At 45.9% G+C, this 144,179-nt stretch overlaps 1 protein-coding gene across 1 annotated transcript; it reads right to left on the bottom strand.

The window, feature by feature from the left end:
• Positions 1-2,899: 2,899 nt before the first annotated feature.
• VAT1 (vesicle amine transport 1) lies at positions 2,900-50,319 on the bottom strand. Its single transcript, XM_075349976.1, has 6 exons — positions 49,811-50,319; positions 16,345-16,552; positions 11,451-11,621; positions 10,977-11,066; positions 8,820-9,061; positions 2,900-3,526 (listed from the first exon to the last, which is right to left on the bottom strand). Exons 1-6 carry the CDS (start codon positions 50,222-50,224, stop codon positions 3,425-3,427), a joined length of 1,227 nt encoding a protein of 408 aa, XP_075206091.1. The 5' UTR covers positions 50,225-50,319; the 3' UTR covers positions 2,900-3,424.
• Positions 50,320-144,179: the final 93,860 nt, after the last annotated feature.

Consider the following 144,179-nt stretch of genomic DNA (forward strand, 5'->3'; position numbering starts at 1 on the left):
GGATGACAAAATACCAAGCAACCCGTGTAAGAAAGTTGTGTAAGCCTTATACAAATGACTAGTGTTGATAATCTAGTAAATATTAATGTGAAACTATACAGCTTGTGTATGCCATTATACTATAAGGATCATTAATACAGCTAGATGAGTATTCCCTTCCCGGTTCACGTCAAATAGAAAATGTATCCTTATATTATATTCTATTTTGGCCAACATTTGGAAAGTAATATGGGCCTTGACAGTCATTGCAAGTCTGTAATGCATTGATGAAATTGGCTAGCAGTCTACAGCCCCTGTAAATTCCATATACAGAATAGATTATGGGCCAAAGTAAACAAAGCACAACAATTTTGCACAGGTAACCGAATTTCATAATCCCTCCTCAATACACATGTTCAAGGAACACAGGGTTGTTACCTTAACTGTTTAGTGGGACCCTTCTACATTTCTGTAATTCTTAGCTGCAGTCATGGTTGCCCAATAGAGATTAAATCAAACCATAACCCATCTGAATGTTGGTAGTGTCAAAAAGGAGAACAAAATAAGTCAGTCACATCAGGACAACCATTTCCTCAACATTATGCTGCTTTCAGATGAGATTTTAAGGTCAGACCCTGATTCAAACAATGTCACTTAGTTTACCGATGTCTGCTACATCTACAAATTGTCAACTGCTGCACTCCGTAACCTCACCCACACCACAGAATTCTGTCTACACTTTATATTGACTGAGCAGCTAATCAGTGCTGGTGGTGTGGATGGACCTGATGTCACGGCACCTAGGCCAGACAGTGGTAATCTTTTGCTGATGAACTCATTAGGCTGTGCACCGTTTCAATATGATAAATGACATCCTTCAGCTTCTTAACCCTTATATGATGCAGTCCTCAGATTACATAGCAAAAGCCTGCTGAGAAGGCTTCCTAGTGTGCAACCCTTGGAAGAAAAATAAAAGCCTTTATGGTCAACCTAGACTGCAAGGAATTGGCCTTGTATCAGATTTACATGGAGGAATGTTTAGACTGTAGACCCAACTTTGGCCAAGTGATTGGATTGCTGCAGAAGTGTGTGAATGTCATACATTCCTAGGTGTACTTTTACCAATTTCAGAAAGTTGCTTTGACTTTATTCACCATCATTTTAGATGGTCACCAAGCCTACAGCAAAACCAAATTTTGATTGTGCTTTAGATCAGGTCCTATTGTATGTATAGGGGAGAGCTCCAGCTTTTTTTTGCAGCTGCTTTGTCTTGTAGGGAGATCAGCACAATATAACCTAGGTGTGAAACCTACAAAGTCCCTTCAAAATAAAACCTAAAAACTTAGCACTGAGTCTAATCATTGAAATACATAGCTGTGTTCCAGAGGGATTGCTGTGCTATATATAATATATATATATATATATATATATATATATATATATATATATATATATATATATATATATATATATATATATATATATATATATATATATATATATATATATATATATATATATATATATATATATATATATATATATATATATATATATATATATATATATATATATATATATATATATATATATTTATATATATATATATATATATATATATTTAGGAAAAACAAAAACCCACAACCGTGCTATATCAGTACTTTAATCATGCTGAAAGTCAAGGGTACAGAGGGACGTGTGCACTTTAGGATTAATCCACATTATCCAAATTTTACAAACAGAATTATTTTACAAGTTCACAAGATCGTACTCAAGCTACTTTTATTGGCACCATGTAGTGGTAGGTTGGCACATTGGTATGTTGGTAAACAACTGGCAGTGCTCCAGCTAAAGCTCTATGCTTGTAAACCATGGTGTTAATGAATGCACTCAGCAATAAGGCAACCAGTGAGTATCTGGGAAGAGTTCCTTAAATACCAGCAGCAGGAAGTACAGATTGCTTGCAAAGGCTTTTGGGGTTTGGCACGGAAGTGATAATTATGAGGTCTAGGGTACATAATAGGTGTCAAAGTGGCCTACTTTGAAGCCACCCAGATTCTAGAGCCTGTTATTTTGGGTGTCCATGATTGGCTGAAAAGGTGATTTGCTATAAGGACTGCAAAAGCAAAATATTTTGCAAGAGCCCAGTAAACTAGATAGTCGGGTTAATAGTGTTTAATAGCCAGGCATGTGCTGAAGGGATCTGAGGAGTGTTTGACACCTGAGGTAGCAGATTCCTGCAAACATTTTATAAAGCTGCTTGTTTGAGCTCAGGCTCAAAATAAAAAAGGTCTGAACTCTATGATCAAACTACCCCACAATGCCCAGCAGTGGTTCAATACTTGAAGATCAGATCTTCTGTACAAATAGTCACCCATTTCTAGTTTGGGTCTCCTCCAGCAATTGCCTGCACATATCTTCATTTGGATTAAGGTTATAGACATTGGCACTAGACATTCACACGTTAATATTTACTCTTCCTGCAAGGCATGGCATGTTGGCACTATGAAGGAAACCCAAGACCAACCACATGCCACCATGAAAGGGTTAACCTCCCATAACTTAATCAGTACTTGAATCTCAACCTACTCCTTAAATTTGAGGATACCTCTGCACAGGCATTAAAGTTCACTAAATCAAATGGCTAATCTTTCGAGTAAGATAGTGTTGGCTAAAGGGTCATAAGTTACTAAAGCCCAATACAAGGAGGCAGCTAGTTTGTGCTAGAATCTAGTCTGAGACTAGATCCAGGTTGTGCTCGACAGGACATGCCAGCCTAGTCAATTTATGGCAATTTTGCACATCTGGTAATGGGTATCCTATTGATAAAGAAATAACTCAGGTGCTGGTTTTCAAGCCTTAACTGGCATGTGAAAATGAGTAAATGATGATTTGTTGCCGGAACAAAAATAGAAAGTGGTAATGGCAAGACAAGTAATACATTTATTTCTCAAATGAAAACATAGCGACCACAGGTTGAAGAGTTAAGCAAGTTACAATATGGAGTGAAAAAAATTATAAAAAAAAAAATGGACGGTGGAACCAAAATAAAAAAACCTTTAACCGCCCCTCAGCAAGATCACAACCCAATATCTGGAATGTTACATTGTAAAGGTCTGAAGAGTCCACAGTGAAAAACCATAAACTGCAGCAGATTAAATCAAAGCAGAGTCCATGCAGCTCCGCTCAGGATTCCCTTTGCTAAATCTTTTGCAGTTTACAGATGTGACATTTTTCAGAATGCAGACCCCGGCATATTCTACAGGCATTAAGTTCTAACCTGCCCACTGCCAAATGCAGCAACAGCATCTCATGGCAAGCGAGTGGTTATACGTCATCTTACAATAGGGCTCAGTCAGACACTCAACCCCAAACACACATACATTAGTAGGACACAGTTTTCACAATCTGCAGGGTTTGATGCTCCTTTCTGCAGCTCATCCCTTTAATTCTCTTCCTTCTTTGCTTCTTCCTTTGGCACTTCAGGAACCAAAATGATTTTACCAACATTTTTCTTTTCTTGCATCTGTCTCATAGCATCACCCACCTGTAGGGGGGGGGAAAAAAAAAAGCTTTAGCGTTTGAATAGTTTAGAGCTGTGATTTCCAGTCCACAGGCGCTCTCAATAATACATCATGTTTGCAGGATTTCCTTAGTATCGCAAAGGTGGTGTCTTGAGACCTCCATCACCTGTTCAATGCTAAGGAAATACTGAAAATGGGACCTGTTGACAGCTATGAGGACCGTTTAGGAAACACTGGTCTAGAGAAAGCAGGAGATGCTCCCTATGCTTGGTAGACGTCACATTCTTTCATAACCACCATCCTGCTATAAATCAGGCTTTTGCTCTGCTGCCAAACTGTAGCCTGTACTAGAAGCCAAGATACAAATACAATCCAGTTGTAGAAATGACTGGAGAATGGAAACTTATTTTTTACTTGCACTTCAAATTAAGGACTTTGCGTATGTAAAAAGAGTAATTGTCCTAATACTTTTCATAAATCAATATTACACAAGCATAATAAGCTTTGTCATATATGTTAGATAAATCCATCTTCTCCTGAATGGATCCTCAACTCATGTCAGTGTAAAGTCTCCGGAAAGGGAAAGTGACGCACTAGCTGGTTAAAGTCAGAGTGAGTTCTCCTGGATTGACTTCAGTACACATGAAAACAAGTAGCTTTGTAACATCAGGTTTGATCAGAATTTAACAGCTGCTTTAGTTTTTATTTCAGTAAAACTGAGGTCTTGATATGACACACACACACACACTTTCCAAGATGTAACCTCGTTTTAATAGAAGCACAGTATGTTTACTGGACTGATTTTAATTTAAAAAATTCCAGTCATCTCAGTATTGTGAGTGTACACTGAAAATCGATCTCAAATTTAACCAATTTACCCAAGAATTGAGACTGAAAGCTCCAACCAGGGGGAGAAGCAGATTTCTGACAAGACCTTCCAAATTAAATATTTTCTAAATCAAACGTGTCACTGTAAAATGGCTACTGACTTGTTCCACTGCTGAACAGATGTAGTGCCTGTGATCATGTGCATTAGGAAGTTCTGCCTTCTCCCTTCAAGAGACAGAAGATTTTATCAGTTGTTAGGGTACCGTCACACTTTAGCGACACTCCAGCGATCCCACCAGCGATCTGACCTGGTCAGGATCGCTGGTGCGTTGCTACATTGTCGCTGGTGAGCTGTCAGGCAGATCTCACCAGTGACCAGCCCCCAGCGACATGTGGAAGCGATGCTGCGCTTGGTAAATAAGGTAAATATCAGGTAACCAAGCAAAGCACTTCGCTTGGTTACCCGATGTTTACCATGGTTACAGCTCACCGCAGCTACCAGACGCCGGCTCCCTGCACTCACATCGTTGCTCTCGCTGTCAAACACAGCGATGTGGGCTTCACAGCGGGAGGGCAACGTCCAAAAAATGAACCAGCACTGTAACGAGCAGCGATTTCATAGCAGGGGCCAGATCACTGCTCGGTGTCACACAGCAAGATCGCTAATGGTCACTGGTGCGTCACAAAAACTGACTCAGCAGCTCTCGCTATGTGAGGAGTACCCCTTAGTCTGATTTAATATTGAAGATACCGGGGGTGCTGAGGTGAGAAGAGGCTGCTCACACTGCTGTCACCCCGGTCTGATCTAATCCTGAGATACAGAGGTATGATGCTCACAACCGGTATCATTTATGCCTCCAATCTGCTAGACTATCAACTAGGGGCAGCTTCCTACCCATGAAGTATCTAATAAAAGGCTAACTTTTGGCAGAACTAATCTTAAACATTGAAACCATGCAGTTCAGTTGCTGAATAAGATGTTGCCCATAGAAAATCTTGCAACCCTCCACGTTCAAGGTTTGATTGAAAAGCAGAGCTATTGGGAATGCAGGAATCATCCAGATTCAACATGGAATAAGTGGAAAGGCCTATAGTGTAACAATGTAGCCTGACAACGAACATACTGAAGGCTTGTTCAATATTGATTTAGGTTTAAGAGGCATTATTGGTTCCTTAAAGATTTGTCCTTCCTCTAAAATGCACAATTTACATTACTGCCCAATAGTGCAAGTCATAATGGTAGAAGAAACTAGAACAGAAAGTGATTTTACCTCCATGAATAAAAGAATTAGGCTTTCTAGGCACAGTCTTAATGTTTAGGTATATGCAACGCCACATTAGAAGCCTGCATTAATGGAAGTATTTCAGCATTTTATTGCTAGAGTCCATAGTTTGAGGCTTTCCATCTTTGCAATTATCTCCACAACTAATTTTGATGTGCTGTTCATATAAGCCAAGAACGGATGTTATACATTATCTCTACACATAAGTGTCATTAGTGGAAAGCTAGTGCTTTGTGATTTTAGACATTGACAGTGTGATGGACCACACTACAAGGACTGTGCAGGGGCACCTCCTGTATTTAAGGAACAGTGAGTGCCATTAGAGTACACACACACACACACACACACACAACTTTACAGGTAAAGCATTAATGTGAAGTACGAATTTGCTTGTAAAGTCCCCTACACATGCTTGCAGTCTACACCCACTACACAGTCTAGACTAGAAGAGATATCAATGGGTGAAACCTAGTTAAGGCCTTGTGCACAATGCGTTTTTACGCAGTTTTGCTGCAGAAATTTGAGAAATGTTTGTAATCTTTCTGCAGACATTCCCCAGCAAAACCTATGGGGAGAAAAAAAAAATAAAAATAAAAGCCGGCTCCGCTGTATTTTTACCATCCAGCCGATGTAAGCACACAGCGGAGGCTCGGTATTCAGGCTGGGGAGGGCAAGGGCCATGGTCAATCCCTTAATTACACCCCCTCCAAAACACACAGCTCTGGCGTAATCCATGCAGGTCCCACGACACTTGCATCCAGCCGCAACTTACACTGTACAGAATGCAGCCTCTTAACGAGATTACAGAGGTAATTACAGGTAGTTTCTCACAGTTGGTAATGTGAACATACTACCGACCGGGAGAACTGCAGTGTCCTCACAGGGACTATCCATCCATCCATCAATTTTTTCTTTCAACATGCTTTATTTATATATTCTTGCAGTTTACACCATAAAAAACCACAGGGTCCAACCTGCGGAAAAACCGCAGCAAAAACCGCATGAGTTTTTCCCTGCGGTTTTGTTGCGTTTTTATGCAGATGCTGTAATTTTCAACTCTTAGAAGTTTCAAGCAATTTTGAGAAAATAAATAACTTTTCTAGTACGCACATAGCCTAAGTAATATATGTATACTTTCAGGTTTTATATTGTTGGTGGAAATGTGAGCCAGGAGGCATCCTGTACACAAGATACCAAAAAAACAAACAAACAAAAAACACAAACAAAAAACATTTCCCAACAGTCACTGATTTGGCATGTTTCAGGAGTGCAGCATTGTGTATATTAATGTTAAAACGGCTTCTGGGAGACTGGGTAGAACCAGCTAAAGTTCTCATAGGAGTGAAGTGTCCCCATAGTAAAGACATCTGGATATTGGCTTTAGTTTCCTAAAACAGCTGCCAGATGTCAGCAGGGAGGATGAAGCAATAGAGATAACAGGCTTAAAAATGGAAGTGCAGAAGAGCACGATGCACTTCCTTTGCAGGACTTCAAAGTATAACAATGACAACCTCACATTGAAATTACTGCATGTTAACATGATTTAGTACTATACTTAGACTCGGGCCTGTATTGATCAAGACTGTCAATTTTCTTGCTGGTCTTTATGATTGTTTGTGGGGGGGGAATTTGGCTAGTGGAGTCGCAACTGATCCATGAAGAGTTGCAAATCTCAACTCTGGAGCATTTGACAAGCAGTGTGTACCACACTAGATACATTAATGTACACCTGCCCTTTGAATGGTGTACAATTTCTGGTGTACCACCACAGTTAGTCCATGTATTTGACGAGTTGTGGCATCACGCATGACTATGCCAGAAGTCACAATTTTTTTTGCACAAAGCCCAGTTGCATAAGAATATTATGACTTAAAGCCATTTATACCAGAATACTGGTGAAATTGCTTTGGAGCACTGCCAGACTTAGGGCTGGTTTCTCCAAGGTTTGCTGGATAGACCATGTACAGTTTTTGGTTCAGAACGTTACAGATTGACCCTGTGGAAAGTTTGTAGGAGTAAGCATTACAAGAACATGTTGATAGAAGCCATCACCTCCAAGAAGCCTCTTGGCACCAGGCGTAGCCATATAGTTTTACCTGTACAGTACCATATTACCGAGCAATTCTGGCCTTTAGAAAGGCTACCTGCAAGGTATTTATATGGGATCCTTCAGAAATAAATCCCAAGATTAGAAGGCAGAGGTGAAAGTGCCCTGTTACAGTAAATATAGGTCCAGCCACCTCCAGGTCCACAAGTCACACCACTTGTTTTGTGAATAAAGGGACTGTCACCAGGTTATTACCCCTGGAGAGCAGCATAATTTAGGGCGAACACTCCATCTAGCATTGTGTCACTTGCAGTCGTTTAATACATGATAAAAAAAATCCCTGTTCTATCTGTAGCAGATGTACACCTAACCCTGCCCACACTATTGATTGGCAGCGGTGTACTTGTGCATAGTACACAGCTGCCAATCAGTAGTTGGGAGGCAGGGTTCTAAAGCGCTCCTGATTATGCTCAACTATCTGGCAGCATGTTTACTAGTTCTCTTCTTATTGAAGCAGTGATTTTGTTTAAAGACTACAGGAAGCAGCCCAGAAAGTGACATCACTTGAATCAGTTTTTAAATTATGCTGCTTAGATTGGATTGTATAAGTGACAGATTCTCTTTAAATGATCCTGTCGGCACAGAATGACTGCTCAAAGCAAGTAGAGGTGCACACAAACCGCGTCCCACCTATAGCTCTCCTTTATCAGACCCCTCTGGCATTCAGCCTTGAAGAGCAGAGACAAGTAGGTGGGATGGGAAGATGCACTTCCATGTTGGTGCCACACAGGGTGCACAAAGCTCCTGTAATTATAGTCACTGTGCTGACAGACTCCCTTTAATCCTACTACTAAACACCTAAAAGGACAAGATGGCATGGTATTGTTTAAAGGCCTCAATTGTACTGTACATGGAAATAGCCACTTAAAAGATGCCGAGCCGTTTCAATGGCAGGAAGTGTGGTCCGGGTTACGATTTAACTTTTACTTTGTTGCTCAGTGCCAGAAAAGTGAAATATGGCAGCACATGCACATCTGTTTCCACACCGCTAGAGTGCAAGGAGGTTGAGCTGGGGCTTCATCAGGGAGACTCGGTTTGTGGCTGGCTTTCTGCCATGGCAAGGTTTTAAATAGCCAATCAGGATGGTGTCCAGCTTACCTGCTCAAAGGGATATACACTGTCAATTTTAGGCTTGATCTGGCCCTGCTTATAAAGATCAAGCAGTGTAGCTACGACATCTGAGACCAGCTCGGTTTCCTCATCCAGACGGCCCAGAAGATAGCCACTCACAGACTTGTTTGCTGAAATTAGTTGCATGGCGTTTATGCTGAACTGGTTCCACCAAGATTTGGCAAGCGCCATTATATTCTTCTTTTGTCCAGTCAGTAAGTTTGAAGCCCCTGCAAAAGAAAGTTTGTATACAGTTACCAAATCTCCACAAGCTACATTACTATCACATTTTAAGAGATTCTAGTCGCATTGGCCAAATTTATTACAGTTTCCCCGAAAATAAGACTGTCTTATATTTTTTTTGCCCTGAAAAAAGCATTATGTCTTATTTTCAGGGGGTGTCTTATTCTCGAGGAGACATGGTTGGGGGTAAGTTTACCCCCCACAAAAAGCAGACCGCCCCCCATCCCAGGATCGTCATACTTTCCAGCACAGGGCGTGTATGGCTCCCAGATCCTTCTGTGATCTCCCATCAGGTACTCTGCATGCCTCCCCTGCGTCTGGCTGACATCAGAACACACACACACACACACACTTCCTACCCACCCCACGATCCCAGCAGCTGTGCTGCACACCGTGCTCCTCTGCCTCCTGCCGACACTCACAGATCTGATCGCTTACGTTCACACACAGACAGTATACACTCACACCTGATCGCATACACTCACCCCACTTCTCCCTGTGCCCTCCGGTGGGCAGTCCCAGCAGCTGTGCTGCACGCCGTGCTCCTCTGTCTTCTGCCAACACTCACATCAGAACACACGCACACATCCGATCGCATACACGAACACACACTGACGATATCACACATACGCGCTCACACACTCAACATCCGGAGATACCACATGCTTCCGGCCATGTGATCCTCTGGCAGGTCCTGGAAGGTCACTGCACGCACAGTATCGCCGCCGAGAAGCAAGCGATATCGCTGGATTTTGTGAGTGTGGATGCAATCTGATGAGTGTGAGAGAGAGAGTGTGATCTGATGTGTGTGTGTGAGAGTGAGTGAGTGATCTGATGTGCGTGCGAGTGCATGTGCACGTGTGTTCCGCTGCTGCAGGACCTTGATGCGCTCACCTGCTCCCGGTCGGCGTCTGGTAAGTATGACTGCGGGGTCTTTCTTCTCTTCTGGGGGTGCCCGCTGCCTATAATGAAGTGTCCTGCAGTGTCTAACTTTCACCGCTGCATGACACTTCATTATTGACCGCAGCTATGTCTTATTTTCAGGGGATGTCTTATATTAAAGCTTCCCTGAAAAAACTCCTGGGATGTCTTATTTTCGGGGAAACACTGTAAGTGTTGTGCGCCTCATGAAGGAGCTTGCTGTAGTACAAGGTGCTGAACTCAAGATTCAACTGGAGTGTCTAAAGGCCACTTTGCACACAGAAATCTTTGGCAGATCTGTGGTTTCAGTGAAATCATGGACATTGTTTCATTTGTACACAGCCACAAACCTGGCACTGATTGTCCACAATTTCACTGCAACCACAGATCTGCCGCAGATATCTGTGTAAAGTGGCCTTTAGTGTCCAAGGCCACCAAGAAATTTCAAGTCTATAGAGTCAGTTCATAAGTACTACAAAATATGTCACAGTATAAGACAATTTATACATGTTAAAAAGCTTTCCTATACCTTTTCCCCCTGAAAAACCCAGTGAAAGTTTTAAAGAGGGGTTAACAAGCCACTAAGGCTGCCCGAGGCACAACTTGTGTAGAAAGACTAAGTGAAGTCTGTGTCCCATCCCCTCAAGCATCCAACAAAACCTCCTATTCAAGGAGAAATGCCAGAGCAGGATTCCACAATAGATATTGTGTAGCATATTCAACTATGTGGTGCGCAGTAAGGGGAGGGAGGTTTGCTTCAAGGTTTTACTTGTCTTCATTGTAAGGGGGAGATCACAAGCATTGAGCGAGGCCACCATTGTTAGCTTAGGTCATGCACCACACGTGAGAATGTATAGAGCTGATGCGGGACACTTCACAGATTATACTAGGCTGCCCGGCACATTTAGACCAACCATATAGAACTTTGGTTTATGAACATTGTAGTTTTGAAGTTATTTTGTACATTCAGGGAACACTCACCATAAATGACTAGTCTTCCCATGGGCTTCAATAAGTTGTATCCTTTACAAGTGTCAGATCCTCCTAAGGGGTCTAAGACAATGTCTACACCTGGAAGGGAAAGAAAAAAGGGAAAAAGGGATGGAGAGGGGAGGCACTTTTTTTTAATCATATGGGGTGAAGTATTAACATACCACCTAGTGAATTTATACCCTGCTGATACCTCTAGAGTATGCACCCCATTCTCTACATCTCCAAAGGCCCTTTCCATCACAAGGCACTTAGGGCTCTAGTGAGGTTTCAGGTAGTTTAGTAGTCTAGTGTGTTCTTCCATTTAGTCAAGTTGTTGCAAGTCAAAAACTACTGACCCATGAAAGTCAAACCAACTAATCTGGCCATGTTTTTTTTGCCCTTTGTCACAGCAGTCAATCCCCCACCCACTAACTCATTAGTTTACAACCAGCCCTTGACAGCTAACCATACGCAAAAGTTTACCTTTAGGGGAGATTTTACGAACTTCGTCAACATAGTCACTTGTCCTATAGTCAATCGAGTGAGTAACGCCATTCTCTTTAAGTGCTTCATGCTTGGAAGCAGATGCAGTCCCAAATATTGTGACGTCCTTCACGGTTTTACAGAGCTGAATGGCTGCAGTACCAACTCCACCTGTTGAGGGAAGGGAAAAATTAGATTGCCAAGCACAGTAACAGCAATTAAAGATTGTCCAGGATTACAAAATGGTCTGACCAATACCAGGTACAATGAAGGGAAATTTGTTTTATTTCCTCTTTTAGAGAAACATGACCATTATATAAATTATGAATAAACCCTTTAACTAGATGAGGCCGTAAAAAAAAAAAACAAAACAAAAAAAAAACTTAAATGTTCAGCATGTGCCCATGTTCCACGCTATAAAATGACCAATAAATCCAACTACAGTGGAGTGGGTCATGGTCACCACAACTCCAGGATTATCTTCTGATCACATTATGACAGTGAAGGATTATTCCACATTAGCCTCATTTTCTGTAGCGGCGCTGTCCCAGAGGTCAGTTCTCATAAAAGCTGTTGTTGTACTTTCTGCACAAGAATCGGATTCATGTCATCTGTTCTATAAATTCCTGGAATTCACATTCCCTTGTAAGAGTGGGTGGAAAATGCATACATTGTGCACGAGTAGCAGCAGACAACCATACTTAGCCGATTAGTTATCACATCAGGTTCCTTTACGTGCTGTACTATGGAAAACGCACAGATGTGAGGCGAAGCAGCAAGTGGGAAACGCTTGTAATGTTTGCACAGAACAAGTCGCAGAGTGATCGGTCTGTCATTAAAGACCACACTGAACCGGAGAGGTGTCAATGATCAGGATTTTTGCTGCTTCCAAAACACTAGTACAGTACAAGCAGTGTCTGGAATAGAAACATGACAACTGCTTTAACGCTGCATAAACTGATCTGCAGTGCGGGTTTTCTATCCGCAACATATTACTTTCTCGTGTAGAGACGCTTGAGTCTCCTGCACAGGAAAATGCAGCGAATATAGGAGTCCACCACTACACTGATTGTGGCCATGTACCCCAAAACTGCACAACTAGGTTAAGTACTGAACCCCAGTTTGTTAACAGGCTCACAAAATTCAATATATCATCTTTTTCTCTCTTGCAAGTTTTATCCTTTGTTTAGACACTGTTGCAATAATCTGCTGGATTCCTGGGAGGAGAGCAGTGCATTGTGGGAGATTGTCAGCTCAGCTGATCACATGAATGTCTGGAGAATAAACCCCAGATCTAGAAAAACCAGCAGAAGTTTTAGCCGGTGAGGTAGAAAAGCAGCACAAATATGAACACTATGCACTTATACATGGCTTTTTGTTAAATAACCAAGTTGTTTTCCTATCGCAATATGTAGTAGGTGCAATATTAGCAAGTACTTCCAATTACAAGTTCAGTATAGTTCTGATTAGCTATGTCACTTACCTCATGTGCAGGGCATTCCAGTAACTTAGGTATCCATGGTTATGACCACTTGGTCATAACCATGGATACCCAAGCTGCAAAGCCCTGCACATGAGGTAAGCGACATAGCTAATCAGGAGAACTATACTACATATTGGGATAGGATCTTGGAGACAGGAATAAATCTGTCACTCAACCTGCAGGTGGTCCTGAACATTCCAGAAGGTGGTTTGTTTTCTAGATGAATTCTTGTAGTTCTGCACAGTACCCGTAGGTACAAAGACAAATTTGAACCAGAGCTGTGTATAGATGCTTCCCCGAAGATGGCTAACAACATTGCCAGGATGAAAGGAGGGTATACTGACCTGTGCAGGGCTACAGGAAGAGAAGACTTTCTAAACTGCAAACATTAAATCATGTAACAGAAACAAAGCAATGACACCATGGAACTGTTGAAAATTCAGTGGCCTACTCATCACTATTGTCAATCAGCTTTGCTGAAATAGGTGGAGGCATGCACACTTATGGTCCATTCAAGCAAGGCTACAGAGTCTAGTTCTTAGGATTTCTGGCTTTCCAGCAGTCAGACCCTTTTTATAAAGATCCTTTAAGAAACTTTGATATGCTAATGAGGCCAGCAACTAATCGCAAGGGCATTAGTTCCCTTGGATAGTCGACCCCCTTAAGCTGGTGTCACACATGACGACGACGTCGCTGCTACGTCACCATTTTCTGTGACGTTGCAGCGACGTCCCGTCGCCGTGTGTGACATCCAGCAACGACCTGGCCCCTGCTGTGAGGTCGCCGGTCGTTGCTGAATGTCCAGCTTCATTTTTTGGTCGTCACTCTCCCGCTGTGACACACATCGCTGTGTGTGACAGCGAGAGAGCGACGAAATGAAGCGATCAGGAGCCGGCACTGGCAGCTGCGGTAAGCTGTAACCAGCGTAAACATCGGGTAACCAAGGGAAGACCTTTCCCTGGTTACCCGATGTTTACGCTGGTTACCAGCCTCCGCTCTTGCTGCCAGTGCCGGCTCCTGCACTGTGACATGTGGCTGCAGTATGCATCGGGTAATTAACCCGATGTATACTGTAGCAAGGAGAGCAAGAAGCCAGCGCTAAGCAGTGTGCGCGGCTCGCGGCTCTCTGCACTGACATGTAGCTGCAGCACACATCGGGTTAATTAACCCGATGTGTACTGTACCTAGGAGAGCAAGGAGCCAGCGCTAAGCGCGGCTCCCTGCTCTCTGCACATGTAGCACAGCGACGTTATGATCGCTGCTTCTGCTGTGTTTGACAGCTAAGCAGCGATCATAACAGCGACTTACAAGGTCGCTGTTACGTCACCGAAAATGGTGACGTAACAGCGACGTCGCTGTCGCTTAGTGTGACACCAGCTTTAGCGTGCAAGCATAACAAATGCACAGGGTCAGCAGCATGGTCGTGCTCACCTCTGCTGCCACCATTGCTGGACTTCTGCTCAGTGAGCATGAGCCAAGAGTTTCAGTCATGCGCACTATGAAGCTGGGTGTACACATCCTGGCTTCAGACTGAAGTAGCGCATGACCCAAACTCCAGGATTGTGCACACTGCGCCGAAGTCCAGTTATGGCAATAGAGGTGAACGTGACCATGGCTCTGACGCAGTGCAGGACGAAACAAAGAAATGTGCACAGCCAATCCGAGGAGAGGGGTGCAGCCTCGTGTGGAAGGCAAGAATCAATAGAAGACACTGCATTCATTAGCATGTTAGCATACCCACAGGGACATGCTAATGGGGCCAATTAGCCTAGAGCAGAGGTTCCCAACTCCAGTCCTCAAGGCACACCAACAGTGCATGTTTTCAGGATTTCTTTAGCATTGCATGGGTGTTTGATTCAGCACCTTTGCAGGTGATTAAATCACCACCTGTGCAATACTAAGGAAATCCTGAAAACATGCACTGTTTGTGTGCCTTGAGGACTGGAGTTGGGAACCTCTGGCCTAGAGAACTAACACTTACAACTAGTTGCTGGCCACCTTACCATTTCATATGGAATCTTTAGAAAAAGTAGTCAAGAGAACCCTTTATTTATGCTACAGTTGGGACAGTTAGGCAGGAATTAGCAATATGCACCTAGAAATGCTTGTGGTTCTGGGTGTGTTTTGCACCTGACAGGTTCCCTTTAACATACCTGACAATGACGAGTTGTGAAAAGCTGGAGGGAAAAGAGCACAATAGGGTCTTACCCAGTAACAAGGAATACAAAGGGAATGTGCTCACCTTATTGGGTTGTGCATCATACAACCAGAAGTAAAGCCTGGAACCAGCTGCTGCAGAGTCCACGTGCTGAAGCCAAAGATCACTCGGGAACACTGGAACAGTTACTGCGCTGCTGGAGATACGATACATCTAGAAGTAAAATACGAGGTGGATTAATTCAACGTGTTTCTAAGTGTAACCCCACTTCAGGAAATCCACCAATATGATGAGTAGGTCATAATAGTGGTTTTCCTGATGAAGTGGGGGTTACACTTCGAAACACGTTGAATTAAACCACCTTGTATTTTACTTCTAGATGTGTCGTATCTCCAGCAGCACAGTAACTGTTCTACATTTACACTGTTCACAATGATGAGCTGGCATAAACTCCACCCTTCAGATTCCAGAACTAAATTCATGAAAGTAGTACAAGTGAAAAGCAGCAGCTCTGCAATATAATCAGATATTTGCTTCTTGTCCTGGATTGATCTTTCCTGAACATACATTTTTCTTCTGTATTGAGTGAGATTTACATTACCAAGATAGGAGATGACTGTTGGTGCACTTAACGTTCTATGGAGTTGGAGGAGCTACAGAGTGTGCTGTAAGAGGTCCTGGAACAGTTACAGCTATCCATAGAAATTTCAGCATAGTCATTGCTTATCTCCATAATAAGCAATCATTAGATACTTACCCACAAATTGAGAATCAGGTGGGAAGAGAACAGATTGATATATTACAAAGCTTTTTCACATGTACCATTTGTGGTGTGGGGGGGGGGGGGGGGTTGCCTTTGCAGCATGCCCTGTAACAAAGCAGCAGTCCCGTCACTTTTGTTTAGACGTCTTTGTAGTCAGATTTATTCTCTTCCTGTACAAATCTTGAACTTAAACAGGAAATACCATAACTGGACAGGAAGAGCGATCATTACAGGCAGGAAAGAGTAAGGAAGTTACCAGACAAAACCAACGCAGGATGTGATCTCAGGATTGGAATCTGTTCCATGCTACTATTAAACATGTCTTCACGGCACACTTTAAAGTTGGCAAAACAAAGACCAAATGAGAATCAAGTGTTCCTGGTTGGTAGCTTGGCCAGGAAATTGTAGTATCTATTTTTAAACCCACAACCTTCATGAAAGGTAGGCATGACCCAATCCAATGCAGCCATTGCCAATACTGAAGACTTACCTGCTGCCATATGAATGAGGATGCTCTGTTTTGGTCTCAAGTTGCCAAAGTGGAAAATAATCATGTAAGCAGTGATGTAGTTGATCAGAAAGGCAGCACCTTCTTCAAAGCTCATTCCTTCAGGCATAATGAATGTACGATTGGCTGGCACGGTGACCAGTTCTTGCCATAAGCCATACCGGTTGAGGACCATCACCTTATCTCCAACCTAAAAAGAAATAAAAGTTTAATGTCAAGTGGATGTTAGTGTGCCCAGCACTAGCATTTCATCACTATATACTGTACCTGAGAACCATATCTGCCTGTCCCTATAAATAATGTGCTTTGCACCTCAGTGAAGCGAGTTCGGGAAGAAGCATGTGAACGTATTTTCCCTTAACCTCAACAGGACAAGAGGTCATTTTACAGAAAATTGAAAGTTCTCAATGGCTTAAAAGTGTTTATGTAGCTTAAATCACCTTGGAAACAACCATAGGACAAAAATTAAAGTGAAGGCGGGATCTGGGACATCAGGCAATTCTCCAGATGCTGGCCAGGTCTGATAGGAACATTGACATTTGCTTTAGAAGAAGTGCAATAGTTTTGGCTGAGCAAAAAAAAACACAAAAATAAAAAAAAACCTGACAGCCATTTCATTGTGCTTGAACCATGGGCAGCATGAATCAGCCCAGCTATCACTTCAGGATATGAAACTCCAAAATGCCTTAGCATTTCAGGGAAAGAAATATCAAAACCATCTGGGAACCTGCAGCTTCAGTGTCTGCGATACCAACAGTCTGCAGGACTATTTGGCCTGCTGCCAGGTAGTCAAGCATACACGTGTGCTCTGTATAACCCCATCCCAAACACTAATTAGCAGCTCTGTATATAGATAGATGCAGAAAGCTGCCAATCATTGGTGTGGGTAGGGTTTATAGAGCTGCACATTCAAATACCTGCTAAATATGCAGCAGAGAAATCAAAGTGACAATAAGCGACAACCCCGGAATCAGGATCTGTCTATTCTGTGGCTCTCCGTGGTAAAAACCTGGTGATTGATGATAAAAAGGGGAATCTTTGTTTCTAGAGAAAAGGGCCAACCAAGTAAACAAAAGTTATATAGTTTACCATTTAGATTTTACCAAGATGTGGTCTAACCATGATGAGGTTCATGAATGTTACGTCTATACACTGTAATCACTAGTGTTAGCATGGTCTCACCACTTTAGATTTCCCCACGGATTTTATAAACTTGTGCCCCCTATGGACAAGACCATCATTCACCTAAATTAGTCTGTTCAGCTTCCTAGTTTACAATATTTAGTTTTTTTAAAACTGTATTATGAAAGCCGTAAGTCATTCAAATTTTTTTTTCTCTACTGTAGCTAACTTTTTGGGGGAGAATCTGCAGTTTCAAAGCACCACACGTACATCAGGAGGAGTGTGGCAACCACCACAACACATTGTTTCATGTGGCACCACAAGGCTTAATATTGCAACATGCAGAAGTCCTGCCTCAGCATTTCCCCAAACACCACACTGCAGATTTCATTTTAGATTGCTGCCAAAAATAAGGATTTAAAAACCCACAAAGTGATGTAACCATCCTGGAATAAAATCACATGAAGTAACCAGTGATGAGGGGGTGGTGTGCAGCTTTGTGACTCCATAGTCCTATACACTGCTATGTCACAAGGGTTAATGTGGAACGCTGTGGCAAAGTCAGTGTCAGGAGATCTGGCCCAGAAACTAAGATCATGTGCAGGAAGAATGACTGAACTGCCACATCTGAGCAGTGTGAAAGATCGCAATCATGGTCAAAACTGACATCCATCTATAGCTACATCTCAGGCTTACAGATCTGACAAGGCATTTAGTCTTGAGATTGTCACACTGAAGAGTCTTAAGCCTTTGTAAAAGAACTTAATTCAACCCATAACATAAGTGACCCATGTATCTACCACCCAAGTGATAAGTCAGTATCAAGTTATATTCATTTTTAAACTAGTACTGTCCCTCATTGAATTTTTTATTGTTTGCTTTTGGTGTCTATACATCCTGACCATACCCGTTTTACACATGTGCTTTATCCATGCGTTTTGCTTACAAATGGCACACCTAATGAGCTAGAACTGCATGTTGGCCTCATTCTTTCTAAGCTACATAAATATGATGTAAAGGAACCAGTGTCAAAGATGGCCAGAAAAATCCGACACCTATAAGTAGTGAAGGCAAGAGCGGAGAGGCAGACTTCAAGCCTTGGCATGGGCCCATGTAGAATTTGATCTAGGAAACTCGCCATGTACCTGGATATTACACAAAGTACATGAAGACTTCACATCTCAATGCTCCTTTCCAGAAAATTGACAGATCCCAGCCACACAGCGTGGACGACTCTTGGCATTGTAGCTGGGTCAGTACATTGCAGCTCTACTGGAGTGCTTAATGAAGGATCACATCTGAAGCTACGTGGATGTTAACGGGGCAGACATTGTATGGCCACATTATCTCCAACAGCAATAAGCTCAGAGGGTGAGCATTTTCCATCTGCAGAATAGCCAAGAAACCAAATCCTGATGAAACATTCCACCTCCCATGTAAACAGAGCAAGGAAACTGGAATTTACGACTGAGGTTAGAGTATAGCAGTTTGGGTTACTAGCGTTCATGTTAAGGAAGACAGCAGTGCCATGTATATGCCAGCACTTCAAGGTTTAAAGAGACAGCACGTCTCCTCAGATCCGATACTGCCATTAAAGTGACAACCATAAAGGGCATGTATATGTGACGCCCCTGGACTATTCAGGTCGTCACAGGGTACTGCACGCTCTCTTCAGTGCAGTATTCAACCCCTCATGGTTCTGGGTCTCCATCCTGCAGTGTTGCCTCCATCAGCATTCACAAGTCCCAGATACCCTTTACACCACACCTGTCAGGCACACCAGTGGGCTGCTTAAGCAGGAATAGGGCCACCCACCTAGGGGTCAGACAGGGAGGTGGGAGGTGTCAAAGTCAGTGCAGTTGTTGAGAAACCCTTGAGCTGTGAGGAGCTGAGGAAGCTGGGAGTTGGAGCTCCCAGGGGAGAGGAAACTAGGTTGCAGGGGATTGAGAAAGGAGGGGGGGTCACAGGGGATTGAGGCTATGTGCCTGGGACCCGTGAAAGAGGACGGTCAGCAGCCTGGTCCTATCAACGGTTTGGGACCAGAGGCACGACGGGGTACACGGACCCCATGTCGGGGAGAGGCTTCAGGCAACCTGGCAATTAACCTGAGAATGGGGCCTTTATGGACTGTTCCCACTCCCACTAGCTCCAAAATCATGGCACTAGCACAACGAGGGGGGATAGGGCTTTCCTAGCAAGCAGCCCACTGAAATCCCAAGAGTGAGCCCTGAGAGCAGGCTCCTCCACTTAGCTCCAAGCGACCGGACCACAACGGACACTCTAAAATCTAGTGCCAGGAGGCAGGTTACAGACCACCAGGCAGTACTGCAGGGGACAGGACCCGGACAAGCTCCCCTTGAGAGGCAGCAGTACTCAGAGACTTTGTTTACCCTGTTGTCAGGGTCTGCTTCATTGCAGAGTACCTGACTGACCCCTGCACTGCATCCCTGCATTACCACCCAGCGTCCCGGGCGTACCCCTAGCCTTGCAGGGCAACATCACCTAGCTGCACCACTCCATCACCCTGGGTACACCCAATGGCAGTACTCCCAATTACCGCACACCACGGGTGGTGTCACAAACTATTATATCCCCTGTAAATTCCCCCTTTACATTTGAGCGTGACCCCTAAGTGCCCAGGTCTGGAGACCCTCTAGCCACGAACGGACACTAACCCCGGATCCAAGAGTTTGATTTGCTGCTGGGGCGGCACATACAATTCTGCTATTCCACTGTTAGCTGTCAGTTTAGGCAGTCCTTTCCCAAAGGCTATGTCCCTTCAGGTTTCCTTAAAAAGCAGTGGTCCCCAACCTTTAGCTCGTGAGCCACATGTGGCTTGCCATTGGTAACTAAAGAAGATAGTGGAGTTAGGGGAAGGAACAAAATCACAGTTGCGACCATGACCAGGCCTAGGGGTGGGTGGACCGCTGTGTGCCTGGGCAAGTAACAAGGCCCTGGAAAGATAAGGGCCCACTTGCCATCAGGGATTATTCTGTGACCGCCAGGCCAATTGCCAACAAGGACCACAGTGCTCAGGTTGGCAGCTGCACTTCCCTGGTTGCTGACCCTTTAAACCCACAAAGCAGTGTTCACTGCATTCAAGAGCACTGAAGTAGTATCTGTGGGTGGAGCTAGCTAGCAATGCACTCCTGTTCCACAGATTAAGATTAGCTGCTGCGCTGCCAGCATCCCCCAGTAGTGCCTGCCCCAACTCACCAAGCTGCATAGGCCGCCTCCTGAACTGTAGTTCCCCAGTGTTTTATGCCCCTCACCCCAGAACTGTTCTTCCCCAACCTAGTAAAGTTTAATGCCCTAGCCTCTGATTTTTAAACAGTTTCAGTGTACACAGCCATGTCCATTAGTGACGGCGATCATGAAATGCCACATGCCTTGGAGGAGCTGGATAGGCGATTAGCAAGGCTTGTTGCCAGCTTCCCTATGCAAAAAAAAACAAAAAACCACACCAAACGTGGTCATTTCTATCCATGTCAGAGTATATGACTATCCAAGGGTGCACATCCAGCTGGAATGCACTGCAGAACAGACCTGTCAGGTCCCTGCAATACAAGCTGCCAGTTGAACTGTGGCTAGTAAGTGACATTTATGTCCCTTTAACTGAGAAATGATGTCAATCATGCACCAGTGTCACTATAGCACAGACAGCGATGTCAGCTAGCCCCTGCATGCCCAGCTATAGAGTAGAGCACCATTCAATGAGACCAGGATGGGGATATATACCAATACGGGGTCTAGGATGGGAATATATACCAGGGTGACAGACATTTACCAGAATGGTGGACATGAGTATGGGGCCACATACTAGGCTATAGCCATGATAGGGGTCATGGACCAGGATGGAGCTATGAAAGGGACATGCCAAAATGGGGCCATTAATAGCTCATATACAAAGATGAAGCCATACAATGATATTGGAGAGGGGTGTCAATCTTATGTCTTTATAGGAGTTAGAATGCTACAATGGCTCATACAGCTGACTAACATGCGGTATGTTGCAGTAACATGTATGAGCCTAAGGTAATGTGAATGTAGCTCAACAAAAAGGTTGGGGACCCCTTTGTCAAAGTAATGATTCCAGATGTATTTATAAATAAAACTGCAATACAATTCCATTGATTTTTTTTCTACACAGGATATATATCTTATGTGGAGTTATTTTTGAACCAAATAGAGAAAATATTTCCTATGCTACAAGTCTACATCACATCTGTCTTCCGTTTGTGGACAAGCCCTTTGGAAGTTCATATAAACCAACCATCTCCCATTTTCTCTAATGAAAGGGATGAGTGGTTTTCCCAGGACAACGCCTCTATACCAAAGCAGACTAAACCGCTTCAATTTTTCTTTACTAGTGTCTGTCCATTATACAATATTGAAACTGGTTCTATATTGCCATTTTCTGAATCAGTAAAACTGCTAAACTGGGAACCAGATCTTCCACCAAAATAGGTTGTGGCACAGATCAATCCATTTTAGAACAAAGTCAAAACAATGGATCACTGGAAACTATAGTCTCCTTAAAGATGTCTCAGGTGGGTGCAAGCTTGTTATTTAAGGCAGACCTTCCAAGGCAAGTGCACTGCCAGCTTATCAGGCTCAACTTTCCAATACAAGCTTGTCTAAGAAAGCCAAGAACTGCAGCTTTTAATTAATATTTGGCAACAGGACAAAATCAAATCAGTCCAATCTGTAAATGAACACGACTTCAAACAGCTCAGTGCTTGGATATATTCCAGAATAAGGTTTACAAGACACAGCAACCTTGAGACGAGCACAACCAGCAATTCTGTCTCTAGAAGGAGCTGTGCCGACAGCACTACATTTCCAGGCCACATCTTTTCTGGATGGTTTTGGAAGTTTGAAACCAAACTCATTGCCTTTCAATTTAGTCCAGTCATTGGAGTTACAATACCAGGCAGACCTCAAACGTTGCGTCAAATCTACGAGGACAAGTTGGAAAGGGGAAGGGATACAACACTTGAGCTTGGCTTTTATTTATGAAAGTACTGAACTATTTTCATGGTGAGCCCTTCAGAACTTTATCTTGTATGTATGTAGCTATAACATCCAGAAAGTGTTAACGTTTTGTGCTGCAGACCATCAATGTAACTCCACAAGGGTTCAGAAATAAAACTTCTGCCAACTTACACTTCCTGTATGAATTTGGCAGTTCAATAGATCATTTTTCTAGGCTGAAGTCAGACAAAGCTACTGGTTACGTTCCAGAGATTTTATTCCACTAGCAAAAGTTCATCGTGAAGTGCTCACTGTGCAGTGGAAAATGAAATCAACTCCAATGTCAACTTGTCCAACTGTTGTGTGGACCTAGAGGCTCCCCTACAGGTCGCTCACCACAAGCCAGAAACCATCGCTAGCTATTACACAGATCACAACTTTATACACACTACACTTTAGAAGGCAAAAAATATCAAACTATTGTTGACCTAAGGGCACCAGATACTCTGATGCTTGGTCAATCTGAATTCCAGGAGAAGGATCCAGGTGAAGCTCCAATTTTTTGAGTTGCCTCCTTTTAACCCAGACCCATTGATGTTCACAGTGCTCTCAACAGATGGAATCTGCCTTAATGAAGCAAATAGGAGGTGGGCGAGTCTGGCTTCTGGAAGTCTGATTACCGACCAGAGACTGCAATAGGAAGCAATCACAAACAGACGTTGCTTAATTAATGCAACGCGATACAGCGCCAATTCTGTATTCTGGTAGGAACGCCGTTAAGCTATTAAGGGAAAAACGCAAGCTTCTCCAGCTCTGTCCAAAGGAGGAGACTATTGGAATAAAAACACTTGATTCAAACGTCTATGGAGGAGTGGTGATAGAAAATGGCTCATCTACAATTTAAACACTTCACAATCCTAGTCTACAGAGACTCATAACTAGCCACTGACTCCGTGAAAGTCTGACTATGCAAACAAATGCCCCTTTGGCACTGCCCCTGTACAGGCTACTCAGGATCTGTTGCGTGCAGCTAAAGATCAGTTTTATTATAGCTGAACTCATCGCATTCTAATATAAAAGACTGGTCTTATTTTATATATCTATGCTGCACGCTAAAAGGACAAGAATCAATAGCCTCATTGCAACAGCCATTCCCCATCCCTTCAGCTTTGGTCAGTCTCTGAAAATGTAGGATCTGCTAGCTGCTCCAGTGTTTCATGAGCACAGAGGTCTCAACTCCATCCAAATGGTGACAACCTGAGGAGCAAGCACACCACTCAAGTAAACCCTCTGCCCCACTGGAGTGGTGTTTTAATATACATTTTTCCCAGTGTCTTGATAGTAAAATGGGAAACATGGATGTACATTAGTTTGCCCATCTAAAAATAAAAGGGCTTGTGGACCTAAGCCTGATCAACTATAACAAGTGGTATCTAGAGGATAGCCTATGTGCAAATTATTGGGAAACTTTGCTAATTGTGAGCCTATAAATGTTGAAATGCTCTTGACCAGCCTTAACACTGGTATGAAGCTCCTCACCACCCCCTCACCTCTTCCCCTGCTGTTCAATTCTTCACATTCTTTCAACCATCCAGAGACCACAGGACCCAGACAAGCCCCTATTGTAGAGCGAGCATCACAGCCGCCTCTCACCATGCAAGAAGAAAAACGTCGGGGTTAACCGTAATAGAAGCCAGGATTATAGTAACTAATCTGATTCATGCCAAATGCCATCTTCTCTGGTCCACATGATACTTTTAATTCCTAAAGCATTGTGTGATTAGCTTTATTATAGTTGACCTGCAATAGAAATGGATGGCACCTAGGGTGGAAAAGGCTAAAGCTGTCAGTGGTTTTTCAGCAGTTTCAATCACAGGATGGCTAACCCAACACTAATCTATATAGTAAAGTTCTCTACACTTGGATGATCATCACCAGAATGTGACTGCCAATGAGACTGGACGTCTGAAAACACGTCCACATATCGTCTCAATTTTGTTTCTCATGGGCTTCCATAGTCAAAAAGGTACAAAGCCAAGAACTGTTGGGTTCTACCAATTCAAGCAGAATACTTATGTTTTTACTGTTCACATCTACCATGAGGAGCTACACTAGCTTAGATCCTGATCTGGCCAGATATACGAACTAGAGCTTCATATGAAGTGGCAGACTTTCTGCTTCCATGCACGAATGTTCCACTAGGTTGACTTGTTACTTCCTTAATATTTAATTAGGCAACACTTCCCCAGCTATATATAGGGCCCAATGGACCATGTATCTGTGCACGATTCCTCATTCTGTATTCAAACACTTAGGTTAACAGATTACAAAACGCTCTGATGTTTAGAGAGAAAACATGACTTTACATCAGCTTACAGCAAGACGCTCTTGTTGAGTTCTCATGTGAAGTGTGAACCTGAGGTTTTACACAAATTACTAAAGGGTCTGATTCCACATTATATAGCAGCCAGTATGTGTGAACATTTGCAATAAATTCATCACCATTTGCACCTTCAAGTTGGCTTTTGTGGTTTAGTTATACGATTTTTACATCATTGTGGCTTTCCCAGAGAGACAAAAGTGAGAAATTATTTTTGCAACATGTTCAAAAACTGAATGTATATCAGTTAGCCATTTTGGTATTTTTTTGGAATATTCTGTAAATGTGCAAAAGGGAAGAGGAAATTTACAAAGTTTGTGATGTGCACCATTTTGATGAATAGGACAAGTAAAATCTCAACTCAGACGTTAAAGCCCAAATATCATGAATTATTCCCCAAGTGTTAACTAAACATGCTCAAGGATAGAGGCCCAAGGTAACAACTTTAGTTCAAGGATGTTTATATCCACAGCCAACAAGGATTTAGAGGATACACTTTCGAGGTGTATCAAGAAGTGTATCGAGGCCCAACAGTGGCTAGCACTTAGACTTTATAAGGGCAGAAACCCTTAGAATGATGATCTTAATTATGTTCACAGGGTGTTTTTGCAGAGTTTACCCTTGCTTTTATACAAATCCAGGCTAATAAAATGCTTTTTACAGTCCCATGAAGAAAACAAAAAGCCAGCACTAAATGTGCACTACAGTACTAAAAATTCCAACTGTACTATATTATAAATGAGATTTTTGGAAAGAAAAAAAAGCAATTTCTTGAGCCACCCTGTCGCGGGTGGAGGAGGGGACGCTGTGCTCACCCCCACTGCTCGGGTCCGGCTGCTGCTGCTCAGTGGTGGCTCGAGCGGTGGGCTGGATCCCAGGGTCTGGTGAGGGGTTTTAGGGATGGCAGGCGGGTTACGGGGCCTGGCGAGTTGCAGGGTCGCGGGGCAGCGCTGTGCTGCACTGCGGTACTCACTCAGCCAGTAATTCACACAGTCTCTGGTCAAAAACGGCTGGATGGACGGGTCCCACAGGCGGCTGCGGTTGTTCTCCCGGTAGGTTGACGGTGACTGCCTTTCCCTGCACCTGTGTCGTGTTTACGGTTCCAATGGCTTCCCACCGGTAACCCGCTCCCCAGCTTGGATGGATTCTGAGGGAGCCCCTTTGGCCCGCAGGCTCTGGCCCTGGGAACTGTAGCCTTGGCGGTGACTTTCCCTCTATGGTGTGAGCTGTTGCCTTCAATCGGGTCTTGACTGCTGGGAAACCCCAGAGGTTCCCTTCGCTAATGGATTTGACTGGTTTTACGGCAACTCCTAGCCTGGTCTGGGTCCGTAGGCCCTGCCGAATGGTGCTGGCTTCTTAGCTCCCAGATCCGGTACCGGCGGGCCACCGCCCGTCCCCGGTCCGTACGGTTCACTCCAATCAGCCTCTCCTGCAGACAGTCACCACTGTGCCAACCTTGCTGAGTGCCCGGGCCACACACCCGGACACGGTCAGTCTCCTCTGCTCCCACTTCACTCTCTAAGGGCTGCTTCTCACTTGCGAGTTTCTCGCAGTAGAGCAATGCGAGAAAAACTCGCATAGTAATCGGACACATGTTAGTGAATGATTCAGCTCTCATCTGCGATTTTCTCAGTCCAAATCGGACTGAGAAAAAAAATCGCAGCATGTTGCTTTTTTGCGAGTTTCTCGCACCATTTGTCCCAATGATTTCCTATGGAAGGGGATTAAAAGTAGGATCACACACGCGCACCAGCGTTCACATTTGCCAGTGTGGCAGTAACTTCGCTCATTAAATATTCAACAAATGAATGTGACATCACATTCCCAAAGGTAAATTAAATGACATGTGTAATAGCTTTTATATAATTAAGATGTTGCATGAAACTAGCATCGCAAACGCGACACACGCGAGCAAAAAGCATCACAGTTGCGTTGCACTCGCACCTAACGTGAACTAATATCAGCCGAGTATTTTTCAGCCCAGTCGGACCGATTTTACTCGCATAGATGTGTTTCCAGCCTAACTGATCTGACTCCTTTTCCTGCCTCCAGGACCGAACTCCTCGGTGGGCGGGACCAACCGCCTGACCCACCCCCTGGAGGAAGGCAACAAGGATTTGTGTTTGGCTTCGGTGTGCCTAGCCGGGGTGTAGGGTGTGTGTAGTACCTGTGACAACCTGGCTTGTCCAGGGCGCCACAACCCTGCCACGGCAAATCATTGGGGCAGTCCTACACTAAAATATTTTTATAAGATGTGCCAAACGGCCTCACATATGAAATAGAACTGCTCTTAGCAGCACTTACTTGGCCTTTCAATCCCGTACATATGACTGAATCATGGCTGTGGGCGGGACAGGTCCAAGCTAATGCTGCTTGAAATAAATAGCCTGTGGACAGGGCCCGATGACTGAATGAACAGTCACCAACCGCCAAAATCTAGACAGGTGGAATACATCCCAAATTGGGGTGCATAGCAAGGTGGGGGGGGGGGCAACTTTTTTGTTTCTTCATTGAGTTGGTTAGTGGTTAACCCCCACCTTGCTATGAGCAGTTCTATTTCATATGTGAGGCTGTCTGGCACATTTTATAAAATTATATTAGCGTAGGACTGCCCCAAAGATTTTCTGTGACGTGGCAGCTCAAGAAATTGCAATTTTTTGTAAAAAATCTCAAATTTATAAGTACAGTTGGAATTTTTAGTGCTGTAGTGCACATTTAGTGCTGGCTTTTTTGTTTCTTTTTTACAGTCCCAGCAAAGTCTGAGATTTCTGAAAACACTTTCCTGACTTTTAAAAACGCTGCAAAAATGCAGATATTTGACAAAGAATGAGCACGTCAATTCTTTGAAACAACTCCCTTTGTAAAAAAAAAAAAAAAAAACAAAAACCGCACCAAAACAGCAGGTTACTGCTAGACATCCTGCCAAAAGATCAGAGTTTGGTCAGAAAAAAAAAACACTGCAAAAATGCCCTATGTGAACATAGCCTAAGGATTTGGTGTTTTGTTAGGCCAGTTTCAGACATCCGTGTTTTAGGTATGTGTGACATCTGTTTTTAAACACGGATGCCACACGTACCCATGTTATTCTATACTGGTACTCACGGCAGTGTTTTCACATGGACCGTTTGACCTCATGACTCCGCACTCACACGCAGAGACATGTTTGTTTTTCCGGTAGCACAGGTGTCACACTGATGTGATTAGTGTGACACATACCGGAGTAAACCTGGATCTTTTACATAAAAAAAAAAAAAATAAAAAAAAAAAAAGATTCTATATTTACCTGTATCCAGCACTGCTGTCTTCAGCTCTGCTGTCTCCCACTTCTGACCACCACTCATACTCACTAAATATTCAGTGCCCAAGTATCTGGAAGTCAGCAGCGCTGGGGACTTCAGTGCCAGGAAAGTAGAATGTCCAGCAGTGTGTGTCAAGACATGGTGTTCAGTGTATACATGCATGTGCGCTATGTGCTTGGTGTATCCATGTGTGTCTGCTAGTTAGTGTGAGTGTGGTGAGGACCTGGAAGCTGGAGCATATTTGGAACTCCAGTTCCCAATGAACCATTAAGTCACCCCTCCTGACATTCGCTGTAGCTCGGGTGTCATCAGGATGTCATTAGAGTTTATTGGGAACCCCAATGACCTCCTGGACGTCACTGCACACTGCTTGCTTTTTGAATACTCACCTGTCCCCATCGATGCGGTTTCCGGCACTGAAGTCCCCTGCGATGCTCAGACTTCCAGGTCCTGAGTGTGGTTAATGAATATAATGAGCGGTGGTCAGGAGCAGGAGGCAGCAGAGCTGAAGAAAACAGGTACATATGGAAAAATCTTTATTTCACAGACACGTTTACTCTGGTACGTGTGACACATATGCAAAACATAGATGTAACATGTGACATACACATGACACATGTACGACCATAACCATGCATGTGATTTGTACCCGATTGTAGAAGGCCGGTTTCAGACATCTTTTTAGAGTTCTTCTAGTAAGTAACACTACTAAGAAACCCTTATCAGTCCTTGTTACTAGCAAATGATACTCACTAAGGTTTCATGAAGGCCTAAAAATACTGTAGATTATTATAGCTAGCAGAACAGTGTTCTTATGACTGGTGTTAAATGTTATGTTACAGACAAGTGTTTCCCAGTAGTCAGATACAGTTTGCAAGCTATTATCAAAGGAAATCAATTCAGAAAAAAAAAACCAAAAAACTCGTTAGTTTATAACAACTGTATGGTTAGAGATGGAGAATGGCCACTACATGTGTAGAGTAGACTGACTTGCATGGTGCACCTTCAGGACTTTAAGCATAAATTCAATTATAGTCTGTCAAAGAAAACTATGAAAATAATGTGCATTATATCCAGATTGCATAGTCTGCAGTATGCATTTACAGGGATATTGGGAAGGGGATGGGCAGGATAGAGCAGTGTCCTGTGGTAGACCTCTGGAATCTGGGCAGGGCTCTGTAAGACTACAGCTGTGGCCAATTGAAAAACTTCTTGACAATAGTATATTATATCTGTCCTGTGGGAGATTGACCTATTCAGGAGCAATTACAGGACGACCTACAGAATCCGTGACCTAAACTGGGATGAAGAGTTTGTTACTGCAGAAAACTAAAGGAGCTCCTACAAGAACAAGTCAGACATGCCAGATTTACCAAGCTGGAAGTATGAAACTACAAGCCTGCTTTCACACATCCTGTTTGAGCCGTGCGGCTTAATCCGGGTGTGAAACCTATGCAACGGATGCGGTGAAAACACTGCATCCTTTGCATAAGTTTTTTTTACATGCGGCCCGTCTGGTTTTTGCCGCTTGCGGCATGCTACTGAGCATGCACAGTGGCAAAAAATGGATGCGGCGGCCAGATGCGGTTTTTGCCGCATCCATAGGGGTGCATTGAGAAAAGCGACGCATCGGCCGGAAGCGGCGAGATGAGTTTTTTGCCGCACAAAAAAAAAAAGTGCCAGGCAATGTTCCATCCGGCCACCGCATCGGCTAAATCTGCGGCATGCGGCAAAAACCGGACCGAACGCAAGGCCATGCGGCACTAATTAAAGTCTATGCAGGAAAAATGCAACCGGCAGCAAACAAAAAAAAAAAAAAAAAAAAAAAACACCAGCTGCGTTTTTCCTGCACAGTGCCGGATTGTGCCGCATAGCAAAAACCGGAGGTGTGAAATCAACAGTTACATTTCCTGCATGAAGACCTTTAACACTAGAAGTCCCAGAAATTTTGAGCTCCATGGGTTCAAAAAGGTAGAAAATGTTAAATGACCCCCCTCTGGGACTTTTTGTGTTAAAAAATGGAACCTGTCACCAGATTTTCTTATTAAACCAAAAATATCACCTTCTGCAGCTCCTGGGCTGTATTCTATGAAGGTGCACCTTGTTGCTGGCCCCCTTTTTCAGACCTCCAAAACAACTTTAAATATTACCTTTTCATGTGCAAATTAGTTTGGTTGGCCAGATGGGTGGGCTTTATTTCGCCTTCTGTCCCCCCTCCTGCCGCTGTTCGCCATCCCAGTCTTGATTTGCATGGATGACGGCCCAGTTATCCTCCACGCTCATGCCCAAGTCTCATGCAGGCGCAGTTAGAGGCCACTATTGCGGGCCTGAGCAGAAACTATCCCTCTCGCGCACCGGTGGTGTATTTGCGCAGGCTCGAGATTATCACGCGAGAGGAATAGTTTCTGCTCAGGCCCGCAATACTGGCATCTGCTAACTGTGTGAGACTTCAACATGAACATGGAGGATGATAGGACCATCATCCATGCAAATCAAGACTGGGGGACGGTTAACAGCGGCAGGAGGGGGGACAGAAGGCGAAAGCCTGCCCAAGCTAATTTGCATATGAAAAGGTAATATTTTATAAAGTTGTTTTGAAGGTATTAAGAGGGGGCCAGATACAAGGTGCACCTTCATAGAATGCAGCCCAGGAGCTGCAGAAGGTGATTTTTGGTTTAATAGGGAAAAATCTGGTGACCGGTTCCCTTTAACCATTCTGTGAGCAAACATTTTCTTGGCTTGGTAGCATTTTGTTACATAAGTGTGATATACTTCAGCAGAGTCTCCTGTAAAGAGACTTCAGGCTAGCCGCATTATGGCTTGGCCAGGACCAAATCCAGAGCAGTCCTGCACCAGCACTATCAGATTCTGGAGGGGGTGGAGTGCTCCCTTACTACAAGTCTACTCCACCACAGACACCATCAGACTAGCTTTACAGACTCCACTATGCCACAGCCAAACGTCTACAAGCCTTTTTATAGCACCACTCTATTATAGGCTTCAGTTTAGTTCATTGAGATTTTCCTATTGTAAAGCCACCCAAAGATCACTGATCTGATCCACACGGTGCAGACTTCTCACTGAATAAATATCATTTCATCACCCAGACTAAAATTACCTTTATGCTTGCTGCCAAGATGACAGCCTGCCAAGGTAATTGGTTTTAGTTGCCATGGAAACAAGGTTATTTTCCCAGAATGCCCTGCCAATGCAGGCAGTACATTGGATAACATGGGCAGAGTGACAGTTCTGGGCAGAGCAAAGGAGAAAAAAAAAAATTGATAAACTAGAAAAGACTGAATTGCTTTTAAGTCTGAAAGGGGTCTTAATTTCATGTGGATACATTTTTTTTTACATTGTAACTAATCTAACATACTGTACCCAAATATCCCCATGTAGGACACCCCAAAAGGACAAAGCAGAAGAGCAACAAGTGTTCTTAAATATTAGAAAAATATATATATTCTATATTATATAATATATGTATAAAATATATTTCATATCTCATCATGGCTGTGTCAAGAACTGTGGCTGGAACAAAAAAGTCAAGAAACCTGCTCACTAGAGTCAGAATAGTCTTTGTAGAGTCATTAGAACCCATAGAGCAAGTCTTGGTAAGAATTTTTGTATCAAAATCTATATTTTAGTATTAAGAAAAGTGCCCTTGTGCAGAGCAAACTGAAGGGCGTGAGCGGGATAGCTGTCCGTCCAGGAGCCCAGGCTCTTGGCTATGCGTGCAGATGTAATGTCCTCGCTAGCTTCCTCCAAGCTACAGGAGAGCAGGCTGGAGAAAGGGAGGAAATTAAACTACAGACCATACCAGAAAGCCTTCAGCACGAGATCTACATGAACACGTAACCAGGATCTGAGACTATCAGATGGCACAGAACCTCCTACACCGTCTACAGAGATGGCCTGTCCACCTTCATTTAGGAAAAAGAAAAAACCCAAACACAGTTACTGTATATGGAACCTTACATCTGGAATTGGATTTCATTAAAATGGGTCCCATTTTAAAGGCTCCAGAGATTGTTTTAAGTACTTTAGCTGAGTGCTTCGGTGGAAGTGTTGCATATCAGGGGAGCTGCTGACCGCTCTGCTCTTAGGCTACTTTCACACTGTTTTGTTTTTTTTGCTCAAGGCTACATTCACATGAATGTTCTGTTTTTGCGGGCCACAAAAAAAAAAAAAAAAAAAAAAGTCTGTTTGTTCACGGATGCATCCCTGTGTCACTTTTTGCAGACCGCAAAAACGGAAGCAGATAGATTAGTAGATAGAGGAATGAATGAATGACAAATGTCCCACCTCCCTGCATATTCTAAGCTGGCACCCTTTAGTGACTCATGTGGCACTAAAGGGTGCTTAGCCTTGTATTTAGCAAAAAAAAATAAAAAATTAACACATGCCGCGCCCCCCCCCCTCCCCCATCTTGTAGCCAGCTAGGGTAAAGCAGACAGCTGCAGCCTGCAAACCACAGCTTCACCTTGGCTGGTAATCAATAACAGGGCACCCCATGCTGTTATTTTAAATTAAGTAAAAAAAAAAAAAAACCAAACACAGGGTCCCCCCCAAATTGGATCACCAGCTAAGGTAAAGCGGACAGCTGTGGTCTGGTATTCTCAGACTAGGGAGGTCCACAGTTATTACACTCCCCAGCCTAAAAATAGCAGGCTACAGCCGCTCCAGAAGTGGCGCATCCATTTGATGTGCCAATCCTGGTGCTTTTCCCCACCAACTCATCCTGTTGTGGTGGCAAACAGGGTAATATATGGGGTTGATACTAGATGTGTAATGTCACCTGGCATCAAGCCCTGGGGTTAGTGATGTCACGCATCTATCAGATACCAGACATCACAAACCCAGTCAGTAAGAAAAAAAATAAAGAAAAGATTTGGAAAAAAAACTCCAAAACATTCTTTCACCAACTTATTGAAAAGAACAATCAAATCTGGGTCTGGTGTAATCCAATAAGGGGGTCCTACGACAATCCATACCATAGTTACTGTCCCAGTCAAGGAAGAACAGAATGTTCCCCATTGGCTGGGAGAGTAGTGCAGTGACCTGAGCCAACAAATAGGTCAGCCCAGGTCACTGCTGGGGATGACTAGCGCTGCCGTCAGGAGGTTAGATGAGATTATTACCTGCTGTGACGATCTCCTGCTCTCCTGACGTCAGCGCTGTCACTGACTTCTATGCCCACTGCGTTCACAGCGAAGAAACGCAGGAGCCTGTGATGTCACCGCTAGTGATAGTCTCGGGCTGCCCACGAGACTTTATGTGAGAACGCGGCAGACAATGAAAGGCAGTGACAGCGCTGACGTCAGGCGTACAGGAGATTGTCATAGCAGGTAACGATCTCATCTAACCTCCTGACAGCAGCGCTAGTCATCTCCGCGGCTGCCCACACAGCAGTGTGAGAAGCTATTGATACTGTTGTGTGCGGGCAGGACAGACTGGAGCAGGCACCCAACGGTGGTCACATGGAAGTGCTTGCGTGTGGCTTTCAGGGATTTTGCAGGCCCATTGACTTGTACTGAGTCACGGTCCGTTATTACGGAACAGAATAGGACATGTTCCATAATAACGGAACGGACATATGGCATCCAATGTGTTTTTTTTGTAGGATCAGTTGCATACAGAAGTTCTTCCGTGTGCCATCCGATCCTACACAAAAAATATTGAAAAGATGGTCCTGTCAGTGGGTCCGCAAAAAAACAGGAACTGACCAGGACAAACAGAACGGTCATGTGAAAGAACCCTTAGTGTGAGTGAGAACTCCAATGACATCCTGGATATCACTGCACACACTGCTTGCTGTATACTCACCTGCCCCTGCACTGCTCTGGATTCCAGATCCTTGGGCAGTGAATAAGGAATGAATATAATGAGCGGGGGTCAGGAGTGGGAGATTGCTGAGCCGAAGAAGACAGTGCTTGATACAGGTGAATATAGAACATTTTTATTTTAAAGACATGCGTTTTCTCCGGTACGTGTCACATACATACCATACCCATACGTGTGGCTTGTACCTGTTAAAACATGGACTTCTGAAACCGGCCAGAGATTTCTGTACTGACCATGCCAGGCTGCTTTCTGCACATGCTCAGTACAGAAAACAGGATCCGGCGACTTCCAGTACAGCAGGATCCAGCGCCCATTGAAATAGATTGCAGCTACTGCCACAATGTAACGGATCCATTGACATGCAGTATTTTGCCTGGGGACAAAACGCTGCAAGTAGTGTTTTGGGGGAAAAAAAAATAAATAAATATTTTGCAGTTCTGTGTTTTGAGGTTGAAACCTCTTCCTCAGGACCAGGACATCAACAAAGCATCAATCATTGCTCTGTTGATGTCCTGGTCCTAAGGAAGAGGTTAGGGTTTTTTTAATTTATTTTTATTCATTAACATCTCTACACCTTCATTTGGCTGATGCGTGGCATTAACCCCTTCTCTTCTCCGGTTTGATTACAAATGTGTCGTCATTTCAATGCATTTACAAAGGATCTGGTTTTGCGGCAAAAAAGCCATTCGTGCTGCAGTTAAAAATGCGTATGTGAAAGCACCCTTAGGCTAAGGACACATCCGGCTTTTCTCCAGTTTGTCGGATCTGGCGTGCTCCTGTGCACTACTAGTACAGTGGCTGCACGACAAGCTCCGGTCACGTGACCAAGAAGTTGCAGCGCAGTCACTGTACAGGAGCGCGCGGACCAGACAAACAGGAGAAAAGCCAGATGTGTGTCCTTAGCCATAGTGACAGCATATCCTGGCAATGTCTATCCTTTTAAACTTTAGAATCATTACCACTGCCACTACTACAGGCTGATGAGGCTTTATTCTACTTTATACTAAGATTTTCCCATCACAATGTATGCCTGGAGGAAGACACAGCAGGTTACTGCCTGACAAACTAGCTACCCTGCAGGTGCAGAGCAAGACCCCAGCTGGAGCAGATGACAGACGTTTGCTACCAAACCCCAGGGGTTCTTTATACTAACAATGCCCTTTGTGTGATGTGATGCATGGCTGGCAAGTGGTAAATTCATAGACATCACAGGATTGGGTGCTTTGCCCAAAGGATGCTTTGAGATAAAGAAAAAAAATAAAGAACAGTTTCAAGGCAAGGTGCCCACAGCATGTTCCACCACATTAGTTTACCAGGTTGTAAGTTATTTAAATGGTTTATCCCATAAGCTCCTGTGAATGCAGGGTCCTGGTAAGTCTAGAAGAGTGGGAAGAAAACATTGCTCCCTATAGCCTTCCTTATTACACAACCTTATAAATACATGTAGGGGTAAATACACTAGGCTCACATCACACTGATGTCCTGTGCTTTGTAAGTTAAATACAAGTTCTGCACAATAAAAAAAAAAAAAAAAAGTGTTAAAGGGAACACAGGCAGGTTCTTTTATGGTAATCTGAAAGCAGCATGATGGAGGGGGTAGTGTTGCTGTTTCAATAAGTGTTTTATCAGCAGGAGATAATCATTGCAGAAGTAAATCTTGCATCTCCTGATCAGCTTGTGTAGCCTTGCCCTCACTGCTACATCAATAGTGAAAACTGATTCAATCAACTACTGTACTCAGGAAGCTAAAATGACATTGCAGGAATCAGGCTCTCAGCCTCCACATTATGCCACTAAGATTCCCCCAGGCATCTGTATATTCTAGATTGTAATGACTGGGCTCTGAGTGCCAACTGGAAAGCTGTGGAATACAAAAGAAATCTTAGGGTTCTGCAATGCATTACCCCAGATCAGGGCTAATTGTGGAGACTGCAGAAGGCATGTGGTATCAAGCAAAGATCTTCACATTTAGCAAAATCTGAAAACTAAGCACAACCTCTATCAGAGCACATCTACACTGAACTAAAATCTTAACTCACCGGTAATGGGATTTTCAATAGCCCATGACAGCACCACCTGAGAGGTTCCGCCCACATCAGGACAGGAAACCCACTGATAAAAAGGCGGTACCTCTCCTCCACATCAGTAGGTTTTCAGAGCCAGAGAGGACCAACAAAATACAAATTAATCATACCACCACCCAAGGAAAAACACCAATAACTCTAACACTCCCCAAAGGGTGCCCACAACCAGTGAATAGGGGGGGAACTAAGGGTGCTGTCATAGGCTATTGAAAATCCCATTACCGGTGAGTAATTAAGATTTTTCCCTGCCGCCCATGTCAGCACCACCTGAGATTTATATAGACCACCACCTTAGGGAGGGTCTACCGCCTGTAAGACCCGTCTCCCAAAGGAAAGGACAGTTGTGGAGGATAAGTCCAGCCTATAGTGCTGAAAGAAAGTACCAGGAGACGACCAAGTAGCCGCCCGACAGATCTGGTCAATAGAGGCATCCGCCCTCTCTGCCCAAGACATAGACACTGCTCTAGTGGAGTGCGCCCGTATGCCCTGAGGAGGAGTGGTGTCTTTAGCCGAGTATGCCAAACCGATGGCACCCCTGACCCATCTGGCCAAGGTAGCCTTAGAAGCCCCACGCCCCCTGGAATGCCCCTGAAAAGTGACAAACAGGACCTGAGACTTCCTCCATTCCCTAGTCCTATCTAGGTGCGTGATTAAGGCCCTCCGGACAGCCAACATGTGCAACCTAGCCTCTCTCGTTATGAGGGGGGGGGGGTCACAGAGTGAAGGGAGCACGATTTCTTGGGACCAATGAAAGGTTTTAGAAACCTTGGGCAGGTAGAAGGGATCAGTCCGCAACACTACCCCATCATCCAGAATCTGGGTATAAGGGTGAACAACGGACAATGGTGTCAACGGAACCAGGGATTCCCAGCCAGTCTCCCATGCCGGTACTTGCCCGGCCTCAAACTGCATAGCAGCTGCGATCTGACGAGGGCAGGCACATTCAGTTTAGAGTGGGCGTTGACCCTGCTTCACTCCAGCGTGCAGCACAGCAGGGTCAAGCCTTCCAGCGCGGCCGCCGTGAGTGCGCACATCCCTGGAGAGACTCTGGGCCGAGCTCCCGCTCCAGGCCCCGCGCCACACCGCCGCAGAGGTCTGAGACCGAGGGTGGGGGGGGGGGGGGTGCATCCAGGCCCAAGCACTGGCTTCTGGTAAGTACCAGGCTTCCACACCGGGTTGGACCTGGGACAGCAATGGGTTGTCCATACCAGGGCAGAAACCAAACTGATTGAGGAGAGGTACCGCCTTTTTATCAGTGGGTTTCCTGTCCTGATGTGGGCGGAACCTCTCAGGTGGTGCTGTCATGGGCGGCAGGGAAAAATATATATTCACTTTAAAACCTCATGTTTAATGAACCGAACGCAAAGATCTAAGACTATGTACACAAGGACACAAGGCCTTTTTCCCCTCAAATATTAAGAATGTCTAAATCTTAGGCGGCTTGCGTGCACTGATGTTTTATGCAGATTTGGTGCAGTTTATCATGCAGATATCCAAATCTGCTGGTCTATCCTTAGGGGTACTTCTCACATAGCAGCAATCTCTGAGTCATGTTTTTGTGATGCAGCAGTGACCTCATTAGTGATCTCGCTGTGTGACACTGAGCAGAGATCTGGCCCCTGTTGTGAGATCGCTGCTTGTTACACAGTGCTGGTTCATTTTTTGGACGCTGCTCTCCCGCTGTGAAGCACACATCGCTGTGTGTGACAGCGAGAGCAACGATCTGAATGTGCAGGGAGCAGGAGCTGGCTTTTGACAGCCTGCGGTAAGCTGTAACCAAGGTAAATATCGGGTAACCAAGTGAAGTGCTTTGCTTGGTTACCAAATATTTATCTTGGTTACTAGCGTCTGCTGCTCTCAGGCTGCCAGTGCCGGCTCCCTGCACACGTAGCCAGAGTACACATCGGGTAAATAAGCAAAGCTGTTTTCTTATTAACCCGATGTGTACTCTGGCTAGGAGTGCAGGGAGCCAGCGCTCAGCGGTGTGCAGTGGTAACGAAGGTAAATATCGGGTAACCAAGCGCTTGGTTACCCGATATTTACCAAGCACAGCATCGCTTCCACACGTCACTGGGGGCTGGTCACTGGTGAGATCTGCCTCATTGATAGCTCACCAGCAACTATGTAGCGACGCACCAGCAATCCTGACCAGGTCAGATCGCTGGTGGGATCGCTGGAGCGTCGCTAAAGTGTGATGGTACCCTTAATACCACCAAAGTCAGTGAGAATTCTGAAGGGTCGTGCACACATTTCTTTATTTCCCTTGCAGCTTTGGGTGAAAAAAAAAAAAAAAAAAAAAATAATTTGCAGCATGTCAAGTGCTAGTGGTTTTTAGCCCTTCCAGCCATTGATTGCACAGAAACATGCATGTATTTCTGCCACAAGGTGCTTTTTTTGGTGCAGAAAATTTTGCACCAAAAACTAATTGTGCACATATCCTTCAGAGCACTTTATGGAGATAATCCATCCACCTGTCAAGTGTGGCAATATCAAGATGCTGATTAGATTGCATGATTATTGCACAGGTGTGCCTAAAGGTGGTGTCACAGCGACGACTACAACGACGTCGCTGCTAAGTCACCATTTTCTGTGACGTTGCAGCGACTTCCCGTCGCTGTCGCTGTGTGTGACATCCAGCAACGAGCTGGCCCCTGCTGTGAGGTCGCCGCTGAATGTCCTGCTTCATTTTTTCGTCGTCGCTCTCCCGCTGTGAAGCACACATCGCTGTGTGTGACAGCGAGAGAGCGACAAAATGAAGCGAGCAGGAGCCGGCGTCTGGCAGCTGCGGAAAGCTGTAACCACTGTAAACATCGGGTAACCAAGGGAAGACCTTTCCCTTGTTACCCGATATTTACCTTCGTTACCAGCCTCCGACGCTCTTGCTGCTAGTGCTGGCTCCTGCTCTGTGCACATGTAGCTGCAGTACGCATCGGGTAATTAACCCTATGTGTACTGTAGCTAGGAGAGCAGGGAGCCAGCGCTAAGCAGTGTGTGCGGCTCCCTGCACATGTAGCACAGCGACGTTATGATCGCTGCTGCGTCGCTGTGTTTGACAGCTAAGCAGCGATCATAACAGCGACTTACAAGGTCGCTGTTACGTCACAGAAAATGGTGACGTAACAGCGATGTTGCTGTCGCTATGTGTGAACCCAGCTTTAGACTGGTCACCGTAAGGCTATGTGCCCATGTGTGCGCGCTCTTCACCGCAGCATAAAAGTCACTGCATGTCCACTTCAGAGCGCAGCTGAAAAGCTCCGTTCTGAAACTGATTACTGCAGAATTCGTGTGCTCTGGATGCTGCCTCTCCCTATAGCCAGAATGGAGACCTGTTGCTTTTTAGAACGCAGCGATTTGGCAGCATGCAATTTGCTGCATTCTAATACGCCACATGGGCATGGATTATGCACAATCTTCAATTGTGCAGGGGATGCAGGACGCAAGCAGTTACGCTACAGTGCAATACGCAGCGTAACGGCATGCAAACACACAACATGGGCACATAGCCTAAAAGGCCACTCTAAAATGTGTAGTTACAGTATTGAAGGGTCCAAAAACTAGACAGTATCTGACGTGACCAGCATTTGGCTCATGCAGGGCAACACATCTCCATTGCATAAAGGAGATCAGGTTGTTGATTGCCTGTGGAGTGTTGGTCCTTTCCACTTCAATGGCTGTAAGAAGCCTCTGGATATTGCCAAGATCTTGAACACGCTGTTGTATACACCAATCCAGAGCATCCCAAACAAGCTCAGTGGGTGACATGTCTGGAGAGTATGCTAGCCCTGCAAGACCTGGGATGTTTTCAGATTCAGGAATAGTGTACAGATACACACAGGGCTGTGGTTCATCAAGCTGCAACGTGAGGTGATGTCAAGAATGATTGGCACAACAATGGGCCTCAGGATCTAGTCACAGTATCTGCCTAAAAAATGGCTTCAATAAAATGCACCCGTGTTTGTCATCCAGAACATACGTCTGCCCATACCATAACCCCACTGCCACTATGGGCCACTTATTCACAAAGTTGACATCAGCAAACCGCTCACCCACAGTGCCATCTGCCTTGTACAGTCAAACTGGATTCATCTGTGAAGTGAACACCTCTCCAATGTTAGATGCCATCAAATGTGAGCATTTTCCATCTCAAGTTGGTTGCAATGACTAACTGCAGTCAGGTGGAGACCCCGATGGGGACCATGATCATGCAGCAGAGCTTGCATGAAACTCTTTAGTTATGCTAATTGATTGTTGCAGCAGCTCTCCAGGTGCCTGGTTCAGACAATCTTGAAGGTGAAGATGCTGGATGTGGAGGTCCTGGGCTGGAGTGGTCACATGAGGTCTGCAGTTGAGGCTGGTTGGATGTACTGCCAATTTCTCTGAAACCGCTTATGGTAGAGAAATTAACATCTATGGTCAACAGCTCTGGTGGCCATTTCTGCAGTCGCATGCCAATTGCACGCTCCCTCAACACTTGCACCATCTGTGGCATTGTCCTGTGATAAACCTGCACATTTTAAAATGGCCAGCCTAAGTAAGGCACACCTGTGCAATAATCATGCTGTCTAATAGTCCTCTTGATATGAAACACTTATGAAGTCAATGGAACTCAGAAATGCTCACTAACCGATTTAGACAAATTTGTGAAACCCTTGTGTAAATAAAGAAGTGTTAGATCTTTGACTTCAGCTCATGAAAAAGGGGAGCAAGTAAACAAGTATTGCATTTATATATTTTTGTTCAGTATGCCCAAGCCTACAAGGGCAGCAGTTGAATCATCTTTTACTCCTCAAGCCTCGGGTTAATACCTGTCTTAACCCCCTCTCTGTGGTTTATATAGAAATACAGCAGGGATGTGTTCTGGGATGATTGAATTAAGATTTTTAGGTCACTGAACCACACTGGTGTGAGCCAAATATAGCCACATGTACAAAACTAGCAGCTCAAAGTAGAACACCCCACTTGTACTGGTTAAAAATGGATTGACTCACAACTCCCTGTGGGCAACAGCTGATTAAACTGGGTCCCACTCCTGACAATTCACCTAGCAGCAGTGACTGAAGTCTAGTTTATATGGCGGTCAGTTATGTAGTAGAAAGGCCCAATGCCACCAGAACACGAGTAGCTCCACTAAAGAGGGGGAACCCCTTTACAAATGTACACCAATAAAGTCAGCATATGGCTAGATATTCTCTTGTTAGAACAATCCATTAAGCCCTCGTCTGAAGATTCCAGGCTAGGGCTTCTGTTAGAAGAAAAGAATTTAAATCGGGCACATGATCAGACTTCTCTGCTTATGACGTCCTCTATTAGAGCTGCTATGAAAAGGACTTAGGCTAAGTTCACACATCCTGTGTTTTCAATCCGTCAGGTCCGTCAGCAACGGATCAGTCATTTTCAAGATGTCAACTGATGCAACTGATGTGTTTTTCACAGGATTCCTTTCACAGGAATCCTGTGAAAAAACGGATCAGTTGCGTCCGTTACATCCGCTGTGCGTCCGTTTTTTGACGGATCAGTCATGATCCGTCTGTGTTTGGGACAGCCCAGTGGGCGTGCCAAGCATGCTGGGCATGCTCAGTAGAGCATGACGGAATCCTGCGCTGGATTCCGTTGTAAGACGGATTACGACGGAATCCAGCACCATAGACATGCATTACAAGCTTGACGGATGGCGACGGATTCCTGCGCGGCGCGTTAATTTTGACGGCCCGAAAAACGTTACATTCTGCGTTGCTCCCCGCTCGGCGGTCAGTCAAAAACGACGGACCGCGACGCAGCGGATGCAACGCAGGGTCATCAGTTGCAATCCGTCGCTAATAGAAGTCTATGGGGAAATACAGGATTCCTGCAAAATATTTTGCAGGTTACCGTAATTCCCCAAGGCGACGGATTGTGACTGATGCAAAACACAGGATGTGTGAACTTAGCCTTAGGGTACTTTCACACTTGCGTTATTTTCCTTCCGTTACAATCCGCCCTTTTGGGAAACAGCGGAATCCGTTAACGGATTCCGCTGTTTCCCATAGACTTGTATGGTTGACGGATTGTACCAAAAGGAGCTGCGTTGCTTCCGCTGGGCGACGCTCCGTTGCTTCCGCCCAGCGGGAGGAACGCAGCATGTAACGTTATTTTGAGCAGCGGAATCCTCTGGATTTCACTGCGCATGCTTTTTTTTTTTTTTTTTTTTTAAATCAAACTTTATTTTGGCTCGCGGTGGCCGAACGTTCAGCTGAGCGCCCGGCCGTCGGCAAGCGACAGCGCTCAGCTGAATGACCGGCCACCAGCATGCCCGGCCGCCGGCAAGTCACAGCGCTCAGCTGAGCGCCCGCCCGCCGGCATGCCCGGGCGCCGGCAAGTGACAGCGATCAGCTGATCACCCGGCGGCCGGCTGCAGGGAGCGATCAGCTGATCACCCGGCGGCCGGGAGCGATCAGCTGATCACCCGGCGGCCGGGAGCGATCAGCTGATCACCCGGCAGCCGGCTGCAGGGAGCGATCAGCTGATCACCCGGCAGCCGGCTGCAGGGAGCGATCAGCTGATCACCCGGCAGCCGGCTGCAGGGAGCGATCAGCTGATCACCCGGCGGCCGGGAGCGATCAGCTGATCACCCGGCGGCCGGGAGCGATCAGCTGATCACCCGGCAGCCGGCTGCAGGGAGCGATCAGCTGATCACCCGGCAGCCGGGAGCGATCAGCTGATCACCCGGCGGGCGGGAGCGATCAGCTGATCACCCGGCGGGCGGCTACTGGGAGCAATCAGCTGATCACCCAGCGGCCGGCTGCAGGGAACGATCAGCTGATCGTTCACTATAGTCTGCCGCTGGTAAAACCGGGAAAAAAAAAAAATAAAAATCAAAACGAATTGCGTTGTTTTGCAGCATCCGTTGCATCCGTTGTGTCACTATATGCAACACATCCGTTGCATCCGTTACACAACGCAATGCAACGGATACCGTTCAACGCAAGTGTGAAAGTAGCCTAAGCAGTCAGTGATCAGTTATCTGAACACTTCCATTGAGGGAGTTCAGAAGTGTTCCTTTTTACTCTTCGATACCGTTGACCACTCCCTCCTATTACAGACCCTCTCTTCCCTTGGTGTCAGAGATCTTGCCCTCTCTTGGATCTCTTCATACCTCTCAAATCACACTTTCAGTGTCTCCCACTCTCACACAACCTCTTCATCCCACCATCTCTGTTGGCGTCCCTCAAGGCTCTGTCCTAGGACCCCTACTTTTCTCTATCTACACATTTGGCCTAGGACAACTCATAAAGTCCCATGGCTTCCAATACCACCTATATGCCGACGACACCCAGATCTACCTCTCTGGCCCAGATGCCACATCTCTGCTGTCCAAAATCCCGAAATGTCTATCTGCTATATCCTCCTTCTCCTCTCGCTTCCTAAAGCTCAATGTGGCCAAAACTGAACTAATCATCTTTCCTCCGTCTCACCTACACTCTCCACCTGATCTATCTATTACAATAAATAACACCACGCTCTCGCCAGTACCCAAAGTTCGCTGCCTCGGAGTGACCTTTGACTCTGCCTTATCCTTCATACCACACATCCAGTCCCTTACCACCTCCTGCCGTCTTCAACTCAAAAATATTTCCAGAATCCGCCCTTTCCTCAATTTGCAATCTACTAAAATGCTAGTGCATGCCCTCATAATCTCCCGCCTCGACTACTGTAACATCCTCCTCTGTGGCCTCCCTGCCAACACGCTTGCCCCTCTCCAGTCCATCCTTAACTCTGCTGCCCGACTTATCCACCTCTCTCCTCAATACCACCCCGCTTCTCCCCTCTGCATGTCCCTCCACTGGCTTCCAATCTTCCACCGTATCCAATTCAAACTTCTAACACTGACCTACAAAGCTGTGCATAATCTTTCCCCTCCGTACATCTCCGAACTACTCTCCCACTACACTCCAACACGTCACCTCCGGTCCTCCCAAGATCTCCTCCTCTCCTCCTCTCTCATTCGCTCCTCACGCAACCGACTCCAAGACTTCTCCCGAGCATCCCCAGTCTCCTGGAACTCGCTGCCTCAACACGTCAGACTATCCCCTACCCTTGCAAACTTCAAACGGAACCTGAAAACTCATCTGTTCAGAAATGCCTACAATCTACAATGAACTCGCTGCCGCCCGACCACCGTGCGGAGCTGCCGCCCGACCACCGTGCGGAGCTGCCGCCCGACCACCGTGCGGAGCTGCCGCCCGACCACCGTGCGGAGCCGCCGCCCGACCACCGTGCGGAGCCGCCGCCCGACCACCGTGCGGAGCCGCCGCCCGACCACCGTGCGGAGCCGCCGCCCGACCACCGTGCGGAGCCGCCGCCCGACCACCGTGCGGAGCCGCCGCCCGACCACCGTGCGGAGCCGCCGCCCGACCTACACCCCACCTATTGTCTCCTCCCCATAATCCTATAGAATGTAAGCCCGCAAGGGTAGGGCCCTCTTCCCTCTGTACTAGTCTGTCTACTGTAACTTGTATACGTATTTTGTATGTAACCCCCTTCTCATGTACAGCACCATGGAATTAATGGTGCTCTATAAATAAATAATAATAATAATAATAATAATACTCTTGGCTCCCACCACATTGTCATAGTACAAGTGATAGCCTCAGGTCTATGATGGCTCAAGCATTGCTTTACTTCAAGAATGACTGCTCCTGCATTCTCCATGAGCAGCCTGTCTCCCTACTGACCAGAAAGATGATTGGCAGGGAATGAAATTCAAACCACTCAATCCGTGTCCCCAGTGTTTGACAGCCAGGAGGCCCCTATACACAGATGATTTGCCAGAGTTAAAGCATACCAGTGACCAGGATTTTCCTATAAATCCTAAAGCTAGTGCTATACTGGCACTATTATGCTGACTATACATGGCTTTAGTTGTCAGCTAGGATGTATGGGCTTTTTACACAAGTAAAGTTTGTAAAATGGCAACTACTGCCACTCAAAACACTGCTCAATCAGCTGATAGCTGGGGTGGGTATTCATAGTGATTCCTGCCCCCCCACCCACACACCTACCCCTGTTACTTATGCTAATTATATTATACTGTAAAATCATTTTACTAAGTGACTGGAAGGACCTGTGCTGTTGTGATACTCATGTGACCAGAAAGGGTGGGGCCTCAGCAAACAAAAATAAAATAATGTTGCTTCCTGGTATCAGCTATGTTGGCTGAGGACCCACCCTTTCTGGTCACATGGGTATGACATCAGCACAGGTCCTTCTAGTCATCTAGTAAAACAATTCTAAAGTATACTTAGCATAAATAACAGGGGGAGGATTGATAGGTGGGGGCAGGAATCGCTATGAATACCCACCCCAACCATCAGCTGATCGGCAGCTTCTGCCACTCAAACCACTGCTCATTTTACAAACTTTACTTGCTTGAGTTTAAAAACCCATACATCCTAGCTGACCACTAAAGGCATGTATAGAGTCAGCATAATAGTGCCAGTATAGCACTGGCTTTAAGTTTTATAGGAAAATCCTGGTGATTGGTGTGCTTTAACAGAACTGGTAGGTTTGGCTGACTTGTGTCTTTGTCTAGACAGCCAGGAAAAACCATCTGTGAAACATCAGTTTCACAGTTGTCTCCTACATGCCCCAAGTGCCAGCACAGCTGGTGAGGTTCTTGTGGCACCATTCACAGTATGGCCACAAAGCAGATTCATCATTCGTGTGAAATTTGATAGCAGATAAGCATCTGAAATGTCAGTGACATTTTATGCTGGGTATAATCTTTGTAGGACAGATCCACAAAGCCACCTGATTGAGAAATTGGTCAAAACCGAAGTCTTCACATTCTCTCAACTGGAGCCCATTATACTGTATTGTGAGTGGGTGTTCGGTTTGGATATTGACAAGGCCCTTCTTACAGGATTGGGCTTTTCAGATGTGAGGAACATGAGGATTTTAAATTTGTTGCGCTTGAAGCAGCAAAAGCTAGCATTACACAAAAAGCTTGCCATGAACAGGCCAGCAGATCTAATAAGCACCATCTAGAAGCAGAGAAACATGAAACAGGGATCTGGGTTAGTACACCTGCAGGGAGATGATAGTGGAGTGCCAGTGCTCAATATATAATTGCCCCGCTCTTCTAGAACAAACATGACAGCAGACAAAGCTTTACAGGGAAAGTGTTTGTAGTATATGGAGGGAGGAACATTAAAGACAGAGCTAGTCTTCCAGAAGTCACCGCTATTTATCAGTGCAGGAATTGGGGCTTATTCAGCAATCTGTACAATACAGTGTGGCATCAGTTTGTGGTTAATTACATCTGTCATTTACATAAATGCCTGATATCTGGGACCCCATCACTAGTACAGGGATCCCCAATGGCTCTTGTAAGGGAGCAGAGCAAGCAGCACCCTTTTCTCAATTCGGCTGCAGCCCCCCAGCACGTCAGGGTGAAGTGCTCCCAACTCCGTACAGACCACTGGTATAGTAGCACTGTGCCCCAAACTGCACTAGCATCTGGGGGTGCGCAGGGGGACTGGCTACAGTTGGTAATTTTTGGAAATCCTGCAAGAGTAGAGCATGGCTTCTGCTACTACCTCCATTCACAGGACGCTCCACTGGGTTCGACCGGGCATCAGAGGCAAAGTTCACCATCTACCAGACAAATATGATAACCGCACAAGTCTACCTTGAGAAAACATCTAACTCCCATTGACTTCAACAGGGATTGGTAGAAGTGTGCATACATCTGCTTTGCATTGTAGTTCAGCAACCTCCCCACAGAGCCGCCATTTATGACATCTCGTAAGGGTATTGCATGTAAATTAATTTAATTGAAGGGGAATTTGAGGCACAAGGAGGTATAGTATGGGCAAAGGCTCTGGATGCTTCATATATGGGGAGCAGTCCCTTTCAGTGTGGGTGATTTTTTTCAGACTTCAGACACCTATTACCATTAAATGATAAAGAGACCATAAAAACCACCAAATGTAGAATATGCCCAGCTATAGAAGTTACAGATCAGGCAGTTTAGAAATAAAGTACTGTGTTAGTGACTAGAAAGGAAGGATTTGGTAATAAACCCCAGTAGGAACAATGTTCAGAACAAGGTTATTAACATTGATACAATGCCTCTGGTGACATTCTTGGCAGCAATAGGCTACAAAGCTGCTCATTCATATCCTGGGACACTGGCAGAACCCATTCATACACCTCCTGTAGTCTCATGCCACCCAGTTACACTACAGAGGCTCTATTACACAGCCCAGCTGGGTGTGGCAGCGAGCACCAAGCATCTAGCAGCGTCTGTGCGCTTTACAACTGAGGATATAGCCCAACAACTCAATGGCCACAAAAATGAGAACATGTACATTTCTTACATATTGATAACAGTCCCACTCATGAGTCACAACCAAGTGCCACATACCATTGCCAGATGCCATGTACGAGAACAATGATCTGCAACCCGTGACTCCTGGTGTTGGAAACAACAGCCCTGAGCATTGTAGGGTCAATCCTAAGCCACATAATAGAGGGAACAGCTCCAAGACCTGGGTGTGGACAATATAGGGTCTACATTCAGACCTTTCTGCTGTTGAGAAGACCAACAGTGACCCTTTGATATACCCAGATCCAAGAGCAGAAGGACCTATAAATATGTGAACATGTGTAAAAAGCCCTTGGGGAGACAGAGGTAGCTCAGATGGCCATTAGAACTAATCAAACTGAGGTTTTTATCCTTTTGGCTATAATAATAGGTACCTTCTCCACTTTGAGGCACTAATTTCAGATGAGGCAAAAAAAGCTCCCAGAATGGTCTTTGAAAGTGTTCTGCACCAGCCTGCACCTATGGAAGCCAAGCAAGGTTTGGCCATGGCCATGTAAAAGCACTCAGAGCTGGATGAGTTCACAAGCGTGATCTAATCCAGGCAGTGGGTGATTCCCAATACCCCAGCAGTGAAACCCAAGCTAGTAAGGGGTCCCTAATTGAGGACTCATGTATTAGCTGCATGAGGATGTCTATATAAAACTATAATACCCAGTTCCTCTGGGGTGGCGCTGTAGAAAACTCCCAAGATTACATTATGGCTGGAGGTCTAAAGCACAGGACCCCCCCCCCACCCCCATAATCTTACAGCCAGCCAATCCAAGTTGTATAGGCAGCCATTAGCCTAATGACAACTGATGTAGCTCATAGGGTGCTATTTAACATATCCCAAGTGATGTTAGCCAGGTGGGTACAGTAACTGATACCACCCACATACCCAGACTATGGTGGTTCTGCATTTACATCAGTCTCACTGTGAATCAGCCACTAATTGCTTGGAAAATAGTGCTGGGGGGCTTAAGTGTCCTGAAAATTCCCAGCAAGCACTTCTCTGCAAAAAAGTAATTTGCACATCTTGGTGCCAGCCGTGCCAACCCTTCATGGCTAAAACTGGCACAGACTAAAGTTTTATACGGACTCAAGTTACAGCTGAAGCCATTAGGCATCCTGAGAAGTGTGACTGGCACCACTGCAAGATGTCAGTTGCCCTGGGGCTTTGATCTCTGGGGCAGGTATAAGGGTGATGTAAGCCAGGACAAGCTCATCCTACACAGCCAAGACAATGCGGAGGGCTGGGTGTGGTCCTGAGACAAAGCAGGGCTGACAGGAGAAAGCAATAAACTCAGGCTCAGCCTTATGGACAAGCTCTGCTCCAGTCCCAATCACTGAGCCAACAGGCAATTTGACAATGCATTATGACCAATTAGCCATAGACAACCTGGTGGGGCGTCCTCTGCTGGAAGACAAAAGGTACATACAGGCAGGAAAAAAGCCAGTGATGTGTACTAGACCAGATAATGTACTATACTGGATTATATAGATCGCCTGAAGACACAAGAAACCTCTACACATCTTTCCAAGACAATTTCACCCAATATAATCAAGAATAGCTGTTAGAGATGTCACACCCATAGAGTATGGGCCACACGAGCATGAAGGGTTAACTCAAGCCTCTGAAGAAATGCTTTCTAGCGTGTAGGATTTCACTAAGGATGTATAATAAATCACCACTTACCCCACTACATTATAGCCACACCCTATAGTCACTTAGAGGGGGTCACACCCATACAGAATCAGCAAGTTAAGGGTTAAAGGGTACAGGATAATTTAATGACTTGTAGGTCGGTAACTACAGAGCTGCTGAGTGTAGACAGGAGGGTACACCGGCCATTAACATCGCCAGCCTGGCAACTGCACGCCAGCTGTGACAGTCACCCATCTCCAGGCAGCAAGTGAAGGGTTAATCAAGCCAAGTGATCGCCCCAGTTCTCAGGGGGTGGTCGGTCCAAGCCCCCGGGATGGGGCACACACTGATCCTGGGAGATGCACAGGGAGTGTATAGTAACTGATCAGACTCCACATCCCCTCCCAGTGCCAGCTGTGACAGGCACATCCAGAGAAGGCTGCTACCTGGGTGCTGTGCCAGCTGCACCTGACACCAGTGCCAATCAGGGAGATGCACAGTGAGTGTATAGTAACTGATCAGACTACATATGTCCCCTCCCAGTGCCAGCTGTGACAGGGCACACCCAGAGAAGGCTGCTACCTGGGTGCTGTGCCAGCTGCACCTGCCACCAGTGCCAATCAGGGAGATGCACAGTGAGTGTATAGTAACTGATCAGACTACATATGTCCCCTCCCAGTGCCAGCTGTGACAGGGCACACCCAGCTGCCAGGGATGGCATCACCTGGGTGCTGTGCCAATGTATGGAGCACTCACCTGCCGGTCCGTCACCCCTTCTCCCAGCTCCTCCACGATGCCAGCACACTCCATGCCCAGGGACACCGGCATAGATGGCAGGCGGTCGCACACCCCTTGTCGGGCAAGGAGGTCGGAAAAGTTCAGTCCGCAGGCTCGCACCCTGACGAGCAGCTCTCCGGCCCGGGGCTTGGGCTGCCCCTTCTTGGTCTGCAGCTTCACCTTGTCATAGCCGCCGTGTGCGGACAGGACCAGGGACTTGTAGGTGACTTCAGGCTGCGGGGGCTCTGCCTCCTCCGCCGGCTTCTGCTCCTCCACAGGCTCGGCAGCTGGCGCCTCCTTGGCCGGCTCCTCCGCCGCCTGCGTCTCCTCAGGCTTCTGCTGCTCCTCAGGCTTCTGGGGCTGGGCAGCGGCCGCTTCTTCTCCCGCAGACATGGTCGGTGGCTCGCAGTGTTATCCCGGAGACAGGCACAGCACAATGCTACAGCGGGGAGTGTCCGGCTCTCAGCTGAGCAGACGGGGACGAGAGGAGGGGCTGCCGGCTCCCCGCGCTTTATACCGCCCGGTTAAAGAGACAGGATGCAGAAGTGCAGCAGTTTCCCATAGCAACCAATCAGACGCCAGCTCTCATCTGTCTAAGGCAGGTTGATAATTTAAAGAAGGGATGTGATTGGTTGCTATAGACAACTGATTCATTTGTTTTCTGCTCTGCATTATAATAAAATATTTTTTTCTATTATGGCTTCTGCTGAGGTCACCAGTCTGTGCCCTGCAGGCTAGCATGAGGCCCTAAGGCTTGTGAGGAGGCCACCAGTCTGTGCCCTGCAGGCTAGCATGAGGCCCTAAGGCTTGTGAGGAGGCCACCAGTCTGTGCCCTGCAGGCTAGCATGAGGCCCTAAGGCTTGTGAGGAGGCCACCAGTCTGTGCCCAGCAGGCTGGCATGAGGCCCTAAGGCTTGTGAGGAGGCCACCAGTCTGTGCCCAGCAAGCTGGCATGAGGCTCTAAGGCTTGTGAGGAGGCCACCAGTCTGTGCCCAGCAGGCTGGCATGAGGCCCTAAGGCTTGTGAGGAGGCCACCAGTCTGTGCCCAGCAGGCTGGCATGAGGCCCTAAGGCTTGTGAGGAGGCCACCAGTCTGTGCCCAGCAGGCTGGCATGAGGCCCTAAGGCTTGTGAGGAGGCCACCAGTCTGTGCCCAGCAAGCTGGCATGAGGCCCTAAGGCTTGTGAGGAGGCCACCAGTCTGTGCCCAGCAGGCTGGCATGAGGCCCTAAGGCTTGTGAGGAGGTCACCAGTCTGTGCCCAGCAAGCTAGCATGAGGCCCTAAGGCTTGTGAGGAGGCCACCAGTCTGTGCCCTGCAGGCTAGCATGAGGCCCTAAGGCTTGTGAGGAGGCCACCAGTCTGTGCCCTGCAGGCTAGCATGAGGCCCTAAGGCTTGTGAGGAGGCCACCAGTCTGTGCCCTGCAGGCTAGCATGAGGCCCTAAGGCTTGTGAGGAGGCCACCAGTCTGTGCCCAGCAGGCTGGCATGAGGCCCTAAGGCTTGTGAGGAGGCCACCAGTCTGTGCCCAGCAAGCTGGCATGAGGCTCTAAGGCTTGTGAGGAGGCCACCAGTCTGTGCCCAGCAGGCTGGCATGAGGCCCTAAGGCTTGTGAGGAGGCCACCAGTCTGTGCCCAGCAGGCTGGCATGAGGCCCTAAGGCTTGTGAGGAGGCCACCAGTCTGTGCCCAGCAAGCTGGCATGAGGCTCTAAGGCTTGTGAGGAGGCCACCAGTCTGTGCCCAGCAGGCTGGCATGAGGCCCTAAGGCTTGTGAGGAGGCCACCAGTCTGTGCCCAGCAAGCTAGCATGAGGCCCTAAGGCTTGTGAGGAGGCCACCAGTCTGTGCCCAGCAAGCTGGCATGAGGCTCTAAGGCTTGTTAGGAGGCCACCTGTACTGCCCAGCAGGCTGGCATGAGGCCCTAAGGCTTGTACTGAGGCCACCAGTCTGTGCCCTGCAGCTAGCATGAGGCCCTAAGGCTTGTGAGGAGGTCACCAGTCTGTGCCCTGCAGGCTAGCATGAGGCCCTAAGGCTTGTGAGGAGGCCACCAGTCTGTGCCCAGCAGGCTAGCATGAGGCCCTAAGGCTTGTGAGGAGGCCACCAGTCTGTGCCCAGCAGGCTAGCATGAGGCCCTAAGGCTTGTGAGGAGGCCACTAGTCTGTGCCCAGCAGGCTAGCATGAGGCCCTAAAGCTTGTGAGGAGGCCACCAGTCTGTGCCCTGCAGGCTAGCATGAGGCCCTAAGGCTTGTGAGGAGGCCACCTGTAATGCCCAGCAGGCTGGCATGAGGCCCTAAGACTTGTGCTGAGGCCACCAGTTCGTGCCCAGCAGACTGGCATGAGACCCTAAGGCTTGTGAGGAGGCCACCAGTCTGTTCCCAGCAGGCTGGCATAAGGCTTTAAGGATTGTGCTGAGGCCACCTGTAATGCCCAGCAGGCTGGCATGAGACCCTAAGGCTTGTGCTGAAGCCACCAGTCCGTGCACAGCAGACTGGCATGAGACCCTAAAGGCTCTGTTACACGCAACGACATCGCTAACGAGATATCGCTGGGGTCACGAATTTCGTGACGCACATCTGGCGTCGTTAGCGACGTCGTTGCATGTGACACCTACGAGCGACCGCTAACGATCCAAAAAAGGGAAAAATCGTTGATTGTTGACACGTCGTTCCTTTCCAAAAAATCGTTGATCTTTTAGGACGCAGGTTGTTCGTCATTCCTGAGGCAGCACACATCGCTATGTGTGACAACACGGGAACGACGAACAACAGCGTACCTGCCTGCGTCCTCCGGCAACGAGGTGGGAGTGACGTTAATGCGGCTGCTCTCCGCCCCTCCGCTTCTATTGGTGGCCCGCTGTGTGACGTTGCTGTGACGCCGCACGAACCTCCCCCTTAAACAAGAGTTTGTTCGGTGGCCACAGCGACACCGTTAGGAAGGTATGTGCGTGTGACGCGAAGTACCATTATTGTCCGTCACGGGCAGCGATTTGCCCGTGAAGAACGCACGAGGGGGGGCGGGTGCGATCGCTAGCGATGTCAAGCGGCCTTAAGGCTTATGGTAAGGTCACCATTCCATGCCCAGCAGCTGGCCTGAGGCCCCAAGGCTAGTGCTGAGGCCCCCAGTCTGTGCCCAGCAGTCTGGCATGAGGCCCTTTACCCTTCTTGAGTGATCACACCCTGCCTCCATAGCAAACATAGATACATGAGGCTCTGTTCACAGAGGAGTTTTTAAGAGGTTTTTCTTCTTTTTTTGTTGTTGTTCTTAAGCAGATCTGTGGCGCCCCTGACCTGGTCAGGCACCACTGAGTACTGCACTCAGGCGGAGTCAGTACAAAACAGGTAATCCCAAAGGCTGACTAGGGTGTGGACACACAGACACTTAGTAACCAGGACACACACACAGTTTAGAGGGGACCCCTGGGCAGATCCTCATATCCCAGCTAGTGGTGGGTAGTGGGACTGGAGACAGAGAGTTGTGCAGTGGCAGTCAGAGGAGTAGGAGTGGAGCAGCCGCGTCTGAAGGGTAGAGCAGAGGAGCAGGACCCTGTCAGACCCTGCACCTGTCGTGGCTGCTGGCGGGGGAGAGCGGCTACCCAGTGGTGCTGCCTGAAATCCACCTAGTGAAGAGGTGGCTGAGTAAGGAGACTACTGGTAGGCCAAGCCCGCACAGGGAAACAGGTCCCTAGAGCAGGAACCCATCTACTCGGCCTGCTAAACCTGCTGGTGAGGGTACTAGATGTACCTCACTGAACCACACAGAGTCCGCAGCATCAGCAGCAACGAGGGGCCCATAAGGAGGATTGAGCCTGGAGCCATCTTAACCTTGGTCCACGCTGCCAGTAAACGGGCCAGAAAGGGGAGAACGGCAGTTGCAACTTCCCTGGGTGATCCCTGCAGTACTACAAGTCAGGGGTCACCCCAAACAAGAAGGGCTAGGAAGGCGAGTCACCAGTCACCCGTACATCAGCCGGAGGGATACCTGGTTCCACCTGGTTCATCATAGCATCGCCCGGGTTGACTCACAGCTACCATCTGAAAGTGAATAAAAACCCTGAAAGACATTGCTGCCTGTGTGTGACTTCTTCTGCGACCTGTGGTACTACACACGTACACTGGGCCCTGGGGCCAGCCTCACTCTCAGGAGGCCACAACAACTGACTGCATCTACCATCAGCCCCAGGTGCTCCCTAAACTGCAGTGGTGGTCACCCCCTGACCGCAAATACCTAGATTGGCGTCACGATTCCCATTGAAGTTAACTTGACCTGCCTGTTGTCAGAAGAATCCCAGCACGTGGAGTCCTTGAAGACCCTGAGGCGACCTGAAGGTAATGGGGCTTCACAGATCCACTTCAAATAAATGCCTAAAAATGCTTCCAAAAATCTTGATAGACTTCCTTTTCAATTCTATGGAAATCCTCTTTGCAGTTCATATGAGGAGGTTTTTTGTTTTTTTTTGAGCATTCTGTTTTTCCTAAAGAGGTTTTGAAAAACACCTAGTGGCAAAAATAGGGGCACATAATTTCTTTGAGGCAGTTTCTTTCTGAAATCTGCTCCAAACTTGATACAACAAGTCAAACGGCATCAGAAAATGATTTTAAAAAAAAACCTATACAAATCTTCAAATCCTCCTTAAAAACTGGTGAAGAGCTCTAGAAAAAAAAAACTTCCTCAAATAAGCACTTCCTGAAGCTGGTTTCTAATAGAAAAGCTTGTAGTTTTTGACCATTTCCAAAAAAACTCATTGTGAACAAATCCTAAGGCCTCCTTCACACATATGTGTGTTTGGTACGTGTGATGTCAATTTTCACAGGTATCAGAGACATGGACACACATAAACCCATTAAAATAAATGGGTTTGCGCACACGTCCGTGTGTTGACCATGCTCCACACGTCCGTGTGTTGACCGTGCTCCACACGTCCGTATTTTGACCATGCTCCACACGTCGACATGTCCATTTTCTGCCAGCAGCAGGAGTCTCACAAGGACCACACACTGATGTGATCCGTGTGGCATCAGTGTGACACTTACCTGAGAAAAAACAGAACACATAAAAATAAAGAATTTCTATACTTACCTGTCTCCTGCGCTGCTGTCTCTGTCTCTGCTGTTACTTCTGGGCCCACTCATTATCCTCATTGCATATTCACTGCACTCAGCGTCGACCCAGAAGTAACAGCGCGGACGACAGCAGCGACACAGGCAGGTAAGTATACCAGCTCATACTTTCCATGTGTGTGCTATCTGGATGTCACAAGGATAGCACAGGTACAAGCACACAGAGAACATACACACACACACACATATATACCTTTACCACGGACCGTCCAAAACGTCAGTGTTTTGCACGGACATGTGAAGGAGGCCTAAGACTGTTCCATTGTGCCACCTAAAGACGAATACCAGCTACTCTGCCCCAATAAGTTCCAGTCATGGACTTTATATACACTACTCACAAAAACTTAGGGATACTTGGCTTTCGGGTGAAATATCAGGATGATCCTAAAATGCCCTCTAACCCTTTCAGGTGAACTTAATGGGACCTTCTCTAAACTCTTGAATGCACATGTCCAACTGTTCAATGTTTCAGTACTTTTTACACATCTTGTTCTCTAACAAGGAGTTTAACAGCAAAATTCACAACAGGTGTTTGATCCATGAATCACTCAATAAATTTCAGGGTTCTATAGGAATTGGTATTTAAACAGTCCACCTCATCATGCTATTCACATTTTGACATCATCATGAGACCAAGATGGCACCTAAAGTTGATCCACAGTACCTCGCCATTGCGAGGCTTCAAGCAGGATGTTCTCAGATGGAAGTGGCCACTGAGCTTAAAGTGTCACCAGCAGGTGCATCAGAGATGCAGAGAGACTAGAAGAGTTACAGAAAGGTTTCATTGTGAACAATGCTCTTCGGAGCCGGTTGATGAATGCTACACAAATCCAGGCACACTTAAGGGAGGTGAGAGGCACCCAAGTGTCACGTCAGACCATTTGAAATAATTTACATCAGTGTGTTCTGAGTGCTGGACGACCTGCAACGACCTGATCACATCACCAGGCACAGGTCTGGCTGGATGAGTGACCAGTGGATCTCAGTGATGTTCACTGATGAAAGTCGATAATGTCCAAGTAAAGTGGATGTGATTTCATAGAATCTTCTGTCTCGGAAGCTGCTGAACTTTGTGGTTTTGGTGCTTTTTATCTCTGTAAGCTGTTATGTGGAGATTGAAAACAACACATGGAAAAAACCCCAAACAAAACATTTTTAAGTGCAAAATCAAAGCTTTTCTGTACTATTAAAAATCATCATCAAATAAGACGGAAAATGCATAAAAAATGCAGCAAACACGCAATAATCGGAGAAGATTGTTATTGCGTCGAGTGGTGCAGACTCCTGCAGAAAAAAGCTTAGAAGAAATGCAGAATTTGCGCTACATGTGACCACGGCCTCAGCATTACATTTTCATTATATTTTTATGGATTTAATAGAGAAAAAAATATCAATCATACAATTTTCAGTTTTTTACGCCATCTAATGATCATTGTAAATAATCCGATAAGTTTGGTGTTGTTTACTAGTTTGTGATGTTTATTATTTTTTAAAATAATGCAGTAAAATGTCATTATTGTTCTTGTTTTTCATAATTTATTGGTAATGTCATAGGAAGAAAAAAAAATCTCTCTTTTATTTTCCCTATAGAATTGCGGGCCAGAGAAATACACTGCTACATGCAATGTTTCTCTATATAGCAGTATAATCTGCTTGTGGGTTTGGTGGCTGCAATGAAGGTTCAAGTCAAGAAAATCCTCACTCACTTGTTAGTGCAGGCTGTGGCCCATTGCTTTACCTTCTTCTCACAGTGATCTACGTTGTGGGTTTGATTCCAAGGGATACAAGGTCTCAAGAAGAAAACGTGACGTTAATGCTATTGTTTTTCCATGATTTTTTTAGCAATTTTAAAAAAATAATCTGACATTTTCTTCATCTCTAGAATACAGTTACATAGAAATACACTGCTATGTATAGATGTATCTCTATGTACCAGTGTAATCTGCAATACAGCTTCAAGTATACAAAATCCTCCTTTACTTGTTGGTGTAGGCTGTGGCTCTTTACTTTCGCTGCTGACTGCAATGATAGTGGTTGTGGGTTTGATTCTAGGGAAGAACAGAACACAAAAAGAGAAAATAGTTTATTTAATGAAGAGTAAGGGGTACTTTACACGTTGCGACATCGCTAGCATTGGCTAGCGATGTCGAGTGCGATAGTAGCCGCCCCCTGTCGAGCGCAATAGTAGCCGCCCCCATCGTAGATGCGATATCTTGTGATTGCTGCCGCAGCGAACATTATCGCTACGGCAGCATCACACGCACATACCTGGTCGGCGACGTCACGGTGACCGCCGAACAATCCCTCCTTCAAGGGGGAGGTGTCGTTCGATGTCACTAAGCGGCCGACCAATAAAAGCGGAGGGACGGAGATGAGCGCGACGTAACATCCCGCCCACCTTCTTCCTTCCGCATTGACGGTGGATGCAGGTAAGGAGATGTTTGTCGTTCCTGCGGCTTCACACACAGTGATGTGTGACGCCGCTGGAGCGATAAACAACATCGTACCTGCAGCTGGAGCGACATTATGAAAATGAACGACGTGACACAGATCAGCGATTTTTTACTGTTTTGCGCTCGTTCATCGTCACTCCTAGGACATTTACACATTGCATTTAGTCCTTTACACATTGCGATGTCGCTACCGGCGCCGGTTGTGCGTCACAACAACCGTGACCCCGACGATATTTCGGTAGCAATGTCGCAGCGTGTAAAGTACCCCTAAGTGTGTACAGAGCAGAAATACTGTTCCCACCTCCCAGAGGAAATAGAGCTATGGAGCAATGAAGACGTCGGAAAAAATACATTGCGAAGAGTAGAGATTGAGTGGAAAGTCGGGACAAAGTCCTGAAAGGCCGGGACAGTGGAACCTCCCCTCAAATAAGGACATTCTCCTTGAATCCTGGACAGCCGTGAACTATGGCCTAAAGGCTTCACCTATTTACCTAGTGCTCCCATAAGTTTCAGCTATTGCTATGAAACATGTCATGCGCAATGTCCCATAAGTGCCAAAGAATAATCAAGGAAAATTGCAATGGGTTAAAAAATCCGAAAACAATTTCATGGCTCAAACACGCTACAGTACACATTGGTTTTTTATCTGGTAGTCCTTTGATTAACCCCCTGAACACCTATCAGTTTGGTCCGTAAGGGTATTTTTGCAAAATATTTTGTTGATTTGAATTTTTCTGACTGAAAAGTTCATGTTAAAAAAAAGATCACTTAACACTAGAACTACTGAGGTAGTCATTTTGACTACTTTGCACCATGTATTTCTATATAGGTGTCACGAGTCCAGTAGTTCTAGTGTTAAAGGGAAAATTGCTATTAACCTGCAGATATGGTGTTAATCTGCAGGTTAATAGCATTCTGAACCTGCCCAGTACCTGCACATTAAACCCTGCTGCCAGTAGGAAATTGACTTTATTCCTCACTGCAGCATTTTGGTTTCAGTCATGGAGGCAGAGTCGGTGTTGGGTCAGTCACCACTCTGTGCGGCGTCTGTAACCACTCCACCCAAACTGACTGACAGCTGCTCTGCACGAGAGGAGGTTGTCAGTCTGCACGGGTGCGTGGTTACAGCTCTCAATACTCACAGCGGTGACTGAACCAACACCGGCGCCATCTGCATGACTGAAATTGGGACGCTGCTGAGAGGAATAAAGTTAATTTCCTCCCTGCGGCCGGGTCCCACGTGTAGGCACAAGGCTGGTTCTGAATGCTATTAACCAGCAGATTAATTCCATATCTTCAAGTTAATATTTTTCCAACTGACAGGTTCACTTTAAAAAAGGGACTTTAAAAAAGGTGCAAATCAAAAAATAATAACGAAAAAACATACAAACAAAAGTAGGCACAAAAGCCGTGATGAATTGGTCCTTTAATTTTGCAAACTGTCCATAAATTCCATGAGAGTCTGTAATAAAATAGGAGAAATGCCATTAACCCCTAAGGACTGAGCCACTTTGTACGTTAATGGCTGAGCATCATTTCTCGATTCTGACCAGTGTCACTTTATGAGTTAATAACTCGGGAACGCTTCAACATATCCCAGTGATTCTGATACAGGTTTTTTTCGTGACATGTTGCACTTCATGTTAGTGGTACATTTTGGTCAATAATATGTGTGGTTATTTATGAAAATATTGAAACTTTTGCAAAATATGTGAAAATGTCACAATTTTAGAACTTTGAATTGTCATGCCCTTAAACTAGATAGTTATACCACACAAAATAATTAATAAATAACATTTCCCACATCTGTACTTTACATCAGTACCATTTTAGAAACATTATTTTTTTTGTCAGGAAGTTAGAATGGTTAAAAGGTTCATCAGTAATTTCTAATTTTTCCCTAAAAATTTACCAAACCAATTTTTTATGGACCACATCACACTTGAAGTGTCTTTGAGGGGCTTAGGCCGGTTTCACATATTCGTCTTTTCTCCACTTTGTCGGATCCGGCGCGCTCCTGTACAGTGTATACAGTACAATGGCCGTGCAACTAGCTCTGGTCACATGCTGCCATGGGACCGGAGCATGTGACCAGGAAGTTTCAGCGCGGCGATTGTAATGTATACACTGTACCGGAGCGCACCGGATCCATTAAAGTGGAGAAAAGCCGGATGTGTGAAACCGGCCTTATGTAACAGAAAATACCCAAAAGTGACACCATTTTAAAAACTGCACCTCTCAAAGTGCTGAAAACTACATTTAAAAAGTTCATTAACCCTTTAGCATTAGATGCATCTCAGGAATTAAAGCAATGTGGAAGGAAAAAGATTAACATTTTACTTTTTCAAACAAAAGTGTTGCTTTAGCCCAAATTTTGCATTTCCACAATGGCATCAGGAGAAAATAGACCATACAATTTTTTTGCACTTTTTCCTGAGTACAGGGATACCCGGTCCCCATATGTCGTGGGAAAACTACTGTTTGGGCACACAGCAGGGCTCGGAAGGGAAGGAGTGCCATTTAAGTTTTAAACCGCAAAATTGACTGGAATAGATAACGGATGTCATTTTGTATTGCAGAGCACCTGATGTGCCTAAACTGTGGAAATCACCCACAGATCACCCCATTTTAGAAATTACAGCCCTCAAGGAATTTATCTTGATGTGTGGTGAGCACTTTGACGCTGCAGGTGCTTCACAGAATTTTATAATGTTGAGCTGTGAAAATCAAAAATCAAAATTTTCACACAGAAATGTTTCTATAGCCCCCATTTTTGTTATTTTCACAAGGATAACAGGAAAACATACACTATACAGTTTGTTGTGCAAACAGTAGTGGAAAACTACTGTTTGGGCGCACTGCAGGGCTCAAAAGGGAAGGAGCATCAATTGACTTTTGGAATGAAAAATTGTCTGGAATATATAGCTGATGTTATGTCATGTTCGCAGAGCTCATGATGTGCCTAAACAGGGGAACCCCCTACAAATGACCCCATTTTGGATGGTAGACCCCTCAAGTAATGTATATAGATGTGTGGTGAGCACTTTGAGCTCACAGTTGCTTTACAAAATTTTATTTAGTTGAGCCATGAAGTGGAGAAATACATTTTTTCCCACCAAAATTTTGCCTCAGATTTTTCATTTTCACAAGAGTAATACGGGAGAAAATGAAGCAAACAATTTGATGTGCAATTTCTCCTGAGTACAATGATACCTCATATGTGAAGGAAAACTACTGTTTGGATGCCCAACAGGGCTTGAAAGAGAAGGAACACAATTTGACCTTTAGAAAGTAAACTTTCACACAATTTTGCATAAAACATCTCTTGAGGAATATAACTAGAGGTATGCTGAGCCCACACGTGTTTCACAGAATTTTAAAACATTGGATCTTGAAAAATAAAAATTACATTGTTTCCTGAAAAAATGTTCCTTTAGACCCAAATTTTTCATTTGTGAAAGGTTAAAAACAGAAATGGATGACATCATTTGTTGTACAATTTTTGCTAAGTACAGGGATATGCCATATTTTGTCAGAAACTCTTATTTGGGCACACGTCAGGGTTCAGAAGACTAGGAGCAATATTTGATTTTTGCAGTGCAGAATTGTTTGAAATAGATTGTAGACACAGTTGCAGAGCCATCAAGGTTAAAAAAAAAAAAAAACAAAAACAGAAAACCCCCAAAAGTGACACAATTTTGGAAACTACAGCCCTCAAGGAAGTTATCTAGTGTGAGCGTATTACACTCATTTGTGTGTCGAAGAATTTTATAATATTGTGCCATGAAAATGAAATATTAGTTTTTTTCAACAAAAATGATGTTGAAGGCCAACATTTTTAATTTACAAGAGTAACAGGAGAAAGTGGACCCCAAAATTTGTTACGCAATTTCTTCTGAGTATGGCAATACCACATATGTGGTCGGAAACAACTTTTCAGTCACAGTGCAAAGCTCAGAAAGGAAGGCGCATCATATCGGAATGCAAGATCAACCTCCGTGAGTTGGTAGGTTGAGAGTGGCTGTCTCATCGGTATTCTGCACCTGTGTTACCCATACCATTATCAAGGGGGCCGGCTGCATCCTGCAGTGCATTTGCCATTTTGACCTGAGTTGGCTGGTGGATTTTTTTCTGGTGAGTTTTTTTGATTTTTTTTCTTTGAATTTATGTCCTTTTCGTTGAATTACAAAGAAAGACCCTCTTTCACCCCTTTATTAACCCCAAAAACTCCCTGCAGGTCCGACATAATCCACACAAGGTCCCACGACGATTCAGCTTTGCTATATCCGATGCTGGAGAGACTGAAAACATGTCCGATCTCTCCAGGTTTCGGGAAACACTGACAAGTGGGACCCAGCTGGCAATAGTGATGTCACTAAGTTCACTACAGGTCATACTCGGGTTCTCATGGTATAACCTCTGATGACCTGAGTACCGCACTCTGGTCACCGCATTCCCCCCTCATCCGGCACTGTCAGTGTTAAAGGGCTGTTGCTTTAACAGTGACAGTGCCGTCAGGGGAGAGGGGGATATGAGGCAGCCTCACACACCCCTACCCCGGGCTGGCACTGTCATTGTAATAACAATGCTATTCTCCTATGTTTTTAAAGGTTCCTTTGTGTATTTTTAATTACAAATAAAATGAAGAACCATTACTAATAAATATATTTGCATCACGGAGTCATATAGTTTGACATAAAGCCATAGTCTACAATAGAAGTTACAATAACAAAGTATATACCATTAGTCATTAATAAAAACAAACTGTATATACTAGATTGCAAGGATATAGGCGCTTTATGTAGAAGTATAAAGAAGAACTACAGGTTACTTGGAGTACAATACACTCTATTTAGGAAATTAGGGATGATTCATTAAGACTGTATTTTTTTTGTACACCAGCCTTAAGGAAGGCAAGAGTAAATGCCGCTTTACACGCTGCGACTTCACTAGCATCGGCTAGCAATGTCGCGTGCGATAGCACCCGCCCCCGTCGGTGGCACGATATGTGGTGATTGCTGCCGTAGAAAACATCGCTATGGCAGCGTCAAATGCACATACCTCCTCTGCGACATCGCTGTGACCGGCGACCCGCCTCCTTTCTAAGGGGGCGGTTCGTTCAGCGACACAGCGACGTCACAACAGCGTCACTGAACCGCCGCTTAATAGAAAAGGAGGGGCGGAGATGAGTGGCCAGAACATGCCATCCACCTCTTTCCTTCCTCCTTTTCTGGTGGACGCAGGTAAGGAGATGTTTGTCGTTCCAGCGGCGTCACACATAGCGAATGACAAACAACATCGTTACTGCAGCAGCAACGATATTTGGGAATAGGGGGGCATGTCACCGATGAGCGATTTTGAATGTTTTTGCGACGATTCAAAATCGCTCATAGGTATCAAACACAACGACATCGCTAAAGCGGCCGGATGTGCGTCACAAATTCCGTGACCCCAACGAGATCGCTTTAGCGATGTTGCAGCGTGTAAAGCCACCTTAAGATGGAGTAAGATGTACCAAATTCATTAAGATAAATAGATAATCAGGAGCAATCAATAGGCACTGTTGGGTTTTTCTTTTTTTCTTTATTATTTGATATGCATTTCAAGGATAAAAACATCCTCTTCCTCAGGCATAGGAAGAGGATGTTTTTATCCTTGAAATGCATATCAAATAATAAAGAAAAAAAAAAAACCCAACAGCGCCTATTGATTGCTCCTGATTATTTTTATCCATTTATCCCAAGACCCAGTATCTGCCGAGAACGGAGCGATTTGAGCTGCAATTGGTATTTACTACATTATTCATGGAGTTATGCCTGATGCCCAACACCTTCAGGTGAGCCTTTCCACAAAGGCCTTACTTTAGCCATAGGAGGCACATCTTACAAATAGCTGGGCGCCTCTGCCAGAAATACTACTAGAGTCAGGGACTGAAATACAATTTGGCAAGCAGACTTCGCTGTACCCCATTACATACCAGCTCTGCCCAATTTAGTGAATACTGGCCAGGGCTTGTGTAAAAACAACATAGGTCCCAGTATTTGGCAACATTTCAAGGTGTCTTACACTAGAATTTTGGCAAAAACACTTTCACTATTTGGGCTCTTATGGTTAAGTCACCATTTTCTGTGACGTAGCAGCGACCTTGTTAGCGATGTCGCTGTGTGTGACATCCAGCAACGACCTGGCCCCTGCTGTGAGGTCGCCGGTTGTTGCTGAATGTCCTGGACCATTTTTTGGTCATTGCTCTCCTGCTGTGAAGCACACATCGCTGTGTGTAACAGCGAGAGAGCAACGAACTGAATGTGCAGGGAGCAGGGAGCCGGCTTCTGCAGACGCTGATAACCAAGGTAAATATCAGGTAACCAAGCAAAGCCTTGGTTACCCGATATTTACCATCGTTACCAGCGTCCGCAGCTTCTTGAAGCCGGCTCCCTGCTCCCTACACACGTAGCCAAGGTACACATCGGGTAACTATAAGCAAAGCGGTTTGCTTATTAACCCGATGTGTACTCTGGCTACGATTGCAGGGAGCCAGCGCTAAGTGGTGTGCGCTGGTAACCAAGGTAAATATCGGGTAACCAAGCGAAGCACTTTGCTTGGTTACCCGATATTTACCTAAGTTACCAAACGCAGCATCGTTTCCACGCGTCGCTGCTGGCTGGGTGCTGGTCACTGGTCGCTGGTGAGATATGCCTGTTTGACAGCTCACCAGCAACCATGTATCGTGATCGCTGCTGCATCGCTACGTGTGACCTAGGCTTTAGTCTGAATTACAAAATCCCTACCGTGTACAACTGAAAAATTGTATTAACTCTCCAACGCCTTCCAATCTTCATCAGATATTTCATGTTTATTTACTGCCCACTAAATGCTGGCTTTGTCAAATGTTTTACTATCAGATGATTGCAGAGGGGGTGCTTATGACGCGCCCACCGGGACCATGGAGTACTCGTTACCGGGCCGCGGTTCTGGCTCTGGGATGTCACGGTGGTGAGGCCTGGTTCCGTGACCCCGGCGGTGTCGTTTAAATATAAAGGGGATGACGATAGTTTATTTGTGACACCACTTGTGGTATGCGGCAAGTTAGGATGGGGACCTTTGGGGCAGATGGTGACGCAGCGGAGATGGTACAGCTCTCCACAGGCACAGCTGGGCCCCAGGGGGTTGGTAATAGTAGTCTACGATGGCGGGGGTTGCAGGGCCAGAGGCGCAGGTGAATGACGGAGTGACACAGGGATGCAGTCTCAAGGTTTTTACTCACAGGTTACACGACTAGCCAGAGATTGCCTTTGGAGTGCTGGGGTTTCTCTGTGATGGGCTCCAGCCAATCCCGGGTAGTTCAGAGGTCGAGTCCAGTGCACCTTTCTAAAGTCTACCCTTTCCTGGCCGCCTTCCTTGTGCTTGCTTCGCCCTCCTGCTTTGCGCCCTTGCTCACTGATCCCTGTGCCAGTGCCCGTGGACCCTGTTGGGTGGCATAAAGCTCTATCCCTTGGTCCTTTAGTGTCACCTTCCAATGAATTTGTGTGCGGATGTGGCTTCAGTGCTTGCAGTCACCTCAGCCGCTGGTTTTACTAGCGGAATATGTAGGTTCTTCTCCTCTAGCCTAGGGACCAGTCCCCGTATTGCAGCCAAGTCCTTCCACCCGTAGATTATGTGTCGAACAAGGCCACGGGAGGATTTTGCACTTCCCATGGTTTCTAGGACCCCTTCTGCTTGTGCCTTGGTTGAACGGCACCGGCTCCAGACCACAGGTCTTTCCTCCTCCACTGCTCCTTCCAACTCTCTCCTGACTCTCTCCGCACTTCACACTGTGTTCCCCCTAGTGCTACTGTGTTCCCACTCCTAAGACTACACCCCCCCAGCCTGGCTTCGGGTATAATCACGCCCTTACCATGTCTGATGAGGTGGTTTCTGAGCCTGGGTGTTGAGCTTTTGTGTGAAACGGTGTTGAACTCCTCCATATCCAGGGCGGAATACGACAACTCTGAGTGAGGTGCAGTACCTCTGTGGTGACTGAAGCCTCAGGGGCGCCACACTTATGCAGGTCTGTGGTACCCAAAAGTGTCTCCAGCTTGGAGAAATTATGGCTATGTTATAAAACTGGACATGCATAGTATGCCAAAGCAGGAAGTTTAAAAATCTAGCATTTGTAATACCTCACAACCTTTAATTTGTAGCAAAGCTGATAGCTACCTTATAATGTTTGCACTCTGTTAACATTTGCAGATATTGCACATGACAATTCAGCAAACAGAAGTGTTTTATTTATTTATATATATACTGTATATATACTGTATATCAATCCACCATTAAGCATACACTAGTTGCAAGGCAAGGAAATATTACTATAGAATGAGGGCCGCCAGGGTGCTTATTCGCTTGGCCGTCTGCAGTGTAACTAAGCTATTGTTACTGCCAATAGAAGAAGTGACTCAGGCTCTCCAGAGAGCATAACGTTATATTAGGGATGGTGAATGGAGAAGAGTTGAATAAGTACAGGAATTTGGGGAGATAAATCATTTTAAAAAATTAATGACAAAGGCAAATGCTGTCTTGATTTAATTTACTGCTCTGTAAAAAAGTATCAATATTAAAAGTTTTAAACTTTGATATATCTCTACTGATTAGCACACCTAAGTACTTAAAAAACACAGTGATTTCAATATTTTAAAATAGATTATTTATTTAATAAATTTAATAAAACTTATAAAACCATGACAAGTATAATAAATAATGGTGCTTCAAAAAAGAGGAACGATGTATCAGTATAAATAGTAAACTTATAAAAGGCAGTAGAGTAAACAACACCTAAATATTCAGTACGAAATAAATGTATTTTAGTCTGGAAATTTCAAGTACTTAATAAATATATCTGGTTAATATAAACCTAAAATGTGTAACATTCACAGACAAAAATAAAATTCATTGGTAATATAATAAATCCATCAAAATACAATGAGGTATGTGAATAAAGGGTGGCATATAATATAAATTCATAAATAGTAAATTGGTAAGTGTAATTAAAAAGAAGCATAAATTACAATATGAATAGATAGTATGGACCTATGCAATATATATTAGTTTGCAGATTCCGTGAGGTTTTAATGTTGCTAAGTGCTGGCTGATCAGTGACCAGTGATGTAAGGTGCTTTAAGTATAAAGTGCTATGGTGATTGCAATGAACGTACAGCAATGCATTCAGGTTGGATTCAATAACCGATAGAATAAGGTGCTCCTGTGCCAGTAAACAATAATTACCTGGTGTGTAGTGCTGAATCCGTCCCTCCACCCCGTCGTACGTTTCAATATACGTCCCTTTGTCACGTGATAGGGGCGTGTTCAAAATACTATCACGTGACAAAGGGACGTCATCCCTGGAAGCAGCCCATACAGTCTAGCATCTACACTGAGCTCAGTGTGACCGCTGGAGAGGTTTGCGCGCTCACGAGATTATGGGCGGGTACTTGCTGATAACAGTCACAGTCCCGCCCATAATCACTTGCCTGCGCACACGTCACCAGTGGTCACACTGCTCAGTCCTGTGAGACTGGCACTGGGCATGCGCGGGGATGGCTGGAGCAGTGGGCGGTGCATCAGATATGGAAAGGAGCGATGGGGGCGGCATACAGGACCAGGAGGCAGAATAACGGACGCCAGAGAGCCCGCCCCCGTGTCACATTTACAGAAGCTGCATACAAAAAGGTAGCACTTTATAAAGGCTTTATTTTGGTCTCACATGGGGCACAATAATAACAGGGACCTTTCTAGAATGCAGCCCAGTAGCTGCAGAGGGGGAATCTTTTAGCTTTTGGGCGAAATTTCTGATGACAGGTTCCCTTTAAGATCAAAGGTATTGATCAGGTAAGTATGGGACAGAGAGGGGGAACCTGGGAAAAATCCTGGCTCAGATAGAAAGCCGTTGAATTTACAGATTGGGTAGATTAAATCCTGGGGGATTAAATGAACAATTTGGTTTTGGTGCTTATTTCTAGATTTTTAGATTCTATATTTTATTTAATTTTATTTTGATGCTAACAGAGATTCCTTTTTATGGGCGGGGTATTTTAATGGGCCATAACAAATAGTTTCACTGTTTAAATAAAAAAACCTTTTTTAATAAAACATTTTTTTTATTTTAATTTGTTGTTATTTAATTAACAGTTGTATATATCTTTTATATCTGTGGTGAAGACTTCTACGAATTGTATGAACTAAGGCAGTCATTGAATTGGAGAAACAGGAATTCTGGGAGAACAAATTGTTTTACACCCTCTTTTTTTTTTTTAATAAAAAGTTTCACTCAATTTATGTATTACCAATTTACATAACATGGTGTAACATTATGTGATTCTAGAGTTAATCTGTATATAAATACATGGATATGTGTCACGCTCCCCGGGTCCTCGGCTCCCCTCCCCGGGTCCTCTGCTCCGCTCCCCGGGTCCTCAGCTCCGCTCCCCGGCTCACCTGCCACGCTCCCCGCTCTCCAGCCTCCGGTGCCCGTCCTTCCCAGGCCCCCTGGTCTCCGCTCCCGGCGCCCGACGGCTTCCCAGGTCCTGGCCGGCTCCCCTGCGTCCTCCTCTCAGCTTCCTTCCCTGGCTTCTGGCACCCGGGCCGCGCGCATGCGCATTAGGGCGCGCGGTCACTGACCCTTTCTTAAAGGGCCAGCGTCCATTAACGGGAAATGATGCAAAACAGGTACAGGGTATAAAGGGGTTTATTGTCCAAGGGGGCGGGGCCTGATCTTCGTGTTTCCTAAGCTAGGAGTCAGGTCTCCTGGTGTTTTTGTGATATACTCACCTATCTCTCTTGTAGAGCCGTGCCTGCCTCGCCATCCGGTCCTGACCGAATCCCGAACCCCGAACGCTGTCCATCTGCCATCCTGACAGTCCGTACCATCTCGGATCCCTGCGGTGACCCGTCATCTCGCTCCAAAGGTTCCGGACCCCGCCTGACATCATCTCGGCTTCCGAACCTGAGCTGCGTCACCCGGACTACCACCAGTGACTCCGTGGTCCCAGGGACTTCTCCGTTATCCTCGTGTGCACGGACTGTTCTGCTGTCTATAGTGCTCCAGCTACCGGACCCCTTACCACCATGTAGGAGTTCGGCCCAGTGGATCCTCCTCCTGGGTCTGCCCGTCCACCTGGCCCTGACAGTAAGATCAGGCCATGGATCCCGCTGCAGCACTAGCAGCCGTACAGGAGGAACTCCAACGCCAGCGTGACACTCAGACCCGCATGCTGCAATTCATGTCTTCTGTGGACGCCCGCCTGAACACGCTACAAGCGGCAGTTACGTCTTCAGCATCCCGGGCTTCCACTAGTCAGTCCACGGCTCCAGCTCCCGTGGCGACATCTTCAGATACTTCCAGACTTCGTTTGGCCTCACCACCCCGGTACGCCGGAGACCCCAAGACCTGCAGGGGATTCTTAAACCAATGCTCCCTTCATTTCACGCAGCTGCCGCATTTGTTTGCCTCCGATCAAGCCAAGGTTGCCTTCATCATGTCCCATCTAGAGGGTGAGGCACTGGCGTGGATGAACCCCTTGTGGGAGAAGGGGGATCCTGTGACCACGAACATCCAGGAGTTCTTGCAGGCATTCCGTGGCACCTTTGATGAGCCCGGACGCGCCTCCGCGTCCGCTTCGTCTCTTCTCCGGTTACGTCAGGGGACTCTGACGGTGGGCCAATACGCCATCCGGTTTCACACCTTGGCTTCGGAACTCGGGTGGAACAACGAGGCCCTAACCGCCGCCTTCTGGGAAGGACTCTCGGGGCGAATTAAAGACGAGCTGGCGGGTCGTGACGTACCGACCACCCTGGATGCCCTGATCGCCCTAGCGACTCGAGTGGACATTCGTTTTCAGGAGCGATCCAAGGAAGTGTCCCGTGAGAGACGTCCGGTACGGCATTCCTCTCCTCCGCAGAAGCCCGCCGTACTTCAGTCATCGACAGCTGGGGTTCCCATTCACGAGCCCATGCAGATCGACAGAGTGCGGCAGTCTGAACAACGTCGAGCTGAGCGGCTCGCCAAGGGCCTCTGCTTTTACTGCGGAGAGGACACACACCTGCTACGCTCCTGTCCAGAGAGGCCGGGAAACTCCAAAGCCTAGGGTTGGTAGGAGAGGCCACCCTAGGTGCTGGGACTCTCTCAGACCCGGTTACGTGGACTGTGCAAGTGACAACGGGAGAGACGCGGTTCACGGCTGAGGCATACCTCGATTCCGGGGCAGCAGGCAATTTCATCCAGCAGGCCACGGTGGACAAGTACCAGGTGCCTGTTACTCCACTCGACAAGCCCCTCGTGATTGCCTCTGTGGATGGGAGACCCCTCTCTGACACCATCTCCTGGATCACCAAGCCGGTGGAACTGCGTATCGGTGCCCTGCACACCGAGAACATCGCTTTCTACGTCCTTCCACACATGTCCCATCAAATCCTGCTGGGACTTCCCTGGTTACGGACACACGAACCGTCGGTCAGCTGGGGCACTGGCAAAATCACCCGATGGGGCTCTTCGTGCCATGAGAAGTGCCTGAAGACTATACAACCCATCCGACGACCTCCGGTTCCAGAGAACCTACCGGGGCTGCCCTCGGCCTATTGGTCCTTTGCAGACGTCTTTGATAAAAAGGAATCCGAGGTACTTCCGCCACATCGTCCTTACGATTGTGCCATCGACCTGCTCCCTGGAACAACACCACCTCGAGGACGGATATATCCATTGTCTCCAGCCGAAACAAGGGCCATGTCTACTTACATCACAGAGAGCCTGGCAAGGGGATTCATTCGGAGATCCTCCTCTCCTGCTGGAGCAGGTTTCTTCTTCGTCAAGAAGAAAGAGGGCGACTTACGCCCATGCATAGACTACCTGGGGTTTGAATCAAATCACCGTAAAAAACAAGTACCCTCTGCCGCTCATCCCCGAATTGTTTGACCGGCTTAGAGGAGCTCGTGTGTTCACCAAGCTGGATCTTCGGGGTGCTTACAATCTGGTACGCATCCGCTCTGGGGACGAATGGAAGACCGCGTTCAATACGCGCGATGGGCACTATGAATACTGCGTGATGCCCTTCGGCCTGTGTAACGCCCCAGCCGTCTTTCAAGAACTGGTGAACGACGTTTTCCGGGACCTTCTTTACGTCTGTGTAGTAGTGTATCTGGATGACATCCTTGTCTTCTCACCGGACCTCCAGACCCACAGAGAGAACGTACAACTGGTTCTACAAAGACTGAGAGAGAATCGCCTGTACGCCAAGTACGAGAAGTGTGTCTTTGAGCAGTCTTCTCTCCCCTTCCTGGGGTACATCATCTCTGATACTGGACTGCAGATGGATCCAAAGAAGGTCTCCTCCATTCTCAACTGGCCTCCTCCTTCTGGACTGAAGGCAATCCAACGCTTCCTGGGATTCGCCAACTACTACCGCCAGTTCATCCCTCACTTCTCTGCTCTGACTGCTCCTCTCTCCGCTTTGACCAGGAAAGAGGCTAATCCCAAGGACTGGTCCCCGGCGGCCGACGCCGCGTTTGGCTCTCTGAAGCGGGCATTTGCCTCCTCTCCTGTACTCCACCGTCCGGAGTTAAACCGCCAGTTCACCTTGGAGGTGGATGCCTCCTCCTCAGGAGCCGGAGCAGTGCTCATGCAGAAGTCCTCCTCCGGGAAGATGGTGACTTGCGGATTATTCTCCAAGAGCTTCTCAGCGCCTGAACGCAACTACACCATCGGTGACCGAGAGCTCTTGGCAGTCAAACTGGCTCTGGAGGAATGGCGCTACCTTCTGGAAGGAGCAGTATACCCCGTGATTATTTACACGGACCACAAGAACCTGGAATACCTACGGTCCGCTCAGCGACTGAACCCACGGCAAGCCAGGTGGTCCTTATTCTTTGCCAGGTTTGATTTCCAGCTCCATTTCCGACCCGCGGACAAGAATGTACGCGCTGATGCCTTGTCCAGGTCTTTCATGCCCATGGAGCAGGAGGAAGAGACTACCCAACCCATCATCTGTCCTAGCAAAATCATTCCGGTGGCTCCTGTCACCCTGGCCCAGATACCGCCCGGGAAGACCTATGTCTCTGAGACAGACAGGCAAAAAGTGTTACACTGGGGTCATGCCTCGAAAACAGGCGGTCATGCTGGTCAGAAGAGAACTTGGAGTGCGATTGTACGTCACTACTGGTGGCCATCCCTTCGCACGGACGTCGCTGCTTTTGTCTCTGCCTGCTCCTCTTGTGCCAGGAACAAGACGCCCAAACATCTGCCATATGGCCGTCTTCTGCCTCTGCCGATACCCTCAGTTCCGTGGCAACACATAGCGATGGACTTTATTACGGACTTGCCATTGTCCTCCGGGCACACAGTCATATGGGTCGTGGTGGATCGGTTCTCTAAAATGGCTCATTTCGTCCCTATGGCTGGACTACCCTCTGCTCAAGAACTCGCGGATGCCTATATACATCACATCTTCCGCTTGCATGGCTTTCCATTACACATCGTATCCGACAGAGGAACTCAGTTCACCTCCCGCTTCTGGAGGGCTCTCTGCAAACATCTGGGAGTGACTCTGGACTTTTCATCTGCATACCATCCTCAGTCTAATGGCCAAGTGGAGAGGGTCAATCAAATCTTGACCTCTTTTTTACGTCACTATGTCAACGTCCATCACGACGACTGGTCCACGCTTCTTCCTTGGGCTGAATTCTCCCATAACCACCACATCAGTGTGTCGTCCTCCAGCTCTCCCTTCCATGTCGTTTATGGACTCCAGCCCTCCGTCCCATTGCCGGTATCCCCTTATTCGGATGTCCCTGCTGCTGATACTGTAGCCCGTGACTTTGCAACCATTTGGGACTCTGTCAAGGCGTCCCTTGGGCGTGCTTCCCTACGGATGAAACGACACGCAGACAAGAGACGTCTGGACCCTCCGTGTTTCTCTCCTGGAGATCTCGTCTGGCTTGCTTCCAAGTACGTCCGATTGAAGATACCATCATACAAGCTGGGTCCTCGCTAGAGATGAGCGAACCGGTCGCGGTTCGGCTCGAGGTTGGTTCGCCGAACGGACCTCCCGTTCGAGTTCGGTTCGTCGAACGTTCGACGAACCGAACTCGAACTGCATAGGAAACAATGGCAGGCAATCACAAACACAGAAAAACACCTAGAAAACACCCTCAAAGGTGTCCTAAAGGTGACAAACAACTCAAACACATTGGAAAGTGACAAGGACATATACTCATGCGAAAACAAAACAGCTGGACAAGGAAAAAGAGGAGGACACACAGATATAGGCATGGCACGCCCTTCTAAAATCATGTAAAACACCGCAAGGTGACTCCAAGCGGAGTCTCCCTTTTTTCCAAAAATTGGGCCACACACACACCCACCCCTTCAGTGGCAGCACTTGTGCCCCAGTTGTACACTTCACAGCTAGATTTGCATCAAGCACATTCAAAAATACGCCATAATTAACCGTCCCCAGGATGACACCGGGGTAGGTAGCTAAGTCTTTCCTGATCCCAGCTCTGTGCAGCTTGGATCATTTATAAAAAACACAGCAATCAAGGGTTACTCCAAGCGGAGTCTCCCTTTTTTCCAAAAATTGGGCCCCACACACACCCACCCCTTCAGTGGCAGCAGTTGTGCCCTAGTTGTACACTTCACAGCTACATTTGCATCAAGCACATTCAAAAATACGCCATTCTTATCCGTCCCCAGGATGACACCGGGGTACGTAGATAAAGTCTTTGCTGATCCATGACTTGTTCATCTTGGCTTCTTTTAAAAACAATGTAAGCAAGGGTTACTCCAAGCGGAGTCTCCCTTTTTTTCCAAAAATTGGGCCACACAGACACCCACCCCATCAGTGGCAGCACTTGGGCCCTAGTTGCAAACAGGATGTTTTGATTTGCATCAAGCACATTCAAAAATACGCCATTCTTATCCGTCCCCAGGATGACACCGGGGTAGGTAGCAAAGTCTTTCCTGATCCCAGCTCTGTTCATCTTGGCTTCTTTTAAAAACACAGCAAGCAAGGGTTACTCCAAGCGGAGTCTCCCTTTTTTCCAAAAATTGGGCCCACACACACCCACCCCTTCAGTGGCAGCAGTTGTGCCCCAGTTGTACACTTCACAGCTAGATTTGCATCAAGCACATTCAAAAATACGCCATTCTTATCCGTCCCCAGGATGACACCGGGGTAGGTAGCAAAGTCTTTCCTGATCCCAGCTCTGTTCATCTTGGCTTCTTTTAAAAACACAGCAAGCAAGGGTTACTCCAAGCGGAGTCTCCCTTTTTTCCAAAAATTGGGCCACACAGACACCCACCCCATCAGTGGCAGCACTTGGGCCCTAGTTGCAAACAGGATGTTTTGATTTGCATCAAGCACATTCAAAAATACGCCATTCTTATCCGTCCCCAGGATGACACCGGGGTACGTAGATAAAGTCTTTGCTGATCCATGACTTGTTCATCTTGGCTTCTTTTAAAAACAATGTAAGCAAGGGTTACTCCAAGCGGAGTCTCCCTTTTTTTCCAAAAATTGGGCCACACAGACACCCACCCCATCAGTGGCAGCACTTGGGCCCTAGTTGCAAACAGGATGTTTTGATTTGCATCAAGCACATTCAAAAATACGCCATTCTTATCCGTCCCCAGGATGACACCGGGGTAGGTAGCAAAGTCTTTCCTGATCCCAGCTCTGTTCATCTTGGCTTCTTTTAAAAACACAGCAAGCAAGGGTTACTCCAAGCGGAGTCTCCCTTTTTTCCAAAAATTGGGCCCACACACACCCACCCCTTCAGTGGCAGCAGTTGTGCCCCAGTTGTACACTTCACAGCTAGATTTGCATCAAGCACATTCAAAAATACGCCATTCTTATCCGTCCCCAGGATGACACCGGGGTAGGTAGCAAAGTCTTTCCTGATCCCAGCTCTGTTCATCTTGGCTTCTTTTAAAAACACAGCAAGCAAGGGTTACTCCAAGCGGAGTCTCCCTTTTTTCCAAAAATTGGGCCACACAGACACCCACCCCATCAGTGGCAGCACTTGGGCCCTAGTTGCAAACAGGATGTTTTGATTTGCATCAAGCACATTCCAAATCCACAAGCATTTACTCTCCCCAGGATGACACAGGGGTAGTAAATTCCTTCTGGATCCATGACTTGTTCATTTTGATGAACGTCAGTCTGTCCACATTGTCACTGGACAGACGCGTGCGCTTATCTGTCAGCACACACCCAGCAGCACTGAATACACGTTCAGAGACAACGCTGGCAGCTGGACACGACAAAATCTCCAAGGCGTAACTGGAGAGCTCTGGCCATTTTTCTATGTTTGAAGCCCAAAAGGAGCAAGGCTCCAGTTGCACAGTCATGGCATCGATGTTCATTTGGAGATACTCCTGTATCATCCTCTCCAGCCGTTGAGTATGTGTCAGACTTGTTGTCTCTGGTGGCCTTGCAAAAGAGGGTCTAAAAAAATTATGAAAAGATTCCATAAAATTGCTGTTACCGGCACCAGATACGGTCCTACTGGTACGGGTAGACTGGTGAAGATGACGAGACCGTCCCATGTTTGTCAAGTTACAACTGGGAGATTCCCTCCCTGCACCTGCACGGTTGTTTGGTGGAAAAGCCGAGCTAAGATCGAGTAACAGCTTCTGCTGATACTCCTGCATACGTGCGTCCCTTTCTATGGCTGGAATTATGTCACAAAATTTGGACTTGTACCGGGGATCTAATAGTGTGGCAATCCAGTAGTCATCATCACTTCTAATTTTGACAATACGACTGTCATGTTGGAGGTAGTGCAACAAGAAGGCACTCATGTGTCTTGCGCAGCCATGCGGACCAAGTCCACGCTGTGTTTGTGGCATAGAGGTGCTAACCGTTCTTTCTTCCTCTGACATCTCCCCCCAACCTCTTTCAACTGAAATTTGACCAAGGTCTCCCTCATCCGCTGAGTCTTCCATGTCCATGGACAGTTCGTCCTCCATTTCTTCATGTTCTCCTGCACCTTGCTCAACATTTCGCCTGCTACTATGCGCCCTTGTCGATCCCTGTTCCCCATGGTCCCATGCCTGCTGCGTTGGTGATGATGAACGTCTGGATCTTGGTGATGTTGTTGTCCCTTGCACATATGAATCCTCCTGTAGTTCCTCCCCTTCATGTTGTCCCACCCCCTGACTCCGAATAGTGTTTAGCGTGTGCTCCAGCATGTAAATGACTGGAATCGTCATGCTGATAATGGCATTGTCAGAGCTAAACATATTCGTCGCCATGTCGAAACTGTGCAGAAGGGTGCATAGGTCCTTGATCTGAGACCACTCCATCAGGGTGATCTGCCCCACCTCTGCATCTCGTTGGCCCAGGCTATACGTCATGACGTATTGCACCAGGGCTCTGCGGTGCTGCCACAGTCGCTGTAACATGTGTAGAGTTGAATTCCAGCGTGTCGCCACATCGCATTTCAGGCGATGAACCGGCAGGCCGAAAGACTTCTGTAGCGATGCAAGTCGCTCAGCTGCGGCGCTTGAACGCCGGAAGTGAGCAGACAGTTTTCGTGCCCTGTTCAGAAGGCCATCTAGGCCGGGATAGTGTGTTAAAAATTGCTGCACGACAAGGTTCAACACGTGAGCCATACAATGTACGTGTGTCACCTTGCCCAGGCGAAGGGCCGCACCCAGGTTTGCAGCATTGTCGCACACGGCCTTACCAGGCTGCAGGTTGAGTGGAGACAACCATTTATTAAACTCGGACCGCAGAGCTGACCACAACTCCTCAGCTGTGTGACTCTTATTACCAAGACATGTCAAGCTAAAGACCGCCTGATGCCGTTGCGATCGGCTGCCAGCATAGTAATGAGGCGTGCGTGATTCCTTCTGCGCAGTGAGAACGCTGGTGGCCTGACCAGGCAGGCTTGGGGCGGAGGTGGAGGACCCAGATGAGGTGGAGGATGCAGAAGCTGTGGCGGAACTTGGACAGACAGAGGATTGACACACAAGTCGTGGGGACGGCAAGACTTGTGCAGCAGACCCTTCACCATCTATCACCATAGTTACCCAGTGCCCAGTCAGCGACATGTAACGTCCCTGTCCATGCTTACTGGTCCAAGTATCGGTGGTGAAATGCACCCGTTCACACACAGAGTTTCTCAAGGAAGCGGTGATGTTGTGTGCGACATGCTGGTGTAGCGCGGGCACACCTTTCTTAGAGAAGTAGTGGCGACTAGGCATCTGGTACTGGGGCACAGCGACAGACATAAGGTCTCTAAAATCCTGTGTGTCCACTAGGCGGAAAGGCAGCATTTCGGTAGCCAACAGCTTACAGAGGGATAGAGTCAACCTCTTAGCTTTGTCATGGGTCGGAGGAAGTGGCCTTTTATTTGACCACATCTGAGGGACAGAGATCTGGCTGCTGTGTGTAGACGGTGTTGAGTAGGGTGTCCCTGGAAAAATGCAGGTTTGTGAGGAAAGTGCAGGCGGAGACATGATGTTGCCTTCATCCAACGTTGGTGCTATCGATGTCTGAGAGAGCTGTACACACTCACTTGTTTCCCCTTCCAAACCAACTGACGACCTTACAAGCAAACTGCCTGTTGCGGTTACAGTTGTGGAAGTTTTGCGTGAAAAAAAACAGGTGTGACAGCTGTCCCCACAGTCCTAGAAGATGAAGAGCGTGCGGATGCACTGGAAGGGGCAGGCGGTGGATGGTTCGCTCCGCTAGCCGGCATTGCAGCACGGTGAGCTTCCCACCGGGACTTATGATATTTATTCATGTGACGATTCATGGAAGAAGTTGTCAAACTGCTGAGGTTTTGACCTCTACTAACAGAATCATGACAAATGTTACATATCACATGAGTTGGGCGATCTTTTTCGATGTGAAAAAAGGCCCAGGCTAGGCAAGGCTTAGAGGCCATGCGACCTGTTGATCCACCCCGAATAATGCTCATAGGCAGAGTGGTGGCTGAGGATGCAGTTGTAGACGTGCTACCAGTGCTCCGACTCTGTCCAGGAAGGCGCAAGGTAACTTCGTCGTCGGTTGCATCCTCCTCCACCGCCTCTGTTGACCTCCTCGAGTGCCTGACTGGGGGTTGACAGTAGGTGGGATCTAGAACGTCATCATCAATTGTTGTGTTTGCACTCCCCTCCCCCTCAGACCGAGCCTCTTCTTGCCCTGACCGAATATTTAAGTTGTCATCCCAATCGGGTATCTGCGTCTCATCTTCATCAGTATGTTCCTCATTGTCTATAACCACAGGTGTTACAGTTTGTGACAAAGGGTCAACATTATGCTCAGAAACTTGGTCCTCACGGCCTGAATCTGAGTCACAAAGGTTCTGGGCATCACTGCAGACCATTTCCTGTTCTGTACTCACTGTAGCTTGGGAGCAGACCTCTGATTCCCAGGCTATAGTGTGACTGAACAGCTCTGCAGACTCAGCCATCTCAGTTCCACCATACTGTGCAGGGCTGATGGAGACTTCAGAGCTGGGAGAAATCAAGTGTGATTGGGATGACAACTCAGAGGAATGGTGTTTTTTGGATGCGGTACTTGAAGTGGCTGAGAGGGCACTTGTTGGACCACTTGAGATCCATTCAAGCATTTTCCTTTTTTGCCCATCATCTACCTTTGTTCCTCTTGTTCGTGTCCGTAAAAAAGGGAGCACATCGGATTGTCCACAATAAGTAGTAGACATCTTACTTTTGCTAGTAGATGGTCTATCTTCAGCAGATGATAATGGAGCTTTGCCACCTTCCCCACTGACAAAACATTTTTTGCCTTTTCCACCACGCCTCTTCCCCTTTCCACCAGCATCTGTCATTTTGCCACTCATGTTGATTGCGACAAGATTGTGGACTGAAAATGTGGTAGTAAAAATTGAGAGGTGGTGAAGATTGCAGTGGTGGTCTAGCTTTATTAACAGCAGAATAATAAAGAATAAATATCCCTGACAATGTAACTTAGTTATAATTCGTTGGAGTGTGCAACGCAGGCAGACGTGCTGCAAATGTCTTGGCACTAGTGGGACTATAGCAAAGTCCAATAGCCACGTATAGGATGCCACTAGGTACACTGAGTGTGTGCTAGTATAATGGCTTCGTTATAATTAGTTGGAGTGTGCAACGCAGGCAGATGCGCTCTGCAAATGTCTTGGCACTAGTGGGACTATAGCAAAGTCCAATAGCCACGTATAGGATGCCACTAGGTACACTGAGTGTTTGCTAGTATAATGGCTTCGTTATAATTAGTTGGAGTGTGCAACGCAGGCAGATGCGCTCTGCAAATGTCTTGGCACTAGTGGGACTATAGCAAAGTCCAATAGCCACGTATAGGATGCCACTAGGTACACTGAGTGTTTGCTAGTATAATGGCTTCGTTATAATTAGTTGGAGTGTGCAACGCAGGCAGATGCGCTCTGCAAATGTCTTGGCACTAGTGGGACTATAGCAAAGTCCAATAGCCACGTATAGGATGCCACTAGGTACACTGAGTGTTTGCTAGTATAATGGCTTCGTTATAATTTGTTGTAGTGTGCAACGCAGGCAGATGCGCTCTGCAAATGTCTTGGCACTAGTGGGACTATAGCAAAGTCCAATAGCCACGTATAGGATGCCACTAGGTACACTGAGTGTGTGCTAGTATAATGGCTTCGTTATAATTAGTTGGAGTGTGCAACGCAGGCAGATGCGCTCTGCAAATGTCTTGGCACTAGTGGGACTATAGCAAAGTCCAATAGCCACGTATAGGATGCCACTAGGTACACTGAGTGTGTGCTAGTATAATGGCTTCGTTATAATTTGTTGTAGTGTGCAACGCAGGCAGATGCGCTCTGCAAATGTCTTGGCACTAGTGGGACTATAGCAAAGTCCAATAGCCACGTATAGGATGCCACTAGGTACACTGAGTGTGTGCTAGTATAATGGCTTCGTTATAATTAGTTGGAGTGTGCAACGCAGGCAGATGCGCTCTGCAAATGTCTTGGCACTAGTGGGACTATAGCAAAGTCCAATAGCCACGTATAGGATGCCACTAGGTACACTGAGTGTGTGCTAGTATAATGGCTTCGTTATAATTAGTTGGAGTGTGCAACGCAGGCAGATGCGCTCTGCAAATGTCTTGGCACTAGTGGGACTATAGCAAAGTCCAATAGCCACGTATAGGATGCCACTAGGTACACTGAGTGTGTGCTAGTATAATGGCTTCGTTATAATTAGTTGGAGTGTGCAACGCAGGCAGATGCGCTCTGCAAATGTCTTGGCACTAGTGGGACTATAGCAAAGTCCAATAGCCACGTATAGGATGCCACTAGGTACACTGAGTGTTTGCTAGTATAATGGCTTCGTTATAATTTGTTGTAGTGTGCAACGCAGGCAGATGCGCTCTGCAAATGTCTTGGCACTAGTGGGACTATAGCAAAGTCCAATAGCCACGTATAGGATGCCACTAGGTACACTGAGTGTGTGCTAGTATAATGGCTTCGTTATAATTAGTTGGAGTGTGCAACGCAGGCAGATGCGCTCTGCAAATGTCTTGGCACTAGTGGGACTATAGCAAAGTCCAATAGCCACGTATAGGATGCCACTAGGTACACTGAGTGTTTGCTAGTATAATGGCTTCGTTATAATTTGTTGTAGTGTGCAACGCAGGCAGATGCGCTCTGCAAATGTCTTGGCACTAGTGGGACTATAGCAAAGTCCAATAGCCACGTATAGGATGCCACTAGGTACACTGAGTGTGTGCTAGTATAATGGCTTCGTTATAATTAGTTGGAGTGTGCAACGCAGGCAGATGCGCTCTGCAAATGTCTTGGCACTAGTGGGACTATAGCAAAGTCCAATAGCCACGTATAGGATGCCACTAGGTACACTGAGTGTGTGCTAGTATAATGGCTTCGTTATAATTAGTTGGAGTGTGCAACGCAGGCAGATGCGCTCTGCAAATGTCTTGGCACTAGTGGGACTATAGCAAAGTCCAATAGCCACGTATAGGATGCCACTAGGTACACTGAGTGTGTGCTAGTATAATGGCTTCGTTATAATTAGTTGGAGTGTGCAACGCAGGCAGATGCGCTCTGCAAATGTCTTGGCACTAGTGGGACTATAGCAAAGTCCAATAGCCACGTATAGGATGCCACTAGGTACACTGAGTGTTTGCTAGTATAATGGCTTCGTTATAATTAGTTGGAGTGTGCAACGCAGGCAGATGCGCTCTGCAAATGTCTTGGCACTAGTGGGACTATAGCAAAGTCCAATAGCCACGTATAGGATGCCACTAGGTACACTGAGTGTGTGCTAGTATAATGGCTTCGTTATAATTAGTTGGAGTGTGCAACGCAGGCAGATGCGCTCTGCAAATGTCTTGGCACTAGTGGGACTATAGCAAAGTCCAATAGCCACGTATAGGATGCCACTAGGTACACTGAGTGTTTGCTAGTATAATGGCTGAGTTTAAAAAACTTGGAGTGTGCAATGCAGGCAGATGTGCTCTGCTAATGTCTTTGCACTAGTGGGACTATAGCAAAGTCCAATAGCCACGTATAGGATGCCACTAGGTACACTGAGTGTTTGCTAGTATAATGGCTGAGTTTAAAAAACTTGGAGTGTGCAATGCAGGCAGATGTGCTCTGCTAATGTCTTTGCACTAGTGGGACTATAGCAAAGTCCAATAGCCACGTATAGGATGCCACTAGGTACACTGAGTGTTTGCTAGTAAAATTGCTTAGTTTAAAAAACTTGGAGTGTGCAATGCAGGCAGATGTGCTCTGCAAATGTCTTGGCCCTAGTGGGACTATAGCAAAGTCCAATAGCCACGTATAGGATGCCACTAGGTACACTGAGTGTGTGCTAGTATAATGGCTTCGTTATAATTAGTTGGAGTGTGCAACGCAGGCAGATGCGCTCTGCAAATGTCTTGGCACTAGTGGGACTATAGCAAAGTCCAATAGCCACGTATAGGATGCCACTAGGTACACTGAGTGTTTGCTAGTATAATGGCTTCGTTATAATTTGTTGTAGTGTGCAACGCAGGCAGATGCGCTCTGCAAATGTCTTGGCACTAGTGGGACTATAGCAAAGTCCAATAGCCACGTATAGGATGCCACTAGGTACACTGAGTGTGTGCTAGTATAATGGCTTCGTTAGAATTAGTTGGAGTGTGCAACGCAGGCAGATGCGCTCTGCAAATGTCTTGGCACTAGTGGGACTATAGCAAAGTCCAATAGCCACGTATAGGATGCCACTAGGTACACTGAGTGTTTGCTAGTATAATGGCTTCGTTATAATTAGTTGGAGTGTGCAACGCAGGCAGATGCGCTCTGCAAATGTCTTGGCACTAGTGGGACTATAGCAAAGTCCAATAGCCACGTATAGGATGCCACTAGGTACACTGAGTGTTTGCTAGTATAATGGCTTCGTTATAGTTTGTTGTAGTGTGCAACGCAGGCAGATGCGCTCTGCAAATGTCTTGGCACTAGTGGGACTATAGCAAAGTCCAATAGCCACGTATAGGATGCCACTAGGTACACTGAGTGTGTGCTAGTATAATGGCTTCGTTAGAATTAGTTGGAGTGTGCAACGCAGGCAGATGCGCTCTGCAAATGTCTTGGCACTAGTGGGACTATAGCAAAGTCCAATAGCCACGTATAGGATGCCACTAGGTACACTGAGTGTTTGCTAGTATAATGGCTTCGTTATAATTAGTTGGAGTGTGCAACGCAGGCAGATGCGCTCTGCAAATGTCTTGGCACTAGTGGGACTATAGCAAAGTCCAATAGCCACGTATAGGATGCCACTAGGTACACTGTGTGTTTGCTAGTATAATGGCTGAGTTTAAAAAACTTGGAGTGTGCAATGCAGGCAGATGTGCTCTGCTAATGTCTTTGCACTAGTGGGACTATAGCAAAGTCCAATAGCCACGTATAGGATGCCACTAGGTACACTGAGTGCTAGTGCTAGTATAATGGCTGAGTTTAAAAAACTTGGAGTGTGCAATGCAGGCAGATGTGCTCTGCTAATGTCTTTGCACTAGTGGGACTATAGCAAAGTCCAATAGCCACGTATAGGATGCCACTAGGTACACTGAGTGTGTGCTAGTATAATGGCTTCGTTAGAATTAGTTGGAGTGTGCAACGCAGGCAGATGCGCTCTGCAAATGTCTTGGCACTAGTGGGACTATAGCAAAGTCCAATAGCCACGTATAGGATGCCACTAGGTACACTGAGTGTTTGCTAGTATAATGGCTTCGTTATAATTAGTTGGAGTGTGCAACGCAGGCAGATGCGCTCTGCAAATGTCTTGGCACTAGTGGGACTATAGCAAAGTCCAATAGCCACATATAGGATGCCACTAGGTACACTGTGTGTTTGCTAGTATAATGGCTGAGTTTAAAAAACTTGGAGTGTGCAATGCAGGCAGATGTGCTCTGCAAATGTCTTTGCACTAGTGGGACTATAGCAAAGTCCAATAGCCACAGATAGGATGCCACTAGGTACACTGAGTGTTTGCTAGTATAATGGCTTAGTTAGAATGAGTTGGAGTGTGCAGAGGACAAGAGGGTACAGTGGCAGGATTGTGGTGCTCTGGGTAGAGGAATGGAAGCCTGCCTTTCTATTCCCTCCTAATGGTGAAATGCAGGGAGGAAATCCCTGACCTGGGCTACACAGACGCTGTTGCTGTTTGCAGGACCTGTCACCTATGGCTCTCTGACCCTGCCGGTACGAGCCCTTAAAAGGACTGCTAGAATGTGCTCTCCCTAAGCTGTCTAACGCTGTGTATGCAGCGCATACAGCTGTATCGGCGATAGGACAAAGGACGGAACTGCGACAGTGATGTCTGACACCAAAGACGCAGAAGGCAGATAATGGCGATCGTGAAGAAAATGTCCGGTTTTATAATGCAGGGACATGTGACATGCAGATCCTATCACACATGCCGTTGCTTCTCTGCCTCAAAGTCCACTTAGGTGTGTGTGTGTCTGTGATTGGCTGACATGCTGGCCAGCCCCACAAGACGCGCGCGCTTAGGGAAAGAAGACAAGAAAAAAAAAAAAAAATGGCGATCGCCATTATAGAAACAGCAGTGATCTGAAGGCGCTGTTCACGCACACTATACACTGAAATGTGATAATAGTTTGATTCACAGAGTGACTTACACTATTACAGCAGAAACCAAGCTAAGATTTAGCTGTTTTTTGGCTGCTAGAACCGTTCTCGAACGTTTCTAGAACTATCGAGCTTTTGCAAAAAGCTCGAGTTCTAGTTCGATCTAGAACATGCCCCAAAATCACTCGAGCCTAGAACTGGAGAACCACGAACCACGAACCGCGCTCAACTCTAGTCCTCGCTACATCGGGCCGTTTAAAGTCCTCAACAAGATCAATGAGGTCTCCTACAAGCTACAGCTCCCGGCCACGATGAGGATACCCAACTCATTCCACGTCTCCCTGCTCAAGCCGGTTGTCCTTGGTCCCTTCTCCGCTGCTGCCAGTCCGGCTCCTCCTCCTATTGCCGATGACGACATCTATGCGGTAAGGGATATCGTGGCCATGAAGACCGTACGGGGTCGACAGTTCTTCCTGGTGGACTGGGAGGGGTATGGTCCTGAGGATAGGTCCTGGGAGCCCAGGGAGAACGTGGGCACTCCTCTGATCCGTGCCTTCATGTCCCGGTTGCGGGGAGGGGGGCGTGGGGGGGGGGGGTACTGTCACGCTCCCCGGGTCCTCGGCTCCCCTCCCCGGGTCCTCTGCTCCGCTCCCCGGGTCCTCAGCTCCGCTCCCCGGCTCACCTGCCACGCTCCCCGCTCTCCAGCCTCCGGTGCCCGTCCTTCCCAGGCCCCCTGGTCTCCGCTCCCGGCGCCCGACGGCTTCCCAGGTCCTGGCCGGCTCCCCTGCGTCCTCCTCTCAGCTTCCTTCCCTGGCTTCTGGCACCCGGGCCGCGCGCATGCGCATTAGGGCGCGCACGCGGTCACTGACCCTTTCTTAAAGGGCCAGCGTCCATTAACAGGAAATGATGCAAAACAGGTACAGGGTATAAAGGGGTTTATTGTCCAAGGGGGCGGGGCCTGATCTTCGTGTTTCCTAAGCTAGGAGTCAGGTCTCCTGGTGTTTTTGTGATATACTCACCTATCTCTCTTGTAGAGCCGTGCCTGCCTCGCCATCCGGTCCTGACCGAATCCCGAACCCCGAACGCTGTCCATCTGCCATCCTGACAGTCCGTACCATCTCGGATCCCTGCGGTGACCCGTCATCTCGCTCCAAAGGTTCCGGACCCCGCCTGACATCATCTCGGCTTCCGAACCTGAGCTGCGTCACCCGGACTACCACCAGTGACTCCGTGGTCCCAGGGACTTCTCCGTTATCCTCGTGTGCACGGACTGTTCTGCTGTCTATAGTGCTCCAGCTACCGGACCCCTTACCACCATCTAGGAGTTCGGCCCAGTGGATCCACCTCCTGGGTCTGCCCGTCCACCTGGCCCTGACAGTATGTATGAGTATGCACACACATTCACATAATATACACATGATTTATTACACAACACCTCAATCCTACACTCATTTTTTCGCTCACACATTTTTTTCATATTTTACATTTTAATTCAGAATTATGGACTCCTTATAATTAATTCTATGTTTACAGGACATCTAATCATAATATTCTCCCCGATTCTTGCATATACACGCCTTCCATGTCTGAACTAGCCTTTCCACATATATCATGTTGTTTAAGTTTAAATCACGAGAACGAACTCAGAGCGCATGCGCTCCCATGGTGAGACATCATCTCCCGAGCTCGCGGCACATGTGACCGCAATGTGTTCCATTTGCGTTCCACGCCGCGGACCGGGAGTACCTCCAGACCGAATCACTATTGGGATTCATGCGCCAAATGTGAGTTAAGTCCTGCGTGATTACAGGGGTATTTAAGATCCATTTCCTCATCCCAGACATACGCCCCCTGAGTAAAGCATATTGAAACGTACATTGGGGTGGAGGGACGACTCAACACTACACACCAAGTAATTATTGTTTACTGGCACAGGAGCACCTTATTCTATCAGTTATTGAATCCAACCTGAATGCATTGCTGTCCGTTCATTGCAATCACCATAGCACTTTATACTTAAAGCACCTTACATCACTGGTCACTGATCAGCACTCAGCACTTAGCAACATTAATACCTCACGGAATTAGCAAACTAATATATATTCCATTAGTCCATACTAACTATTAATATTGTAATTTATGCTTCTTTTTTAATACACTTACCAATTTACTATTTATGAATTTATATTATATGCCACCCTTTATTCACATACCTCTTTGTATTTAGATGGATTTATTATTTTTTTTATATTACCAATGAATTTTATTTTTGTCTGTGAATGTTACACATTTTAGGTTTATATTAACCAGATATATTTATTAAGTACTTGAAATTTCCAAACTAAAATACATTAATTTCGTACTGAATATTTAGGTGTTGTTTACTCTTGTGCCTTTTATAAGTTTACTATTTATGCTGATACATCGTCCCTCTTGTTTGAAGCACCATTATTTATTATACTTGTCATGGTTTTATATGTTTTAATAAATTTATTAAATAAATAATCTATATTAAAATATTGAAATCGCTGTGTTTTTTGGTGGAGTATATTCTGCTCCAACAAGTGTTGTTATAAGTCAGTTGTGCAGTGAATTATTAATTCAGACCATATTGTTGTTAACTAAGTACTTAAAGTAGTATTTTCAAATTCTTAATTTGCTTTAATTAGTTAGACAGCATGTAAATAAGTGAGCTTGCAGTTGACTTGCTTTTTCTATCTACTGTCGTTCTGCAATGAGAGCTTATATCTTACAAAGCGTATAGCTCGTTTTCATGTAGCTCGGCCTCCAGAACTTGATTGAAAGTGTGCAGTAGTTACATTCTACTATCTTCAGCCCAGGACTGTTCTGGACACTAGAAACTGCTCTGCATTTGTTTTTTGAACATTCTATACTGCTATGCATCTCGCTTTGGACTTTCAGAGACTTCCTTACAGAGCTGCATTGCTAAATCACATTATCCTATGAGGTTTTCAAGAGACTTTCCTTAAAGGCTTCATTTGATATTTCACTGTGTGTTTATGGACTTGATTGTTTTTCCTCTGCACTTGTTTGCTAATTAATGTGTGTTACGATACAAACTTTATCACCTATAAACCGGGTTCAATTGTGTCTTTGCTCCACACAAATAGATTCCTGAGTTATCCACTATAATTATTACACTAATCTTCTGAAGAGATGCAGTTATAAATCACCAGCCCCTAAGCTTTGGAGGTATCCTTATCACACGCTCTCTTCTAGCTATTTGAAATTAGGTGCTTGTGTAGACTCCAGTACAAAACACTGATAGCTGAATGTGTTACAGCAGAACTTGTACTGAGCTTTATAGTTGTACTAGTACTAAAGTTCTACTATTCAGCAAAGCTGTCACTCAAGGAGGAAAACCCACTCTGCTAGACACCAGGAAGTAAGGAAACTGCAGAGCTCTGAACTGCATAAGAGACAACTTGAGAATACCCTTTTTTTTTAAATAAACTGTTATGTTCACAATGGTTCCTGATTTGAAGGCAGAATGTTATAGAGAAGGAGGAGCAGATTAGATTTTATATACATTTTTGTGGGAAAAGTTTCTGTAAAACAAGCACTTTATTTATTGCAATCCCTGGTGTTTGTATGCATATGAGTCCACTGGGTCCTACTTAGTGATTGACAGTCTTCCCTGTATGACTGTGCATACAGAGATAGCTATTAATATCTAGTAAGATTGCCTTCTGGACTCATGTGTATATGTGCCACTCCCACGTCAGCAGCCGGGCTGCTCAGATCCGGATCCGCAGTGGCTTGAGGGGTCTCCGAATCTGGGGGTCGTGCAGACACTCAAATAAAAGGGGCGTAATATGTACAGGGCATGACTGTGGATAATTCGTGACGCCACCCACAGTGTGTGGTAAGATGGAATACCACCGCTGCTATTGGGGAGCACCCAGGGGCTATGGGATGGCAGCTGGATGTTAACCCTCCGTGGGTAGGGGTGGATGTCCCGGGGTTCAGTGTCCAGAACACGGAAGAGGATGGCTGTTGGTGGTGATGCACCGGGCCGGACCGGAGGGTGTTGGTGTACTCACGATTGAATAAATGCCCAAGAGTCTGCTGGTAAACCAAGGTGTCAGTGGCCGGCTGCCGCGTCCGGGTATACTCGGTTCCCACACCCGGCTGGTGTACCAATGTCCCTTCCTTCGGCACTCTGTATTTTCCTTCTATTCTGGACGACCTCGTATGGAACAGGGAAGTCCCCTCCCGGTATGTTCTGGTTTGAGACATGCCCGCGAAAACTGACCCTTGGGATCTCAGTGGGTGTTTATGGATACCCTATCCCCCGCGGTGGTCTGCCGTTTCGCTCTATCTGGGCTAACACTCTGGAACAACGTCTGGAATCTTGCTCCCGGCCTTGTTAATTAGAGAAGAGGCTTGCAATCGTCTTCTAACTAGGGTCCAGGTACCCCGCCTGTGCACGGTTTCCGCACCGGATCTCCGCTGTCGGTACCGGCGGGCTCCAACCCTGTCCTGGTCCACTCTGGATTTCCCGCAACCGGACTCCCGTCGCCTTTGGACACGGTCCACTGCTTGCCACCTAGCCAGTAGACCAGGGCCACTACCCTGGCTACCCTGCACTAGGTACAGGCTTCCACTTGACTGCCCACTGACACTTCAAGCCTCCAACTCCACTCAACTCAAACCTCAACTGAACTTGAACTAACTGGTTCCCTCCCTCGGATCCTCAAGACCCCTAGGTGGGCGCTCCCAATCCTCCTGGTCCTGCCCACTGGTGTGTCCTTCTTACCCTGAGGGGGGTGGCTAGGGTTTTGTGGCTGATGGAACCTGGTGTGGGATGGTGTTGTGTGGGGTGTACACTGGGGTTTTCAATACATAAAATAAAAAGTAGAACTGAATCTTTTCCAACAAACGTATATATCATTCTACATTATACCATGCTGACCACAGATTGGAATATATGTGCAACATGACACATTCCCTTTAAAGTGAACTTGTCAGCACGATTTTGCAAGTTAAAGTAAAGGCATGGCCATACTGGCACTGATGTACAGTTAAATAGGTTCTTTGTCAAGAGTTTGATACACCCTGCTGTATTTCCTGTGGTATCTAGGACCGATAAGTCACGTCATTTTGCTGATTGCAGGTCCTCTTTATAGGTGATTATAATGAGTGGAGTGGAATTATTTATTTTCTGTGCTGAAGGTTTTAAGAGTTCCTTTCTTTTGTGCGGAGAATCTTTGTAGCTTTATAGGGAACCAATCGCCTGTATTTTTGTATAACATCTAAAGCCAGTGCTATAATGGCACTATCAGGCTGATTCTCTACATATTTTTAGTGGTCATCTTGGATATACAAGTCTTGAAATCAAGAAAGTAAAGTTTATAAAATCGGCAACTTCTTGAGTGACAGCAGCTGAGGATCAGATAATATCTGGGGGGGTATTCATACTTATTCCCTCCCCCTGTTAGAATTAGCATATTATACAATCGATTTAACGTTTCACTAGCAGGACATGTGTGAGGTCATACTCATGTGACCAGAAGGACAGGGCCTCAGCCAACAAAGCTGATACCAGGAAGCAACATTTTTCTGTTTGCTGAGGCCCCGCCCCTCTGTTGCACCGCATGCTGAGCATTACCTCACTATGGCATGACATTCTTTTAGTGAAGAAATCCACTTTGTGGTTGTTCTTTAATCCGCATTTGAAGTTTTCAGGTAATAAAATTTAGGCATAGAGGGACAGGTCTGTGTAACTGGACCCTCCGCCTTCCTCTGCTGTTTGAATGACAGATCACTGCAATGTGAGGCACCTGCCTCTTGTTTGAAATTTTGTGCCGGGGCCATCTTTACTACAGGTGTTGTGTGCACAAACTGATTTCCCAGTGATCCTTAATAAAATGGCGTCTCTGGCAGCAAATACACAGATTGAGATCTTGAATCAATGATATTGCTAAAGGACCTGAAAGATTTAAATGTGGAGTAAGGAATCACAAAACAGATTTCTTCATTAACCCCTTAACGACCGCCGATACGCCTTTTAACGGCGACAAATTAGGGTACTTCTTCCGATCCGCCGCTTTTTAACGGCGGTCGGAAAAAAGGGTCTAGCGCCCCCCAGAGTCAGAAAATTTCCGGGGTCTCAGCTGCCGGGGGTAGCTGAGACCCTGGAGATCATGATTCTGGCCGTTTTTTCCGGTCCCCGCTCACCTGATGACCGGTATACACCGTATACTGATCATCAGGTTACAGTAAATGACCGCGCCGGTAAAAAATCATTTATCTCCCATCTGGCATAAACAAACATGTCAGATGGGAGATAAATCTCATCCCCCGGTCCTCTCCGGTCCCCAGGTGTCGCCAAAGTGTCCCCCCACCCCCCCTTCCTCCCGAAAATCTAACATGGCGCTGCACATACCGGCGCGCACAGCAGCGCGCTGGCCGCATTTCCCCCTTTCCTATGGTTTCTGTCGCATGTGCTATGACACATATGACAGAAACCTGCTCCCCAAGCCCTGCCAGGTCACCCCCTATTCCCACCCCGGTGTTCCCCGGTGTCCCACGTACCTGTCAGCTCTGATCCCCCGCGGCCCCCATCTCCTTCACAGCAGACGCCGGTCACACTGCAGAGCGCGGCTGTCAGCTTCCTGCTTTGCTTTCAGAGAGCTGCGCTGGCTGCTGCTGCTGCTCGGCACTGTGCAGCTGTGACCCGGGGAGGGTGGGTGCAAATTCTTTGCACCCACTCTCCTCAAATGGAGGGTCTGCACTCCTAGAAAATGGGGGATACGTTCCCTGAACGTGCCCCCCATATTCTAGAAGGTCCAGAATCGCCACAGGACTTTCACAATGGATTACAGCAGGGACCCGATTTTTTTTTCTTTTCAATAAATTGGCCAGAGGGAATGTTTTTGGGGAGTTTTTTTTTCAAATAATTTTTTTTTTTTTGTTGTCAATTTTTTTTATTATTACTGTCAATTAGTTATGTCTGGTATCAAATAGACGCCGTGACGTAACTAATTATTGGGCTTGATGCCAGGTGACATTACACATCTGGTATCAACCCCATTTATTATCCCGTTTGCCACCGCACCAGGGCGTGGGATGAGTTGGGGCGAAGCGCCAGGATTGGCGCATCTAATGGATGCGCCACTTCTGGGGCGGTTGCGGCCTGCTATTTTTAGGCTGGGAAGAGTCCAATAACCATGGCTCTTCCCACCCTGTGAATACCAGACCCCAGCTGTCAGCTTCACCTTGGCTGGTGATCTAATTTGGGGGGACCCTACATTTGTTGTTTTTTTTTAATTATTTATTTATAAATAATTTAAAAAAAAACAGCTTGGGGAGCCCTCCAAATTGATCACCAGCCAAGGTGAAGCTGTCAGCTGTGGTTTGCAGGCTACAGCTGTCTGCTTTACCCTAGCTGGCTATCAAAAATAGGGGGGACCCAACGTCATTTATTTTAATTCTTTTTTTTTCTTTTTGGGCTAAATACAAGGCTAGGCACCCTTTAGTGCCACATGAAAGTCACTGAAGGGCGCCAGCTTAGAATATGCAGGGGGTGGAACGTTATATATGTTTGACATCTATCCATTCATCCATTGTAGCATTTTACGCTGTGTGCCCACAATCAGGGTTTGCAGCGTTTTGGGCGCAGAGTGTTTTCCCTGCAACCATAGCGCTGCGTTGTGCAGTAGAAGCACAGTGGAAGGATTTTTAGAAATCTCATGCCCACTGTGCTTCTTTTCTCTGCAGCATAAACCGACCTGTGGCGCAGCTTCCCGAGCCTCAGCATGTCAATTTATGCTGCGGAGATGAGTGTTCTCTGCAGGTAGAATAGAACTAAAGTCCACAGCAGCCTGAACCCAAATCGTGGGCATGGGCAGCTGCGTTCTCCCGTGGACAACACTCACATCTCTGCAGGAAGGCTGACACTGTGTACTAGACGCCGTGTCGCTGGATCATGGCCACATAGCCTAAGGGGTACTTTGCACGCTGCGACATCGCAGGCCGATGCTGCGATGCCGAGCGCGATAGTACCCGCCCCCGTCGCAGCAGCGATTTCCTTGTGATAGCTGCCGTAGCGAACATTATCGCTACGGCAGCTTCACATGGACTCACCTGTCCTGCGACCGTCGCTCTGGCCGGCGACCCACCTCCTTGTTAAGGGGGCGGGTCGTGCGGCGTCATAGTGATGTCACACGCCAGGCGGCCAATCGGAGCGGAGGGGCGGAGATGAGTGGGATGTAAACATCCCGCCCATCTCCTTCCTTCCACATATCCTACGGAAGCCGCAGTGACGCCGGTAGGAGATGTTCCTCGCTCCTGCGGCTTCACACACAGCGATATGTGCTTTCGCAGGAGCGAGGAACAACATCGGACTGTCGCGTCAGCGTAATCATGGATTACGCCGACGCTGCACCGATGATACGATTACGACGCTTTTGCGCTCGTTAATCGTATCATCGAGCCTTTACACACTACGATGTCGCATGCGATGCCGGAAGTGCGTCATTTTCAATTTGACCCCACCGACATCGCACCTGCGATGTCGTAGTGTGCAAAGCCCGCCTAAGAGTGAGAAATTTGTTTCTACAGCAACATTTTTGTGAAGTACCTGTGGATTCAAAATGCTTACTATACTCCTGAATAAAATCCTTGAGGGGTCCAGTTTCCAAAATGGAGTCATTTGTGGGGGGTTTCTGCTGTATAGGTACCCAAGAGGCCCTGCTAATGTGACATGGTGCGCGCAATTTATTTCAACTTTTCCAAAATTCAAATGGTGCTCCTTCCATTCCAAGCCCTCCCATTTATCCAAACAGAGGTTTTTGGTCACATATGGGGTATCCCTGAGCTCACAAGAAATTGGATAACAACTTGTGGGGTCCACATTTTGTTGTTGCCTCTTGAAAAAGTGAGAAATGTGATGCTAACGAAACATTTTTGTGAAAAAAATGAAAATGTTCAATATGGCAACCTAAAGCCCACTTTACACGTTGCAATTAGTTGTACAATCGCATTTGCGATGTGACACGCCCAGGTTGCATACGGGATCTACGAGATTTCACGTTGGTCGTTCATTTGCTGTCACACGTGCGTTAGTAGTCTATGTTAAATTGGTCAATTTTGTGTGCGATCCTTTAGATCATGTGTTCCGTGACGTAAGCATTGGGCACCTTTTTTTTTTTATTTATTGACTTGCCAAGCATGTGTAATGTGTAGGGATGCGTTTTTACTATGTCATCTGCCATTCAGCTCTGCTACATGGCCGCTGACAGCAGACACAGACAGCCATGTAGCAGAGCTGAATGGCAGATGACAGCAGACACAGAAAGAGTCGCACTGTCAGAATGAACTCGGGTGAACTTCACCCGACTTCATTGTCATGCTGCGGCTCTGTCTGTGTCGCGCCCTGATTAGCGGTCACCAGTGAAGGGCTCACCGGTGACCGCTAAACTCCTAAGTTACTGAAGTTAGCAGCCCTCTCTCATACTCACCAATCCCCGATCCCCGGCGCTGCACGGCATTCACACTGCTCCGGCGGCTTTTACTGTTTTGAAAAAGCCGGCCGCCCATTAAACAATCTCGTATTCCCTGCTTTCCACGCCCACCGGCGCCTGTGATTGGTTACAGTGAGACACGCCCCCCACGCTGAGTGACAGGTGTCACACTGCACCCAATCACAGCAGCCGGTGGGCGTGTCTATACTGTGTAGTGAAATAAATAATTAAATAATTTAAAAAAACGGCGTGCGGTTCCCCCCAATTTTAATACCAGCCAGATAAAGCCATACGGCTGAAGGCTGGTATTCTCAGGATGGGGAGCTCCACGTTATGGGGAGCCCCCCAGCCTAACAATATCAGCCAACAGCCGCCCAGAATTGCCGCATACATTATATGCGACAGTTCTGGGACTGTACCCGGCTCTTCCCGATTTACCCTGGTGCATTGGCAAATCGGGGTAATAAGGAGTTATTGGCAGCCCATAGCTGCCAATAAGTCCTAGATTAATCATGTCAGGCGTCTATGAGACACCCTCCATGATTAATCTGTAAATTACAGTAAATAAACACACACACCCGAAAAATCCTTTATTAGAAATAAAAAACATAAACATATACCCTGGTTCACCACTTTATTCAGCCCCAAAAAGCCCTCCATGTCCGGCGTAATCCAGGATGCTCCAGCGTCGCTTCCAGCGCTGCTGCATGGAGGTGACCGGAGCTGCAGAATACACCGCCGCTCCGGTCACCTCCACGCAGCTAATGAAGACAGCCGCGCGATCAGCTGCTGTCACTGAGGTTACCCGCTGTCACTGGATCCAGCGGTGGCCACGGGTAACCTCACTGACACCTCAGCTGATCGTGCTACTCACCTCAGTTGCTGCGTGGAGGTGAGAGGAGCGGCGGTGAGTAGCGCGATCAGCTGAGCTGTCAGTGAGGTTACCCGCGGCCACCGCTGGATCCAGTGACAGCGGGTAACCTCAGTGACAGCAGCTGATCGCGCGGCTGTCTTCATTACCTGCGTGGAGGTGACCGGAGCGGCGGTGTATTCTGCAGCTCCGGTCACCTCCATGCAGCAGCGCTGGAAGCGACGCTGGAGCATCCTGGATTACGCCGGACATGGAGGGCTTTTTGGGGCTGATTAAAGTGGTGAACCAGGGTATATGTTTGTGTTTTTTATTTCTAATAAAGGATTTTTTCGGGTGTGTGTTTATTTACTGTAATTTACAGATTAATCATGGAGGGTGTCTCATAGACGCCTGACATGATTAATCTAGGACTTATTGGCAGCTATGGGCTGCCAATAACTCCTTATTACCCCGATTTGCCAACGCACCAGGGCAAATCGGGAAGAGCCGGGTACAGTCCCAGAACTGTCGCATCTAATGTATGCGGCAATTCTGGGCGGCTGTTGGCTGATATTGTTAGGCTGGGGGGCTCCCCATAACGTGGAGCTCCCCATCCTGAGAATACCAGCCTTCAGCCGTATGGCTTTATCTGGCTGGTATTAAAATTGGGGGGAACCGCACGCCGTTTTTTTTAATTATTTATTTATTTATTTCACTACACAGTATAGACACGCCCACCGGCTGCTGTGATTGGGTGCAGTGTGACACCTGTCACTCAGCGTGGGGGGCGTGTCTCTCTGTAACCAATCACAGGCGCCGGTGGGCGTGGAAAGCAGGGAATACGAGATTGTTTAATGGGCGGCCGGCTTTTTCAAAACAGTAAAAGCCGCCGGAGCAGTGTGAACGCCGTGCAGCGCCGGGGATCGGGGATCGGTGAGTATATGAGAGAGGGAGATAGACTGACATGGACAGAGAGTGAGGGACAGAGATAGTGACGGACTGACAGAGATTAGTGAATGACAGACATTGTGAGGCGCTTCAGATCGCAGCTTTTCAGCTGCGCTCTGAAGCGGACCTTTTTTAAGCTGCGGTGCAGAGCGCACACCTGCGCACATAGCATCAGACACCAAAATCGTATGAGGGATGTCACACGTTACAATTGACTAGGTTCGTGCAACAAAACGCTCAATTCTAGAGAATGATACAATGTGTTTGCGATCAACGGTTTTGCGTTCAATCCTGAACGCACGTAGCTGTCACACGCAGATACCTCACAAACGATGCCGGATGTGCGTCACTTACAACTTGACCCCAACGACGGATTGTGAGATATATTGAAGCGTGTGTAGCGGGCTTAAGCTTATCAAATTCTGTGAAGTATTCGTGGATTCAAAATGCTCAATATACACCTAGATAAAAGCCTTGAGGTGTCTTGTTTCCAGAATGGGGTCACTTGTGGGGGGCCTCCACTGTTTAGGCACTTTAGGGGCTTTCCAAATGCGACATAGCGTCCACTAATTATTCCAGCCAAATGTTCAGTCAAATGGCACTTTTTCCCTTCCGAGCCCTGCTGTGCACCCAAACAGTTGATTTCCACCACACATAAGGTATCTGCATACTCAGGAGAAATTGCACAATAAATTTTATGCTGCTTTTTTTCCTTTTACTCTTGTTAAAAAAAAAAAAGCTATGTGGTTGAAGTAACAATTTTGTGGTAAAAATGTATTTTTTTATTTTCACAGCTCAACATTATAAACTTCTGTGAAGCACCTGGGGGTTCAGGGTACTCACCAAACATCTAGATAAATTCCTTGAGGGGTCTATTTTCCAGAATGGGGTCACTTGTGGGGGACCTCCACTGCTTAGGCACCTCAGGGGCTCTCCTAATGCAATATGGTGTCCGCTATTGATTCCAGCCAATTTTGCAGTCAAATTGCACTTTTTCACTTCCAAGACCTGCCGTGTGCCCAAACAGTTGATTTCCACCACATATAAGATATCACCAAACTCAGGAGAAATTGCACAATAAATTTCATGGTTATTTTTTTCCTGTTACCCTTGTGAAGAAAAAAGCTACCTGGTTGAAGTAACAATTTTGTGGTAAAATTTTATTTTTTTATTTTCATGGCTCAACGTTATAAACTTCTGTGAAGCACCTGGGGGTTCAGGGTACTCACCAAACATCTAGATAAATTCCTTGAGAGGCCTAGTTTCCAATATGGGGTCACTTGTGGTGTTTTTTTGCTGTTTACGTACCTTAGGGGTCATCCAAATGCAACATGGTGCCCGCAATCTTTTTCAGCCAAATTTCCTTTCCAAAATTCAAATATTGCTCCTTTCGTTCCAAGCCCTCCCATTTGTCCAAACAAAGATTTCAGACCACATGTGAGGTATCACCGCGCTCATAAAAAAGTGGGTAACAAACATTTGGGTCAAATTTTTGGAATTACCTCTTGAAAAAGTGAGAGAATTGATGCTAAAGCAACATTTTTGAGGAAAAAATGACAATTTTCAATATGACAACGTAACGTTATCAAAATCTGTGAAGTACCTGTGGGTTCAAAATGCTCAGTATACCCCTCGATAGAAGCCTTAAGGGGTCTAGTTTCCAAAATGGGGTCAGTTGAGGGGGGTTCCTGCTGTATAGGTACCTTAGGGGATCTGTAAATGCAACATGGTGCCCGCAATCCGTTTCAGCCAACTTTGCTTTCCAAAATTCAAATATTGCTCCTTTCGTTCCGAGCCCTCCCATTTACCCAAACAAAGGTTTCTGACCACATGTGGGGTATCGGCGCGCTCATAAGAAAGTGGGTAACAAAGTCTGAGGTCCAATTTTTGGTGTTATCTCTTGAAAAAGTAAGAAAATTAGTGCTAAAGTAACATTTTTAGGTAAAATGTTATTTTTATTTTTTTTTCATTCCACATTACTTTAGTTCCTGTGAAGCACCTGAAGGGTTAATAAACTTCTTGAATGTGGTTTTGAGTACATTGAGGGGTGCAGGTTTTAGAATGGTGTCACGTTTGGGTATTTTCTGTCACCCAGGCCTCTCAAAGTCACTTCAAATGTGATGTGGTCCCTAAAAAAATGGTTTTGTAAATTTTGTTGAAAAAATGGGAAATTGCTGATGAACTTTGATCCCTTCTAACTTCCTAACCCCAAAAAATTTTGTTTCAAAAATTGCTCTGATCTAAAGTAGACAAGTGGAAAAATTTTTATTTATTAACTATTTTGTGTGACATAACTCTCTGGTTTATGGGCATAAAAATTAAAAGTTTGAAAATTGCAAAATTTTTAATTTTTTTGTCAAATTTCAGATTTTTTCACAAATAAAATAAAAAAATATCATCCTAAATTTACCTCTAACATGAAGCCCAATATGTCACGAAAAAACAGTCTCAGATTCACCGGGATCCATTGAAGCGTTCCAGAGTTATAACCTCATAAAGTGACACTGGTCAGAATTGCAATAAATGGCCTGGGCATTAATTACAAAACTGGCTTCGTCCTTAGGCTATGTGCGCACTTACCGGATTTTGCCGTGGATTTTCCGCGGATTTGCTGCATGTTTCGCTGCAGAAAATGTTCATAACATCTCTGCAGTGAATCACCAGCAAATCCTATGGAGAAAAAAAATCCTGTGCGCACTGGGCGGAATTTGACAGCTGCATGTTTTGCTGCGGGAATCCCGCAGCAAAAACAAGTGCATGTCACTTCTTTTCCGCACATCGCTGCGGGATTTCACTCCATTGACTCAATGTTAATCATGAAATCCCGCAGGGAATAACGCAGGCAGCAAATTCTGTGCGGTTCACTGCGTTTTCCTGCGTTATTCCCTGCGGTATTTCGCGGTTTACCTCCGGTAATGTACATCGCCTGTCTGCGGTTTTGCAGGGAAGTGATGTCATTACAGGAAGAGGAAGCCGTGCAGAGTAAACACACAGATCACACACACACACAGACATCACAGACATAGAACACATAGACACAGACACATAGAACACACATAGAAAGAAAACGGAAATATAGAAAACAAAGAACGTGGGCTCCGCTGCATATTTACCTTCCAGCCGAGGTAAGCACACAGCGGCGGCCCGGTATTCTCAGGCTGGGGAGGGAGAGGGGCAGGGTAATGTCCCCCGCCTCACTCCCCCTCCGGCAGCCGAGAATATCAGCCGCAGCTGCCCCGGGACTGTCGCATGCATTATGCGGCAGCACCGGGAGTGTCCTCGGCTCTTCCTGCCGCCGTGTGGCAGTGGCGGCAGGGTAATACAAGGGGTTAATGGTGGGGGATCACCGCCATTAACCCCAGGCTTGATCATGGCAGCGTCTATGTGACAGCTGACATGATCAACCCGTAAGTAAAGTGAAAAAAACACAGACATCGAAAAATCCTTTATTTTAAATAAAACCAACAAGCCTCGTTCACCCTTTTATTAACCCCTCCCGCACCAAAGCTCCGGCGTAATCCACACAGCTCCGGCATAATCCACAGGTCCTGCGCTGCTGACATCCAGCCGCGATGTGTCACAGACACAGGCTGAATGCAGCAGACAGCAGAGGTAATTACCGGTCATTTCCCACGGCCGGTAATGTGAACTCACTGCCGACCGTGGGAAATTCAGCGATCTGTCCTCTATCTATCTGTCTATCTATCTATCCCTCTATCTATCCCTCTGTCTGTCTGTCTATCTATCTATCCCTCTATCTATTCTTCTGTCTATCTATCTACTATCTCAGAATTAAATGACTTTTTTTTTTTTTTTTCAATGTGCTTTATTGCATTGAATGCAATAAAGCACATCCCAACCCGCACGCGGCAAAACCGCGGCAATACCGCGAATAATACCGCGGTAAAACCGCAGCAAACCGCGGCAAACCGCATGCGGTTTTCGGGTGAGGTTTCCCGCGGTTTTTTACCGCGGGTGCGGTAATCTTTGAGAGCATGCGGAATTTTCTCAAGAAAATTCCATTTCCCAGTGCGCACATGGCCTTAAGGGGTTAAAGGCATTGATTTAATCTATGTAACAGCACCATTATGGCCATGCCTTTAATTTAACTTGAAAAGTTGTGCTGACTGGTTCTCTTTAAAGGGAACAAGCCATCAGGATTTTGCTACATAAAATAAAGGCAGTGCCATACTGACACTAGGATTCTGTATCCAAACATACCTTTTGTTGAAAAATTGGATGCTTGGTTGCTGAAATATCTGTAATTAAAGTTACAAAAATGCCCTGCACCTTTTGATTGGTGTGTGCAGCAGAGGCGGCCTTTTGTGGGTCAAATCCTCGCACGGGGGGATGTAATATAAATAAATCTGTGCTGGCGCTGTTGGGCTCGTAGTCTTCTCAACATTGAGGTACTCTTATATTCAGCATCTAAGTGCCAGTATGGCAGTGCCCTTACTTCATATAGCAAAATCCTGGTGGTTGGTTCTCTTTAAGCTGTCCTCCTATGTATAATAGAATCAATTTATTCCCTGCTTCCAGAAACGCAATCACAGCCTCTGCACAAGCTTTACATCCTATGTACTGTACAAGTAAAAGCATTGTAATATACAGTACATCGTTATAGTTTTGTATCCAAGTAAGTAGTTGGAGTATGATGCGTAATGCCTAGAGCACGCTGATCAGGAATGCTACTATTTGTAAGGGCTCATTCAGTCGATTGCACCCACAATGAAACTGAATTTGTTCATTAACCATACATAACAACAAGCTGGATTCATGCCTGACTCTACTAAAAATCTTCTGGAGGTCTGATGAAGACTTAGTACATAAAGGGGTTTTCCTAGCATATAATAATATTATCTACTGATAGATAATAAAAAAATAAAGGCTATTTACAAAAAAAGCAGAAAGCTCAAGTAAGTAAAATATTATTTTATTTTAATCAAATAAATAACAAGTTAAAATAAATTAAAAGATCAACAACAGGGAACAGCAGAAGGCGACATAACCATAGCAGGAGGAGCTGAAGTAGGAGAAGAATAATAGTAGTAATATTATTATTATATAGCATTGAAAATGTCCATTAATATCCAAAGTGGTTCAGGTAAGTAAATATATAAAGTCGGTCCATAAGTATATGGTGAGCATAATAAAACATATAAGATTTAGAACATACCTGCATTCATTTCCTCCCACTGGAATGGCGCCAGCCCCCGACGTGAGTTTCGGCATTAACATTCGTCATGGGGTGTGGCATCAAAACAGCAGAAGGTAACCTTTTTAAATCCTAGGCATCCAATGAATGAGGTAATAATCATTGCATCATTAGTGGCACATGGTGCGAGGACCGCCAAACCTAGGATGCATCACGACACATATCATCCTCCCGGAGCAGAGCCAACTTTCAGACATGTGATGCCCAGAGTGGGTCCTGTGATCCAGATCGGGTGTGAATAGTGAGGGCAATGCACCCAAGACCATGCGCACAAACATGGAGGATGTTAAAGCAAAATGTGCCATAGTACTGGATTATTAATACATTAATGTGAATGCTGTGGGATATAACAATTGGCCATTAAAAATATACATCTAAAAACAAAAGTATTTCTTTATCATTGTGCATATACTGTACATGAAAGTGCCTATGCAAGAGCATAATAGCTAAATAGTGTGAAAAATATCAATATACTGTATATACAATATAAATAAATATATATGTGGGTATAAATGTGCATATCCAATATAAAACAAATGATAATTCACAATTATAGGATACATGTCACATAATACATAAAAATAATATATACAAAAATATTTGCGAATACATGAAATAAATTATAAGGGAATTATATATGTATATATATATTCAACACACAAAATAGGAGAGTAAATACATAATAAAAAATAAAATAATACAGTCATATGAAAAAGTTTGGGCACCCCTATTAATGTTAACCTTTTTTCTTTATAACAATTTGGGTTTTTGCAACAGCTATTTCATTTTCATATATCTAATAACTGATGGACTGAGTAATATTTCTGGATTGAAATGAGGTTTATTGTGCTAACACAAAATTAGACCGGTGCAAAAGTATGGGCACCTCAACATAAAAGTGACCATTCCTGTTTACAAAACAATTCCAGTTCAGTTAAGTTTGATGGTCGCCGAGCATGGACAGCACGCTTCAAATCATCCCACAGATTTTCAATGATATTCAGGTCTGGGGACTGGGATGGCCATTCCAGAACATTGTAATTGTTCCTCTGCATGAATGCTTGAGTAGATTTGGAGCGGTGTTTTGGATCATTGTCTTGCTGAAATATCCATCCCCTGCGTAACTTCAACTTCGTCACTGATTCTTGCACATTAGTGTCAAGAATCTGCTGATACTGAGTTGAATCCATGCTACCCTCAACTTTAACAAGATTCCCGGTGCTGGCATTGGCCATACAGCCCCAAAGCATTATGGAACCTCCACCAAATTTTACTGTGGGTAGCAAGTGCTTTTCTTGGAATGCCGTGTTTTTTTGCCTCCATGCATAACACCTTTTTGTATGACCAAACAACTCAATCTTTGTTTCATCAGTCCACAGGACCTTCTTCCAAAATGTAACTGGTTTGTCCAAATGTGCTTTTGCATACCTCAGGCGACTCTGTTTGTGGCGTGCTTGCAGAAACGGCTTCTTTCGCATCACTCTCCCATACAGCTTCTCCTTGTGCAAAGTGCGCTGTATTTTTGACCGATGCACATTGACACCATCTGCAGCAAGATGATGCTGCAGGTCTTTGGAGGTGGTCTGTGGATTGTCCTTGACTGTTCTCACCATTCTTCTTCTCTATCTTTCTGATATTTTTCTTGGCCTGCCACTTCTGGGCTTAACAACAACTGTACCTGTGTTCTTCCATTTCCTTACTATGTTCCCCACAGTGGAGACTGATAATTTAAATCTGAGACAACTTTTTGCATCCTTCCCCTGAACAACTATGTTGAATAAAATTTGTTTTCAGATCATTTGAGAGTTGTTTTGAGGAGCCCATGATGCCACTCTTCATAGGAGATTCAAATAGGAGAACAACTTGCAAGTGGCCACCTTAAATACCTTTTCTCATGATTGGATACACCTGCCTATGAAGTTCAAAGCTCAATGAGGTTACAAAACCAATTTAGTGCTTTAGTAGGTCAGTAAAAAGTAGTTAGGAGTGTTCAAATCAAGAAATTGATAAGGGTGGCCATACTTTTGCACCGGTCAAATTTTGTTTAAACGCGGATTGCACATTTTCTGTTAGTACAATAAACCTCATTTCAATCCAGAAATATTACTCAGTCCATCAGTTATTAGATATATGAAACTGAAATAGCTGTTGCAAAAACCCAAATTGTTATAAAGAAAAAAGGTTAACATTAATAGGGGTGCCCAAACGTTTTCATATGACTGTAAATAAAGACTAGTAATTAAGCAATATTATATAAATCAAGATAACATGAAACAAAAGTGACAAAAAAAAAAGAAAAAATAATAGAAAACAATAAAAATGAATATTAAATAAAAAATATATGTTTTATTATAGTTAAAAAATAGTAATATAAATAGTAAAATTATAAAAAGACTGAAAATAAAACTAGATATATGGGGACTAAATCCCAAACATGTGAAAACAGTGGAAAACCAAGCAATAAGTGATAAAGAATTGAAACATCTTGTTAGATACTGTAATGCCCGGGTGGTGGATCCTCTGGGCCGTGCACCGGACTCCCCCAGTGAGGCAACACAGAGCTAACCCCTATACAGGGACTGTCCGGTCACCCCACCAGAGGGCCTAGGTGCACGGTTGCCGGAGCACTAAGTGGGATAAGGTCAGAGTCCTTTCCAGAAGCTGAAATGAGGAAGTCCCTGGGGACAAAGAGTTCCTGGTACCAGGTGTGATGATGGTGCCCGGGTACTGATGGCAGGTAGAGACGTCAGACGTGAACAGAGTCCAACCGGTAGAGGAGGCAAAGGTCACCGGGTGAAGCCGAGGGTAGGAGGCAGGTTCAGACTGAAGAAGATGGTGGCGTCTCAGCTGATAGTCCCCGTAGGACCACTCGGACAGGCTGTGGCCCCACTCCCCGCAACCGGGACAGAAAGGCACGAATCAGAGGAGTACCCACATTCTCCCGGGGTTCCCAGGACCTATCCTCGGGACCATAACCTGCCCAGTCGACCAAGAAGTACTGCCGTCCCCTGATGGTCTTCATGGCCACGATATCTCTTACCGCATAGATGTCATCATCGGCTATGGGAGGAGGAGGACTGGCATCAGAAGAGAAGGGACCAAGGACAACAGGCTTCAGCAAGGACACATGGAAGGAGTTGGGTATCCGCAGGGAGGGCGGAAGCTGCAATTTGTAGGATACCTCGTTGATCTTCCTGAGGACCTTGAAGGGACCGATGTACCGCGGACCCAGCTTGTATGAAGGAATCTTGAGTCGGACGTACTTGGAGGCAAGCCAGACCAAGTCCCCAGGAGAGAAGCGAGGAGGATCAAGACGTCTCTTGTCCGCATGTTTCTTCATTCGTGCAGCAGCATGTCCCAGGGAGGTCTTGACTGAGGCCCATATAGCGGAGAAGTCTCTGGCCAGGGCATCTGCTGCTGGTACATCGGAAGCTGGAGAGACTGGTAACGGCACAGAAGGCTGGAGACCATAGACAACATGGAAGGGAGAACTGGAGGTGGATTCGCTGACCTGGTGGTTATGAGAGAATTCAGCCCAAGGAAGGAGCGTGGACCAGTTGTCCTGGTGGACATTGACATAGTGGCGAAGGAAGGTGGTCATTATCTGGTTGACTCGTTCCACTTGTCCGTTTGACTGAGGGTGGTAGGCAGAGGAAAAGTCCAGAGACACCCCCAGGTGTTCACAGAGAGCCCTACAGAAGCGTGAGGTGAATTGGGTTCCTCTGTCGGACACAATATGGGCAGGAAAGCCGTGCAGCCGGAAGATGTGCTGTATGAAGGCGTCCGCAAGCTCTTGAGCAGAGGGCAATCCAGCCATAGGAACAAAATGAGCCATTTTCGAGAACCGGTCCACCACGACCCAGATGACCGTATGACCGGAGGACAAGGGCAAGTCCGTGACAAAGTTCATGGCTATGTGTTGCCAGGGAATGGAAGGAATCGGCAGAGGAAGAAGAGGACCAAAGGGCAGATGCTTAGGCGTCTTGTTCCGGGCACAGGAGGAACATGCAGAGACGAAGGCGGTGACATCCGTACGAAGAGACGGCCACCAATAATGACGGGCGATTGCGCCCCAGGTTTTCTTCTGGCTGGCGTGTCCGGCCACTTTTGAGGAGTGTCCCCATTGGAGGACCTTGAGTCGGTCGGTCTCCGTGATGTATGTCTTCCCAGGAGGGATCTGTGCCAGAGAGACGGGAGCCACCGGGATGACCTTGCTAGGACAGATGATGGGCTGGTTTGGCTCCTCCTCTTGGTCCACCGGAACGAAGGACCGAGACAGGGCATCCGCCCTTACGTTCTTGTCCGCGGGCCGGTAGTGTAGCTGAAAGTCAAACCTGGCGAAAAAGAGAGACCAACGTGCTTGGCGCGGATTCAGCCTTTGAGCGGAGCGTATATACTCCAGGTTTTTGTGGTCAGTATAGATGATCACCGGGTAAACCGCTCCCTCCAAGAGATATCGCCATTCCTTCAACGCCATCTTAACAGCCAGGAGCTCTCGATCACCAATGGTATAATTGCGTTCTGGGGCTGAGAAGATCTTGGAGAAGAAGCCGCAGGTGAACATCTTCCCGGTGGCGGACTTCTGCATAAGTACGGCCCCTGCCCCTGCAGAGGAGTCGTCAACCTCCAGGGTGAATTGGCAGTTCAACTCAGGTCGGTGAAGGACTTGAGAAGAAGCAAAGGAACGCTTCAGAGAGCAGAAGGCGGCTTCGTCCTCGGGTGTCCAAGCCTTCGGATTGGCCCCCTTCTTGGTCAGGGCGGAGAGCGGAGCAGTTGGGGTCGAGAAGTGAGGGACGAACTGGCGATAGTAGTTAGCAAAGCCAAGGAAACGTTGGATGGCTTTTAGTCCCGTAGGAGGAGGCCAGTCGAGGATAGCAGAGACCTTCCCGGGATCCATCTGCAGACCGGTGTCCGATATCACATAGCCCAAAAAGGGAAGGGATGATTGCTCGAACACACACTTCTCGTGTTTGGCGTATAAGCGATTCTTCCTCAGCCTCTGTAGCACGATCTGCACGTGCTCTCTGTGAGTCCGTAAGTCTGGGGAGTAGATTAAGATGTCGTCCAGGTATACGACTACACAGACGTAGAGGAGGTCCCTGAATACGTCGTTCACCAGCTCCTGGAAGACTGCCGGGGCATTGCAAAGACCGAAGGGCATCACGCAATATTCATAGTGCCCGTCCCGGGTGTTGAAGGCGGTCTTCCACTCGTCTCCGGAGCGTATGCGAACCAGGTTGTAGGCCCCACGGAGATCCAATTTGGTGAATATACGGGCCCCCCGGAGCCGATCGAAGAGTTCAGGGATGAGAGGCAGGGGGTATTTGTTTTTTACTGTGATTTGGTTCAGTCCCCGGTAATCGATACAGGGCCGTAAGTCGCCTTCTTTTTTCTTGACGAAGAAGAAGCCCGCACCAGCCGGGGACGAGGACCGTCGAATAAACCCCCGTGCCAGGTTCTCGGTGATGTAGTCAGACATGGCCCGGGTCTCAGCAGGGGACAAAGGGTATATCCGTCCCCGAGGGGGTGTGGTTCCCGGCAGAAGGTCAATGGCACAGTCGTAGGGTCGATGTGGAGGCAATACCTCCGACTCCTTTTTATCAAAGACATCTGCGAAGGACCAATAGGCTGGAGGAAGGCCAGGTAAGGAGTCCAGGGCCGGAGGACGATGGACGGGCTGGACTGACTGGAGGCAGTTCTCATGACAAGACGGACCCCAACGGATGATTTCTCCAGTACGCCAGCTGACCGTAGGTTCATGTACCCGTAACCAGGGTAAACCCAGTAGAAGCGGATGAGACATGCGTGGCAGCACATGGAAGGCGATTTCTTCGGTGTGTAGCGCACCAATACGCAGTTTCACAGGTTTGGTGACGAACAGGACGGTGTCAGAGAGAGGTTCCCCATCCACAGAGGCTATCACAAGGGGTGTCTGCAGCGGGGTGACAGGTACCTGGTACTTGTCCACTGTGGCCTGGTGGATGAAGTTACCCGCTGCCCCGGAGTCGAGATACGCCTCTGCCGTGAAGCGGGTTTCTCCTGTTGTCACCTGTACAGTCCAGGTCACTGGGTCAGAGAGCTTCCCAGTACCTAGGGTGGCCTCTCCTACCAACCCTAGGCTTTGGAGTTTCCTGGTTTCTCTGGGCAGGCACGCACCTGGTGTGCGCCGTCTCCACAATAGAAGCATAGGCCCTTGGCGGCTCGTTCCACTCGACGCTGCTCGGAGGACCGTAGCCGGTCCACTTGCATGGGCTCATGGATGGCGGAGCCAGGGAGCACGGATGAGCAGAGGATGGGCTTCTGTGAAGAAGCGGAGTGCCTTACAGGACGCCGCTCGCGGGACAGTTCTTTAGACCTTTCTTGAAAGCGGAGGTCTATCCGGGTTGCAAGGGCGATCAAGGCGTCCAAGGTGGAGGGGACGTCTCGGCCGACCAGCTCGTCCTTGATACGACCGGTAAGTCCCTCCCAGAAGGCGGCAGTCAAGGCTTCATTGTTCCACCCTAGCTCAGAGGCCAGGGTACGGAACCGGATAGCATACTGTCCCACTGTCAAAGTCCCTTGTCGTAGTCTGAGTAGCGAGGAAGCCGACGCGGAGGCGTGTCCGGGTTCATCAAAGGTGGCCCGGAAGGCATGCAGGAAGTCTCGGATGTTGTTGGTTACGAGATCTTCCTTCTCCCACAAGGGATTCATCCATGCCAGTGCCTCGCCCTCCAGGTGGGACATTATGAAGGCTACCTTGGCCTGGCCAGAAGCGAAGATGCGCAGCAGCAGTTTGAAGTGGAGCGAGCACTGGTTCAAGAACCCCCTGCAGGTCTTGGGATCCCCAGCGTACCGGGGCGGAGAAGCCAGTCGGAGTCTTGAGGTCTCGGTGGCGGCTCCTACGGAGGTCGTGGACGTGGCTGGTGTTGATAGGGACGCTTGCAGCGTGTTCAGGCGGGTGTCTACTGACGTCATGAAGGCCAGCATACGGGATTGGGTTTCGCGTTGACGGACCAGCTCCTGCTGCAATCCGGCCAACTGAGCCGCTAAAGCTTCGGCGGGATCCATGGCCTGTTCTATCTGTAATGCCCGGGTGGTGGATCCTCTGGGCCGTGCACCGGACTCCCCCAGTGAGGCAACACAGAGCTAACCCCTATACAGGGACTGTCCGGTCACCCCACCAGAGGGCCTAGGTGCACGGTTGCCGGAGCACTAAGCGGGATAAGGTCAGAGTCCTTTCCAGAAGCTGAAATGAGGAAGTCCCTGGGGACAAAGAGTTCCTGGTACCAGGTGTGATGATGGTGCCCGGGTACTGATGGCAGGTAGAGACGTCAGACGTGAACAGAGTCCAACCGGTAGAGGAGGCAAAGGTCACCGGGTGAAGCCGAGGGTAGGAGGCAGGTTCAGACTGAAGAAGATGGTGGTGTCTCAGCTGATAGTCCCCGTAGGACCACTTGGACAGGCTGTGGCCCAGGCCAGGATAGCTTGGCAGGACAGTCCCCGCAGGACCTCTCGGACAGGTTGTGGGCAGGACCAGGTTAACTTGGTAGAAGTGGTTCTGTGGAAGACACAGTGTTAATGCAAGACACAGCAAGCGGGACCTGGACTCCTAGCTATAGAACTCGTAGAACAGGCGACGCCCTCCAGGCAGAAAGCTCCTAATATACCTGACCCTGAATGATGCAATATCCTGTTTAGGGAGTGCTGGGCCTTTAAGAGGAGGTCAGTGACCGCGCGCGCGCCCTAATGCGCATGCGCGACGCCCGGGTGCCGGAGGCCAGAGCAGGGAGCGGTGCTGAGGAGGACGTGTGACTGGAGGCAGGAGACCCGGGGACCGGAGCGGTGAGTGAGGAACAACGTCGGGACCCGGGGAGCGTGACAGATACTGGATATACTAAAAATCCTAAAAAAAATCCTAAAACAAAGTCCATGGTGATAATTGTATAGGAAGGCCTTAAATTAGCAGCCACAGCATGAATAAACAATTTCAAAATCCATATTATTTAAAATAAATAGCCACAGACATAGAAAGGGAAGATAAAAAAATTACTAATAACCCCTTAACAACCACGGGCAGTAATATTACGTCCTTGCGGTCATAGTGTTAATCCCCACCTGCTGTTGTGGGCTGCAGGCGGGGATCCGCGCACATGTCAGCTGATTTGTACAGCTGACATGTGTGTCTGGCAGGTACGAATGGAATCCCTATCCACCCGTACCTGTTATCCCCTTAAATGGCGTTGTCACCGCATAATACCGGAAGTCATGTGACATGATCACGTGGATCCGGTGGTTGTCATGGTAGCACAGGGTCATGTGATGACTCCTGTAGCTCACATGACTTAGGTTCTTTAACCAGCAGCCGAGTACTGCCGATTATAAGGGATGATCACTTCTCCCGGTCTGAGTGATGCTGCTCTGATTGGGAGAAATGAATGAGCGATCAGACAGCTGATCCTTATAGCCCCCTACGGGTACTAGTAAAATAAAAAAAAAAAATGTTTAAAATGTTTTGATAAATTAAAAAAAAATAAAAAAATAAAATAAAATAACCTAAAAGTGCAAATCACCCCACTTTCGCCCCATTGAAAATTAAAGGGTTAAAATAAAATAAAAAATATACACACACTTTGTATCACCGCTTTCAGAAACGCCCGATCAAAATATAAAATCAAATAAATCTGATCAGTAAACGACATAGTGACAAAAAATTGCAAATGCCAAAATTACGTTTTTTGGTTGCCACAAATTTTGTGTAAAATGCAGTAACAGGCGATCAAAGCAAAAATGGTACTGTTAAAAATGTCACCTCGAGAAGCAAAAAATAAGTAATCACTGAGCCATAGATCATGAAAAATAAGAACGAAAAATGGCGCAAAATGTACATCACTTTTTTCGGACAAACGTCTGATTTTTTTAACCCCTTAGATAAACGTACACCTATTCATATTTGGTGTATACGAACTAGCACCAACCTGAGGCATCACACTGACAAATCCATTTTACCATATAGTGAACACAATGAATAAAATATCTCAAAAACAAAAGTGCAATCGCACTTTTTTTTCAATTTTTCCGCATTTAGAATTTTTTTGCCGTTTTCCAGTACACTACATGGTAAAACTCATGGTTTCATTTAAAAGTACAGCTCATTCCGCAAAATGAGCCCCACATGGCCATATTGACTGAAAAATAAAAAAGTTACATCTCTCAGAAGAAGAATGGCGGGAAAAAAATGGAAAGCGCAAAATCGGCCGGTCGTGAAGGGGTTAATATATAGATGTAAATGTATATGGAATTGTACCAGTCTGCAAATGGTATAGTGAACATGATTGTATTAAATATCAAATGTTATAGAAAGCGAGTAAATCTTTCATTCAATCTCATTGGTTGCAATATACTTAAGGTCTATATCCACTTATTTTTACAGTGGTGGAGTTTACGTGAAACATTGCCTCCATGGGTACCTGCAAGAATGCGATCTATGCAAGGCGCACATAGTGGGCCTTACATTGATGATTAGTTTTAAAGTGTCTTGAAATGGCTTTTAATGATTCCAAATCATGGATTGTTCTAGCTGAAGAGATGTCATGGATGTATTCTTGAAGCCCTCACCTCAGTAGCTCATGACGTTAGGCCCACATAGATTTTTGGACACGGGCATCCAGAAAAATACACTACAGCACTAGTGGCGCAGGTGATGTTATGTGTAATAGTGTATGTAATTGTTTTCTGAGAGCTGCTGAACTGCGTCGCTCGTTCACTGTTTGTACATGCGCCACAAACACATGGTCTACATCCCCATTGTGGGCATGAATTGGTAAATACAATGCTGATAGGTTCGTAGTGACTGGAAACTAAATGATCTCCCGATGGGAAGTTACACTTGGATAACTCTTGTTAATATTGTATAAGACTAGAGTCAGAGAGAAGTATTGCCAGAATTTCTCAAGGATCTTTTTCATACCATGCCTTTGTGAGTGATATTGCATGATAACTCTCACCTGAGAATTCACATGTTTTTAGAAGAGTATAATAACTGCTAGCGATTAGCCTTTTTTGACGTGTAGTATGCCTTGTTAATGGATCGTTTACTTTATCTGTGCCGCCCTGGAGGCTTCTGATGGCTCTGAGAGGTGATGTGTCCGTACCATTAAAATTAAAATACAGTGGAACCTCGGTTTACGAGTAACTTGGTGTGTGAGTATTTCGCTATACGAGCAAAACTTGCTGTAAATTTGGAACTCAATTTATGAGCAAGCTTTGCTGTACGAGCTGTGAGGTAGCGTGGTCGGCTGCGCGGCAGAAGACACGGGATCCAGGCACCAATGGCCACAGCACACGGTTTATTGCACAAACAAAGTCCAAAACAGCACACAACACGTTCCGGAATGTCCTCCTCCTGGACCAACAAGCCAGGTTCCAGAAATGGCAAACATGTGTTTCTTTGGCAGAAACTCAGGGAGTTGTGTTCACTCCCTCACACTAGGGGCCCACGCCCATGTTCCTGTTTCCTTTTAACCCTCCTTTCAGCCTGCAGGGAAACAGCATTAACCCTGGAGTGGAGTTGCTTTCTATACATGGAGGGAGCACAACCGGGGCGAGACGTACCGGCCGTCATAGACAACCCCGGTCACAGTCTCACATACCCCCCCTCAGTTCAAGCGTGCGGGGTTGAACTCCCGCCATCAAACACGGGCCGCGGGACAAGGCATTGGCGTTGCCCTGCAACCTACCGGCCCGGTGTTCAACCGTAAACCAGAAGTTCTGTAGAGAAAGGAACCACCGGGTAACCCGGGCATTCCGTTCCTTGGCGGACCTCATCCAGACCAGCAGAGAGTGATCAGTCACCAAGCGAAACTGCCGTCCCAGCAGGTAATAGCGTAAGGATTCCAAGGCCCACTTGATCGCCAGGCACTCCTTCTCCACTACGCTATAATTCCGCTCGGGAGGGGTGAGCTTCTTACTTAAGAAGGTGACGGGGTGTTCCTCCCGCTGAACCACCTGAGACAGCACTGCCCCCAGGCCGACCTCAGAGGCGTCACTCTGTACTACGAACTCCTTCCGGAAATCAGGGTTGACAAGAACGGGCTGTCCGCACAGGACCCCCTTCAGGGCCCGGAAGGAGTCCTCGGCCTGCGGAGTCCAGCGCACCATGACGGACTTCTTGCCTTTGAGAAGGTCCGTCAAGGGGGCTGATAGTCCCGCAAAATTTTTTACAAACCTCCTGTAGTACCCCACGATACCCAGGAAGGCCCTAACCTGCTTTGTGGTCAGGGATCTAGGCCACTTCTGGATCGCCTCAACTTTGTTAATTTGGGGCTTAATCACTCCTTGGCCTATTACGTAGCCCAAGTAGCGGGCTTCCGTGAGCCCCAACGCACATTTCTTGGGATTGGCTGTCAATCCGGCTGTTCGGAGCGCGTTCACCACCGCTTGTACCTGTTCCAAGTGGGTCTGCCACTCGGAGCTGTAAATAATGATGTCATCAAGGTACGCTGATGCATACGCCTGGTGGGGTTCCAGCACCAAGTCCATCAACCTCTGGAACGTGGCCGGAGCGCCATGTAACCCAAAAGGCAAGACAACATAGTGGGAGAGACCCTCCGGCGTAACAAAAGCGGTTTTCTCCTTGGCGGACTCCGTCAGTGGCACCTTCCAGTACCCCTTGGTCAGGTCGAGCGTGGTGAAATATCGCGCCTGTCCCAGCCTATCAATCAGCTCATCCACCCGGGGCATGGGGTAGAGATCGAACTTGGATATTTCGTTCAATCTCCTAAAGTCATTGCAGAACCTTAAGGAGCCATCGGGTTTTGGTATTAGGACAATGGGACTAGCCCATTCACTCCGGGATTTTTCGATGACCCCCAGGCGTAGCATTGTCTTCACTTCCTCTGATATGGCTTGTCTTCGAGCCTCCGGCACCCGGTATGGCTTCAGGCGTACCTTCAGGTGAGGCTCGGTGACAATGTCATGTTGTATCAGACTGGTCCTACCAGGCAGCTCGGAGAAGACATCGGGGTTCTGCTGAACCAGCCATCTGGCCTCTCGCCTCTGTTGCTTGGTGAGGGCTTCTCCAATCCTTACTTCCGGTTCGTCCTCTCCGGAGGTCGCTGGAGCCGGGTTTGAACGACCCGAAGAGGAGGGAGATGGGGAAAAATCAACCATCAGGCTTTCCCGTTCCTGCCAAGGTTTTAACAGGTTGACATGGTATATTTGTTCAGGTTTCCGCCTACCGGGCTGCAATACCTTATAGTTGACCACCCCGATTCTTTCCTTTATCTCGTAGGGGCCTTGCCACTGAGCCAGGAATTTACTCTCTGCCGTGGGGACCAATACCAACACCCGATCCCCGGGGTTAAAGGTCCGCACGGTGGCTTGTCTATTGTAGCGGCCGCTTTGCGCGGCCTGAGCCTCCTGTAAATGCTCCTTCACAATTGGCATGACCGCGCTTATGCGGTTCTGCATTCATAAAATGTGTTCAATCACACTTTTATGGGGGGTGGGCTCCTGCTTCCATGTTTCCTTTGCCAGGTCCAACAATCCCCGGGGATGTCGCCCGTATAACAACTCAAAAGGCGAAAACCCCGTGGATGCCTGTGGCACCTCTCGGATGGCAAACATCAAATAGGGAAGCATCATATCCCAGTCTTTCCCGTCTTTGGAAATCACCCTTTTGAGCATGGTTTTCAGGGTTTTATTGAATCGCTCCACTAAACCGTCCGTTTGAGGTTGATACACAGACGTACGCAACTGCTTGATCTGGAGTAGCCGGCATAGCTCTTTGGTCACTTTAGACATGAATAGGGTCCCCTGATCCGTAAGGATCTCCTTGGGCAACCCCACCCGGCAGAACACAGCAAACAACTCCCGAGCTTCGCTGCAGTATGTCTGAGAGGTATCGCCTCTGGATACCGGGTGGCATAGTGAACGATCACTAGGATGTGTTGGTGCCCTCGAGCGGACTTTACGAGAGGCCCCACCAGATCCATCCCTATCCGTTCAAAAGGGACTTCTATAATGGGTAACGGTACCAACGGACTGCGAAAGTGGGCCAGGGGTGCGGTAAGCTGACACTCCGGGCAGGTTTCACAGAACCGTTTTACCTCCCCAAAGACCCCGTATCAATAGAACCTTTGCAATATTCGCTCCTGCGTTTTCTTGACCCCTAGGTGGCCACTCATCAGGTGTTTATGAGCCAAGTCGAGGACCCGCCGGCGATACGGCTGGGGCACCACCAACTGCTCTACCCCCACGCCCCGTATTTCATCTACCTGGTAGAGTAAATCCTGCTTAAGAGCGAAATGGGGGTACCTTACCTGGGCACCGGGCAGCTGTGCCACCCCGTCAACCACTGTCACCCGACTCCGGGCATGTATTAATGTAGGGTCCTGGAGTTGGGCTGTCCCAAACGTATCCGGGGACGCCTCCAACTCCGGGATGGGCTCGACCATCTCAGCCTCTCCTGCCAATACCTCTAGGGGTGACCTATCGGGTTCACATTCTGTCCCTATCATGGGGACCCCTACGGCAGGCGTCCCGGATTCGGGATTGTCGGGCTCAGGTCCCGGACTGTCCAATACCTGAGGGGACTTAGGAGGCCCCTTGCATAGAGTCCAAAAATACGGCAGATCCCTTCCTAGGATCACGTCATAGGGAAGAGTGTTCATAAGTCCCACCTCATGTTGCACCTGACCGCAGGGTGCTGTGATGGTGACAACCCCCGTGGGATAGTCTCGGCGGTCCCCATGTATGCAAACCACCCCCACTGTACGTCCTTTGGCCTTTACTTCAGCCATTAGGGTTGATCGCACAAGGGTCACTAAGCTTCCGGAATCCAACAAGCCTGTAACCGGACATCCATTCACCTGTATTTGGCACAAGTGGGGCTCAGTCTCCGGGGAGAAAAGGTCCGCGGTACACACCGCCTGAGCATACATTGAACCCCGCCGGGTAACCCCACAATCCATGGGCTCCGTGGTGAGTGGACACTGGGCTTCCATATGTCCCACCCGCTGGCACTGCCAACATCTAATAGGGAAGAAAATTACCTTGACGAGTTGTCGTTTAGGGTACATAGCCTTCCGGACCTCAGGGACGGCGGGCGCGGCCTCAGACGGGACGGTAGCGGACTCCCGCACCGGTGTCAGCGGTGGGTCCTTGGCCCGAGGCTTGGAGGGGCCGGACCGACGGGCGGCACGCAAAGTCTCAGTGTCCCGTATCAAGTCCTGCGTAGCCACATGCCGCTCCACCAGGCACACTAATTGGTCCAGGGTACTTGGGTCGCCCTGTCCTACCCACCGTTGAATGGTGACGGGTAAAGTGCGCACAAAGCGATCAACCACTACCCTCTCCACCATTTGTGCAGGGCTCAGAGTGTCAGGCTGCAACCACTTCTTTACCAGATGCAACAAGTCATAGGCCTGGGAGCGTACGGGTTTGACTTCCTCACAGAACCACTGATTTACCCGCTGAGCCCGTACATAGGTATTCACCCCCAACCGAGCAAGTATTTCGGCTTTCAGGGTCTCATATTCTATGGCATCCTCGGTACAGAGGTCCAGGTACGCTTTTTGGGGCTCCCCCGTCAGATAGGGCGACAATACCTCAGCCCACTAGGGGGTCGGCAGCTTCTCCCGCTCGGCCACCCGCTCAAACACCGCCAGGAACGCTTCCACATCATCCCCCGGGGTCATCTTTTGCAACGCTTGTCTCATCGCTTTCCGGACGCTGCCGTCGTCACCCGGTCCCGGGGTTGTTGCTGCCGGTCCGGCACGGATCGACTTGGCCAGGAGAACCATCTGTTCTTGGTGCCTTTGTTCCTGCAATTGCAAGGAGTGCTGGTGCTGTTGCTGCTGACGATCCAACGACCAGAGCAGGTGTGCATTGGTCTGTTGTTGCTGTGCATTAGCCTGAGCCAGCTGCTTTAGTATGTCCTCCATGGCGTCGCCGGGTTTGGGCTGTAGTATAGCTGCTCGAATCCAGGACATGCGCTACTGGGTCACCAGGGATGGATGCTACACCTCACCGGGCTGGCATGCCCACGTTCTCCACCATCTGTGAGGTAGCGTGGTCGGCTGCGCGGCAGAAGACACGGGATCCAGGCACCAATGGTCACAGCACACGGTTTATTGCACAAACAAAGTCCAAAACAGCACACAACACGTTCCGGAATGTCCTCCTCCTGGACCAACAAGCCAGGTTCCAGAAATGGCTCACATGTGTTTCTTTGGCAGAAACTCGGGGATCCCATGTTCCTCTTTCCTTTTAACCCTCCTTTCAGCCTGCAGGGAAACAGCATTAACCCTGGAGTGGAGTTGCTTTCTATACATGGAGGGAGCACAACCGGGGCGAGACGTACCGGCCGTCATAGACAACCCCGGTCACAGTCTCACAGAGCAAATACTCACCGCACACACTTCCGGTTCCGTTCACCATGTTCTGACCCGATCTTGCAGTCCGCACAAACACACACAAACACACACAGATATATAATGCTTACCTTACCTTCCGTTCCATCGCCGGCCTCATGGATCTTGAAGTTCGCCGGTACAGGATGTGTATCCGGTAACCATTGTGACGATGGAGGAACTTCCGCTGTCAGCTGTTTCTCAAAGGCAGCACGCTGACCAATCAGAGGCAAGCGGCTCATGCCTTTGACGTTAGCGCTGTGGCAGCGGCAGCTCCGGCATCGGTCGCAATGGTTACCGGATACACATCCTGTACCAGCGAACTGCAAGAACCAGGAGGCTGGTGATGGAATGGAAGGTAAGGTGAGCATAGTTTGTGTGTGTTTGTGTGTGTGTGGAATGGCACAATAGGGGACCAGGATGGAAAATTGAACAAGTTGTGGAACGAATTGTCTGAGCTTGCATTATTTCCTATCGGAAATTTTGCTTTGCTAGACGAGTAACTTGGTTTACAAGCACACTCCCAGAACGGATTGTTCTCGTAAACCAAGGTTCCACTGTAAAGAGTTTGTGACGCCAGTTGGGATGTTCGGCTGGGGTATGGCCGGGCACTACTGGTGGGCCTCAGGAGTTAGGTGGTGAAGCATAGTGCCAGAAGGATGTCCCCTTGACCCCCCCCAACTAGGACTTGGTCCTGCAGAATGTGTTGAGGTAGGGATGGCGCAGCAGGGTATAAATCAGCCATAGACAAGTCAGGGAGCTTTTACCTTTTACTGAAGCTCTGTATAACAGTCCTGGACACTCTTTACAGCCTTCACCATGATGGTGTTTTTTTCTGCCTCGATGGGAGTTTGGCTTCTCTGCTGTGTGGGGATAGTGTACTCTTCCTGCCACTATTTCCCTACCTGGGAATCGGTATCTTGGTATCCTTGGATTTCCAAGACAAGAATAATCTGGAGTTTTGATCCCTTCTGGTGAGCAGGTGACTGGAATCCTGTAGGAAAACTCCCTACTTCTTCTAGTTTCCTGACTCACACGTGCCATTGTGCTCCCAGGCAAATGTCACTGCCCCTTAAAAAAGGCTGCAGCCTCTCATTTTGTCACCGACCTTGGAGGCACCGGTGACCTAGGGACTGATGACCTGACAAGTGTAGCTGGCCCCTCCAGAGGTTTTAGAAATCACCTCAGAACAGGACCTCTCCTCAGTACACTCCTCACTTCACCTCACACGTCGACTGCCTGCCTGAAATCTACCTCAGAGCTAAACTCCTCCCCTTTCTCCTTTTAGGGCTCATCAAACAAGAGTTGGGTTTCTCTCAAGTGAGTAACCCCAGTAAGGGAGTGTATGTAAATGTATGTTATGCTGTAAGCAGCAGAGAAAACCAAATCCTCACTAAGGCTTACAATACATGTTAAACAGATTTCAATACACATGTAGTTGTATGATATTATTTGTGGCGACTAGGCACAGGGCGCCACATATCTTTCAAGGAATTGTTTTTTCAGATCTAATCCTTGTAGTTCAAAGTAATTTTCAGTAGAGAAAATCCTTCTTATGTGGAGAAATTTTCCAACAGGAATAGATCTGAACATGTGCAACGAGTGAAGAAACAATTTCACCACGATCTCCTTTCTATATACATCAGTCTGTAGGAAATTAGCAGAGTCACAGAGTCTTACTGTCATATTTATATGTTAAGTGAATATTCTGATCATTGATGTTCAATGTATCCTTAAAACTCTGAAGTTCAGATGGAGAACTCCGCCGGATTATAAAGACGTCATCAATATAGCGTGCCCAAAAGATTGTTCGATCCATAGGTATGTCAGAATCGTGTAAAAAGAGGTCCTTTTCCCACGTCCCCAGGAACAAACTAACATATGAGGGGGCACAAGCTGCCTCCCATAGCTGTGCCCTGCAACTGGATTAAAAGTACCCATTAAAAACAAAGAAGTTTTGAGTAGGTACAAATACCAATAATGAAATGATTAAATCAATATGATCCAGATCAAAGCTTCCCATCTGTAGAACATAAGAAACTGCCTGTATCTCATCCTATTGTTTTTTTACTCGTATATAAGGATTTTACATCACAAGAGACCAACAGCATATCATCCTCAATATGCAATCCATCTATTTTATGAAGATAATTGGCGTAAAAAGACAGAATTACACAATTTTGTATTAGCGCCTGCTTCAGTTCTTTTGGTATAAACCCACAATGGCATGCATTGTAAAGAATTTTTGTAAGGGCACTCTTGAAGGAAAGGGGAAGGTTAAACGTCTGTATGCTTTATGTTCATACGCTTTCCTTGTCCAAAGTACCATATTTCCACCCATATCAGCAGGTTTGTAAACCACGCCAGATTGTTTTATCAGTTCATGTACCTTCATGTTACATGAAGTTATCATTGAAAATAGTTTTTTGGTACACTAGATAATTTCTTAGAAACTAAGATACAATATGTAGGAGAGAGAATATGTTCAGATAAATTAATTACCGTAAATTAATTATTAGTTGGATCTGGATTGCCCTATCTGCGTTTATTAGATGACTCTTTGTTGTCCCACATTGCAGCAAGTTACTCCTGAGTATTGTGATGTACCAGATTGACTTTCAGATGATAAGAGATGGTTACAGATCTGCTTCTAAAATTAGAGGGTGTTTCTATGTTCCTATGCGGATAACGTTATATACAATTATTTTTTTGAAAATCATTTAAATTTTGTGCCAGGTTTTTAGTTTACTCTTCATGAATCACTTTCTTCAATTCATTAAATTACTTGTGTGCCGCTCCTGCAGAGGTCGAACCGCTCGGATCCGGGGTCTGCTGTGGCTCGAGTGTCTCCGGACTCAGGGGCTTATGGCCACTTCAAATGAAAAGGGGGTATTTACAGGGAATATGGGTTCGTGACGCCACCCGTGGTTCGAGGTAAGGGGAGTACCGCCGCTGCCGATGGGAGTACTCAGGGGAGATGGAGTGGGGCAGCCAGATGACGTTCCTTCCAAGGGTAGGGGAGGCCCCGGGACTCTGGATGATGGAGGTGTAGGGGAGTGTGGTGCAGATTGGAAGCAGGGGAGGACAGAGTACTCACTCAGGCAGTGTTGGTAGTCATGTGACCGCAAAGCAGACTCTGACAACAAAGTAAACCAAGTCTCTGGGTGCCGCTGCCACTTCAGGGAAGCTCATCCGGGAGTCCACTCCCTTTGGTATTGCTGATGGTCTGTACCTTGCCTCCATGCACTGTATTTTAGATGTTCTGAGTGACCCCTATGCTTCAAGCTGTCGGGGTCCTGCTCCCCACGGTTAAGTAGGGTAGCTGTGCTCTTGATGGCTAACACTTGGGACTTTAGTGGGCCACATAAGCTGGAAAGCCCTATCCTCCTCGTTGTGTTGATGCCTTCGATCTCTGAGCTCTTGGGGAAAGTTCATAGAGACTGTCCTCCACAGGTTAATTATCAGGTTGCGTGAAGCTACTCCCTGATCTAGGGTCCAGTACCCCGCCGTGCTCGATATCGGTTCACTTACTAGGTATTCAGGTGCCGACCGTTTCCCTAAACTAAGCCTGGCACCCTTCTCCAGTACCCTGCAACCGGGTCTCTGACTCCTTCGGTCCCAGACCACCGTCTGCGACCTAGCTACCGTCTTCCAGGGAGCTCCAACTCCACCTCGCTTCTCACTTTCTGAGGGCTACCACTGCTCTCTGACTCTGCCCCTCCCCCCAGTCTGTCTGACCCCTACGCGAGTTGCCCTGTTCCAGCTAGACCACCCACTAGTGTGACTGACTGGGTGTGGTATGAGGTGTAACTAGAATTTGCATGCTGAAGGAAGCATTACCGGTGTGTAGGAACCCAGAACCATGAGGGGTTGAGTCATGCACCAGATAAGAAAGACATGCAGTACCCTGTGACACCCTGACTAGTTCAGGGGCATCACACTTCTCCATCGGCTGGTTAAAAGCTGTCATACTTTCACCAGTAGATTTGCTAGATAGTCTACTGTAATGTGAATCAATTTCCTTTTCAAGACTCTCCAGGCTTTTTTTTTTTTATTTAGAGCTATAAGCAGCCCAATAAAATTTTATGATCTATCTGTACATATATGTTCCCATTGTGAAACAATATTTTCATCACTAACAGGAGAAGATGGAGAGATCTGTTTGTGTACACCTCTTGGGATTTATGTTTTCTCCAAACAGTTTTGTAAAAATGTACCATTCTACCATATTTTGGTACGTTTGTGTAGTTGTTGGATGGAATTTTGAGTTTCAATCAATTCATAGAGCCAGTTAAGTTCATAGCTGTGGACTCATTATTAAAAACCTTATTTAAATGATCCATCTAGGTTCATCCCCTGAATTTGTAGTTTATGCCTGATATGGCTTCACAATCTGTGAATTACAGTAATTTGTAGAAACACCAAAAGAGCCCAATACACAAAAGTGCCTCATTTTCTAGAAAATGATTACCAAATGTAATAATTAATAGTGCCACAGTAGTTGGCATGCAATATCCATACTAGGGCCTCATAGTAGAGGAGGCACGTAGCTTAAGCCTGCTTTACACGTATCAATTTCTCCCGCCACCGTCGTTTGTGCGATATGGGCAATTTGTTCCCGTGTCGCACAAAGTCGTAAACCCTCGTCACACGCACTTACCTTCCAAACGACCTCGCTGTGGGCGGCGAACATCCTCTTCCTGAAGGGGGTGGGATGTTCGGCGTCACAGCGACGTCACACAGTGGCCGGCCAATAGAAGCGGAGGGGTGGAGACGAGCGGGACATAACATCCCGCCCACCTCCTTCCTTCCGCATTGGCGGCGGGACGCAGGTAAGCTGCAGTTCGTCGTTCCCGGGGTGTCACATGGAGCGATGTGTGCTGCCTCGGGAACGATGAACAACCGGCGCGCAGAAGGACGTGCGATTTTTAGAAAATGAGCGACGTGTCAACGAGCAACGATAAGGTGAGTATTTTTGCTCGTTAACAGACGCTCGTAGCTGTCACACGCTACGATATGTCAAACGGCGTCGGATGTGCATCACTTACGACGTGACCCCGACGATAGACTGCACAAAACTGTGCCACAGTGAAAGCTGGTTAGGGTTTGAATAAAATAATGTCTGAAATGGTGTTTGGTGGTCTGATGAAGTCTTAGTACATAAAGCGATTTTCTCAGCATATAATATTGATTATCTGCTGATAGATAATCAATATTAGATCAGGGTCTGAGACTCGGCACCCCCATCGATTAGCTTTGTTTACGCTGTGATGTAAACACTGAACATAGCTAAACAGCAAAGAGCCTTTCAATATCTAATTGCCGCTGCTGAAACCTGCAGATCAGCTCTTATTCAATTAAAAATAAGCTGATCTGCAATACCTGGCAGTGGATGCTTCAAACTGTATGAAGCTGTGCTGTTCAGCTCCATTCATGTCTACATCCATCTGCCAACAAAGCTGCTAATGACTGATCTGTAGGGGTAACAGGTATCAGCCCCGAATCAATCTGATATGAATGACCTATTATCAATATCATATGTCCAGACAACCCAATTTAAAGGGAATCTGTTACCATAGGGTTTGCTATCCCATCTGAGAACAGGATGATCTAAAGCCAGAGACCCTGATTCCAGCAATGTGTCACTTACTGGGCTGCTGGGTGCAGTTTTGATTAAAAACTGTTTTAGGTACTGGAAATCTACCAGTTTTCTGAATAGTGAGCTCTTTATAACCCCACCCACACCACTAATTGACAGTTTTATGTGTACACTGTGCATCGGCAGAAAGCAGCCAATCAGTGTTGGGGGCATGGTTGGACTCCCTGGCAGAAGGCTTACTAGTTCTCTAGTGATAAAATCCTGCTTATAAAACAATGAGTTTATAAAAACTACACTAAGCAGCCAAGTAAGTGACACATCGCTGGAACAGGGCTCTCTTCCTCCGACATTATGCTGCTCTCAGAATAAAATGTAACTTTTATTAATTGAAAAATAAAAACATGAACAAGATGTCTTCAGGAAAAAACAAGCCCCATTAAAGGGTTAAAAATATGTAACTCACAAAGTCATGTTTGGGAACACCATAATTTCACATGATAATTATCAAAAAATATATATCCTGGATAAAGCGCTATACAGCGCGAAACGTGCGTCGGAGAGGGTGTGGGTCATCATTCACATCTATGTGAGATCCCGTAGGTATACCGATTGTCACTTTACTGCTATTGACTTGGCTGAGTCCTGCATTTTTACATCACTTTTGTGTTATATTATATTTATACATATAACTGCAGGATTATTTGTGTATCTTTATGGTTCCTACACGGGATGATATATATTTTTTGATAATTATCATGTGAAATTATGGTGCTCCCAAACATGACTTTGTGAGTTACATATTTTTAACCCTTTTTTTTACAAATATTTCTATTTACTGCTAGTAAGCAGATGTCATAAAAATGGTGAAAATTGCATTTATTTATACAATTAGTAATTTTCATGGCCAGTATATGAATTCTTCCATGTCTAGACTCAGCTACTAAAATCCAAAATGAATCTCCGGCACTCCAATTAGAGAAGAAAGAACACAGTCTGGGTTTTCTTTGGTGCTTTTTCTGGCTGGCTGCTACCAAGCAAGTACAGGAGACCGTTGCTGCCTAACAGGGCATTCCCTGCTACCTCTAAACAGATCCTGTCTAGGATATTGATATCAATACCAACTGTATACCTTCTCCACCATTTTCTGACAGGCTGTTTTCTGTTGGATCAAACAGGTGATATGACTGTGTAGTACTTACTGGGTTCTTGACCCCTACCTGGCAGTGCTCACACTTACTTCCTTATCTTTTCTGTGATGACCCACACGGTTTCATGTTGGTGCAATTCGTATACTAACTCTAATTCCTTAGTCTGATATAACTCTCGATAAAGGTACCATCGAGATCGAAACGTTGAGACAGACTTTTTCATTCACTTTATTTACAATAATAAAAAAGCACCAAAGAAACCCAGACTGTGTTCTTTCTTCTCTAATTGGAGTGCCGGAGATTCATTTTGGATTTTAGTTGACTGTTTTCTCCAGAGCACCCTATCATATAGTGAGCCAGGTCTACTCGATAAATTAGACTCAGCTACTGTGAGGCAGGCTATTGATAAGATCTGCTGGATGGGATATGACGACTCGTTTTGTATCTATGAACATGTCAAAGAGACAGCTCGGGAGATCACGCAGATATCCCACCGCTGCTACCAATTTGTCACGAACAGCACTCTGCTGCCCCCAATTATCAGGACAATTACGCAATTGACCAATGATTAATGGACAGGGCTGGGCTGGTTCCACTGCTAGTCAATTATCGGGGAGCTCACCGTGAGGGTATAGGTATATACACAGCCGATTCCAACACATGGAATATATATATATATATATATCTCGGTACAGTCTCTGCCAACTCTACAATAATAAAAGCAACTAATGTACTACTAGCTGTCTCCACCAATTGTTTTACAGGCAGATTGGACACCCGTTACAGGTAGCGTTGGGCTTCGAGGATGCGATTTATAGAGCAACAGACTGAAGCTATTAAATTTTAAATATTTAATCTGAAAATAGGCAATGTTTATAAAAATATACAAAAGATATTACAAAGGGTAACAAAACAATACAGCATATACAGTCATGGCCAAAAGTTTTGAGAATGCTACAAATATTAATTTTTACAAAGTCTACTGCTTAAGTTTTTCTAATGGCAATTTGCATATACTCCAGAATGTCATAAAGAGTGATCAGCTTAACAGCAATTACTTGCAAAGTCAATATTGGCTAAGAAAATGAACTTTAACCCCCAAAACACATTTCAACATCATTGCATTCCTGCCTTAAAAGGAGCAGCTAACATTGTTTTAGTGATTGTTCCATTAACACAGGTGTGGGTGTTGATGAGGACAGGGCTGGCGATCAATTAGTCATGATTAAGAAAGAATGACACCACCGGACACTTTAAAAGGAGGCTGGTGCTTGGTATCATTGTTTCTCTTCAGTTAACCATGATTATCTCTAAAGAAACACGTGCAGCCATCATTGCTCTGCACAAAAATGGCCTAACAGGGAAGAGTATCGCAGATACAAAGATTGCACCTCAGTCAACAATCTATCGCATCATCAAGAACTTCAAGGAGAGAGCTTCCATTGTTGCCAAAAAAGGCTCCTGGGCGCCCAAGAAGGACCAGCAAACGCCAGGAACGTATCTTAAAACTGTTTCAGCTGCGAGATCGGACTACCAGCAGTGCCGAGCTAGCTCTGCAATGGCAGCAGGCTGGTGTGAGTGCTTCTGCACGCACTGTGAGGCGAGACTCTTTGAGCAAGGCCTGGTTTCAAGGAGGGCAGCAAAGAAGCCACTTCTATCCAGAAAAGACATCAGGGACCGACTGATATTCTGCAAAAGGTACAGGGAGTGGACTGCTGAGGACTGGGGTAAAGTCATTTTCTCAGATGAATCCCCTTTTCGATTGTTTGGGACATCTTGAAAACAGCTTATTAGGAGAAGAAGAGGTGAGTGCTACCACCAGTCTTGTCTCATGCCAACTGTTAAGCATCCTGAAACGATTCATGTGTGGGGTTGCTTCTCAGCCAAGGGAATCGGCTCACTCACAGTCTTGCCTAAAAACACAGCCATGAATAAAGAATGGTACCAGAATGTCCTCCAAGAGCAACTTCTCCCAACTGTCCAAGAGTAGTTTGGCGCCCAACAATGCCTTTTCCAGCATGATGGAGCACCTTGCCATAAAGCAAAGGTGATTACTAAATGGCTCATGGAACAAAACATAGAGATTTTGGGTCCATGGCCTGGAAACTCCTCAGATCTTAATCCCATTGAGAACTTGTGGGCAATCATCAAGAGACGTATTGTTACCCCTCTATAAATCACTTGTAAGGCCACATCTGGAATACGGGATCCAGTTTTCGGCTCCACATTTTAAAAAGGACATTCAGAAGTTAGAGTCAGTTCAAAGGCGGGCAACTAGACTATTACAAGGAATGGAAGGCCTCCCATATGATGACAGGTTGAAAAAGTTAGATATGTTTAGCTTAGAAAAAAGACGTCTCAGATGAGATCTCATTTATATGTATAAATACATGTGTGGTCAATATAAAGGACTGGCACATGACTTATTTCTTCCAAAGACAGTACTAAGGAGCCGGGGGAAAAGCGATTCCAACAGCTAAATAGGAAAGGGTTCTTTACAGTTAGAGCGGTCAGACTGTGGAATACACTACCACAAGAGGTAGTAATGGCAGATACTATAACAGCTTTTAAAAAAGGGCTGGATAATTTCCTCAGTACACAAAACATTGTTGGTTATAAATGACTTAGTGACTAAATGTAGAACTGGTGGAGGAAGGTTGAACTAGATGGACCTAGGTCTTTTTTCAACCTAAGTAACTATGTAACTATGTAACTGGTGGACAAACAAAAACCAACAAATTCTGGCAAAATGCAAGCAATGCTTATGCAAGAATGGACAGCTATCAGTCAGGATTTGGTCCAGAAGTTGATTGAGAGCATGCCAGGGAGAATTGCAGAGGTCCTGAAGAAGAAGGGTCAACACTGCAAATATTATAGAAGGATAAGGCTGAACATCAAACTTAGATAATAGTATAATGCCTCAAGCATATGGAAAAATATTGGAAAATACAATGAAAAATGCTACTAATGCTATTGGGGCTCAGTTACATTGATCAATGCGATTGCTAAATATCTCCTTTTTCCTAATATTCATGGCAGGTATGCAATTCATTATTCACATGTTCAAATTAGCAAGTAGCATTTTTCATTGTATTTTCCAATATTTTTCCATATGCTTGAGGCATTATACTATTATCTAAGTTTGATGTGCAGCCTTATCCTGATATAGTATGTATTTTTTGGCTTGCACTCATAATATATATATTAGTGCTCACTTCAGTTATCCTATTCAGTTAACACTGCAAATATTGACTTGATGCATTAACTCATTCTGTCAATATAACCTTTTAGTTCTCATAATATGATTGCAATTATATTTCTGTATGTGATGTAAACATCAGACAAACACAATTAAAAACCAGAGGGCAACAGATCATGTGAAAATATAATTTTGGTGTCATTCTCAAAACTTTTGTCCATGACTGTACAATTACATAAAATAAAAAGGATAAACAAAAGAAAAGTAATTGACCTGTGATCGCAGGGGTGGCACAATTCTCTTTTTGGAGGGAAGAAATGTGGGACAACCCTGCACAGAAGTGTATCTTCCAGATTGAACGAGGATTATAATTGGCATTGGCTTTTTTTTTTAACACAAGATACACCCACTTACCTCCCGTCTGGTGACTCATAACAGGGCTGGACTTCAGAGAACTATAGGATGTATCTTATTCTTTGAAAATTATGAGATTACCAACTTTTACAATATTTTTGCCCCTGCAGGTCCTAGGCGGGAGGTATTACCGTAATTTTTCCTATCATGATGTAATTTGTTCATAGATATGAAACATGCCATAGATATTGTCATCTATCTGTCTGATATCCATTTGGAGGAACTCTGGCCATCGCCCAGCAATGCAAAACCATGCTTTGCATTCACCATTTTATCACGTTTCCGAAAATGTGACTTTCATATCTATTGTATCGACACAGTTCATAAAACCTCCCTTCATAATTTCTATAAGATCGACAAGCTGAGACTATTATCTCTATTGGTCATAAATCTGCCATTCTCCACATCCTTGTGCATTCAAGCTGAGGAGGTTGGACTCATATCTGCTATCCATTTGAGTTCTCTTTAAAGGGGTGGTTCACCCATATTTTTTATTGTCTAGTTCGATATTAAATTGAGAAACAATGTTTCTCTCAAATACCTTGTGTTGGCAATAGTCCCTGTGAGAGGCGCTATTGCAGACCGCTGTTTTCCACTCTGGTGACATCACGTCAAGTGCAGCACACATCACATCCCTGCGCCCGGCTGCAGTCTTCCTGACTCACTGAGCTGTGAGCGGTGTTTCACCGCTCGTCACAGCCCATCTGCTCCCTCCTCCCTCCTCCCTCACAGCAGAAAGCTGCAAGCAGGAGATGCGCTGTGCTGTGACAGCGGTGAAACACCGCCCACAGCCCAGTGAGTCAGGAAGATTGCAGCTGGCCACAGGGATGTGACGTGTGCGGCACTTGACGTGACGTCACTGGAGCTGGGAACAGCGGTCTGCAATAGCGCCTCTCACAGGCACTATTGCCAACACAAGGTATTTGAGAGAAACATTGTTTCTCAATATAATATCGAACTAGACAATAAAAAATATGGGTGAACCACCCTTTTAATTACATGTTTCCCAATGGAGTGGGTCAGCGGCATAGGGGTCATGGGGAGTGTTAGATTGCAAGCTCTGTTTCAGCCTCAATTATAATTAGTTTCTCCCTTTGTTCAATGTAGAGGGGATATGTCCCCTATCCAAAAACCAAATGATGTCTTATGAATTTTATAATTTCTCTATGACAGAACTGTTACCATCCTGTTCTTGATAACAAGATCATCATTCCATATAGTGAACATTTGGTTTCCCAATGACACAAGCAGTGATTTTTTTTCATGTGTTTTTCATTAGTAGAATTCTGTTTTTATTTTAGACTTGACCCTGGATTTTCCACATTAACACCTGCTCTGACTTTGGCTTTGATATGTCTACTGTTATTCTTTTTGTGTTTGCTCTATGTTTAATTTATTGGAATGCATATACAGAGTTAAAGCACAATTTCCCTTTTAACAATTTTCATCATGGGTGTAAAAAAAAAAAGAAATTGCTGTGGTTCACATCAATTGCGGGAGCTAATTTCCAGATTTAAAGAGGATGCCCACTTCCCCAACTCAGTGGTTTTGCCAAATGCACCCTCCCTGAAATGAAGCAACATCATTGATGCTCAGTTTTGGGGCTGGGTTAGTCCTTGCACTCAGTGCACTGTGCAATGTGCACAATGACAGTGCACTTTCTGTTCCTTTGCTCCTTTTTGACTACATGTCACATTGTTACTTGCGCTTGGCTGCACACAGCAGTGAGCACGCCCCTGTAACTAAGCCTAAACCCCTCCCATTTCTCCCCTGGTGTCACACAAATCGTCCACACGATCCCCTATACAGGACACTGTTAGAAGTACTGCACAAAGCACCAGAACGTAGCCCCTTACTCCCCCTTACTGATATACAGTCATATGAAAAAGTTTGGGCACCCCTATTAATATTAACCTTTTTTCTTTATAACAATTTGGGTTTTTGCAACAGCTATTTCAGTTTCATATATCTAATAACTGATGGACTGAGTAATATTTCTGGATTGAAATGAGGTTTATTGTACTAACAGAAAATGTGCAATCCGCATTTAAACAAAATGTGACCAGTGCAAAAGTATGAGCACTCTTATCAATTTCTTGATTTGAACACTCCTAACTACTTTTTAATGACTTACTAAACCACTAAATTGGTTTTGTAACCTCATTGAGCTTTGAATTTCATAGGCAGGTGTATCCAATCATGAGAAAAGGTATTTAAGGTGGCAAGTTGTTCTCCTATTTGAATCTCCTATGAAGAGTGGCATCATGGGCTCCTCAAAAAAACTCTCAAATGATCTGAAAACAAAGATTATTCAACATAGTTGTTCAGGGGAAGGATGCAAAAAGTTGTCTCAGATTTAAATTATCAGTCTCCACTGTGGGGAACATAGTAAGGAAATGGAAGAACACAGGTACAGTTCTTGTTAGGCCCAGAAGTGGCAGGCCAAGAAAAATATCAGAAAGGTAGAGATGAAGAATGGTGAGAACAGTCAAGGACAATCCACAGACCACCTCCAAAGTCCTGCAGCATCATCTTGCTGCAGATGGTGTCAATGTGCATCGGTCAACAATACAGTGCACGTTGCACAAGGAAAAGCTGTATGGGAGAGTGATGCGAAGAAGCCGTTTCTGCAAGCACGCCACAAACAGTCGCCTGAGGTTTGCAAAAGCACATTTGGACAAGCCAGTTACATTTTGGAAGAAGGTCCTGTGGACTGATGAAACAAAGATTGAGTTGTTTGGTCATACAAAAAGGCGTTATGCATGGAGGCAAAAAAAAAAAACGGCATTCCAAGAAAAGCACTTGCTACCCACAGTAAAATTTGGTGGAGGTTCCATCATGCTTTGGGGCTGTGTGGCTAATGCCGGCACCGGGAATCTTGTTAAAGTTAAGGGTCGCATGGATTCAACTCAGTATCAGCAGATTCTTGACAATAATGTGCAAGAATCAGTGACGAAGGTGAAGTTACGCAGGGGATGGATATTTCAGCAAGACAATGATCCAAAACACCGCTCCAAATCTACTCAGGCATTCATGCAGAGGAACAATTCCAATGTTCTGGAATGGCCATCCCAGTCCCCTGACCTGAATATCATTGAAAATCTGTGGGATGATTTGAAGCATGCTGTCCATGCTCAGCGACCATCAAACTTAACTGAACTGGAATTGTTTTGTAAACAGGAATGGTCAAATATACCTTCATCCAGGATCCAGGAAGTCATTAAAAAATACAGTAAGCGACTAGAGGCTGTTATTTTTGCAAAAGGAGGATCTACAAAATATTAATGTCACTTTTATGTTGAGGTGCCCATACTTTTGCACCAGTCAAATTTTGTTTAAATGCGGATTGCACATTTTCTGTTAGTACAATAAACCTCATTTCAATCCAGAAATATTACTGAGTCCATCAGTTATTAGATATATGAAACTGAAATAGCTGTTGCAAAAACCCAAATTGTTATAAAGAAAAAAGGTTAACATTAATAGGGGTGCCCAAACTTTTTCATATGACTGTAGATGAGGAAAGAGAGTAAGAAAGAGATAGAGGAGAGAGCGAGAAGGAGGTGAGAGAGGAAGAGAGAGGAAAGGGAGAGAGGAGAGTGAGAAGAGGGGAGATGGAGAGAGGAAGGAGAGGAGAGAGAAGTGGAGAGAGAATGGAACAGAGAGATAGAGAGATGAGAGGGAAAATTGAGAGAGAGAAAAGAGAGAGATAGAGAGAGGCTAGAGAGATTGGTTGGGATAAGTAGATGGATAGGATAGATACTGTATATGGATTGATTGAATGGGAAAGGAGAAATAAATGTATGTATATAATAGATATAAAGAGGAGGTGGGTCTAAGGGAGAACCGTGTCAGCAGCAGCTGCATGCACATGAACAGCGACATAGAGCTGCGCCCACTTATACAACAAGCCCACCAGGCCATGCCCTCCCATCCATTTCCAGAGCCTGGCACTGAAGAAGATTTTGACAATTTATGTAATTCCTGTGCAGCAACATCATTGAGTAAATTAGCCCTGAACTGTAACATTTTAGCTGTGTGTAATACTTTAGTGCTGTGACAACATTATCTAGCATTATGACTTATTCCGGTACTTTGTTATCATGTGTGCATAATGCCAATATTATATCTTCATTGTGTGCATTATTCTTTCATTGTAAATATTATTTATAAAAATGATGTTTTAGACAACTTCTGCTTTGTCTCTCTACTAACAGTTGCCTATCCTTATAATTTGTATGTGCCATGCTAATAATTTAGCAATCCAGTACTAGCCCTTCACTTTATAAGTGAAAGAGCTAGTATAAAACCTATACATAGACACATTTTACTTTTTTTTTCTTTCTTCCTCCTTTTTCTATTTTTCTTCACAGCATATTTCTTCCTTACTCTCTTTCTTTTTACTCAGCTCAAAAAAATCCTGATCTGCCCAGAGCTCATGTAATGGTCCCTTGACACTGGTCCCTCCTTTATTCTTGGCATCAGTTCTCTGGAAGATGTTTCCACCCAGACAATTATTTCGTTTTTTTTAGATAAAGCTTACATTCGCAAATCAGATATTCAAGTATTTCCAACAAGGCAATTACTATATATTTAGCAGGTATTTATTTTGTGACAGGTACAGCTAGGTCCAGAAATATTTGGACAGTGACACAAGTTTTGTTATTTTAGCTGTTTACATAAACATGTTCAGAAATACAATTATATATATAATATGGGCTGAAAGTGCACACTCCCAGCTGCAATATGAGAGTTTTCACATCCAAATCGGAGAAAGGGTTTAGGAATCATAGCTCCGTAATGCATAGCCTCTTCTTTTTCAAGGGACCAAAAGTAATTGGACAAGGGACTCTAAGGGCTGCAATTAACTCTGAAGACGTCTCCCTCGTTAACCTGTAATCAATGAAGTAGTTAAAAGGTCTGGGGTTGATTACAGGTGTGTGGTTTTGCATTTGGAAGCTGTTGCTGTGACCAGACAACATACGGTCTAAGGAACTCTCAATTGAGGTGAAGCAGAACATCCTGAGGCTGAAAAAAAAGAAAAAATCCATCAGAGAGATAGCAGACATGCTTGGAGTAGCAAAATCAACAGTCGGGTACATTCTGAGAAAAAAGGAATTGACTGGTGAGCTTGGGAACTCAAAAAGGCCTGGGCGTCCACGGATGACAACAGTGGTGGATGATCGCCGCATACTTTCTTTGGTGAAGAAGAACCCGTTCACAACATCAACTGAAGTCCAGAACACTCTCAGTGAAGTAGGTGTATCTGTCTCTAAGTCAACAGTAAAGAGAAGACTCCATGAAAGTAAATACAAAGGGTTCACATCTAGATGCAAACCATTCATCAATTCCAAAAATAGACAGGCCAGAGTTAAATTTGCTGAAAAACACCTCATGAAGCCAGCTCAGTTCTGGAAAAGTATTCTATGGACAGATGAGACCAAGATCAACCTGTACCAGAATGATGGGAAGAAAAAAGTTTGGAGAAGAAAGGGAACGGCACATGATCCAAGGCACAGCACATCCTCTGTAAAACATGGTGGAGGCAACGTGATGGCATGGGCATGCATGGCTTTCAATGGCACTGGGTCACTTGTGTTTATTGATGACATAACAGCAGACAAGAGTAGCCGGATGAATTCTGAAGTGTACCGGGATATACTTTCAGCCCAGATTCAGCCAAATGCTGCAAAGTTGATCAGACGGCGCTTCATAGTACAGATGGACGATGACCCCAAACATACAGTCAAAGCTACCCAGGAGTTCATGAGTGCAAAAAAGTGGAACATTCTGCAATGGCCAAGTCAATCACCAGATCTTAACCCAATTGAGCATGCATTTCACTTGCTCAAATCCAGACTTAAGACGAAAAGACCCACAAACAAGCAAGACCTGAAGGCTGTGGCTGTAAAGGCCTGGCAAAGCATTAAGAAGGAGGAAATCCAGCGTTTGGTGATGTCCATGGGGTCCAGACTTAAGGCAGTGATTGCCTCCAAAGGATTCGCAACAAAATATTGAAAATAAAAATATTTTGTTTGAGTTTGGTTTATTTGTCCAATTACTTTTGACCTCCTAAAATGGGGAGTGTTTGTAAAGAAATGTGTACAATTCCTACAATTTCTATCAGATATTTTTGTTCAAACCTTCAAATTAAACGTTACAATCTGCACTTGAATTCTGTTGTAGAGGTTTCATTTCAAATCCAATGTGGTGACATGCAGAGCCCAACTCGCGAAAATTGTGTCACTGTCCAAATATTTCTGGACCTAACTGTATTAGGGCTCCAGTCTTTCAGGTAGGAGATTTTATGTGGCTATTCTCTAAAAGTTATATCAATGAAATTTACTCCTAAGTTTGTCGGTCTACATAAGGTAATTAAAATAATTAATCCTGTGACAGTCAAGCTCCAAATTATGGTTGAGTAGATGATTAGTCATTAGGGATGAGTGAATGTATTTGCCACTATTCGGTATCCGACGTATAACAGGCTATTTGCGACATTTGGTATCCGACGGATAAAACAATATCCAATACTTTCATTTTCATTTCTGACTTCCTGTCGCCTGTTTTTCAGCCAATGAACACATCTGATGTTGCTTGCCCTCACAGTAACGTCGCAGCCATCTTTGTTGTGGTGTTACTGTGATGCACAGCGTCATAGGGGCTATATACACCAGCGGCCATTTTGTGAACACGCAGTCATTGGGGAGCTGGCGGTGTACATAGACTGTATTGTGTGCGGGAGAGCGTTCTTAGATCCAACTAATAATTAGTCCTTGTAAGGGCTGAACACAGTGTCCACTAGCTGCTAGCAGCTCCATAAATCGCTTTTTTGACAAACAGAACGCAGGTCTTTTGGTCTCTCTCTCTGTCTGTCTGTCTCTCCCTCTCCCCCCCTCTCTCATACTCACCGATCAGGGACCGATCACCGGCACAGCGCTGCACGGCTGTCACAAAGCTCCGGCGGCTTCTCCTGCTTTTGAAAATGCCGGCCGCTCATTATTCCATCTCGAATTCCCTGCTTCCCCCGCCCAATGGCGCCTATTAGTGGTTGCATTCAGATGCGTCCCCACACTGAGTGACAGCTGTCTCACTGCAACCAATCACAGCCGCCGGTGGGCGGGTCTATGTAGTGCAGTCAAATAAGTAAATAATTTAAAAAAAAACGGCGTGCGGTCCCCCCAATTTTGATGCAAGCCAAGATAAAGCCACACGGCTGAAGGCTGGTATTCTCAGGATGGAGAGCCCCACATTATTTGAGTTTCCCATAGACTTACATTGTACATGAAATATTCGCGAATAGTCGAATAGTGCCGACCTATTCGTCGGCTATTCGTCGAAGCGGATATTTTGGTATTCGATCATCCCTATTAATCATTCCTCTCTTCTTAAAAAGCTGGATGGGACACCGGGTCCTCAGGATATCATTGAGGTTGACTTGGAGGAGGACAAGGAGTATGAGGTGGAATGAGTTTTGGGTTCCTGAGTGTCAGACATAAGCTGCAGTATCTCCTTAAATGTTAGAGTTTCAGTCCGGAGCCTAATTCCTGGGATGAGGTGGGAGATTTGCATGTGGATTGCCTAGTGAAAGTGTTCTGGCAGCGATGTCTAGATTTAAACCTTTGAGTCTGTGGTTGGCTTCTCTCTCCGCCGGACCAGAGCGGATACACATTCTTTGGGTGTTTATTTTCTGTTATCTTTGCTTTAGGTCTATTAGGGTAACAGGTGTATTACTGTATTACATCTTTCTTGTGAGTATAGCTCAGTTTGTATTTTACTCAGCTCCAAATTCTGACTGTTGCAGCCACCATTAGGGGGAGCTAAGGAGGTTGCTTCATAGAAATTATGCTTCATTCATATATCAGTTGTAGTCTCCATTGCAGATTCTGTTATTTTACAAAAACAAAGAAAAAAATCAAACTCAATACAACATGCTGTGCTATTATTTTCAGGTACAAAAAGGGACACTGTTGTGAATATCATCAGAGTGTTACGTCACCGCCGGAGTCTGCTCCAGCGACTTCTGATGCGATCGCCAGGCGACGCCGTGTTCCTGCCGTGGATGGTGCTGGTGATGGGAGAGAAGTCGATGCCAGCGGCACCAGTGGGCGCAGGCTCCGATCATCCACTAGGCAGGGTTAGCTTGGGATCTGCAGTACCACTGGCTGACTGTGGGTGGCATGTGTCTTCCAGCTGAAGTTGCCAGCGTTCAGCTACAGCCAATGGGAAGAAACCACACCCTTCTTGTTTCCCCTCCTGTCACATGATTACTGCCAGATATAGTTCTGATTTTCCTGGCTCCTGTTTAGTCCTATTCTGTTGGTGATTCCTGTGTTGACTTCTGCGTGTTTTTGACTACCCTTCTGCCTACTGTTTTTGTACCTTGCTGCCCGACCCGGATCTGACCTCTGCTACGTTTGCTGACTACGTCACTGCCTGCCGATTCTGTCCCTGTTCCGCAATTCCTGGTTTGACCCTGCCTGACTACTACTCTCATCGGACTGCAGCCTTCCATGGGTAGTGATCGCCGGGGTCCTGTGTAATTCCAAATCCCTGTATAGGGGATAAAGGGTTTCAGAGTTCTGGGGGTCCTACTTGGTGAGTGGCTTCCCTCTAGCCTCCCCTTTACAGCTCATCTGAGTCTGTGGATCCAGGCAGGCGTTACACAGAGATGGTGCTGTTCCGGGGACTGTTTCTGTACTCCCTCTGGTGGCTAGTATTGGTAGTGAGTCTGATTCTGCATCTGTCGCTCAGACAGGTGTAGGAGAAGATTGATGCTTCAGGGAGCCTATGGAATCCAGCCTGGGGGGATATAGGAAGACAGTTTTTGTCTAACCTTTGCCGGTGATAATTGTTTCTGCTCTATGTGAAGATGTCCTGAAGTTTGTCCTCCAGCCTTTAGGCTTTTTGCCTTTCCCTGTAGGTTCTGTTTTTGTTTTTTATTCTGCTCCTTTTTGGATTCTCCAGGAATGATTTCTACAGTGACTTTTTTGCTCCTTTTGCATCAGTTTTTGTTTCCATGTCATCTTGAGTCTGCAGCTATGCCTGATAAGTATTTTGCTCTCTTAGTCTGGGCTTGGTTAAATGCTGAATTTGCACTGAAGGGTGTTTCTTCTTAATTTTTGTCTTTTTCTAAATCAATGTTTTAGAATATTCCCTTTGTTTCTTGCAAGTGAATAAATGCTCTTTCTGCACTATTTTTACAGAGCAATTTATTCCTAATAAGAAAGGGAGTTATTACTTCCTGTTTTGTTTAGGAGTTTTTGTATTTTTGTTTCTCCTGTGTTTTTGTAGTTAAGATCTTTCCCATTATATTTGCTTTTCTATTTAAATGTATTTACACAAGAGTTCCTGATATAGTGGGTGGAAGATTGTGTGATTTTTAAGGGAATTTTTTTGATTATCAGGTGTTGTCATTTTTTCAGGGTTTTTACGGGCTGCAACCAGCAATCTATCCTATACTTTTGTATCTAGGCAGCAGGCCCTCACTTTGCTTAATTCTATATCTACCATCTGTGTGTTGTTTTTTCTTACATCACTGTCGTTATTTGTTGGGGACTTTTGACTTTCCTTTGGGGCTGCTCTGAGGAAATTCAGGATTTCTCATTTCATCTTTTAGGTTAGTTAGTTCTCCGGCGGTGACGAGGCATCTAGGATGTTAGGAACGCTCCTGACGAAGCGAGTGTGAAACGTGCGCGTAGAGGTGCTGGGCAGTGTGGTTCACCAGGTAGTGGTCTCTTACTAACTTCAATTTGCCTCCAGCAGTGTTTCAGGTCCGAATTCTTCCCATCTCCCTTCACTAGGTGATGGGATGGTTCAATACTGACCTGAATGCTGGCATAACTCCATGTGGGGTAAAATCTCATTGTAGATAGATATGCTGTGATTTATGAAATCCGCAGGGGTTTCTTTATGTACTATATGCTTATAATTGCATGACATGCTAAATTGATACTGCAATATTAATTTCTGCTGGAGTGCCAGGTTTGTACCTTCACCTTTGATGTATTTGGGATTTATGCCTGCATCCTGTTCAACTACAGTATACCAGATTGCTGGTTTTGTAATATTACCTTTGATGTGTTTTGGGGTGCATGTATACATCCTATGTGACCACTATAATGTACCAACTTTAAGACCACACTGTCCCAGGATTTTTTTCTGTGTTTTTAAGGGGTAATGACTTTTTACTGTGCTTTTTGATATCCATCTCGAATCATGTGATATATTGTCTATTGGTATCATGTTAATAAAAATGTGTAATACTTTTTTGAAATCATGTGTATTTTCATTGATGTACTATGTGATTACGCAGGTCTAGTGTAGGTTTATATACTCTGTTTGGTGGACATGCATATATAGATTATGGATCTCTATTTCCGTTTTTGGATTTATATTCTGTTAGGAACGCTCCACCGCTACTTCTAGTTGTGTAGTCAGTGGATTGCATCTAGATCAGTTTCCAACTAATCTTGTGCATTACCTTCTATAATTTTTCATGGGATTTTTGCAAGATCTTTTGCAGTCTCATGACCATAACAGGACACCATGACAGAAACCTGACAGATCCCAATCTAGTCAATAGGGTTTGTCAAGTTCTGTTTATGTTCATCTTATGACAGATCTGGGACTCACTTGAATTCCATTTTTCTGTTCTGTTATCATCAATCTGAAAAACTGCTAAAATCGATGTTAAAAACAAGTCAGTTCACTGAGGAATTAGATTTCACTTGCTTGTAGCATTCATGTCTATGAAGAGGAGAGGGGAGAGTAGGACTGAGATGCAGACTGAAAGAGACAGGTTCTGCTGCTTTTATCTATTAAGTGCTTATCTCATCACAGTGTTGGATTGACAGCTACACTGCTAGGTGCTGGAATATAATGTTCTCAATGCTGGTGCTGGTGTTTTTGATGTTATAGTACAGAGTGATAAGGGAGCAGGAATTTTTCTGTTTACAGTATATAATAGCAGCTAGTGTCCACCCACTAGCTCAGAGACAACTGAAAATTAGAGATAAAGGGCTCAATACATTAGAGCCAATAGTCTGGTATTAAAAGCTTTGAAAAGTTGCATAATTTTGGTACAATCTGAGACTACACTTAAATTATGTGACTTAAGGTGTTTCCACTCCATTTTCGCCCAACTCCTACAATGTGGGTGGAGCTGGGGCAAAATGTTAGTGTGGCATCCACCGCTTGTCAAATTGATGACAAGCAGCAGTGTTTGCTATGCTATAAATCTTACTGCAGGAGTAGGATCTGTGACGAGGTGCACAGAGGTGTACGTCGCCACTTGTCCAGAACTCCTGATTCATGAAGCAGCGTATGCCTCCTCATAAAACAGGAGATTCTGACTCTAGAGCGTTCCTTAATCTAGACTGGTGTGAACAACCCTGCTCTTGATGTATCAAGCCCAAAGGCTCCAGATGGAAATACTATTAAAAATGCGGATTTAAGTCATATAATGGTCACAAATAGTGTTATTTTTAATGTACACCCACATGGCAGCTTATTTCCTATGTAAGCAAGATATCTAATGAGAAACCTTAGATTCAGTCTTTATTACTCGACTATGTCCCAATGCTCAACTCTCAACAAAGTCTTGAGTGCCTTTATTAGCTTTAGAGTCTGTAATAGGAATAACTTGATAAATTCATTAGAAATGACCAATATTTTATCACTTTTTTGTTTTAGATGTAGATTAGCCTTAGTCCTTACCCTTGACCCTGATATAAGGGAAGAAACTGAATTGTGTTTGTTACTGACACCACTAATATACATTTATGGAAGTATGGAAATTAGTTTGTAGGATATAATTAGGGAAAATTTCATTAAGAAATGATAAATGGCAATGAATGAAAAAAATAACTCCTCAAATAATCAAATATGTCAAGCTAGATTTGATTGATTTGAAGTCTAATCTCATATTGATGTCACTTAGTTCCACTATAACAAGGAATGTCTTTCTGTAATTCCAAACATTACATGTAAACCTTGTACTAATACCCAGATTTAATAGGTAATTTGCTATTATTAACCTGTACAGTGATAACGAGCGGGTCTATTTCTTAAGACAGCTCTGAAGTTTATAATTTCTATGGTAAACTGCTATTAACAACACAATACAGAGGATATGCCAAATGTATCTGTGGATGCCCCCAAAAATGTCCTTTTTGGCATTTGTTTGTTATGTTGGCACATCAGCTGCATGGACATGGAATAGCGTAGTGTATTCAACTATACGTCAATCCAGAAGAATACATACGTCGCCTATAGAGGGCTTTACACGCTGCGACATCGCTAACGATATATCGTCGGGGTCACGTCGTTAGTGACGCACATCCGGCGCCGTTAGTGACATCGCAGCGTGTGACACCAATGAGCGACAATCAATAAGCGCAAAAATGTGAAAAATCATTGCTCGTTGAAATGTCGTTCATTTCCTTAATAACGTTGCTGCTGCAGGTACGATGTTGATCATCGTTCCTGCGGCACCACACATCACTATGTGTGACACCGCAGGAACGATGAACATCTCCTTACCTGCGTCCACCGGCAATGAGGAAGGAAGGAGGTGAGCGGCATGTTCCTGCCGCTCATCTCTGCCCCTCCTCTGCTATTGGACGACTGCCGTGTGACGTCGCACGAACCGCCCCCCTTATAAAGGAGGTGGATCGCCGGCCAGAGCGATGTTGCAGGGAAGGTAAGTCCGTGTGACGGGTGTTAGCGATGTTGTGCGCCACGGGCAGCGATTTGCCCAAGACACACAACCGACGGGGGCGGGTACGCTCGCTAGCGATATCGACACCGATATCGCAGCGTGTAAAGTACCCTTATGAGTGATGTGTGCAATATAATGCATATACATCAGAAGAATTTATCACTCCTAGGCCAGATGTCTATGCTTGACATTCACAGTCTCGGTATGGACCTCGATGCCCAACTCAATGTTGCCAACCATCTACAAATTCCAGGGCCATCTATAAAAATAGAGCGCTTTTTTGCCCCGTCTATAAAATAATATAAGACATCTGTGATTTTTTTTCAAGTTGTAGAACCTGATACAGATTATTTTGACTGTACTTACAATGTACTTACAACTTACAGCTTACAATGAATGCATATAATGCCTTCAAATCAGAATTATGAGCTGTAGACGTGTATCAATTATAATCATATAATTTCTTCTGGTTTTCCAATGTGTCTATAAAAAATATTGTCTGTCCGTGATTTCTTGATAAACTGTCCAGAAAAAAATAAAAAGTCAAGTTGGCAACCCGAGTCCAGACTGACTCATGAGGCTGTTGAGTTCAGGTTCGGAGACCCACAGTCAAACCTGACATTGAGGCCCATACTCAGACTGTGAGTCAGAGATCAAAGGATAGAAGCCAATGGATGTTGTCCGCGCTTCCGACGAGTCAATGGAGACCTGGGAGTTAAGAACATTCGGTTTATTGAAGTCTACGCATTTCGAAACCCACTGGTTTCTTCATCAGGACAACCGTCATGTGATGGAAACGCGTAGACTTCATTAAACCGCATGTTCTTCACTTCCTGGTCAGTACTCCATTGAATAGCTGGCAGCTCGGACTACATGCATTGGCTCCTATCCTTTGATCTCCTTTGATCTCTGCATACTGTGGAGCCACAGTAGTCTCTTATTTTATGCTTCTTCAGGCACAACTCTATCAGGAGAGTGCATCCCTCTCACTTATTCTCCCATTTATACAAAGTTGAGACCCCCAATGTGCTTTTTTTTGTCTTTCTAGCCTCCTGCACAATTCAGACTGTCGATCAGATATTTTAGACTGACCTTATACTGCATTTCTTTTTTGCTTGCACATTTTAAACTCTATCTATAAGCTATCTATCTATCTATCTATCTATCTATCTATCTATCTATCTATCTATCTATCTTCTATCTATCCAGCTATCTATCATATATTAGCTGGTATTAAGGAGGCTAAGTGGGCCAGCTGCTTGCTATTCAAAGAGGCCTGAGATGTTTTTTTTACAATGCGCCCGTTTTTTATGTATTCTTGTACATTGTCCTTGTGTCAGCAGCATGAGGGAGATGACAGCTTCCCTGCTGTTTAGCCCCTGACAAATGTCTCCTGCCGGCTTCAAGCACAGAGATGGTGCCCCTCTGGAAGCCTCCTCTATCAAGGCCGCAGGCGTTGTCCCTGTTTGCGATGCTACGTTTCCATGGAGACAGCTGGCGCATCCCAATGTTACTGTCATGGCAAATAATGAGTGGCCAGCTAATTTAACCCCTTTATTATCCTGCACTCTGCACACGGTGACATGAGTATATAATGTTTTCATAAAAAGTCATGCATCATGTCATTTCTCACCCAACAATATGAAATATAATTGAATTTGCATTTTAACACACCGAGGTGCAGCCTGTGCCATGTCTACGCCATCTTGCTGTACATTATCAGTCAGATCATGGGTAAAGTAGAGCGGAAAATAAATAATTTGCTGTTTGATTTTATTTTTGGGGGATTGATGTTGAATTGCAGCGTAATATTGTGTAAATATACTCCTATCTAATTGTAGGAGCGAATGTGACTTTATTGGCCGGGGTACCTGATATTTACTCTATCGGTAGTTTATGGCTCTATCCTATCTGGTTCAGCCAAGCAGAGGACAACCAGGTCCATCAGCAATTCTGGTGGGCTGTAAAATTATAGGGTGCTCATTGTACATACTAAGTTAACCATTTCTGTGCCTCTTGGAAATACATCTGGTAGAAGGATACATCACCTTTGCCACGCACTCTTCGATTAGGAATATATTTTTGTGTTTGCAGGTCAATTACCTTCATGTTTTCCCAGGTTACAAACATAATATAGTCATTAAATTCTGTACAGGGATAATTTTATTCAGGGTTTGGTTCACCTGAGGCATTTGGGGTAACTCATGGCTATTCCCTAGGCTTTGATGCTGCTTCTAGGCTGCAGAAAAAAGCACGATCCCAACCTGTGCATGCAACAGCCAACTTTACTTGGTATAACTGATTCTCATTAAAGAAGTGCATTAGTTATGGTATTTCACATGGGCACTAATTCTTCTCAGTTCACTAATAGTAGCATCTAGGCAAAGGCAATTTTACTGTTGGCAGGTGACATGGCCCATGCCTACTCAGCACAGGGTAATAACAAGTTTACCCCCAACACAGCACTATGTTTAGCTTCAATTCCTTTACAGACATGGCACTTTCATCTGGACATGGATGTCAGCTTCTGTACCACCCAGGGGGCAGGGGGATTCAGGCACGGGGTTCTCGTACCTGAGTTACTCGTCACCGGGCTTGTGTGATGATCTGGATTGTCGTGGTGGCTTGCCTGGCATCTTGCCCTGAGGTGTACACCAATAAGGGGGAAAGATGATGGGGATAGTAGTAGTAGAAATGTCGGGACGCCACCTGTGGTATGTGGCCAGAGATTAGGCGCCGATGCTGTCACTGTCTTCCGGGGCGGATAGTAGTAGCAGCAGAGATGGTGTCGCTCCCCACCGGTGGAGCGGGCCCCAGAGAGGATGATAAGGGGAGTAGTGATGGCGATGGCCTGTAGCGTCGAGACGCGGGGCGGCAGCACCGGTAATAAAAGTCCGAGTTAGATGCTGCGGTTCCAGGTGTCTATACTCACTCTTTGTACCGCTCTCCTGGGTAGTACTGGTCACTTGCTGTGATGGCTCCCTTTGACCTCGGATAAGTTAGAAGCAGTCACTGGTGTTTGAAAGAAGAAAGTCCTTTTGAGAGTTGCCCTTCTAGCTGCGAGGAACCTGGGCTGAGCGCTCCACTCCAAGCCCCAGTTCCCCTGAAGAGAAGAGAGGTGATGGTGTCGTGTCCCAGAACTGGTGTCCCGGGTAGACTGTCTCAAGATTGTATGAGTGTGCGCCTACTTTTACCCCAAGTGAAACCCGCTCCCCAGGTGGCTGGCTTCAGTGATCGGGGAAGTCCCATGACTCATGATGGCCACCCCCTTGCCTACCCTGAACCATCCCGCCCTGTGAGAAGGCTCCTAAGCTTTCTGTAAGGTGTGAATGTGGGACACGTTTCCGGAGTGTGCTCTTAAACCAAGTTACTGTGATATCAAAGCAAATTTTCCCATAGGAAATAATTGAAAGGCAGACAATTTTTTCCACAACCCAAAATATTTACTAAATTTATACAAACTTGAGTTGTATAAAGTTGGTCCTACAGTTATAACTTAGTGCATTAGCTTGAAATACTTTTTAATTTATGTAATAAAATACTTATATATTTAAAAAAACAAACAAACCAGTTTTATCATATATTCTCACCCAGAAGTAGTCATTGTTTCTAGATACAAATCCCCTCCACTTCCCCTCCCTTTTTAGTGAGCGCAGTAGTACTTGTATTTTATTTGTATTAATCCTGCCAGGTTCACGCAGACCCTGCCTATTTTTTGCAGCTCCTACTAGACCCAACATTGTTACAACTAGATTCCCCCTCCCGCTTCTTCCTCACCATCCCCATTGTTGAGCGCTAGTGTCCATTCTCAAATTTCCATTATACAAACTTGTTACAGTAATACAAAATTATGTAGTATATTCATATAAAATTATTACAGTACACTAATACAAAATACTGTACAGTAAAGTAAGAAACATCTAAAACAAATTAAACTGCACATTAGCTTACAATAGAATTGCTGCTGTGTGGGAGATACGCTATAGAGAGAAAAAATGATGTATAAATATGATAACCTTTATTCTAGTACAATACACAAAAAAACACCCCAAATCTATTCTCCCCAAAATAAGGGCAGAACTAAGCCAAATGTGGGGTAGGAAAACTGCCCAAACAATTAGATTACAGTACAAGCAATGTGCTGTACTGGTTAGCAGAAAGAAAGTACAGCACTGGATCCACAAATGCAAATTGATTGACATGCTGTATACTATATACTGTACTGTACAGTGGTATATTGTATACAGTAAATATGTACAGAAAGTTACTTCCAGAGCGGATCAGCGTGGTGAAAGGACGGAACTGGATGTGTGTGCATTGAGTATTTAAAGTATTTTAGATGGACCGGTTCAAGCGTAATCAGATGCGAAATAGCCGTTGTCTTTGAGGGAGCCTGCACCTAGCTCATCTCCTGCCCTTTTATCATGCACCGTTTTTGAATAAAGAGGACTATCTGCTTTACATCAGAGCGTGCGGTCTGATCTCTCTTGCGGACTATACATTGGATACTTTCTCTTATCTGACGAGCACCGCTGAGCCGTGACAACGGAGTACCTGAGCTGATTTTATACCCCATGTGACACCCTTCCCAGGTAATGCTTGGTGGTGCGGGACTTTTCCTTCTATGTTTGTTGTAGTGCATTGAGTATTTGCTCTTATTGCAAAGCATTGCTCTAAAACCAAGTTACAAATTTATAAAAAGCTTTGCTTGTCTTGCAAAACGCTCTTAAACTAATTTAGTTTTAATCCAAGGCTCCACTGTATTTGACAAATGCCTTCCCCATAAAGGGATGTGGCCACTATTGCAGAGTAGTGAATCACCCCTTTAAGGATGGACTTACACTGGCCGATTATCGTTGTTGAGTAGTCTTAAGCCTGCTTTACACGCTGCAATGTATCTTACAATGTGTCGGCGGGGTCACTTTGTAAGTGACGCACATCCATCATTGTAAGTTACATTGCAGTGTGTGACAGGTACGTGCGATTGCGATTGAACGTTAAAACATTCATCGCATACACATCGTACCTTTTTCTAGAATTGCACGTCAGATTGTTCATCATTCCCGGGGTAGCACACATCGCAGTGTGTGACACCCCGGGAACGATGAACAGATCTTACCTATGTCCTGCAGCTCCTGGCCCACAATGCGGAAGGAAGGAGGTGAGCGGGATGTTTATGTCCCGCTCAGCTCCGCCCCTCCGCTTCTATTGGCCGGCTGCTGCGTGACGTCGATGTGACGCCGAACGTCCCTCCCAGTCTAGGAAGTGGACGTTCGCCGCCCACAGTGAGGTCGTATGGATGGGTAAGCACGTGTGACGGGGGTTAATCGACAAATTGAACGTGCCACACATACGATGGGGGCGTTGCAAATCGCATACGATATCGTATGCTAAATTGCAACGTGTAAAGCAGGCTTTAGGTGCATTCATTTTCCAATAATCTGTAGTCTAAACAGACTGTTAATTAACCAACAAACAATCAAAATGCTCATTCTTTAGATGAAATGACTTTTAAAGGGAATCTGTCTTGCTATTGCTATTAACCTGCAGATATTGGTTTAATCTGCAAGTTAAAATGTTCTAAAGCTGCTCCGATGCTGCACTGAGTGAGGATCTGAGCTTGTGTATTGTATTAATCATCTAGGCAGGTTAACAATGCAATTATTTTTATTTCTTCCTTCTTGGTCATAAGGGTACTTTACACGTACCCGCC

The sequence above is a fragment of the Anomaloglossus baeobatrachus genome, chromosome 5, assembly GCF_048569485.1.
Source record: "Anomaloglossus baeobatrachus isolate aAnoBae1 chromosome 5, aAnoBae1.hap1, whole genome shotgun sequence".
Lineage (NCBI taxonomy): Eukaryota > Metazoa > Chordata > Amphibia > Anura > Aromobatidae > Anomaloglossus > Anomaloglossus baeobatrachus.

Coding starts and splice junctions, on each gene's coding strand:
- VAT1 (XM_075349976.1), bottom strand. CDS start 50,224: ATGTCTGCGGGAGAAGAAGCGGCCGCTGCCCAGCCCCAGAAGCCTGAG. Junction 16,553..49,810: donor AAGGGGTGACGGACCGGCAG/GTGAGTGCTCCA, acceptor ATTTCTTTTTAG/GTTGGAGATAAGGTGATGGT. Junction 11,622..16,344: donor CCTCATTCATATGGCAGCAG/GTAAGTCTTCAG, acceptor TTCCCTCAACAG/GTGGAGTTGGTACTGCAGCC.